Source organism: Hypanus sabinus, chromosome 24 (genome assembly GCF_030144855.1).
Source record: "Hypanus sabinus isolate sHypSab1 chromosome 24, sHypSab1.hap1, whole genome shotgun sequence".
Classification (NCBI taxonomy): domain Eukaryota; kingdom Metazoa; phylum Chordata; class Chondrichthyes; order Myliobatiformes; family Dasyatidae; genus Hypanus; species Hypanus sabinus.
Window position 1 is genome coordinate 11926009 of NC_082729.1, and position 144179 is coordinate 12070187.

Genomic DNA, 144179 nt, shown 5'->3' on the forward strand with positions numbered 1-144179 from the left:
TCAGGGTGGAAGAGCAATACTTTATATTCTGCCTGGGTAATCTCTAATGAACATGGATCTTTCCTTCCAGTTAAAAAAAAATCCCTCCCCCTCTTCTTCTATTCTCCACTCTGGCCTCTTACTTCTCCTCACCTGCCCTGGGTCCCCCTCCTCTCCTATCAGATTCCTTGCTCTCCAGCCCTTTACCTTTCCCAGCCACCTGGCTTCAACTTCTAGCTACCCTCCTTCCCCTCCCACCTTTTCATTCTGGCATCCCCCTTCCTTTCCCGTTCTGATGAAGGGCCTCAGCCTGAAACAGCAACCATTTCAGTTCCACAGTTGCCGCCCGCCCTGCAGAGTTCCTCCAGCATTTTCTGCACATTGCTTTCGACTTCCAGCATCTGCAGACTTCGCGTGTTTACAAAAATCATTGGGTTGTTTCCTCATCTTATACAGTATTGTGGAAAAGGTTTTTCCAGACTTCACATTAAGAAGATGGCCTATCAGGATCCCACCTCTGTCCACTGATGCATGTTTCACTTAAAACCCTCAAGAGATTTTCAATTGAGCCCACCTGCCCAGTATATATACTCTTGAGGGGTGGTGGGAGTGAAAAGTGTTCCAGTTTCTTAACTTTTGAAGTTCTTATTGAAATCAGTCTTTTACTTAAACATACAGCACGGTAAGTGGCCCTTCCAGCCCAACAAGCCCAGGCAACACAATTCCTTGTCTTTGGTTTGTGGGAGGAAACCCACATGGTCATGGGGAGAACGTACAAACTCCTTACAGGCAGCAGCGGGAATTAAACCCAGGTCACTGATGCTGTGATAGTGTAACGCTAACCACTACGTTACCGTCCTGTTTTTCACAAATGAGGTAATCAGACCGCAAAAAGCAGGAGCAGAATTCGGCCATTTGGCCCATTGAGTCTGCTCTGCCATTTGATCACGGCTGATCCATTTCCCTCTCAAACCCAATCTCCTGCCCTTTCCCACCCTCACTTATCAAGAATCTGTCAACAGCCGCCTTACATGCACCCAATGACCTGGCCTCCACAGCCGCCCAAGACAACGAATTCCATAGATTCACCACCCCCTAACTGAAGAAATTCTTCATCCCCATTCTAAATGGATGTCTTCTATTCTGAGGTTGTGCCCTTTTGTCCCTAGACTCCCCCACTATAGGAAACATCCTCTCCATTTAAGCCTTTCAACATTCGATGGGTTTCAATGAGATCTCCCCCACCCCCGTTCTTCTAAATTCCAACAAGTACAGGCCCGGAGCCATCAACTGCTCCTCATACAATAAGCCTTTCATTCCCAGAATCATTTGGAATAATAGGCTCAGCTTCACTCCCACTCAACTTCATCCAAGTACTGTGGTCAGGATGAGTTTGGATCCATCCCAAACTTCGCTTGCTCCATATTGATTGGAACCCCACCAACCAAAAGCCTCAGTGCTCTTGTTCTCTTGGGATGGTAGGAGGGTTGTTCAGTTACACAATTAAATTGTCAAATATTTCAGCTGGCTTGTTAATTACAAATCGGAGGCAAAAGCCAGAGATTAAAAACGAAGAGGCTTCAGATCAGAGCAAGGAACCATGTCTCTGCAAGTAGTCATTAGAATTCAGGAAAGGGTGGGACAAAAAAAAATCAGCGTGATAAACAAAGTGTTTAGTATAACAAGAACATGTTGCAAGTACACCAGATTGAGAGTGTTGAGAGTGTAAGTGAGTGAGAGTTCTAATGAACCTGAATGAAAAATTCTGATTTTTATTCACTTTTAGAATTATCAATTTGAAGGGGCAACCTGCAGACATTAGATTGCTTGACAATGCAGGTTGACCATTAGGAAATGCCCAATGGGGCGGCACGGTGTTCAGCTCCTGCCGCTGTCTATAAAGAGCTTCTACATTCTCCCTGTGACCACCTGGGCTTGCACCCACAGACTGGTTAGTAGGTCAGTTGGTCATTGTGAATTGTTCTGTGATTAGGTTCAGGTTAAATGGGGGGTTGCTGGACAGTGCCACTAAGGGCTGGAAAGGCCTATTCTGCGCCGTATCTCATTAAATAGATAAATTCCACATCCCTTAGTATCATAAACCCAAAACCTCTTGCATCTCCTGAGATTATACTGCAGTGGTGCACTTCTCAAAGTTCTGGCATCCATTTCTAGTCTTCAACTAGAACAGATAAAGAATCTGCAGAGAAAGTTAATGGACATTAACCTGACACAATGGAGAAATCGGCAAGAAAGTTTTAAAAAAATATATTAATTTTAGAGATACTATTTGGCAACAGGCCTTTCCAGCCCAAAAAGCCTCAGCTGCCCAATTACACCCTTGTGACCAATTAACCTACTAACCCAGGGAGTTTTTAGAATGTGGGAGAAAAACTGAGCTCTCAGGAAGCCCACGGGGTCACAGGGAGAAAATACAAAATCCTTACAGACAGTGGTAGGAAATGAACCTGGCTCACTGGCGTTGTAATAACGTTACGCTAATTGTTACACCACTGTGCAGCCATATTTACTCACACAAACATTACACACCACCTGGAATAAAGAATTTGGGGTTGAATACTAAGACATAAAAGGCCTTTTCTTAGTTGTATCATTACATGGTGGGATATCAGTAAGAAAATCTAGCATGCAGGGCTTAGGAGTAGAGAAGACTAGTCTTAAAAGCCACCCCATCAATAATGAACACATTCAAACAGCTCTGGGATTGATTCTCTTCTCCATTCTCAATGGAGGATTATCGGCAACATTGTCAAATTTAAGTGAAAGGTTTAAAAAGGTATAAATACAATTGCAAGAAAACCACAACAGCGCATCTACTTCCTTAGGGGTCTACGGAGGTTCAGGAGGACATCAAAAACGTTTGACAAACTTCTATAGGAGTGCAGTGGAGAGTGTAATGACTGGCTGCATCACAGCCTGGTATGGTTTCACCAATGCCCTTTGGAAGGAAAGTCCTACAAAAAGGTCGTCGATTCGGCCCTGTACATGACAGGCAAAGCCCTCCCAATTATTTTGCACATCTACATGAAATGCTGTTGTAGGAAAGCAATGTCCAAATATCCCCCCCCTCCCCCCACCACTTGCTCTTTTCTCACTGCTGCCGTCAGGTAGAAGGTACAAGAGCCTCTGGATTCACACCACCAGGTTCAGGAACAGTTACTACCCTTCAACCATCAGGCTCTTGAACCAAAGAGGGGGTAACTACACTCATCTATTTTAGATGTTTCCACAACCAATGATCTTACTTTAAGGACTTGTTATTTCATGCTCCCATTATTTATTGCTATTTATTTATACTTGCATTGGCAGTTTGTTGTTCATTGATCCTGTTTACAGTTACTGTTCTATAGATTTGCTAAATATACCTCAGGAAAAAGAATCTCAGGGTTGTATGTGGTGACACATGTACTCTGATAATAACATTTACTTTGAACTTTAAAACATAATTCTTTCTCCTTGTGACTACATAGGTTTCCTCTGGGAGCTCCAAGAGATGCGTGGGTTAGTAGGCCAATTGGTCACATTGATGTAATTGGGCAGAATGCAATAAAAATAATTTTAAAACATTCCACAGGGAGATACTACCATTTAAGCTGACATTGTAAAAACACAAAGCTGCATCGTCATGAGATGTGGTCTGGGCACCTATGCTTCAACCAGGAACAAGTTTCAAAACTCTGGGGAGGTAAATCAGTTGACAGCCGGCCAGTGACGTAGTGGCACTCGCACCGGACTTTGAGGAGAGCGGTCTCAGGTTCGAATCCGGCCAGCTCCTTGCACACTTCCCATCTGTTCTGGGTTGAGCATCGAGCTAGCAGCTTGGCCTCGTAAAACACGGACAAATGCTAAAGAAACAGCAAAGATACTTCCCAATGTGCTGCAAGGCGCAGAATGGGACAACAAATCAGTTGATACATTTTTATAGAAAAGCAATGAGAAAGTCACTCTGACCACAGACTCATGTTTCTTCCATTTATTGAAAATTACTGTCACAAAGGAATGCAATTTCACATCTTTATAGAATCAGGTTGTTTTCACAATTCCCATACATGCTAATTATTTAATGATTTAATCTTCCTTAAATTTAGATCACAACACAATTAAGGACTCCCTCCCTTCATCCCCCAAGAGGCAAAATTACGACGTTTCAACCAACTGAACAGATTGAGAGATACTACCACCAGCTTCCTGCACAAATCCCTGATTCATGAAATCTCTGCTTAATCCTTCCTATTTTCTCTTGTAGAAAAAAAAATAGCATTTTCTTCTCCCTTGGTGCTCACCTTCCTCATGTTAATGAAAAGCCACCTTCTGCAGGTCCTGGGAATCTGAAAGAGGAGATTCTGCCAGGACTTGGCAGGTTAACTCAGAAGAGTGAACAGACGAGATTTAATGAACTGAAACATTACTGTCCTGCCTTCCACAGACGCCTCCTGACGCGCTTTTTTTTATTCCAGATTTTACTGTTAATTCCGTTTCAATTTTCCAACTCCGACATCTGTTTAATCACATAGCACAATTTGAAAAAAGACACCAGAAATAGGCCCATCCAATCAGTAACTAGAAGGGGAGCGGTGATAACATTTTAAACAGGATGACTCATCAACATTAAAAAGGACAATGCTAACTCCACGTGCACAATTGACAGATTTTCAATACACTTGCTTCCATTAATTTTGCATCACTGTCTGATTCTGACTGACAAATCAAACTTACTTTGCATAGTTGGCAGGCTAATCCAGCTCTCTGAATAAACCTTAGACATGAGAGACTCTAAAGATGCTGGAAATCTTGAGCAACACACAAAATGTTGGAGGAACTCAGCAAGCCAGGCAGCATTTATGGAGGGGAATAAACATTCTATGTTTCATTTGAACGTACCTGTCAGGGTTGAGCCCATTCAAAGAACTAAACATCCACACACACACACACACAAAGACTGGTGGGGGATTCAGTAAGGCAGGCGGCATCTATGGAGGTCCTGATGGAAGATCTTAGCCCAAAATGTCGACTACTTATTCCCCTCCATAGATGATGCTGGACTTGCCGAGTTCCTCCGGCATTCTGTGCGTATGCTGCTCAAGATTTCTAGAAATTAAACTCCACATCAAAATCTCACGTTGATAAAGACAGCCTAGCTCCCTTTCACATCCCACTGTTTTCCATGAGACCCTGAAACAGGGAGTAAAAAAGCTGCCCTTGCATCTCCCTCTAGCGTGGATAACCACCACCCAGTGTGTTTTCATGACACCACAGGTCAGTTGTCTGCCCACAGTTCGCTAAAACTGGCCACCGCACCTCAGGTTACCAGGGGAAACTTCGAAAGCAAAAGGGCTGAAATGGGATAGGCAGCAGCAGCCAATGGGACTGCTGCACTTTCACCAATGTGCCTTCAGAAGAAAACGGGTACAAATTCCAGCACACAGACAACATGGAACACAAAATGGTAGCAGTCAACCAGGACTCGGGAAAGACAACTTGGAGTAGCCAAGAGGAAAAGAATACGGGGAAAACCCACAAGCTTATTCACTTTAACTGGTAACAGATTCAAATGGTTGGAAGAGCAGTGGCGATTTCAATCACATCTACGCCACTTCCCAAAGCTATGACGGCAAACCGTAAAACTCCACAATTCAACATGACGCCCACACAAACCAGCAGCAATGTCTCACTCCCACAGTGAGTGCACAAACCTCTTCCCTCCCACAGTACACAGTAAAGATGTGTTGTGAACATTTTCAATACATTGAACTGGTCAATTAGTAACTGAATGCAATTAGCAGCGCCTTCACTTTTATTTAAACTTGCATATCAACACAACCGTAATGAAGTGAAATAATCTCAGCAATGCACAAGGTTAAAAGAATCTGACAGGTACAAAAAAAAAAATTTTCACATACCAATTAAGAGTTCAACTTACTCCCTTAACAACCAAACAAAATTTCAACCTCACGGTCAAGAAAGCAAAAGTGAAGTCATGTTAAAGCAACAGAAAATGAGGGGTGTTTAAGGATGTTTACTAACTGTGGGAAAACTGTTAAAAATCACAGGTTGAGCTAATCTCAACCTTACTTATCAGAAAATTCAAGCAAAGACTCACTGATACCTAGATATGATATTGCAGAGCAGTTGCACTGGTATGCTGTGTGTGCTAAAAAGAAGCCACGTAACTAAAAATTGCATCCTCCATGTTTTACCTTGGGCCTGTAAACTAACATCGAACAGGAGCTAACCTGCGTAAATCCAATTCACGCCAATGTGGTTAATAAACTAATTTTCTCAGCAAGTAGATCCATTTCCTTCTATGTATTGACTTGAATGTTGAGCATGGGAAAGAGCAACTGCACTTCCATTGCCAACTCTTCATCAAAGCCAACAGAGCAGATCTTTTACCTGTCCTCAATTTATTGGCCACATGTGGACAGATTGTTGGTTTTCTTGGAAGCAAGGCCAAATAGAGTCATGCTAACCAACTGAAAACCACCCTTGTCCAAAGTTATGACTGAATTACCAATAGATCCTGCGAAGAGAGAGTCAGCCCATTAAACCTGAACTTGACCCTTCTCTCCTTCCAACAGTCATGCCTAGAAAACTGCAGAAGGTTGACAAATGTCCCCAAAGATAAACCTAAATATAGTTCTTCTTTGGAGTTGAACGGTCCTGCTTATAGTGACTAGACACATTTACAGCTTCAAGACTCGAAACTGCATTTTGGACAATACTGTCCAGTGGGATCAATCTGGACGCAGCGATGTCTCTTAAAACATTTATTGTTAAAATGATCTAAATGATAATTCATAATTTGCTGGTCTAAAAGAGATTTGCTGGAAAATGAACAGAGAAAACAGAATTATGGAAATGAAACTTTAAAGGTTAAATAGACAAAGCGATTTCCAAGAGCACTTTGGATAAGAGTTCTGATATGATGCACTGTTAATCATAACATACATTACTGGATACTTGTGCTAGTGTGGCTTGTATCATCTTACTTGTACCATTGGATACTGCATTGCTTCAAATTAAAAATAAATTCAAGTCCCAATGTATTTTAAACAAATTAACTATGTCAGATTGTTTTTACACCTTCAGCATGGTCAACCAATACACAATCTAAATGCACTCGGACCATTAGCCAGTTCTCAACATACAAGCAACCAATGCAAAGCTGCACTGTCCATGGAATGCACAAATTAAAATAAAAAAACTTGTTTTTCTTCAGAAAGTTCTACTTCTTTCTCACATCTACATCAGTCCCTTTTGTCCTTTAAGGCTCGTAGTCTCTCTAGGAGAGGAGGGTGGGAATAATGCCACATTGAGTACAGCCAGTCCGCCACCGGGAAACCCAGATTATCCTTGTTCAGTTTTATTAGTGCCGAGTACAGGTCAGTGGCTTTTCCCAGTTCCTTTGCAAATGCATCCGCCTGGAATTCAAATCTCCTGCTCAGTACAGTCAGGCTGAAGGAGAGGACCTATAAAAACACAAATTCACCCATACATCAGTGCATAATCTTAATCGGCAAGAATATTTCTTGGGAATGACATAGTCAGTCTGTTCTTGCCTACATGGACATCACCCCTCCATCTTAAACTGACCAGCAAAGCCCTAAATCATTATAGTTCAGCAAACATGTGACCACTTTGCACTAAAGTTAACTTGTTTTTGTACTACACACACAGAAAGGTGCAGGAAATCAGAGTCAGGCAGCAGCATTGCAGGAGAATTAACAGTCAATGTGTCAAGTCGAGACCCTTCAATTTATTCCCCTCCAAAGACGCTGCCTCACTTGCTGAGTTCCTCCAGCACTATTGCTCAAGATTTCCGGCATCTGCAGAATTGTATTTTTTTTTTGTTCTAATGGTGTTCCTTTTTGTAAAAAGAGTACAATTTATAAACACAAGAAAGACTGCAGATGCTGGAAATCCAGAGCAACACACACAAAATGCTGCAGGAACTCAGCCAGTCAAGCAACATCTATGGAAATGAATGAACAGTCGCTGTTTTGGGCCGAGACCTTTCTTTTCCATAGATGTTGCCTGATCTGCTGAGTAGCTGCAACAGTTTGTGTGTGTTGTTTTGTGTAATTTATGTTCATTTTTCCTTTGTGAACACTATGTGTTGCTGCAAGCTTTTCATTGTTCCTGTGCACATGACTAGGAATTCTATTTTGACAAAACTGTACACAATATTCCAGGTGTGGTCTCACCAGGGCCCTGTACAAATGCAAAAGGACATCCTTGCTCTTGTATTCAATTCCCCTTGTAACAAAGGCCAACATTCCATTTGCCCTCTTCACTGCCTGTTGCACTTGCTCATTCACCTTCATTGACTGGTGAACTAGGACTCCTAGGTCTCTTTGCATTTCTCCCTTACCTAACTCTACACCGTTCAGACAATACTCTGCCCTCTTGTTCCTGCTTCCAAAGTGGATAACTTCACATTTATTCACATTGAATGACATCTGCCAAGTATCTGCCCACTCACCCAGCCTATCCAAGTCTCCCTGTATTCTCCTAACATCCCCTTCGCATGTCACACTGCCACCCAGTTTAGTATCGTCAGCAAACTTGCTGATATAGTTTTCAATGCCCTCATCTAAATCGTTGACATAAATCGTAAAGAGCTGTGGTCCCAATACAGAGCTCCAGGTTTAAGGAAGGACATTCTGGCAATTGAGGAAGTGCAGCGTAGATTCACTAGGTTGATTCCTGGGATGGCAGGGCTGTCTTACGCAGAGAGATTGGAGAGATTGGGCTTGTACACGCTGGAATTGAGGAGATTGAGAGGGGATCTGATTGAAACGTTTAAGATAATTAAAGGATTTGATAGAATTGAGGCAGGAAATATGTTCCAGATGTTGGGAGAGTCCAGTACCAGAGGGCATGGATTGAGAATAAGAGGTCAGTTATTTAAAACAGAGTTGAGGAAGAGCTTCTTCTCCCAGAGAGTTGTGGAGGTGTGGAATGCACTGCCTCGGAAGACGGTGGAGGCCAATTCTCTGGATGCTTTCAAGAAGGAGCTAGATAGATATCTGATGGATAGGGGAATCAAGGGATATGGGGACAAGGCAGGGACTGGGTATTGACAGTGAATGATCAGCCATGATCTCAGAATGGTGGTGCAGACTCGAGGGGCCGAATGGTCTACTTCTGCACCTATTGTCTATCCCAATCCTCACAGATTTGTGCTTCTACAAGGCAAATCTTCTCACACATTCACCATTGTCATCATCCCATTGTGGTCACACTTTGAGCCCAAACTCTGGCTTCCATCACAATATCCTTCTCCTCCACAGAGACACCTTAAAAACAGTTTTAACTTCCATGCTTTGCACGTGTGTCCTAGATGAACTAGCTGTTAAATTCTGCTAGATCCCATGAATCCTCCCCTGAAGCAACCTCAAAAACGTTACTACATTATTGAAGTGAATGCAATTTCTTTTCTCCAGGTTAGATAAAATGTACCACACTGATGCTGCTGCTCTCTCCCTGCTCCTTCGGTCCTCCAAATAGAAATCACTGACTTGATTAAGACCCAATTCTAACCTCTGCACCCCTCTAAGCTGACAGAGACTACATCTTTGCCTTTATCCGGTTTGTTTCAAGATCCATATTTACCGGTAGCCCATTGGTTGTGGGTTCCGTTCTGGAGAACTGTCTATAAGCCATTTCCTGAGAAAGTCAGAGGTTCCTGTTTTCTATTCTTTTGTCATTTGCTACCTGCCATGTCTTAAGATGTAGCGATCACAGTCTTTCCATGACCGTGATTGTTTTTGGTAAATTTTCCCTACAGAAGTGGTTTGCCATTGCCTTCTTCTGGTCAGTGTCTTTACAAGAGGGATGACCCCAGCCATATTTAATACTCTTCAGAGATTGCCTGGTGTCGGTAGTTGCATAACCAGGACTTGTGATGTGCACCAGCTGCTTGTAAGACCATCCACCACCTGCACCATGGCTTCACGTGACACTGATCGGGGGGGGCTAAGCAGATGCTACATCTTGCCCAAGGGTGACCTGCAGGCTAGCGGAGGGAAGGGAATGGATGCCTTACACCTCTTCCCCACCCCCACCCCCAGTTTTCTATAGCTACTACTTTTGTATAACACTGCATATATTGGCCAAAAAGTTAAAAAAGTACATTATCAGAGTACTGTATATTTCATTATATACTACCCTGATATTAGTTTTCTTGCCGTAGAAATACAATAGAATCAATGAAAAACTACAAAAAGACTGACAAACAACCGATGTGCAAAAGGAGACAGTCTGTGCAAATACAGAAAGTATAATCTGTGGATTCTGGTTAATTGGGCCATTGGTTAATCTGGCCATACGCTTATTTGAGACAACTCTTAATGAAAAAAACTAGTTGTTTTTTTTTAAAAGTCAGGATTCCTTTTACTTGGAACACATGCTACTTAACTAGGGCAGGAGACTTTTGCTGAATAGTTTCCAACTAGACACGACACTGTGTTTAGAGTGAACAGATTTTATATAGTGTCACTTGCGTGTGTTTGTGTTCAAAAAGCAGTTAATGAGAAATAAGCCGTAAGGCAATTCAGAACCATTTTGCTCACTGCAGTTTCAAGCACTCAGGCTTGGAAATGCCAGAAACGGCCGGCAGTGAAAACAAAATGATCTCACTGCTTCAAGTTAGGAACCATGAAGAATTTGAAGGTGTCGACAATTGTCTTGAATGTTACCTTTGGTCCCCATTGGACCAAAGCTCCCTTCTATGGCTCCAAGACACCGTTTGCATGTGACAGCAACCGCACCCCGGTACGTTGCTTCAACAGGGGAACTAAACAAGGCGCAGCGGGCCTCATACCCCGGTGAGATAGGTCTGTACTAGCACGCAAGGTCAGCTCCAGCAGACTGGGCAGATAAGATCTACAGTGAGATCCAACAGCCAGGAAGGCAGTACGGAGAGCACAGAGCATGACGAGGCACAGATGTCATCATGGTCATCCACTACAACCAAGGAAGACTCCAGCTGTGACGTCTACTCATACCACTTGATACGGACTTCCTAGGTCAAGAGAGTGAAACTGCCCCAGTGGAACACTTCCATCTTAATAACTGTCCCACACACATTTCCTGTCAATGTCAGACACAACGGACAACTATTGTATTGACAGTGTTCCAATTTGTTCTGTATTTCATTAAAATGCACAATTTGTTACCCAGTTAAATTTAAATATAAATATTATATATACATATATACAGCCCCCCCCCCCATCTTTTTAACTATTTCCATGAAATTTCCACTAATTGGGGCAGCAGCTAAAATGGGCCAAAAAGTGCTGGTCCTAGAGTGTCCCAGTTAACTGGAATCCACTATAGTAATACATAAATAACCCTTTCACTACCCACAATCAACCAAATGAACTGCATCCTGTCATTGATGAATACCATGAAACATTTAAGCTTAATTCAGCTTAATTTCCGGAAAGGTAGTAGCACGCTTAGTCGCGGAGGCCTCTGCAGGTCCAAATGGTGCAAATACTTGTCTAAAACATTTTTTAGTGATTGCAAGATCCTTTTTTGGATATTGATAATACAAAATACTGCAAGCTGATTTACGGGAGAGACCAACTGTGGAGATGCTGCACGTTGCACAGACTAGACCCTCAAAATGCAACCTCACCTGTTACAGCCACACAGGGGAGAAGATGCCAGGGTTAGCATGGGAGAGAACAAAAGAATGGTTTGGCATTCCGGAATCCGTGCTACGTTGTTGTCTGGTTCTCCCGTCAGTGCTTCTTGGAAGACAAGCTGGATTGCCTCATCTGTGGCTGACCCAGAGTCAGAGGAAGAACTGCTACGTGCTTGTTCTTGCAGAAATGTGTCTCAGGGACTACATCCCCTGCACCATAAATCTTAAGACTATGCCACACAGGAACAAGGGCTAATATTTTGTGATTGTATGTGCTATCCTCTCTCTCTGTGCTGTGTGTGAATGTTTGTACTATGTTTCATACTCTGGCTCTAGAGGAACCCCGCATTGTTTAGCTGTATATGTGTGTGGTTGAAAGACAATTAAACTTGAACTTGAAGATTGTATGGGAGAGCTTGTGTAACACAAAGACCTCCCCCTTCCCCCTGTACTCCTACTCCTCATTTGAATAAGTCAAAAAGTAGTGTTCTGCCTTTCATGCAATTGATTTATGTGAAGCATAATTTTATTTTAATGAACAGTTTCAGAACTGTTTTGGGTCATTTCCTGTATAGCCAGGAAGTAGTAATTATAAAAGCACATTGGCTGAAAGAAGGCCAGAGGTTTATGTTAGAAACAAAACTTTCTATCTAAAGCCATCCTGTCGTTTCCCCAACAGAGACATTGCTTTTCAGTCCTTTATTTACCATGTCATACTGCTGAATCAACCCAAGGAGGTGGGAGGTTATACTGAATTTTCCGTAACTTCCGCCACCTCCAACAGGATCCCACCACCAAGCACATCTCCCCCCCCACCCGGCTTTCCGCAGGGATCGCTCCCTACGCGACTCCCTTGTCCATTCGTCCCTCCCATCCCTTCCCACCGATCTCCCTCCTGGCACTTATCCTTGTAAGCGGAACAAGTGCTACACCTGCCCTTATACTTCCTCCCTCACGACCATTCAGGGCCCCAGACAGTCCTTTCAGGTGAGGCGACACTTCACCTGTGAGTCGGCTGGTGTGGTATACTGCGTCCGGTGCTCCCGGTGTGGCCCTTTATATATTGGTGAGACCCGACGCAGACTGAGAGACCGTTTCACTGAACACCTACGCTCTGTCCGCCAGAGAAAGCAGGATCTCCCAGTGTTCACACATTTTAATTCCACGTTCCATTCCCATTCTGTGTCAAGATGAGGCCACACTCAGGTTGGAGGAACAACACCTTATATTCTGTCTGGGTAGCCTCCAACCTGATGGCTTCTCTAACTTCCATTAATACCCCTCCTCCACTTCTTACCCCATCCCTAACATATTTAGTTTTTTCTCCCCCTCCCTTTTTTTCTCTCTCTCTGCCCATCACTCTGCCTGTTCTCCATCTCCCTCTGGTGCTCCCCTCCCCCTTTCTTTCTTCCCCAGGCCTCCCGTCCCAGCTTCCCTTCGCCAGCTCTGTATCCCTTTTGCCAGTCACCTTTCCGGCTCTCAGCTTCACCCCACCCCCTCTGGTCTTCTCCTATCATTTTGCATTTCCCCCTCCCCCTCCTACTTTCAAATCTATTACTATCTTTCCTTTCAGTCAGTCCTGACGAAGGGTCTCGGCCCGAAACTTCCAAAGTGCTTCTTCCTATAGATGCTGCCTAGCCTGCTGCATTCCACCAGCATTTTGTGTGTGTTCCTTGATTCTCATGCCATTTTTGAATGGCATCTGGCTGACTGTCTAGACAATGTTACAACACCTCAGTGAGGGTAGTGCAGGTATCAATGAAAATTATCACAATCCATAAGACCACAAGGCATTGTAGTGGTTCTTACCTCATTGTAGGGGGAGAAAATGAACTGGAATATGATCATCAGCCCAATCAGAGTTGGCTGAGTGTCATAGAACCCAAAGGCAGAGAAAAGCTCCTTTTTGTGCATGAGAACAGCAAACAGGAAAAAGCAGAAGAAAGAGTTCACCTAGAATGAAAAACATCAGCGTTACTGCAGAACAAACTCAGAAACTAATGGGCAGAAAGCATTTCCAAACAGCTGACAGCAACGGCAATAGTGATATCAGGAGGAAAGCAAACACCATTTTAATCTGCACAGATGTATGGGGAAAATGCATTTTGTTTTAGTTAATTCATGGGACAGATGTTCCTACAAATGGTTATATAATTGATAATACTGGAATAAATATTAGCCCAGGATGTCGAAGATAACACTTTGGGATTTCAAAAACTTCTGCAGGAATACCATGGAGTGTTCTAACTAGCTGCATCACCATCTGGTATGGGGGGGGGGGGTGGCTACAGCACAGGATCAAAATTAGTTGCAGAGACTTGTAAACTTCGTCAGCTCTATCATGGGCACTAGCCTATGTAGTATTCAGGACATCTTCAAGGAATGATGCCACAAAAAGGTGGCATCGTGAAGGACCCCATCTCCCAGGTCATGCCTTGTTCTCATTGCTATCATCAGGAAGGAGGTACAGAAGCCTGAAGGCACACGGTCAACGATTCAGGAACAGCTTCTTCCTCTCTGCCATCCGATTTCTGAATGGACACTGAACCCATGAACTCTACCTCACTACTTCTTAAAATATTTTTATTTCCTACTTTTTGCACAACTTGTTTAGTTTAACTATTTAATATACACACACATACATATACATACAGATATACACTCTTACAACACAGTTTTCTTTTCTATTATCATTGCACTACTGCCACAAAGTTAAATTCCACAACATATGCCAGTGAGACGAAACCTGATTCTAATTCTGCCCGCCCCCACCCAACTTGCAGAGCAGATTAAACTCCAGCTTGGTATTTCATCTGAAAGGCTGGATGAAAAACCCTTAGACCTATCCAGCATTAAACTTTTATTCTGCCTGATCCCAACAACCCTGCACCTGAACAATAGCCCTCCATTCCCCTCCCATCCATGCATTCATCCAAACTAATCAAACCAGCATCCACGACTTCCTGAGAACTCATTCCACACTTGCACCACCCTCCTGAGTAAAATTCTCCCTCATGCCCCCCCTAAATATTTCACTTTTCATTCTTAACCTATGACCTCTAGCTCTATTCTCACCCAACCCTAGGGAAAATGAAAGCAGGCTTTTTCCACCATCTATAGCCCTCAATTGTGTACACTTCTCATTCTCCTACGCTCCAGGGAATTAAGTCCTAACCTAGTCAACCTTTCCCCACAGCTCAGGTCCTCAAGTCCCAGCAACATCCTTGTTAAGTATTTTCTCTTTCGATTTGAAGTGGGAGCAGAACATCAGCTCCATCCTGAAGAAGGCCCAGCAGCGGATGTACTTCCTGCGGCTCTTGAGGAAATATGCTCTGCCTCAGGAATTGCTGCTGTAGTTCTATATTGCAGTCATTGAGTCTGTCCTGTGCATCTCCATCACTGTGTGGTTTGGAGCCGCCACCAAGCAGGATAGAACCAGACTACAGCGCACAGTGAGGACTGCCGAGCGCATCATTGGAGCCTCCCTGCCCTCTATTGTGGACCTGTACTCTTCCAGGTTGAAGAAGAGGGCGGGGAACATCATAAAGGACTCCTCCCATCCTGCGCACGGACTGTTTGAACTGCTTCCATCTGGTAGACGCTTCAGATCCCTCCAGACTAAGACTAATAGGCACTGGAGAAGTTTTTTCCCTACTGCGGTCACTCTGCTGAACAGTTAACTGCCGGTTAACTGTCACCTAACTATTACTTGGATTGCACTACTTGTATGTATAATCTATATTTTCATTTATATTTATCATCAGTTATGAGCAGAGAGCCAACATCTGCCGGAAGTAAATTCCTTGTATGTGTACAGGTACTTGGCGATTAAAGTCTGATTCTGATATGTATTCTTTCTACACTGGAGCATCTGCCCAGAGCTGTGTCAGAGTGGGATGTAAATCTGCAACTTCCTGCCTCAGAAGTGAGGGTGAGAGCCGCTGAACCACGGCTGGCAACCCGACATTGAGAAATCACTTCCTTCCCAGTTTCCACTTGGCTGACAGCTTTCATTCTAGATATCAAGCGGTGTGCATCACCTGACTAATGACGATGTTCTTCACGGTATGGCCAAGCTTCCAGTGTCCGAGCTCGTGACCGAGCACAGCCAGAACTTCTTGGTTACTACAGCCTTGTCTCTTATTCTGTGGGGAGAAAGAAAGCAAATCATTTCAAAAGTAATATTGCCATACCAAGCTGGGCACTGGTCAAAGTGGGTCCCACAATCTAACTGGGCAAGAGCATCAATGACCAACACGGACCATGGATGTACTGGGGCCTGCCCATGCTGTCACAGGGAGAACGTACAGCCTCCTTACAGGGGCAATGTCAGAGGTCGCTTGTCGTTTTAAAATAACAGAGTGGTGGGTGCGTGGAACACACTGTTAGAGTGATGGTTGTAGCAGATATATTCTAGACAATTGAGAGACTTAGTCAAGTGGATGATAGAAAAATGGAGAGCTATATGGGAGGGAAGGGTTAGATTGATCTTACAGGGTCGGTATTGCATTATGGGCTGTTCTACGTTCAATATCCCCATCGTGGTATATACCTTTCCCTGACACAGACGCCACATGCTATAATTCACCAGCTCATACCAGCACATGTGCGCTATCACAAGGACTGCACTGGCTCTCAACCATTTTAAAACAAACACAATGGTCAATAACTCCCATCAGTGGCACTCTCATCCAAAGAATAAGCAACAAGGTACAGGTTTAACTGGCATTATGAGGAATGAAGTCAGTAGTCTTACTTTTGGTCTGAGCTTGGACTCAGCAGTCTCGTTTTCATTGCTGTCTCCAGCAGCCGTCTGCGTGTCGATGTTGTCGTTGGCAGCCACTTTATTTAACGGGGAATGATCTTCGAGTAGCGTATCAAACAGAACAATACGCTTGTTCTTAAAAAACCCATAGAAATACGCATTGCTGTGTGATGATCTCTTTGATCCTATTCGAAACAGTGAACATCAACACCGTTTACTACAGAAGCATTTGCTTTCGACTCTAAGATTTAGAGCCAACGTTATGGCCAAGTTTCACCAACCTCATCAAAATTTAGATCAGTATTTTTAATGCCACTAAGAGGCAGCCTGTACTACTCAAACTTAAAACAAAGATTATCAAGAGATATGGGTCATACTGCACATTGGAAATAAATACATAAGCTTTTAAGGGGTAAAATTTAACATGGGCTCAGTTTAAAACAAGAAACTTTCCTACCTTCATATTTCCTTCACTCAATCACAGCAGTTTTCAGAATAACTTAAGCTTATTTAGGATTGTTAGGGGATATTCTGGAGTTAGGGCATAGCGCAAAAATTAAATTTCAACAGCAATCAATAATCAGATTTGAATGTGGATTGCAGATTGGATTTAAAACACAGCTCAGAACAACTAGACCCCAGACACCTGCAAATGCATGAAAGCAGATTAACATTCATTTCACGTGTCTTAAGTACAAAGAAATGGTGTGCAAAAACTATATGCAATTCAAAGGAAGCATTGTAACTATAGAACTGTCCTGGTGTTACCTTTTGATCTTTAGCATATAAAAATGTTGTGTAATATTGGGCTGAGGAGACCTCTTCTTCAAAGTGTGTTTCAAATATGATGCCTGTTGCTTTTTGTCGAATAAACACTTCCATATCCACAAACTTCAGTGTTATGCTGTTGACTTTGTTCATATTACAACAGGATGAATAATGCTTCATAATCACAATTATTGAATGCAACACCACAAAATGTCAGCAATTTCAGGTATTTTTGCTGGAGTTGAAGCTTAAATTGCAAGCTAGAACTAGAGATGAAATTGTACACTCAGTGGACTTTTATTGGGTAATCCTGGTCATTAATGTAAATATCTAAACAGCCAATCATGTGGCATCAACTCAAGGCATAAAAGCATGTAGACATGGTCAAGAGGTTCAGTTGTTTAGAACAACATCAGAATGGGGATCAAACATGATCTAAGTTACTTTGACCATGGAATGATTATTGGTGTCAGACAGGGTGGTTTACGCGACTCAAACTGCTGATCTGCTGGGATTTTCAAGCACAACAGTCTCCAGAGCTTACAGAGAATGGTGGGGAAAAAAATCCAGTAAGCAGAATTCTGTGAGCGAAAACCTTGCTAATGAGAGGTCAGTGAAGAATAGTGAGACTGGTTAATACCGACAGCAAGGCAACAGTAACTCAAATAACACCTTACAACTGTGGTGTGCAGAAGAGCATCTTTGAACGCACAACGTAAGACCATATGACATAGGAGCAGAATTAGGCCATTTGGCCCATTCAGTCTGCTCCACTATTTCATCATGGCTGATCCTTTTTTACTCACCCCACAGCCCCCAATTTCCTACCATTTCTCCAAATCCCTTCATGCCTTGACCAATCAAGAATCTATCAACCTCTACCTTAAACATACACAAGGATTTAGCCTCCACAGCTGCCTGCAGCAATAAATTCCACAGATTCACCACTCTCTGGCTAGAGAAATTCCTCCTCAACATGTCAAACCTTGGAGTGGACGGATTACAACAACAGATGCTGGTGCACCCAACAGATGCACCTAACAAAATGGCCACTGAATGTATAACAGAGAAACTTTAAAACTTTATTCCAAGTGCAAAGCACATTGTCAGTCATCCTTTATACAACCTTGAGGTTCACCACCTGAAACGTGATGAACTCTGAAGAGCAGCCTTGTGGGGTTTAAACAGCCAATCTGGAATGAAAGGCATCACGACACCAAAAACAGATGGATTAGCATTACGTGTTCAAGCAGAGAGTAACCACTGACACCGAACACATTTAATTAAGGCATGGAATGAATAAGGCCAAAGTCAGTGAAGTTATTGTTACTTTCACTGAATCTGTGATTCGCCGTGGATTTTACTGTGTTTTTGTCAAAGCGTTAACTCACTGAAACATGGTAGAATTTAAGGGAAGTTTGGGAAAGACTTCCTTTTTCACTTCAATGAACAAACCTGAAGCCTTTGGTTACATCACATTCCCCAAACTGCAAAACCAGGCTTGTATGGTCTGCCAATACTTCAGTATGAACACATCCAATGAAGGATTCTGGCTCACAGATCCTGCTGAACTTTTAAAAAAATATATAAACAGTTTTTGCTCTGATTTCACACTTCCATCATCTGATTTTCCTTTGTAGGTAAAGCAAACCGACTGATCATCAAATGCATAGGTCACATGGGAAATTACTTTTAGATAAAAATAGATGGGGAATTATTTTTATTATAATTTTTAAGTATACACTTTGGATTGTGGTGAATTTATTTTAAAAATCTTATTGGAACAGCAGCTCCAAGGTAAGACAACGTAAACTCCCATAGGCACAAGGTAATCTCTACACAAGTGATGTCACTTGCAGTCACTGCCATCTCATCAGCATTTTCTTTGCCATCAAGAGACAGATTAAACCAGGTTACAGAATTTCACTCAAGGGTCTAGTCTAGGACAAGCAGAAACTGTCAGTCATTTGTATCTGCAGGGAAAAGGAATGTCCTGAACTAAGTTTTGTCACCTTTGGATGCTCCATTTAAAATGCTCATTAAAAAGCTTCTGGCACAACTTTTAATTCCACTTCTCACTCCACATACAGGATATGCTGCCTTGTCCGATAAGCATTTCCAATAGAAAAGTACATCTCTTCCACCCACAATGGCTGCACCAAACGCAATGTCAATTTAAACTAAATCTTCTCTGCCTGCACCTGATGCAAATTCAGAATCAGGTTAACTTAGCGGCAGCAGTACAATGCCATATGTGACAGTACGGAAAATGCACTGAATTGCAGCAAGTATATATAATAGGATATACAGTATACATATTAGTTAAATTAAATAAGTAGTGCAAAAAAATAGAAAAGTAGTGAGGTAGTATTCATGGGTTCAATGTCCATTCAGAGATCAGATGGCAGAGGGGAAGAAGCTGTTCCTGAATTGTTGAGTGTGTGCCTTCAGGCTCCTGCACCTCCTCCCTGGTGGTAGCAATGAGAACAGGGCATCACTGAGGTCAGATGAGGGTCCTTAAGGATGGACACTGCCTTTCTGAGGCATGACTCCTTGAAAACGTACTGCATACTACCAGATATATATTCCTCCATTCCCTGCATATTCATGTACCTAAGAGCCTCTGAACCACCATTGCACATCTTAGTTCAGTTCAGGGGCTTCCAACCTTTTTTGCGACATGAACCAATGCCACTAACGAAGGCGGCCATTGTTCACAAGTTGGGAACCCCTGGGTTAGTTAATTAGAGAAACAGTACAGTAACAGGCCCTTTGGTTCCAATGAGCCAGTGCTCATGTGACCAATTAACCTAATAACATGGCTTTGGACAGTGGGAGGAAACTGGTGCACCGAGAGATCATGGGAAGTACATGCCCACTCCTTACAGACAGCGGGCAGAATTGAGCACAAGCTGCTGGCGCTGTAATAACGCTACCAAGTCGCCCCTATCAGCTTCCAACAACACCCCTGGCTGCACCTCAGTAGCTTTTTAAAAAAAACTTGCCCTGTACATCTCCTTTAAATTTTCTCCTCCTTACCTTAAATACATGTCCTGTAGTATCATTTCTATCCTGGGATAAAGATAGTCAACATTACCAATAACTAATTTTTTTATATAAACTTTTTGTCACCTGATAGCACCTAGTGTCCTCCCCCTTCCTTTCCAGTCCAGGTGAAGTGCGCCAGCCAAAAACATCGATTGTTTATTCATAGAAAACCTACAGCACAATACAGGCCCTTTGGCTCTGCCAAACCGTCCCTACCTTAAAAATTACTAGGCTTACCTACAGCCCTCTATTTTTCTAAGCTCCATGTACCTATCTAAAAGCCTCTTAACAGACCCTATCGTATCTGCCTCCACCACTCACCGGCAGCCCATTCCACGCACTCACCACTCTGAGTAAAAAACTTACCCCTGACATCTCCTCTGTACCTACTCCCCAGCACCTTAAACCTGTGTCCTCTTGTGGCAACCATTTCAGCCCTGGGAAAAAGCCTCTGACTATCCACACGATCAATGCTTCTCATCATCTTGTACACCTTTATCAGTTCACCTCTCATCCTCCACCACTCCAAGGAGAAAGGCCAAGTTCACTCAACCTATCCTCATAAGGGATGCTCCCCAATCCAGGCAACATCCTTGTAAATCTCCTCTGCACCCTTTCTATGGTTTCCACATCCTTCCTGTAGTGAGGGGACTAGAACTGAGCACAGTACTCCAAGTGGGGTCTGACCAGGGTCCCATATAGCTGCAACGGCTCCTAAATTCAATTCCACGATTGATGAAGGCCAATACACCATACGCCTTCTTAACCACAGAGTTAACCTACACAGCTGCTTTGAGCATCCTATGGACTCGGACCCCAAGATCCCTCTGATCCTCCACACTGCCAAGGGTCTTACCATTAACACTATACTCTGCCATCATATTTGACCTACCATTCATTTCCATTAATGCTGCCTGACCTGCTGAGATCCTCCAGCATTTTCTGCGTGCTGTTCAATCACATTTCTTTTCAGCTCCAGGGAAAATAATCAGTCCAATCTCTCCTTATAGTCCACTCTAATCCAGGTGGAATCCTGGTAAATCTCTCTGCATCTTTTCAAAGCTCCCACATTCTCTTCTGTAAGGAAGTGCCAGAATAGCACATGATACTCCAAGTGCAACCTAACTGAATTCTTATATACACTCACTGGCAACATTACAGGGTACCTGCTGTAACTAATAAAGTGGGCACTGAGTCATGTCCATGGTCTTCTGCTGCTGTAGCCCATCCACTTCAAGGTTCGATGTGCTTGCGTTCAGGGATGCTCTTCTGCACGCGTGGCTATTTGAGTTACCGTCGCCTTCCTGTCAGCTTGAACCGGTCAGGCCATTCCTCTCTGACCTCTCTCGTTAACGAGGCATTTTCATCCACAGAACTGCCGCTCAGTTTTATTTTTGTTTTTTTGCTCCGTTCTCTGTAAACTCAAGAGACTGTTGTGCATGAAAATCCCAGGAGATCAGCAGTGTCTGAGATATTCGAACAAACTTGTACGAGACCAACAATCATTCCGTGGTCAAAGTCACTTAGATCATATTTGTTCCCCATTCTGATGTCGATCTAAACAACTGAACCCCTTGAGTACGTACGCATTGGGTTGCTGCAACATGATTGGCTGATTAAATACTTGCATTAATGCACCTAATAATGTGGCCAATGAGTGTAGCTGAAGCAATATGTATTAAAAACCTTCAATGTTTTATCTCTGTAATGATTCACAGACTTGTAAAAACATTCATACTTTTCTGCACAGACAGACAGACTTTATTGATCCCGAGGGAAATTGGGTTTCGTTACAGCTGCACCAACCAAGAATCGTGAAGAAATATAGCAATATAAAACCATAAATAATTAAATAGTAAGTTAATCATGCCAAGTGGAAATAAATCCAGGACCAGCCTACTGGTTCAGAGTGTCTGACACTCCGAGGGAGGAGTTGTAAAGTTTGATAGCCACAGGTAGGAATGGCTTCCTATGACGCTCAGTGTTACATCTCGGTGGAATGAGTCTCTGGCTGAATGTACTCCTGTGCCTAACTAGTACATTATGGAGTGGATGGGAGCCATTGTCCAAGATGGCATGCAACTTGGACAGCATCCTCTTTTCAGACACCACCGTCAGAGAGTCCAGTTCCACCCCCACAACATCACTGGCCTTACGAATAAGTTTGCTGATTCTGTTGGTGTCTGCTACCCTCAGCCTGCTGCCCCAGCACACAACAACAAACATGATAGCACTGGCCACCACAGACTCGTAGAACATCTTCAGTATCATCCGGCAGATGTTAAAGGGTCTCAGTCTCCTCAGGAAATAGAGACAGCTCTGACCCTTCTTGTAGACAGCCTCAGTGTTCTTTGACCAGTCCAGTTTATTGTCCATTCGTATCCCCAGGTATCTGTAATCCACCATCATGTCCACACTGACCCCTTGGATGGTTACCGGTGCCTTAGCCCTCCTCAGGTCCACCACCAGCTCCTTAGTTTTTTTCACATTATAGACAATAGACAATAGGTGCAGAAGTAGACCATTCGGCCCCTCGAGTCTGCACTGCCATTCTGAGATCATGGCTGATCATTCACTATCAATACCCAGTCCCTGCCTTGACCCCATATCCCTTGATTCCCCTATCCGCACCACGTGACAAAGTTTCCCACCGTAGCCCTGTACTCAGCCTCATCTCCCTTGCTGATGCATCCAACTATGGCAGAGTCATCAGAAAACTTCTGAAGATGGCAAGACTCTGTGCAATAGTTGAAGTCCAAGGTGTAGATGGTGAAGAGAAAGGGAGACAGGACAGTCCCCTGTGGAGCCCCAGTGCTGCTGACCACTCTGTCTGACACACAGTGTTGCAAGCGTACATACTGTGGTCTGCCAGTCAGGTAATCAATAACACAGTTATTGCACACAGTGGAAAAGTAAATTTTCTTTAACCAAGGAACTACTTTCAGAAGCAACACAAAGCATTTAAAAGTCAGCTGGATATTTAAAAAAATCAAAGAGATTCCCTGATGTACTTACCCTCGACAACATAAACCTTAGTTAGAGGAAAACTGATACCCCTGGCCATCTCTTCAATGTTCAACTTCAACTCTCCCTCGGGAAGCGGAGTAAATTTATCAAACAGTGGTGCAATATAATCAGCGTAGATAGTTACCAACACCTGAAAAGGTGTGGGGGGGGGGGGGGGGGAGAAAACAAAGAATTATGACAAATGCTTCACAATTAATTTTAATTATTACATTTGTCTACCCAAAAGTATTTACAACCATTAATACTCTTTAATACAGCTTCTGCAGATCGACTTATTAATAACCCATTCCCCAGAATATTGCTGTCTCAATGGAATAACATTTTAATTTCAACCTCAATAAGTTCACACTACAAGCCAACATCGCTACAGCATTTGATCTTAAAAAGTTTATTCAAATCTTCAAGAAAACAGCAAAGGAATTAATATTAGAGCTTGAAATGCAGCTGTTTCTTGGATATTTGGCCAAATGAAAATGAAATGCAACTAGGTGATAGAGGGGAAATATTCAGAATGGATGAACAAACTATCTCTGGGGATTTTAGGGTTTGAAGCACAAGCTAACAGCAGCATTTTCCATTTAACCTAAACTAAATCAACCAAGTTATTGCTTCCTCCTTTTAAAATTAACAAAATAAATCTTAGTTTCCTAAACCATGCCATGTATTGCTAATGTGCTACATTTGTCTACATTATAATCAGAATCAGGATTAGTATCATTGGCATGTATTTTGAAATTTGTCGTCTTTGCGGCAGCAGAATAATGTAAAACACAAAAGAGAAAAAGTGTGAATTGAAGTATACAGTATATATTAAATAGTAGCGTAAAAATTAAAAAAGTAGTGAGGTAGTGTTCATAGGTTCAATGTCCATTCAGAAATCAGAAGGCAGAGGGGAAGAAGCTGTTGCTGAATCATTGAGTGCATGCCTTCAGGCTTTTGTACCTCCCTCCTGATGGTAGCAATGTGAACAGGACATGTCCTTGGTGATGCCACCTTTTTGAGGCATCAATCCTTGAAGGTGTCCTGGACAAAAGCATTTTGAAATTTATTGGACACGAGCACTTTAGAAGTGTTACTAGGTCATGATCAGATTCGACACAAATACAAGAAGGGAGAAAAGGAATCCCACCAACTGTACTTTAGTAGATGCAGCTGGAGATGTAAACCAGTTTAAGACTGAGCCAGATTTATGTCCAGCAGCTGGATAAATATTGTACAGATTTACACAAGCTGCCACTTGAATAAAGATGGCAAGATTTTTCTTTTCCCCATTGAATTATATTCCATCATTTAAATCCTCAGGAAAGCTTAGAAAGGAAGCTGGATGTTTTCAAGCAGAAATAAGAATAAGCATTACTGGGTACTCACCAGAGAAACAATTAAAGTGAAGAGCCAAGCATAGATGAAAAAATAATCTCCACCGATTTTAATAATATACAAGAGCAGCGAGGTCACAGGCAGCAAAATGCATTGAGTTACTGCAAATTTCTTCAAGGCATCTTTAAAAAAGAACCCCAAAGTCTGCAGAAATTAAAGACAACAGGTTACAACCCAGCCCAGGCATCCAGAACACTGAACAACCATAAAAGCAAATCTTCGTTCCAGCAGATCTGAACATATTGAATCCTGAAGGGTCTCAACCTCAAATATTAACTGTCCACTTCCCTTCATAGATGCCTCCCGGCCCAGTGAGCTTCTTCAGGATTTTGTGAGTCGAGCAAATTGACACCATGATTTCGGAAGCTGCGTGTTTAAGATTTCTGCAGCAACAGTGAAAGTGGTGTCGCAGTAGATAGGATCGTAAAGAAAGCTTCAGGCACGTTGGCCGTCATAGATCAAAGTACTGAGCACAGAAGTTGGGATGTCATGTTGAAGTTGTGCAAAATGTTGGAGAGGCCTAATTTGGAGTATTCTGTGCAGTTTTGGGTGGCTACCTACAGGAAAGAGGTAAATAAAGTTGAAAGAATACAGAGAAAATTTACAAGAATGTTAGCAGAATTTGAGGAGACGAGCTACAAGATTGAATAGCTTACAGCTTTATTCTCTGGAATGTAGAAGATTGATGAGAGTTTTGAAAGAGCTATACAAAATTACAGGAGTATAGATAGGATAAATGCAAGCAGACCTTTTCCCCACTGAGGTTGGCAGGGACTACAACCAGAGGTCATGGGTTAAGGGTGAAAGGGAAATGTTTAAGGGGAACCTCTTCACTCAGAGGGTGGTGAGTGTGGATCTGCCCGTGCAAGTGGTAGATGCGAGTTCGATTTCCACGTTTAAAGGAAGTTTGGAAGGTACATGGATGGGAGGGGTATGAAGGGCTATGGCCCGGGTGCAGGTTATTGAGACGAGGCTGTTTAAATGGTTCAGCATGGACTGGATGGGTCGAGGGTCTTCATTCTCTGCTGCAGATTTCTTTGACTACTTAAAATACAAAAGTAGAAATTCACTTCCTTAAAACCTGTGGGGTTCTATTTCTGAAATTAAGGATTGAAATTTCACTCTGATATAATCAACAGCACACAGTGACAAAGATAGAACACTTGGGCTGATGCTCCGATGCTACAATCCTGACATGCAGATATATCACCAGACCTTCACTATCACTGCGCCAAAGTCTTACAACTCCCTATCCAAGTGTCCTTGGATTTACCACTCTCTGGCTAAAGGAATTCCTCCTCATCTCCATTCTCAATGGATGCCTCTCTATTCGGAGGCTGTGTCCTGTGGTCTTAGACTCCCCCACCATAGGAAACATCCTCTCCACATCCACTCTACTGAGGGCTCTCAACATTCGATAGGCTTCAATGACATCACTGAATTCCAGTGAGTAGAAGCCCAGAGCCATTAAACATTTCTCATAGAACAACTCTTTCAATCCCAAAATCACTTTTGTGAACTTTATGGCTGGGGTTGTTAGGGTGTATTCTGAAGTTAGGGTATATAGCAAATATTAATCTCAACAGCAACCAACCTTCAGATCTGAATACAGGTTGTTGTTTAAGTTACATCGAAAATGCAGCTTGGAACAGAAGATACCCAATTGACCGGAGATGTCTGCATATGCATGAATGCAATCAACACCCCAAAGCACAAATACAACTCAGAGACCACAGTAACTAACACTCACTTTGGGTGGGAAGACCACAGTATTTTTAAAAATTAAAAGTGGTATGAGGGCATTGTGACTACAGAAATTGGTCTGTTATATTTCTTCTCTAACGTGAAAGTGTGCTGTAATGTTGGGTCAGTGATGTCTATTTTTCTCTCTCTTTCTTGACTCTAAAGACTGCCAGCTTGTGGGTGCCCCAAATAAAGACACACGACTTTTATACCTACCAGTGGCATCTCTCTGGTGACTTTGGTCACAGTTATAATAGGGTCACCTGCCATTTATTCCAGCATTTAGGGGTACAAATAGTTCAACTCATCTTTTGATGAATGGTAATCAGGCCAAGCATTTTTTTTAAACTTATCCTGGGGGGGGGGGGGGAGAATCACTGCAGCTGGAACAAAGCTTAAAGTTAATTGTTTAGTCATAAGTTACAGTATTTGAATTGAGAGTTGCTTTCTATCATTATAGTCAGGAGCTGTCAAAATGCCAGACAGATTGGTCCATTTCTCCATTATACAGAACAATAGTAATTTGCTCAAAGTGCCTTCATGTAGTAAACATTGTATCTGAAAGGCTCTAAACAGCCCTGACTTTTGCCAGATTGACCAGTCCCAGTCCATTGGTGAAACAATGAACCTGGACCTCAATAAACTCACACAAAAATCATTCAAACCAACCACAGCTTGTGGATTCCTCTCAAGCCCACAGTCGCCCCAACTTGGAAATGTATCATTGCTTCTTTGCACCAGGGTCCAAATCCTGAAATGCCCCAGCCAATAATACTGCAGGGCAGCAGCTCGGTACTACTTCCTCAAAGGCAATCAGGGATGGGAATAAATACCTTTCACATATCTTTTGTAAAAGACAGCACAACGCTTTACGGTACCAGCGATGCGGGTTTATTTCCCGCTGCTGCCCATCAGGAGTTAGCACATTCTCCCAATGACACGTGTTTCCTCCCACAGTCCAAAGACATACCGGTCAGTAGGTTAATTGGTCATTATGAATTGTTCCCTGCTCAGGCTAGGATTAAATTGGGGGATTGGCGAGTTCTGTATCTCAATTGAAAATAAATTAAATTATTTAAGTACAACATAAAATCTGCTGCATTTCATGCTAAGCAACAGCAGAATTAACAGACACAAAATGCTTTTCTATGGAAAAGAATAAAAAGTTGTCATTGTGGACCCTTGACCTTAGCCTGAAACGTCAACTGTTTATTCATTTCCATAGATGCTGCCTGACCTGCTGAGCTCCCCCAGCATTTGGTATGCATTACAGTTCTTACGTTAATGACAATGCATTCTGTGGTGCAATAAACCCTTCATCCCAGTACCATAAATCCCTCCCTCTGCATTGGGGTGCCATACTTTTTTTTATGCCATGGACCCCTACTGTTAATCAAGGGGTCCATGGACCCCAGGTTGGGAACCCCTGCTCTACATCTGTTTACCTAGATGCAGTTTCTTGTGTTCTTTAAGAAATGCCTTGGAAATACTTCTTTGCCATGACACGTCTGTCAGCTCTACAAAACTGCTTAGGTGGCTTTACAGTCAAATTTGCTTGACAATCCACTTGTGAATTATCGGGGATATTCCACAATAAATAAGGAACCTTTGTTACTGGTGTGTTATTAGATTTGTTACTCCCCACAACAAAGCCAGGGTTAAAAATTGCTGCTTCTCCAATTACAGCCAAACATGGCAAATGCACTGATAAGCAACTATTGCCTTGACAACAAGGATTAATCAATATCCAATTGCTTCTCTAACTCAGGTCTTTTAAAGAAATCAGTCTTCCAGGGAGAAGTGAAGCCATCCTATTCAATTACAAGCTTTCTCTGGGGCTATTCATTTCTTTGGCAGCTGACTTGAATAAAAGATGGGCTGAATCTGATCAACTAACTACCTAAAACAGCATTGATATTCGACCTTCAAGGAAATCTTCAAAATTATTCAGAACTAATAGACTTAAGAAAATTGGTAGCTGCTGGAAATCCAAAGCAACACACGCACACAAAATACTGGAGGAACTCAGCAGGTCAGGCAGCATCTATGGAAATGAATAGATATTCAACCTTTCAAGATGAGACCCTTCTTCACGGCTGGGCATTAAGTTCCTGGGGATAACAATACAGAAACTGGAGTAGTGTGGAACTGCCAGACGACGTTTGTAATCAGAAAACACATATGTAATGATAAGCAGAGAACAAATGATTGCTACATCCCAGGTAAGTCATGTCCAGTGTTCAGTCTGTTGTAGCTAGCTACTGAAGTTTGGAATAAGTGTATAATACACATTAATAACTACTCATTAACTGGTTTGCTCTTCAATTAATTTTCCTGTAGGTTACAATCTAAGCTGTGGTCTGAGAGTATGTTCTTTCACTTACTGAAGGTGAGGCAGTTAATGAGAGAATGTGTGAAATAAGTATTACACTGTGCCTAGGTTTGCTGGTTTAAACCCTGGGAACTATAACATGTACCCTACCACCAAATGATCACACTGGTTTAGGACACAGAACAGTACAGCACAGGAATAGGCTGTAACAAAGTTGTGCTGAACCAGCTAAAATGTAAATTAAAAAACCCAAAAACCAATCCCTCCGTCTTCCTTATATCCATGTCTAGCTAAACATCTCTTAAAAGCCTCTGATATATTTGTTTCTACCACAATACCAGGCATCCACCACTCCAAGTAAAAATTTACCCCTCACCTCCTCTTTGAAGCTATCCCCCCTCTCCTTCAGAGCATGTCCTCTGGTATTAGACTTTGCTATGCTGGGAATCAGATACTCCCAATCTATTCTACCTATGCCTCTCAATCTTATAAACCTCCATCAGATCTCCCCTCAGCCTCCCCCACTCCAAAGAAAACAAAGTAAGTTTATCCAGCCTCTCATGCCCTCTAAACCGGGCAGCATTCTGATGAACCTCATCCGAACCCTCTCCAAAGCCTCAACATCCTTCCTACAGTGGGGTGACCGGAACTGTATGTAGTTCTCTAGATGTGGCCGAACCAGAGTTTTATAAAGTTGCAACGTAACCTCCTGACTTCTGAACTCAACGCTTCAACGAACAAAGGCAAGCCTTCTGAGCCATCCTATCGACCGATGTACCCACTTTCAAGGAGCTATGAACTTGAAGAATTCCTTGTAGAGAATTCTTGCAGAAGTGACCAACACATCACGTCCGAAGAAAATGTTGATAAACAAAAATTCAACCTAATATATGATTTATTATTAAATATTTTAAGGTAATTACTTAGACCCCATACAAAAGGTTAGAAAGTTTGTCCACTCCATAATAACAGTTCATATTAAATATTTCATAAATGTTTACGGCACTACAATCCAAACATATTCAGGACAGACCTGTTGGTTGAAACCATGTTTTTCCTCAATGACGAAGGTGTTGTAGATGCTCCAGGGAAGTCCTGTGGTTGCACTGAACAAGGTTGCCAGAAATAAGAAGGTCAAAGATTGGCTTATCTGTTAACAGCAAGAAAAGAAACAGGTTTTTTTCATTGCACAAGACAAACAAGTTGCTATTGCAATGATCCTCAAGAGATGGAAGTACTTCAGGTAAGAAACGTTCTACAATCTACAAGATGCAGAAAATAAAAACTAGGCAGAACAGTTTAGCATGAACTAGATGGGCCAAAGGGCCTGTTTCTGTGCCATAGTGCTCTATGATTCCGTAAGTGTGATATGGAAACTACAGAATCCACAAGTTCCAGCACTGCTCCAGCTATATCCACAGCCACTGCCTTTTACCTCTTGGGATTCTTAACCTCTCTCTCTGGGTCAGATCAAGGCTGCTTCCTCACACAACCCCAGACCTTAAACTTACTTGTTTCGGCAGCATGACCCACAACTCAAACCAAGGACATCAAGAATTGTGCACTGGATAGAAAAAATAAAAGTCACTGAGGAAAAACATGCCACAGGCATTATTTAATGGAATGACTCCAACTTTATTTTTCAAAAAACAAAGTTTAAAGTAAATTCTATTATCAAAGTGTACATCAAGCAACTCAACCAGTTTTCTAACATTTCTGCTTACTGCACCCACAAACTGAATATGCTGATTAACTTTTGCAAATAACCACAATTAATAAAATTCAATATTACTTTTCCCACAGTTTTGCCAACGTTCTTCAGAACTTGGTTACTTTAAAAAAAAACAATTTTAAGTAAGCCCTTAATCATCTATGCATAACTTTGGGAGAAAAAAAAACTAGTCACTGAATACGCTGCAAGTATAAAGAAATCAATTGAAATACTTAATTGAAGTATTTTTTTTAAATGCAATGGTCGAGTAAGGAGAAAGAAATGGAGACCTCTCACTGGTAAAAGCGACTTTCTATACTATTATACAATATATTGAAATAGCACAGAAGACAGGCTCTTTGGCCCATCTCAAATTGCCATATTGAGTTAAATTGATTTGCCAGCATTTGGCCCATATCATCTAAATCTCCCCTGTCCAAATGTCTTAAGTGTGATAACTGTATCTGCCTCTACTACTTCTACTGACAGCTCATTCCATATGCTCACCACCCTCTGTATGGAAAAGGGTGCTCCCAAGATCCTTTTTAAATCTTTCCCCTCACATTTAGTCATAGTTATAAGACCACAAGAAAAAGGAGCAGAATTTGACCCATCAAGTCTGCTTTACCATTTCATCATGGCTGATCCCAGCCACAATCTCCTGCCTTCTCCCCATAACCCTTCATGCTCTGGCTCATAAATAATCTATCAACCTCAGCCTTAAATATAGCCAACGACTTGGCCTCGACAGTCGCCTGTGGCAAAGAATTCCACAGAATCACCACTCTCACTAAAGAAATTCCTTCTCTCCATTTTAATTGGGACGTCCTTCTATTCTGAGACTGTGTCCTCTGATGCTCAACTCCCCCACCACAGGAAACAACCTCTCCACATCCACTCCATCAAGGCCTTTCAATATTTGATAGGTATAAATGAGATTCCCACTCATTCTTCTAAATTCCAGGGAGTAGAGGCCCAAAGCATCAAATGCTCCTCATAATGATAAGCCTGTCAATCCCAGAATCATTCTTATAAACCTTGTTTGGACTCTCTCCAATGCCTGCATATTCTCCTCCCCCCCCCCTTAGATAAGGGGCCCAAAACTGCTCACAATACTCCGAGTGAGGGTTTATATAAAGCCTCAACATTACATCCTTGCTTTTATATTCTAGTCATCTCAAAAATGAATGCCACCATTGCATTTACCTTCCACACCACCGACTCAGCTTGCAAATCAACCTTTAGGGAATCCTGCACGAGGACTCCCAAGTCCTTTCGCACCCCAGATTGTTGAATTTTCTCTTCAGGGATTCCCTATTGTCAGCAGTCACATAACCTGGAGTTGTGATCTGCACCAGCAGCTCATACGATCATCCACCACCTGCTCCCATGGCTTCACGTGACCCTGACCGGGGAGTAAGTGGATGCCACGCCTTGCCCAAGGGTGACATGCAGGCTAGCAGAGGGAAGGAGCGCCTTACACCTCCTTTGACAAAGACGTTATCTCCACCCTGCTGCCATATAGGACGAGGGAGATTGAAAATCTGACTGGTGGTCTCACAACAACCGCCTCTCACTCAATGTCAGCAAGACCAAGCAGCAGATTATTGGCTTCAGGAGGAAACCAAAGTCCTTGAGCCAGGCCTCATTGGGGCATCAGTGGTGGAGAGGGTCAGCAACTTTAAATTCCTCGGTGTTACTATCTCAGAGGACCTATCCTGGCTCAGCACGCAAGTGTAATTGTGAAGAAAGCATGGCAGGACTTCTACTTCCTTAGAAGTTTGCAAATATTCAGCATGACATCTAATGATTTGACAAAATTCTACAGAAGTGTAGTTAAGTATATTGACTGGTTGCATCACAGCCTGGTATGGAAACACCAATGCCCTGGAACAAAAAATCCTACTAAATGTAATGGATATGGCCAAGTCCATCACGGTAAACCCTGCCCCATCATTGAGCAGATCTACATGGAGCGCTGTCACAGTAAAGCAGCATCCTTCGTCAGGAACCTACCCAAGACACGTTCTCTTCTCACTGCCACCACGAGGAAGGTGGTACAGGAGCCCCAGGACTCATCAGCAGGTTCAGGAAAAGTTATTACCCCTCAACCATCAGGCTCTTGAACCAGTGGAGATAACTTCACTTGCCCAACATTGAATTCTTCCCACAACCTAATGGACTCACTTTTCAGGACTCTTCATCTCATGTTCTCGATATTTATTGCCTGTTTATTATTAATATTTTTTTTCATTTTGTATTTGCAAAGCTTGTTGTCTTTTGCACATTGGTTGTTTGTCCGTTCTGTTGGGTGCAGTCTTTCACTGATTCTGTTATGGTTCTTGGATTTACTGAATATGCCCACAAGAAAACAAATCTCAGGGTTGTACACGGTGACATGTACATACTTTGATAACTCGCTTGGTGAACTTTGATGCACCAGAAAGGCAGTCAACTCCTTTAAAGCAACTAAAGATTGGAGGTTAAGGAGACCAAGGACAAATGAATAGTAAAAATGATCATTGCCCAAGATGTCTAAATACTTATTACAAGTGGGAATGTGATAAATCTCATTTTCTAACTCAGATGTTAATAGATTTAACATAAAGCATAAGTAACTTTTATAAATAATGCAACCAGATTCTTAACTTTCTGCAACTAGAATATTAAAAACCAGCAAGTTCTTAAAAGTAAGGGACTGAAAAAAAGACCAAAAGGAAAAGAGATGAAAACCAATCTTGCCACCTGTACAAAGCAAACAGTAGCTAGGCGGAGGTCGGGCATTAGGTTCTGTAGATTCACACTGCGCTGAATTTGATTTGAGTAGCGTATTGTTAATGCCTTCACTTTTCTGTAAGCTCCAGCCCAATAATACAATGCACAGCAGCTGCACAAGTAAACGGTTGTCAGAAAGCAGGCACATAAAGATCTTAGAGAGAGAACACCTGTACAGCAACAGCACAAAGGGTTTATTTTGAATAAAGCCCAGCACTAAGGCGAACCTAAATCTGCTCCGCACCTGTTGATGTCTCTAACTCAAAGGCCATACACTAAACTAAAGCGCTGTTGCAACTCTTAAACTATCCATTTGAGATAGGGACACACAAAATGTTTGAAAACAAACCTGTTTAATCAGTTAGGAACCTTGATGTTACACTCAGTGGCCACTTTATTAAGAACACCTGCTCAAAAATGCAAATATCTAATCAGCCAATTATGTGGCAGCAACTCAAGGCAGAGAAGCATGCAGACATGGTCAAGAGGTTCAGACCAAGCATCAGAAAGGGGCAAAAAAGAAGTGATCTAAATGTGCGTGGAATGGGCTGCCGGCAAGAGTGGTGGAGGCGGATATGATAGGGTCTTTTAAGAGACTCCTGGACAAGTAGGTGGAGCTCAGAAAAAGAGAGGGCTATGGGTAACCCTAGGTAAATTCTAAGGACATGTTCAGCAAAGTTTTGTTGGCCAAGGGGCCTGTATTGTGCTGCAGATTTTCTACGTTTCTAAGTGACTTTGATCATTGGTGCCAGACGGGATGATTTGAGCATCTTAGAAACTGCCTATCTCCTGGGATTTTCACACTCAACAATCTCTTGAGTTTACAGGGAATGGTGTGAGAAACCAAAATAAAACATCCAGTGAGCAGCAGTTCTGTGGACGAGATGCTTTGTTAATGAGAGGGATCAGAGGGGAATAGCCAGACCGGTTCAAGTTGACGGAAAGGAGACAGTAACTCAAATAACAACGCATTACAACAGTGGTGCTGCAGAAGAGCATCTCTGAATGCACAACACATCAAACCTTGAAGCGGATAGGCTACAGCAGCAGCAGCAGACCACACAGGGTTCCACTCCCATACCTAATAAAGTGGCTACTAAGTATACACCTTAAAAAAAAACATGTTATGGCAAATAACAATGTTCAGTTTAGAAATTGAAATCAGTATTCAACTTGTGACAAACCAGGCACACAACATATTCAATTTAATTCATGTTTGGAGCTTGATTTATCACTCAGCATTGCAAACTGTCGATCTGTCAGACAGCACTTACCTCATACTCGGGTCCCAGCCCAAAATGCCCCATGATGTTTCCCGACACTTTCCAGAGAAGGGGAATTCCGCCCAACAGCAGGATAAGCTGTAAAGAGAGCAGCAGAGTTAAAACCAGAACCTATAAATATATTCACAAAAATGATTCAGGATTGAGTAGTTTATTATATGAAGAGTGTTCAATGGCTCTGGGTCTCTACTCACTGGAATTCAGAAGAATGAAGGGTGACCTCATTGAAACCTATTGAATGTTGAAAGGCCTTCATAGAGTGGATGTGGAGAGGTTATTTCCTGTGGTGGGAGAGTCCAGGACCAGAGGACAGAGCCTCAGAATATACAGGCATCCTTTTAGTACGGAGATGAGGAGGAATTTCTTTAGCCAGAGAGTGGTGAATCTGTGGAATTTTTTGCTACCAGCAGCTGTGGAGGCCATGTCTTTACATATATTTAAGACAGAGATTGATGGATTCTTGATTGGTCAGGGTATGAAGGTATACAGGAGAAGACAGGAGATTGAGGCTGGGGAGAAAATGGATCAGCCACGATGAGATGGCAGAGTAGACTTGATGGGCCAAATAGCCCAATTCTGATCCTATATCTTATGATGGTAATTTTACACCAGGTACTCCGCCCAGACTTGAGGCACGTGGACAATGGTTACAAGCACAAAGATCTTTCACATGTTCTGGAACATAGAATAGTACAGCACAATACAGGGCCTTTGGCCCACAATGTTGTGCCTACCTTTTAACCTACTCCAAAGTCAATTTTACATTTCCTTCCTGTGTAGCCATCCATATGCTAAGAGTCAATTAAATGTCCCTAATGTTTCGTGCCCCCACACGAAAAAAAACCTTGCAAACTCCAAACTCCCCCAACCCCTCCCTTGCACAAAAACTAAGAGATTGCCCACCTGGAAAACGGCAGCTAGATCATCAAACCCCTAACCCCAAAGCCCATCCCACACAAAAAAAAGCAAACAGCAGCATAACATCCAATCTCCCAACCTCTCCCCTCTCACACAAAAAACTAACAAATTGCCCATACAGAAAACACCAAACCCCAATTCCCTCACCCAAAAACATATCACCCACCCTGAAAATGGCAACAAGAGAGAAAACACAGAAAACTGAAGGAGTCCATAATAAACTACAGTCCACACTAATAATCACGGAAATCTCAGAATTTTGAAAACTTCCTCTGTCATCATCAGAGTGACAGCAACAAGATCTTAATGGCTATTTATAGAGTGGGGACAGAGTGAATGAAAGTAACTGGGCTTTGAAAAACAACTTCCAACACACAGAAATTCTGCAGATGCTGGGAGTCTAGAACAACACAAAGTGTTGGAGGAACTCAGAAGGTCCGGCACCACCTTTGGAGGGGAATAAACAGTCAATATTTTGGTGCGGGACCCTTTATTAGGACTGGAATGGAAGGCAGAAGGTGCCAAAATAAAGTGAGGGTGGGGGAAAGGAGTATAAGCTGGCAGGTGACAGCTGAAGCCAGGTGAGAGGGCAGGTGGGTGGGGGAGGGAAGAATCTTATTGGTCAATCAGTAAATTTCTACATACAGTCAGCTGAAATGGTTTTAAGCACTACTCACCGTTCCCTCGATTTCTGAGTAAAGCCCAGACCAGAATCCAAAGTTACTTTTATCCAGCTGGTAGAGACGAGATTTCTCAAATGTTTCGGAGTCCATGATCATCCCCAGTTCCTCAGGGACCAGCGTGGTGTGTCTATACGTCTTGCGCTAAACATTGGGAAAGCATATTAGTGTGAGGAAAGTCCTCTAGCCCTAATCCCCTCCCTGGCCACTTATGCTTATGTAATGTTCCAAAGTAAAGCTTCTCTGTACCTGAATAACATGGACTTGGACTTAGCATGCAGTGAAGATTGATGCTGGTGATGGGAGGAGACTAAGTTCATTTCCTCTTGAACAGCAAGGAGGAATTTTGTGGTGAATCTGAGGAATTCATTGCCACAGGCAGCTATGGTAGCCAAGTCATTGGGAAGTTAAAGCTGAGGTTGGTAAGATTCATAGTGAGTAAGAGCGTCAAAGGTTATGTGGTGAAGGCAGGAAAATGGGGTTGAGGGGAAAATAAATCAGCCATAATTGAATGGGCTGAATGGCCCAAATCAGCTGTCTTAGGGAAAGTTGGACACAGAACAGACCAAGGAGAAATTGTTACAGCATGTTCCTTAGCAGCTGAAATGGGCTGGATCTTCAGAAGATAGCTTTCCCCTCACGTGCCATTATCGTTCCTGTAACACTGCATGTCAACTGAGATCTGTCAATTCAACCCATACCAGGTATGACGACTCCCTTATCCCTCTCCATAGACCTGCTGATATTTCAGGGTTTAAATCGTGCTTTGCAGCATCTACAAAGCCACTGACATTTCTAGCCAATTCCCCTCTACCCCAGCTTTCTCAATTCCCAAAAACTTTCAATTGTGCAATGACTCGTGCTAAGGTCACGAACGTTTCAAAGCGGATGCAGAATATGCTCAAACAGGAGGGTGAGCAGCCAGAGGCTGTGGTGTACATTGACAATGTAGATTAAAAAGGGGATGAGGTCCTATGCAGAGAGTATAGGGAGTTATCAAAGAGGCCGAAGAGCTGGATCTGCAAGGTAAGATTACTCCCAGTACCACATGCGAGATCAGGATGATAGTACAGATGAATGAGTGACTGAGGAACTGGTGCAGGAAGCAGGGTTTCAGATTTCCACATCATTGGAATCTCTTCTGGGAAAGGTGTGTCCTGTGCAAGAAGGTCGGGTTATACCCGATCCCGAAGGAGACCAATATTCTTGCTGGCAGGTTTGCTAGAGTTGTTGGGGAGGGTTTAAACTAATTTGGCGGGGGCAGGGATGGGAACCAGGGTAATAGAGCCGAGGAGGGGCAGTTGATATACAACTAGATGCAGTGTGTAGTGAGATGGCGAGAAAGGACAGATGATGGGGCAAAATTGCAGCCTGTGGGATGAGTTTAAGTGCAAGATGGGGGTTAAAAAAATCAAACAGGGTGATGATTACACCACTGATGGTGTTATATTTGAATGCATGCAGCGAACGGAAGAAGGTAGACGGTCATGTAATGTAGTTAGAGATCGACAGGTATGACGTTGTGGGCGTCTCCAAGCAGTGGCTGAACGAAGATCATAGCTAAGAGCTTAGCATCCAAGGATACATATTGAAATCAAAAGGGCAGGCAGGTAGGCAGGTGGGCGAGGTGAGGTAGCTCTGTGGTTAAAAAAAAAAGTGAAATCAACTCCTTAGAGAGTTGACAAAGGACTGAAAGATGTGGAATCCTTGTGGGTAGAGTTAAGAAACCGCAAGGTAAATGAACGTTATATAGAAACTTCCGAACAGTAGCCAGGGTGCGGGATGTAAATTACAGCTGGAGATAGAAAAGGCATGTAAAAAGGGCAATGTTGCAAAAATCATTGATGATATTTCAATATGCAGGTAGACTGGAAAAATCAGACTGGTGCTGGATCCCAAGAGAGAGAGTTGGTAGTCTGTCTACAAGATAGCTTTTTAGAGCAGCTTGTGCTATAGCTCGCTAAGGGATCAGCTATTCTGGACAGGATGTTATCTAATGAACCAGATTTGATTAGTGAACTTAAGATACAGGAACTCTTAGGAGGCAGTGATCATAATTTGATAGACTTCACTGTGCAATTTGAGGGGGAGGAGATAAAATCAGATGTATCAGTAGAGAAAACAGAATTACAGAGGCATGGGAGAGGAGCTGCCCGGGCAGGGATGACAGCAAAACAGCAAAGGGTGTAGTTTCTTGAGGCAATTCAGAAGGGGCAGGATAGATACCTCTGAAAGTAGTAGTATTCTGAAGACAGGAGGCAACCATAGCTAACAAGGGAAGTCAAATACAGCACAAAAGGGAAAGAGAGGGCATATAATACCCCAAAAATTAGTGGGAAATTAGAAGATTGGAAGCTTTTAAAAACCAACAGAAAGCAACTAAAAAAAACATAAGGAGAGAAAAGATGAGATAGGAAGCCAAGCTAACCTGTAATATACAAGAGGATACTAATTTTTTTAAGGTACATAAAGAGTAAGAGGTGAGAGTAAATATTGGACCACTGGAAAATTACACTGAAGAGGTAATAATTAGGGACAAAGAAAAGGTGGAGGACCTTAAGTATATTGCATCAGTCTTCACAATGGAAGACACTAGTAGTATGCCAAAAATTCAAGTGTCAGGGGGCAAAAGTGTGTTTAATTCTATTATTAAGCAGGTGGTGTTTGGGAAACTAGAAGGCCTGAAGGTAGATGTCATCTTAACTAGATGGACTACACCCCAGTGCTCTGAAAGAGGACGCTAAAGAAATTATGGAGGTATTGGTATTCGACTTTCAAGAATCACTAGATCTTGGAATGGTTCCAGGGTACTGGAAAATTGCAAATGTCACTCAAATCTTTAAGAAGGGAGGGAAGCAAAAGAAAGGAAATTACAGGCTGGTTAGAGTGACTTCAGTGATTGAGAAGGTGTTGGAGTCCATTATTAAATACAAGTTTTCAGGGTACTTGGAGGTACATGATAAAATAGGCCATAGTCAGCACTGTTTCCTCAAGGGGAAATCTTGCTTGACAAATGTGCTGGAATTCTTTGAGGAAATAACAGGCAGGATAGACAAAGGAGAGTCAGTAGAAGTTGTTTACTTGGATTTTCAGAAGGTCTTTGTCAAGGAGCTACACATGAGGCTGCTTAACATGATAAGAACCCATGGTATTACAGGAAAGATACTAGCATGGATAGAAGATTGGCTGACTGACAGGAGGTAAGATTGGGAATAGAGGGGGCTTATTCTGGTTGGCTGCCAGTGACAAGTGGTGCTCCACAGAATTCAGTATTGGGACCGCTTCTTTTCATGCTATATGTCAATGATTTGGATGATGGAATTGATGGCTTTGTGTCCAATACAAAGGAGTGGAGGGTCAGGTATCAGTAAGGAATCAGGGAGTCTGCAGAAGGACAGACAGATCGGAAGAATGGGCAAAGAAGTGGCAGTTGAAAGTGGCGTGGTCATACCCTTTGGAAGAAGGAAGAAGATCATTTTCTAAACAGGAAGAAACTTAAGAAATCTGAGGTGCAAATGGACTTGCGAGTCCTTGTACAGGATTCCAAAAAGGATAACAGTCAGTGGTAAGGAAGGCAAATGCAACGTTAACATTCATTTCGAGAGAACTAGAATACAAGAACAAGACTATAATGCTGAGTCTTTATAAAGCATTGGTCAGACTTCACTCAGAACATGGTGAGCAATTTATTTGAGAAAAGATGTGCTGGCATTGGTGAGGGTCCAGGGGAGGTTTGTGAGAATGATTCTGGGAATGAAAGGTTAACGCATGACGAATGCTTGATGGCTGGGGGCCTGTACTTGCTGTAGTTTAGAAGAATGTGAGGAAATCTCACTGAAACCTATCAAATATTGAAATGGCCTAGTGGATGTGGAAATAACATTTCCTATGGTGGGGGGAGTTTAGCTTCAGAATAGAGGGTCATCCATTTAGAACAGAGATGAAGAGGACCTTCTTTAGCCAGAGAGTAGTGAATCCATGGAATTTATTGCTACAGATGGTTGTGGAGGTCTTGTTATTGAATACATTTAAAGCGGAGGTTGATAGGTTCTTGATTAGGCAGGGCATCAAAGATTATGGGGAGAAGGCAGGAGGGGTTGACAGTTAATAAATCAGCCATGTTGGAATGGCAGATCAGACTTGATGGGCCAAGTGGTCCAATTCTGCTCTATGTATTATGATCTTCACAAGTCATCATCCCAGGGAGAAAGTCTTCGGAAACCGAGAAAACTGGAATGGAGGAAATGGTCCGAAATATAGATGGCTTTCTCCACTGGATCTCTGATAAAACATAACTGCCCGACACAGTTATGGCAGTTGTGAAATGACCCAAGTGCTTTCGACCTCAACGAGTTAGTATCCCATGTCAGATTGCACATCATCCCAGTTAGTCAAAGCAATCTCCCACCATTCCAAATCTCATTTTTCCAGAGATTCCACTTATTCCTCCAGAGGATCTGTTCCAGATGTTACATCATCAGTCTAACACTTTAACACCCAATATAACTGCTCTAATTTGCAAAACAACGTTAGACAAAGGAATCAATATAATTGCATCATAAGCAAACGCAGGAAAGCAGCACCCATCATCAGATGCTCACCGTCCAGGCCATGCTCACTGCTGCCATCGAGAAGCAGCTAAAAGCAGCCATAGGTCCCACACCACCAGGTTCAGGAACAGTTATTCCCCTACACCCATCAGGAGTCTGAACCAGCATGGATAACTTCACTCACCTCAACTCTGAACTGATTCCACAACCTATGGACTGTCTCTCTCTACAACTCATGTTCCCAACTTTTTTTTTGGTATGTGCACAGTTTTGTCTTTTGCACATTGGTCGTTTGTCCATCCTTGTGTGTAGTTTCTCGCTGATTCTATTGTGTTTCGTTGTACCCACTGTGAATGCTGGCAAGAAAGTGAATCTCAGGCTACTATATGGTGACATATACATACTTTGATAATAAATTTACTTTAAATTTTACTTTGAACATTGCACATTAAAATGAACCATATTCTTAAAGAGACTTCAAAACTCACAAGTGACCCTAGGCCACTGTGAGAACTAGTAAGACTATATTACTTTATCCTAACTTTAAAATACAAAATAACCAACATATGCTTCAGTTAAATTCAATGTCTACCTTTAGCTCCAATGGATAAAGATTGCAAAGGTCCCTCTTTCACTCATCCAAAATCTGCAGGGTGCTTGTGATAGTGGGTGGAATTGTTAATTCATAGTTTAAACACTGTTGCTTTATCTCCAAATGCCTGATAAACTGTCGCAAAGATGGGGGTTTCCTTAAATACCAGAGGGCATGTGTTGAAGGTGAAGGGGTAGGGGAGAGAGATGTGAAGGGTAAGTTTTTACTTAGAGAGTGATAGATGCCTAGAATGCACTACATGTTATGGTGGCAGAGGCAAATACATTAGAGGCTTTTAAGAGACGTTTGGATAGGCACATGGATGTAAAGAAGATGGAGGGATCTTGACATGGTGTAAGTAAGAGGAATTAGTATTTGGGTTTTTTTGATTTACTTTTTAGCCGGCTTGGTACCACGATGTGGGCCGAATGGCCTGCTCACGTGCTGTACAGTTCTAAATAAAAAGGCGCGGTCACAGCCCAAACAGCCCTCTCCGCCCTCACTGGGGGCCCGGGCCTGGCCCTCACTCACCTGCCGCTGGGCCAGGTAGGCCTCCCAGAGGTACACGGCCCAGGAGAAGAGCAACACCGAGTAAAAGATTTGGTTCTCGGTGGTTAATTCTGACACGGCCTCGAACATGGTCCCGGGCAATCTCGTCCACTACTTCTCTGCTGAATGAATTAACTCCGCGCACGGCTCCTGAAAATCAAGGGGCCGGCTTCTATGCAGACGGCCCTGGATATCCCCCCTGGTTTCTGAAGCGGCTTTTCTCCCTTTCTCGCTCTAACTCTTAATTTTATTGATTGTCCCTCAAACACTAATTTGGGTCTTGGTGCCGGCTGCGCCACACTTAAATCAGTCCGGGCGGACAGGAAGTTGGTGCGTCGGGAAGCTTCGTTCCATGTCTGAGGCAGAGTTCCCCCCCCCCCAGTCTCCCTGCAGACAAGAGGAGATTTTCTTAACAAATGCAAAATATTGAGATGTTTTTTTTTTAAACACTCCACGTTGTATAGTGATAACTTAGTACACGAATTAAATCAAAGTAATGAAGTGTGGGCAGAGGAGTGGAGATATGTCTTCGCCAAAGGAGGTGTAAGGTGCTCCTTCCCTCCACGAGCCTGCAGGTCACCCTTGGGCAAGGTGTGGCACCTGTTTAGCCCCCGATCAGGGTCACATGAAGCCATAGGAGTAGTAGTTGGATGGATGTACAGTGGCATGCAAAAGTTTGGGCACCCCCGGTCAAAATTTCTGTTACTGTGAAGAGCTAAGCGAGTAAAAACTGACCTGATTTCCAAAAGACATGAAGTTAAAGATGACACCTTCCTTTAATATTTTGAGCAAGATTACTTTTTTATTTTCATCTTTTAAAGTTTCAAAATAACAAAAAAGGAAAAGGGCCCGAAGCAAAAGTTTGGGCACCCTGCACGGTCAGTACTTAGTAACACCCCCTTTGGCAAGTATCACAGCTTGTAAACGCTTTCTGTAGCCAGCTATGAGTCTTTCAATTCTTCTTTGGGGGATTTTTCACCCATTCTTCCTTGCAAAAGGCTTCTAGTTCTGTGAGATTGTTGGGCCATCTTGCATGCACTGCTCTTTTTTAGGTGTATCCACAGATTTTCGATGATGTTTAGGTCGGGGGACTGTGAGAGTCATGGAAAAACCTTCAGCTTGCACCTCTTGAGGTAGTCCATTGTGGATTTTGAGGTGTGTTTAGGATCATTATCCTGTTGTAGAAGCCATCCTCTTTTCATCTTCAGCTTTTTTACAGAGGGTGTGATGTTTGCTTCCAGAATTTGCTGGTATTTAATTGAATTCATTCTTCCCTCTACCAGCAAAATGTTCCCCATGCCACTGGCTGCAACACAAGCCCAAAGCATGATCGATCCACCCCCATGCTTAACAGTTGGAGAGGTGTTCTTTTCATGAAATTCTGCACCCTTTTTTCTCCAAACTCTCTTTGCTCATTGCAGCCAAAAAGTTCTATTTTAACTTCATCAGTCCACAGGACTTGTTTCCAAAATGCAAATGTTCACTTGCAAACTTCTGACACTGAATTTTGTGGTGAGGACGCAGGAAAGGTTTTCTTCTGATGACTCTTCCATGAAGGTCATATTTGTGCAGGTGTCCCTGCACAGTAGAACAGTGTACCACCACTCCAGAGTCTGCTAAATCTTCCTGAAGGTCTTTTGCAGTCAAACAGGGGTTTTGATTTGCCTTTCTTGCAATCCTATGATCAGTTCTCTCGGAAAGTTTTCTTGGTCTTCCAGACCTCAACTTGACCTCCACCGTTCCTGTTAACTGCCATTTCTTAATTACATTACAAACTGAGGAAAAGGCTACCTGAAAATACTTTGCTATCTTCTTATAGCCTTCTCCTGCTATGTGGGCATCATTTATTTTAATTTTCAAAGTGCTAGGCAGCTGCTTAGAGGAACCCATAGCTGCTGATTGTTGGGACAAGGTTTGAGGAGTCAGGGTATTTATAAAGCTTTGAAATTGCATCACCTGGCCTTTCCTAACTATGACTGTGAACAAGCCATAGCCCTAATAAGCTAATTAAGGTCTAAGACCTTGGTAAAAGTTATCTGGGAGCTCAAATCTCTTGGGGTGCCCAAACCTTTGCATGGTACTCCTTTCCTTTTTTTCACTCCAAAATGTACAAAACTAAACTAATACACTAATCTCACTTAAAATGTTGAAAAGAATGTTTCATCTTTAACCTTATGGCTTTTGGAGATCAGTTCATCTTCTACTCACTTAACTATTCACAGTAACAGAAATTTTGACAGGAGTGCCCAAACTTTTGCATGCCACTGTATGAGCAGCCGGTGCATATCACAAGTCCTGGTTATGTGACCACTGACTCCAGGCAGACAATCTCTGAAGGGTATTGACAATGGCTGGGGTCATCTGCCTTGTAAAGACACGGCCCAGAAGAGAGCAACGGCAAACCACTTCTGTAGAAAAAAAAATCCGAAGACCAATCCTAGTCATGGAATGGAAGACCATGATCGCCCACGTCACATAGTGATGATGATGAAGAAGAGGTGCTACCATTTTTACTGACACCAAATCACTTTTTTAAAAAAAGTTCAATAAAACATTCGGACCCAAGTCCAGAAGTGCCCAAGTACGGGCTAGGAATTTGTAAGGGAGGACGTGAAGAAACGACTGCCTGTTTTTAGGGTTTGGGAATTTGGCAAATACTAATTTCAACAGCAGCCATTCCTCAGATTTGAACGTGGATGGTAGATTAAATTTTAGAATGCAGCTTGGGACAGTGGGCTCCCTGGAGCTGCAGATTGGGGTGAATCACAAACAAGGGAACACGACTTCCACCTCAGGTCCCTGTATAGGCATGAACATGGCTCAGAGTCAGTGGGGATTAACATTCATTTTGGGTGTCTGGAGTGTGGGTGTGAAAAAGAAGGTGTGTGAAAACTGTATTTAACTCAAAGGAAGCATTGTAGATACATTGTAACTGTAGAATTGTCCTGCTGTTTACTTTGATCTTCAGCATATAAAACTGTCCTGTAATATTGGGTCAATATTGGGACACTCTTCTTCCACATATTTCTCAAATATGATGTCTGTTGCTTGTTTTTGTTGAATAAACGCCTCTATATCCGCAAGCTTCAGTCTCCCTCTCTCTGGTGACTTTGTTCACATGTCACATCTCATTCAGCTCTTACAAGTTAAAAGTTTGCAGCAAGGCCACCCTGTGTAAACTATCACACACAACACGTTGGGGGAGCTCGGCGCATCAGAGAGGGAAAGGGGCAGTCAACATTTCAGGGACTCCGCAGTTTTCTCTGCATCGAACCACATTCCCAGGACCTGCAGGCTCTTGAATCTCCTTCTGTGAAATGTATTGGTTGCCAGCTCATCTCCTGATGCTTTATTTTAGCCATAATAGTAAAAACATAAGGGGGGAAAAGAATGACTTTACTAACATAACACCCTCCACCTCCTTTTTTTTCCCCCAAGTATTCGCGTGGCCAAGGTTTTTGGTTTGCTCTGAGCTTTCAGATTCCAGTTTGGCTCAGTCACACTTGCTCAAATGAAAAACCATCCGAGCGGACAAGAAATGAAGCCCTCTTGCCAAAATGTAGGAAGCAAACAAGCCAGACGGTGTACAGCAAGAACCCAAAATAGAAGCTCGTTTGCGTACCGCAAGATCCCAGAAAGAGCAGCCACATAATGACCAAATATGCCAGTTTATTTCTTTCAAGTTACATTGCTTGAGAAATAAATATTGGCCAAGACACAAAAAAAAGTCACTGTGGTGTCCTTTACATTCATCTTAGGGAGGTACTCAGTTTGGTTTTATTTATTTATTTACACGGAAAAGGCTCTTCGGGTTACGCCATCGAGCATTCCCCCGATTTAACCCTAGCCTAATCACGGGACAGTTTACAATGACCAGCTAACCTACCGAATGGTACATCTTTGGACTGTGGGAGAAAACCGGAGCACCCGGAGAAAACCCACACAGTCACGGGGAGAACGTACAAACTCCTTATGGGCAGCGGTAGGAATTGAACCTGGGTCGGGCCATACTGTAAACTGCTGTTGTTATGTTTTCCAATTTCAAAACATTAAACTAATTCAAATGAAGACACGGGTATGAAATGCGGGTCTAACTTGCAACCTACTTTTAAGCAAGGTGTTGACGCATGCAATTACCGTATTTTTGCATATGACCCGTAATTAGTTACTTTAAACGAACAGGAAAGCTTAATCAGCAACATATTTATAAGATATTACTGAAATATTAAATAGGCAACGGTTGTGCTGACTGCTGTGCTGCCCTACTCTTGCAAAAGGCAGGACCTCTAACACTGTCGTAGTCCCTCCACCCCGATCTTGGGGCCAGGCAAGTGTTCCTCCTTGACCAAGGGTGACCTGCAGGCCAGCGGAGGGAAGGAGTGCCTTACATCTCCTTTGGTAGAGACGTATCAACACCCTGTTGCCATATATATATGCCATCATCTCCACAGCATGGCTATCTTCAAGATCTTCTACTGATTCTCACAGTCTTTGTGAGCTTCAAAGTAATTTACAACCCCACCCTGCTTCCCACATCGATGTAATCAGCAGAGCTCAAGGACTAATGCCTGGCTCGTTCTAATCTCTTTGGTTTGCTGAGTACAGGAGGGTGCTGAACATTGAACACATTCTGCACAACTGCCCATTCTCACCTGATTTAGCTGACCTGCTTAACATCAGCCAAACACTAGAGTGGCTGGCTGTCCGGTGTGACAAGCTCTGATGATGACTGAATACAGGACTGTGGGAAGGAACATCTTAGTTCTTTTTATAGCTGACTAATTCCCAGGCCGGCATAGTTACTTTCAGAGTCTGCTGGCTAATTCACACAGTGCAAACTTCCCCCAGACACTAATAGCAGAATGATCACGTGATTTATTGTCCTAATGGAGCGATGAAGGGGAGAATGTTGACTGGAGCATATGGAGCTGTTCAAGTGGCCCAAAGGAAGCTTTTCGTTCACCGCAGGCCCAAGTTTCACAGCTTGCTGAAGGTTAGCATTCCCTTCACTCTCCCTCCAGATGGTCCTGAGATTTCAGATTATGTGTCTGTGCAGTATGCTTGTGTGCTTGTGTGTGCAAAACACGTGATGTGTGTGTGTGAGAGTGAGCGTGTGTGAGTGTTTGTGTGAGAGTGAGTGTGTGTGTATGTTCTTGTATGTGTGTATGTGTGCAGTGTGCATGCATATATGTGTGTTTGTATGGGTGTCTGTATGTGTGTGTTTGTGCACATGTGTTTATGTGTGTGTATATTGTACATGTGAATGTGTATGTCTGTGTGCGTGTGTGTGTATGTTCTTGTATGTGTGTATGTGTGCAGTGTGCATGCATATATGCGTGTTTGTATGGGTGTCTGTGTGTGTGTGTTTGTGCACATGTGCTTGTGTGTATATTGTACGTGTGAGTGTGTCTGTGTGCGTGTGTGTGTGTGAGTGTGTTCATGTGCTTGTATGTATATGCTGGTGTCTAAATGTGTGCGTGTATTCATTTCTGTTTGTGTGTGTGTGTGTGTGTGTGTTTTTACATTTTTCTACAAATCTTTTCACAGAAGTGGTTTGCAGTTGCCGCCTTCTGGGCAGTGTCTTTACAAGACGGGTGACCCCAGCCATTATCAATACTCTTCAGAGATTGTCTGCCTGGTGTCAGCGGGAGGACGTGTGATCTGCACCGCCTGCTCATATGACCACCCACCACCTGCTCCCATGGCTTCACGTGACCCTGTTCGGGGTGAGGAGGGGGAGGGGGCTAAGCAGGTGCTCCACCTCGCCCAAGGGTGAGCTGCAGGCTAGCAGAGGGAAAGAGCACCTTACACCTCCTTTGGTAGAGGTGTACCTCCACCCTGACACTCTTGAGGGTAGTACTAGTGTAGAGTAAAGTGTTGCCATTACAGAGAAAGTGCAGTGCTGGTAGACAGTAAATGCTAGGCCACAAAGTGGTAGATTGCGGTCAGGAGTCCATCTTTATCATTACAGGGTACCATTCAATAGTCTTACAAAAGCAGGATAAAAATTGTCCTTCGGTCTGGTTTGTTGTTCCTCTCCACACCTTGTGGAGCACTGGGGAAAAATCTTTGCCACTTCCTTAGCATTTATCTGTTTTTTACGAGGCCACCCAACCCAGCACGGATGCAAGGAGCCAACCGGATTCGAACCGGAGACCACTCGCCTCAAAGTCCACTGCGGCTGCCATTACACGACAGGTCAGCCTTTCAGGCTGCTGGTACTCATTTACAGAGTTGTGTATGTTCAGCACGATGGGAGGGGGAGAAGAGAGAAGGTCTGGGGTGGGTGAGATCTTTGATCATGTTGGTTTCTCCACTGAGACAATGAGCAGAACAGACAGAGTCCATGGGTAGTTTCCGTTACGTACTGAGCTGCGTCCACAGGCCCCCGCAGTTTCTTGCGGTCAGAAGCAGAGCATATCAAACCATGACGCATCTAGATAGGACACTTTCAACGTTCCTCTCCTTCCTCATTTAATTCACTTACACAAATCCAGTTGTGACCAATGCCTTGATAGCTCCTTAGTGGCTGAGTTCAATTTGCTAACATTCTGGCGACTTTTTGCTACCTCTAAGAAGCTGTATGAATGAAGATTAATGTCGTTGTTATGGGCTCCTCAACAACTGAAGTCACTTTGTGAGGAAGAGGCTAAACTTTGCTTCTTAAGGAGATGCTGTCCAGCACTGTTCCCTCTAAAACGCACGGGTGCACAGCCGTATAGTAACTGAAATGCTCTCACGCACATTCTATTCTATGTTCTATTATGGGAGGCAGGGTTTAAGTGTCATCACAACATTGTGGGCCGAAGGGCCTGTACTGTGCTGTACTATTCTATATTCTATGTTCACATAGTCTCCATTGCCACTCAGTTGGAATTTTCATTTATATAATTTTAAATCACTCAATTCATTCAACATGTGTGTGATCACGTGGACAATAGACTTCCTGAAGGTGAGTTAAAAGGATGCCACACTCTTGACCCTGTTGCTATAGCAAACGCAAGCACATTTTATATTTGGATAAGAGAATGTACAACTGACAAAAAGTACTCAGCTATTACAAACTACAAAAAAGATGTTGCCTCAAAAGTATTGCTGCAATACTGTGATTTCAAATTTGTCGCTTCTGAGAAAGTTAAGACTGGTTCAGTTAAGATGCTCACTGGTATATTGCCTAGAAGCAAAGAATTTGAAGATTTGTCAATTCTTGCTGATATCGTTGGAACAGTTCAAGCTTCTGGTGCTGACTGTGAACGTGGATTCAGTCTCATGAATTTAATCAAGTGTAAATCCAGAAACGGACTAGAAATTGAACATTTGGATGAACTAAGAGGATTAAGACGTAGCTCTCATCAGGATGTGAAATTAATCTGGACGGGGTTTATTGACAATAGATTTGTAATAAATCAGATGAGCAAAAGTTTCCAAAATGAGAAAGGTTGTCGATGTTGTACTGTATTTCAATGAGGCGTTGGTTAGAGTTGACCATGGATGTTACATCTTAGCTCTCTTTGATATACAAGCCTGGGCAGCACAATACGGAGAGCAAGCTGTTGCCCACGTAGCCAGCTCCCCCTCTTGGTGCATCTGATGAATCCAAAGGAACGGCGGAGACCAATAGAGTTTGGTACCAGGAGCGTCACAGGAGTTGCCAGTCAGCGTTGAACTCAATGTAGGAGTGTCTCGGGGACTCCACCTCTGCATCGTTCCTTTGCATTTACTCCCAAAGCCTTTCCCATGAGTGGGTGTAGCCGCAAGGCAGCGGAGGTTTGAGATCAGAGTTTTCCTTCTCCTGGATGAGCTGCCAACCATGGGTGACAAGCCCCATCTGTCCGAAGCGACTGGTTTTAAGGCATCGGCAGCCCACCCTTTACCCCTTTTTCTGTTAGCAGAAACAGTTCCGCTGGGCTTAGTAGCTAAGCCACACATGAAGACCAGGAGCTGGTCTTGGTTGTCAGAGGCGAATTGAGATGCACACCATCATTTAATAGGTCATGAGAGCTTATTGCCAGTACCACCCCTGGCTATAACAACCAAAAGGTTATAACCTTCAATTAATAAATAAAATCAAAAGTGTGTGATTTTTCAATTTCCATTCTAAATATTCATAGTATGCATATTATATTTTTAAAAATTAAAATGCCAGGCAGTTTTCAGACCGCATAAGATGTTCCTGCTCAGAGCAATGTTTGGTCCACGCAGCTGTTTAAAAAAAATTCAAGGGAACATTTCTGTCTGGATAGATTACTCCAGTCATCTCCGTTGGGAGATTATTGCTGTGATTGGAGCAGTACGAGAACTGCAGGGACGCAGAAGAAAGTCAGTGACCTAGAAGGAGCTGCCCAAGAGCAACGCCAGAGGCTGTTACACATCAACTCAACCAAAGCAGGGCAGCATTTGGACATCTTACGAAAGAGGGCCAGGAGAGCTCCCATCTTATCCGGAAAGGTCACTGCACATGCTGATTGCTCATCCCCATTCAATTTAATTGTATCTGGTCAGTAACTTTACCATCTCCACAAAGAACTCGATTGGTAACAGAACACCGAGAGGAATGGTGGGTGCCTGCTGGCGTGATAGTTCGAGGAGTATAGTTCCAGAGGGCAGAGTGTAAGGAAATGGGTGAAGAGTTCAGTACTGAGGAGAGGAGCTTATTTTGACTCAGAGGGTAGTGAATGTGTAGAATTCTGTTTCTTTATCAATCTTTTTTTATGAGAGGCATAGATAGGGTGAATAGTCCCAGAGCACCAATAGCAAACACCAGAGGGCATATGTACAAAATTAAGGGAGGGAAGTTTAGGAGAGACATCAGGGGTAAGTTTTTTTACACAGAGGGTTGTGAGTGTCTGGAATGACTTGCCAGGTGTGGTGGTGGAGGCTATAAGATTAGGGGTATTTAAGAGCCTCTTGGACAGGCACATGGATGAAAGAAAAATAGAGAGTTATGGGGTAGTGTGGGTTTAGTACTTTTTTTTAAGGATTATATGGGTATATATAGTATATATATTACAACATATAATACAACATGGAGGGCTGAAGGGCCTGTACTGTGCTGTAGTGTTCTATGGTTCTATGGTTTTTATTAGTTAAATAAAAGAGCACAGGTATATATATATAAACAAGAGGAGAATTACCTCAAATATCTATATCAATAACGATTCAAATAAAAGGAAAATGAACATTATCGAGATTGTACATAGTATTAATCTATTAGTATATAATAAAGAAGAAGATAATTGATTCTCTTCTTATCCATAAAAAGAAGTGAAAAGATAAAGAAACTTTTATAATTGAAATGTACACCAAAAAAACCCCAAAACAACAAAACAAAAAACGAAAACAAAGAACTGGGCAGCTCAAATCGAAAGTAAAAACAAAAAAAAAGGAAAAACTTTCTGATCAAATCCAAAACTTCAAAAAGGTAACTGGAAGGGCCATAAGTCAGAGCATATGAAAATATTGAATAAAAGGTCGCCAAGTTTCCTCAAATTTAAAGGATGTATCAAATGTCCGACTTTTGCTTAAATGCAAGGATTTCAATCCACCTACCATTATTCATTGGCTTACCTCCATTATGTCCCATTTAAGTTTAGAGAAAATAATGTGTAGAATTCTCAGCTCTGGGGAACTATGGGGGCTCAGTCATTGACATTGTTCAAGGCAAAGATGGTGGAATTGGAATTGGTTTATTATCGTCACAGTTAAGTATCATTACAAAGAAGGTACAACAGCACTTCTGTTTCCTTAGGAGTCTGTGTCACCAAAAACTTTGACGTATTTCCATAGATGAGCCATGGGGAATATCCTAACTAGTTGTATCATGCCTGGTATGGAAACATCAATGCCAAGGAATGGAAAAGACTACAAAATATGGTGGATGCAATGCAGTCTAACACAGGCAAAGCCCTCCCCACCATTTACATGCAGCACAGCTGCTGTGTATTTAATATTTCAGTAATATTATTTGATTAAGCATTCTTTGTTGTTTACATTATGCATTTCAGGTTATCTGTAAAACTACATAAATGGCATACATCATCATACCACCACGTGATACGTGAGCACCTCACTTAAAGTAAAGTATGAAATGCTACTTCTGGCTCCATGTTTTTGCTTTTAACTAGTTTAATGCTTTGCAGTTACAAAACACAAAAAACTGGGTGATGAGGAAGTTTTAAGCGAACCCATGACAACTACCTACCTGTTGAAGGTAAGAAGTTCGAGTTTTTAAAAAAGCACAGAGGGAACTAATCAAGTAAAAAGCAAAAGCAGCATGTTTTCTTTGGAAGCGACAGATGCAGTCGAGTTTTATAAAGGCAGAAGACAGACAAATTCACAGGTTCATAAATGGTGAATAATAAGTGATAATAATCATAATTTTTTTTTAAAGGATAGAAATGACTGGCTACATCAGAAAGGTAAACATGCTTGATTCCATGACAGATAACTGGATTTTGTAGACAGAGCAAATTGAGCAGCATTTTAAAGCAAATGAGAAAAAGTACCAGTTTTGCTGAGTGCATTGGATTTAAAGCCATTGGATTTAAAGTTTGCTTAGAAATCTAACTGCTTCAGCCAAACCTGCTGAAATGAGCTTTTCTGATATTGTGAAACGAGTGCAGGAACACTTATAACCAAAACCATTGCTGATTTCACAATGCTTTTGGTTTCATAATTGGAATCAAAAGGAAGGAAAGTCCAACTTCAACATATGTGGCTGAATTGAAGAGATTGTAGCGGTGTGCTACAAACAGCGCTAAAATTACGACACGGAGTCGGTAACTGCAGTCGAAGGAAAAACTTTATTCGAAAACTTCAGCCTCACTTTTAAGCCTCTGTCAACCGGCCCCCCATGGCGAAGAGGCTCCAAAGCTCTGTGCTCGCAAACCCCCGTAGGCTATCTAATTGTGAGTCGGTTCGCATACGCTAGGAAATGAGCCGCCACATAACCCCCCCCCAGAACCGGCGATACACCCCCCAATGTCCACAGCCTGGGCCAGAACCTGCTTGGGAGGTCGGCCTCTGCGCCGAGGCGCCGGAAACTCGGCCGGTTGCGCCAGGTCCACATGGGCCGGCTTGAGGCGGTCCACCGTGAAAACCTCCTCCTTCCCCCCAACGTCCAGCACGAACGTGGACCCGTTGTTCCGGAGCACCGTAAACGGCCCCTCGTATGGCCGCTGCAGCGGTGGCCGATGCCCGCCCCTTCGTACAAACACAAACTTACAGTTCCGTAGGTCTTTGGGTACGCAGGTCGGGTGCCGCCCATGCTGTGAAGTGGGTATGGGGGCCAGGTTACCGAGCTTCTCGCGAAGTCTGCCCAGGACTGCAGCGGGTTCTTCCTCTTGCCCCCTCGGGGCTGGTAGGAACTCCCCGGGGACGGCCAGGGGCGCGCCGTATACCAACTCGGCCGACGAGGCGTGCAGGTCGTCCTTGGGCGCTGTGCGGATGCCGAGAAGGACCCAGGGAAGCTCGTCCGCCCAGTTGGCTCCTCGCAGGCGGGCCATGAGGGCCGACTTCAGGTGACGGTGGAAACGCTCCACTAGCCCGTTCGACTGTGGGTGGTAGGCAGTGGTGTGGTGCAGCTGAGTCCCCAAAAGGCTGGCCATAGCTGACCACAGGCTGGAGGTGAACTGGGCGCCTCTGTCGGAGGTAATGTGGGCTGGTACACCAAAGCGGGATATCCAGGTGGCGATCAGGGCTCGGGCGCAAGATTCGGAGGTGGTGTCGGTGAGCGGGACCGCCTCTGGCCATCTTGTGAACCGGTCCACGATAGTCAGGAGGTAACGCGCTCCGCGCGACACTGGCAGGGGGCCCACGATATCCACATGAATGTGGTCGAAACGCCGGTGGGCGGGATGGAACTGCTGCGGTGGGGCTTTGGTGTGCCGCTGAACCTTGGCCGTCTGGCAGTGCATGCACGTCCTGGCCCATTCACTGACCTGTTTGCGGAGTCCGTGCCAAACGAACCTGCTGGAAACCATCCGGACAGTTGTCCGGATGGAGGGATGCGCCAAGTTATGAATGGAGTCGAAAACCCGTCGCCGCCAGGCTGCGGGGACGACCGGACGGGGCTGGTTGGTGGCGACGTCACAGAGTAGGGTCCTCTCACCTGGGCCCACGGGGAAGTCCTGGAGCTGCAAACCAGAGACTGCAGTCCTGTAACTCGGAATCTCCTCATCTACCTGCTGTGCCTCTGCCAGTGCCTCAAAGTCTACCCCTTGGGAAAGGGCATGAACGGTAGGGCGAGAGAGCGCATCCGCCACGACATTGTCCTTACCCGAGACGTGCCGGACATCCGTTGTGTATTCAGAGATGTAGGACAGGTGGCGTTGCTGGCGGGATGACCAGGGGTCGGATGCTTTCGTAAACGCAAAGGTAAGCGGTTTGTGGTCCGTGAACGCGGTGAAGGGCCGACCTTCTAGGAAGTACCTGAAATGCCGGATTGCCAGGTAGAGCGCCAACAGTTCCCGGTCAAAAGCACTGTACTTGAGCTCGGGTGGCCGCAGGTGTTTGCTGAAAAACGCCAGGGGTTGCCAGCGACCTGCGATGAGCTGCTCCAGCACCCCACCGACTGCCGTGTTTGATGCGTCCACTGTGAGGGCGGTAGGAGTGTCCATTCTGGGATGTACTAGCATTGCGGCGTCAGCCAAAGCTTCCTTCGTTTGAACGAAAGCGGCGGCGGACTCCTCGTCCCAGGTAATGTCCTTGCTCGGACCCGACATCAGGGCGAACAGGGGGCGCATGATCCGGGCAGCTGAAGGGAGGAAGCGGCGGTAGAAATTGACCATACCTACGAATTCCTGAAGGCCTTTGACCGTGGTGGGTCGGGGGAAGTGGCGGACCGCATCTACCTTAGCGGGCAGAGGGGTTGCCCCGTCTTTAGTAATCCTGTGGCCCAGGAAGTCAATGGTATCAAGTCCGAACTGGCATTTGGCAGGGTTAATTGTAAGACCGTACTCACTCAGTCGGGCGCAGAGTTGACGGAGGTGGGACAGATGCTCCTGACGACTGCCGCTGGCTATGAGGATGTCATCCAAATAGATGAACGCGAAGTCCAGGTCCCGTCCCACCGCGTCCATTAACCGCTGGAACGTCTGTGCGGCATTCTTCAGGCCGAACGGCATGCGGAGGAACTCGAAGAGGCCAAACGGGGTGATGAGAGCCGTCTTGGGGACGTCGTCAGGATGCATCGGGATTTGATGGTACCCTCGGACAAGGTCGACCTTGGAGAAGATCCGGGCGCCGTGCAGGTTTGCCGCAAAGTCCTGAATGTGCGGCACAGGGTAGCGGTCCGGTGTGGTAGCCTCGTTCAGCCTGCGGTAGTCGCCGCACGGTCTCCAGCCCCCCGTCGCTTTGGGCACCATGTGCAGGGGGGAAGCCCAGGGGCTGTCGGACCGCCGGATGATCCCCAATTCCTCCATTCTCTGGAACTCCTCCTTCGCCAGTCGGAGCTTGTCCGGGGGAAGCCGCCGAGCACGGGCATGGAGGGGTGGTCCCTGTGTCGGGATGTGGTGCTGTACGCCATGCCTGGGCATGGCTGCTGTGAACTGCGGTGCCAGAACCGATGGGAACTCCGCCAGGACCCTGGTGAAGTCGTTGTCGGACAGCGTGATGGAGCCGAGGTGAGGGGCTGGCAACTGGGCCGCGCCCAGGGAGAACGTCTGAAAGGTCTCGGCGTGTACCAGTCTCTTCCTGGGCAGGTCAACCAGCAGGCTGTGAGCTCGCAAAAAATCCGCACCCAGAAGCGGTTGGGCTACGGCGGCCAGTGTGAAGTCCCACGTGAACTGGCTGGGGCCGAACTGTAGCTGCACCTGACGGGTGCCATAGGTCCTTACTGTGCTGCCATTCACGGCCCTCAGGGGGGGACCCGGTGCCCTGCTGCGAGTGTCGTAACTTGTCGGAGGTAAAACGCTGACCTCAGCCCCAGTATCGACTAAAAAGCGGCGTCCCGACCTGCTATCCCACACATACAGGAGGCTATCCCGATGGCCAGCCGCCGTAGCCATCAGCGGCGGCTGGCCCTGGCGTTTCCCGGGAACTTGCAGGGCGGGCGGCAACGGCGGGCTTCTGCGCCCCACCGCTGGTGGTAGAAGCACCAGTGGTCATTGGGCCGGGGGTTAGTGGGCTCTGCGGCCGGGCCTGGACTGGTTTGCTGCCGGGAGCGTGGCTGGGAGATCTGTGCGATGGACGCCCCGCTCACCTTTTTGGCGTTCCACAGCAAGTCCGCCCGGGCTGCCACCTTCCGGGGGTCACTGAAATCCGCGTCGGACAGCAGCAGGCGGATGTCCTCGGGCAGCTGCTCCAGGAATGCCTGCTCAAACATGAGGCCTGTGTGTCCCTCGGCCAGAGACAACATCTCATTCATTAAAGCCGATGGAGGTCTGTCGCCCAAGCCATCCAGGTGCAGTAAACGGGCAGCCCGCTCGCGCCGTGAGAGTCCGAAAGTCCTGAGGAGCAGGGCTTTGAATTCCGTGTACTTGCCGTCTGCCGGGGGCGACTGTACGAACTCCGCGACCTGGGCAGCTGTGTCCTGGTCGAGGGAGCCCACCACGTAGTAGTAGCGGGTGTCTTCTGAGGTGATCCGGCGAACGTGGAATTGGGCTTCGGCTTGCTGGAACCATAGGTCCGGGCGCTGTGTCCAGAAACCCGGCAGTTTCAACGAAACCGCATGAACAGAGGCGGCGTCGGTCATTTCTGGTCCAAAAATCGTTTGGACCGTCGGGGTCACCAATTGTAGCGGTGTGCTACAAACAGCGCTAAAATTACGACACGGAGTCGGTAACTGCAGTCGAAGGAAAAACTTTATTCGAAAACTTCAGCCTCACTTTTAAGCCTCTGTCAACCGGCCCCCCATGGCGAAGAGGCTCCAAAGCTCTGTGCTCGCAAACCCCCGTAGGCTATCTAATTGTGAGTCGGTTCGCATACGCTAGGAAATGAGCCGCCACAAGATTGTTAGTTTGGTAATAGGCTTAATGATGCACTGGGAGATTGTACAGTTTGTGAAGTCTTACAAGAAAGTATTCAAAATCAGAAGCACAACTTACATTTAAAAAAACAGTCAGACAAAGACACAACTGAGTTGCAGTCAGGAATGAAAGCGAGAGTGAAGAAAATTGCAATGCCTTAACAGAAACCCACATGACCGAACAAATTGTGTTACCTTTGTGGCAGGGGCTCATATACACCAGACCAATGCAAATTTAAAGATGAATCTTGCAGAAAATGAAACGAAGGAGGACATATATAAAGAGCATGTTTGACAAACAAAAGTAAGTGGACTGCACAAGGAAGAGTAAAAGTTAAAAAGTCAAGTTGCAGTTTCAAAAAGACCATTAATCTGCATGCTGTTGATGAAACGTCGGTGATAATGATGAGAGCGACACAGGATTGAGCAGCCTTAAGACTTACAGTTTGAAAACTAACAATAGATAAGCAACGCGTACAAAATGCTGGAGGAACTCAGCAGGCCAGGCAGTCCTGCTGAAGGGTCTAGGCCTGAAACGTCGACAGTTCATTCTTTTCCATCGATGCTGCCCGGCCTGCTGAGTTCCTCCAGTGTTTTGTGTGTGTAGCTCGGATTTCCAGCATCTGGAGATTTTCTCTTGTTTGTGAATAGATAATCAATATGGCTTGAAATGAACGGCAAATTAATTAAAATGGAATTGGACTGTTTTAGTCATTCCACAAAAAGAGCCTGAATGGTATTTCAAAGATACTGAACTGAAGCCTGCAGATACCCAACCAAGAACTTAACTGGAGAAAAGATGACTCCTGTGGGAATGGCATTTGTAACAGTGAAATACAACAACCAACAAGGCGCATTGGGCTTGTATGTGGAAAAAATGGGAGGGCCAGCATTATGGGGCTGTGACTGGCTGAGACAACTACAACTTGATTGGAGATCCATCCACCATTTGCATGCCACATCCCCTGCAACAAAACCAACCAAAAGTGAATTGAGAAAGATGCTGAGTGATGCCACAGTAGCGTTCAAGGGTGGCACTGAAATATTCAAGCATATCAAGGGTAAAAAAGTGGCAAATGGAAATGCCACCCCCAAGTTTTACAAAGCTGATATGGGTCATAGAAAAACATGGAAAACCTACAGCACAATACAGGCTTTTCAGCCCACAAAGTTGTGCCGAACATGTCATTACCTTAGAAATTATTAGGGTTACCCACAGCCCTCTATTTTTCTAAGCTCCATGTACCTATCCAAAAGTCTCTTAAAAGACCCTCATACCATTGGTGATAAAGTAGCCAGTGAGTTAGATTGCATGGAGACTGAAGGTTGAGTGGAGCCCATGGGCAATGCCAGTGGACCCAGTAGCCAAGAAGCATGGGCCTATCATGATCAGCGGTAAATTTAAGGTCACCATCAACAGCCACAAAGGATTTTATTGCTATGATAGGCTTGTTTATGGAGTAACATCTGTACCTGCACACTGCCAGAGAACTGTGGTCCAGGTTCTGCTCAAGCCATCAGTGTTTCCAAGGTGACATCATTGTTCCCAGTGAGGATGACATCTCCAAAACCTTAAACCACTGTTAAAGAGATTAGAAGAGTATGATGCGACAAGTGTGAGTTCTTTAAACCAATCATCACTTACTGTGGTTACACCATTGATGTACAAGATTTACATAAGTGTGCTGAGAAAATCCAAGCAGTGCTGGATGCCCCAAGGCCAAAGAATATGTCACAGTTGTGGTCCATTTTTAGGATTTGTCAATTACTGTAGCAGGTTCCTGCCAAACCTGGCTACTGTACTCTACCCCTTGACCTCATTTCTACAGATCAGGAAGAAACAGCAGTGGACAAAGTAGCGTGCGGTGGCTTTACAAAAGGCAAAGGAAGTGGTAACGTCAGACACTGTACTCACACATTATGGTCCACACTGTCCAGTGAAGCTTGCCGTGCGCTGATCAGAATGTCAGCACATCCAGAAGGAAGGTGCCCAGAGCTTTCAGAAGCACTTTGTACAGTCCCAGAGTCAACTCCTACAACCATCACAGAGGAGGTCACAGAACCTGAGAATGTTTCACAGCCACAAGGCTCACCAGCCGAGCAGAGTGACCACCCTCCCACCCCTTGTCAGGAAAGAAATTATCCCACAAGAGTAAAACATCCTCTACAGCGATTAAATCTGTTGACCTAAATGGGGCAATTTTAACTTTACTATGTGTAGATGTTTATACAGTAATTGTACTATATAGTATACTGTGTACGTAGCTGAGATTCATTCTATACTGAGTTGGAGTTTATAGCTAAGGAGGGAGAACTGTTCTGTATTTAATATTTCAGCAAATTGTAAATATATCATCTGATTAAGCATTCTTTGTTGTTTCCATAATGCATTGCAGGTTATACGTAAAAGTGCATAAATTACCTGTGTCATGACACCACCATATCATATACACACACCTCGCTTAAAGTAAAAAAAACCTGAGATATGTTATTCCCATCTCACTGCGTTTTTATTTTCAATTAGTTTAATGTTTTTGAGTTACAAGAAAGCAGCATCCAATATCAACGATGCCACCATCCAGACCATCCCCTCTTCTCACTACCAGGAGCCTCAGGTCCCACACCACCAGGCTCAGGGACAGTTATTGCCCTACAATCATAGACTCCTGAACCAGTGAGGGTAACTTCAATCACCACCACTCTGAACTGATTTTGACTCACTTTCAAGGACTCTTTACAACTCGTTCTCAGTACTAGTTTCAATTTTTGCAGTTTGAATCCTTTTGCACACTGATTGTCGGTTTATGTATAATTCCTTCGTTAATTCCTTTATACTTCTTTTCTCCCCATGAATGCCAACAAGAAAACGAATCTCAAGGTAGTATATGGTAACATTTATACAATACATACATTTGTACCGAAACAGTGAGAAGCTTGTATAATGTTCATACAGATCAGTTCATTACACTGAGGTGAAACAATAACAATGTAGAATAAAGTGTAACTGTTACGACGATTCAAGTTTATGTATCACGTGACAATCAAAACATACAGTGAAACGCGTCATTCGCGTACAACCAACAGACCTGAGGGTGCTGTGGGGAGAGCCTACAAGAGTCCCAGACATCCCACCTCTCCCGGAAGTTCCGGGAGTCTCCCATATATTGATAGTGGCTTCCTGATGCCTGCAAATTACATCCAATATCCCGGAAATCGATTTTTTTGAGAGGGAGAGGGAGAGCAAGAGTGAGAGGGAGCATCCTGATTGGTCTCTCTTCGTGCTAAGTAGACCTATCAGTTTTCTCTGTGGGCGGGCTTTACAACCGACCTCAAAAATAATGACAGTGTTGCTCGCTGCACTGTTTGAAACAGTGACTTTTCTATTGCCCATGGGTTAAATGACTATAAAAGACATGTTGAGGTGAGTTTAACAGGTGTCATTCATTCATTAGCATAGCTAATGTTATTTAAACTAGCTGACTAGCTGCTAAGGAGCCACTCTATTGATGTCCTGCGTGATGAGGCCCTGTAGACCTGCTTAAAGTTGTAATAGATTAAAAAAACGACTCCATGATAGTATAAGTACATATTTTAATGTCACATTTTCTGCATATACCCAACTTGGTTGACAGATTAGACAAAATCACTAAACAAAGTATTACATACACCCTTGGAGGTCGACTGGGGGGTGGGGTAGATATGGGGTTGTGGGGAGCAGGGGTGCTATCTCCCTGAAATGAGTTTTTGCAGAGTGAGATGTCTGGAGTCCCCACACATTTGGGCGCCAACTTAGCATTCCCACAATGCTCGGAAAAACAACACAGAGCACAACAAGCAACAAAACAGCAACAGCAAAGCAAGCTCTGTATCCCTCCTCCCACCCACACACATAAACAGTCCCCTCAGCCCAAGACAGGTCATCTCCTGCGACCCCCCCTTAAGCCTTCAAAGGTCTCAGATTCGGACTTGGTCTTGCAGACATTGGTGCAAGATCATAATGAGGTAGATTGTGGAGGGAAGGGGCCAGCTTATTGTACTAGACGTATATGTGATGTGTGGTAGTACAGGCTCGATGGGCCAAATACCCTTCTCACTCTGCTGACAAGATACATCTTTATTGTTACCCATTAATGATCCCTAAAATGAACCACACAATGTTAATGCTATGTGCTCAGGAAAAAGGCTTTGCCAAAGAATTTTCTCCAAAATCCACTTCACATTATGTTTTAAAGTCAAAAGCCCAATGTAGAAATGTCCAGTTTACTGTCATATGCACAAGGTGAGGCAGAGCCCAGGCCCAGGCCTGAGGGCGAGGAAGGGCCCGAGGTTTGATCGGTTTAAACGCTGGGCCAAATTGGAAAGGTTGGCTACGGGCTAAATAAATTGAGGCAGCAGGGCCCAGGCCTGAGGATGCATCGAACAGCAGGCCCCAGGCCTGAGAATGCATCGAACAGCAGGGCCCAGATCCAAGACCAAGGGACGACCAGAGGTTTGGATGACTTAAGCACCTGGGCCAGCTTGAAATGGTCAGGGTGTCGGGGACGAGGCGAGGAACAGGCCGGTTCTGCTCACAGCTCCGTGATATTTACTGTGCTCTGCGCTGAACTGAAGCTATGGCCTGCTCCTGAACTGGCTGTGGTAATGTGGACTCACTTTTATAAACTTCAGTTCTGAATGCTATTTGCTCACTTTTATTGTTTGCATGATTTGATTTTTTTTTCTCTCTCTCTCACTCTGCATGCTGGGTGTTTGATAGTCTCCTTTCTCAATGGGATCTATTGGATTTCCTTGTCTTGTGGCTGCCTGTAAGGAGACGGATCTCAAAGTGATATAAAGTATACATGCTTCAATAATAAACGCGTGTGAACTTTGAAGTACATATATTCAAGTCGATGGGTCCAGGCGGAATAGTTTGGCATGGACTAGATGGGCTGAAGGGCCTGTTTTGTGCCGCAGTGCTCTGTCACTTCAGGTTTTCAACATGAGTGTCGAAGATCAAAGAGTGAAGGTCGAGGCCCAGTGGCTGAAGCCCGGAGCCTGTGAATCTCTGAGTCTGTTGGGTAGGTCTTTGAGTCCGAGTCCACTGGAGGATGAAGACAACACATCCTGGAGGACTACGTGGCTGTGAGAGAGGAACGGGGCTTGCTTTGCCTTCTCATGTCCTGCGTTGTTCCTGCCGAGCTTGGTGGGCTTGCCGCGTTGGCGCCGGTATGCGTGGCAACCCTCGCGGGCCATTTTCCCGCGTGTCCTCAAACGTGTTAGCTGTGAACACAAATGGTGTGTTTCCCTGTACACGCGATGAGTAAATCCGAATCCAAGTTCCCAAATAACAAGCCGAAACGGTAGGGAGTGGGGGCGGAATCCAAACAGGAGAATAGTCAGCCTCCCTGATGCGGCTCACTGCTCAGAGCCCAGATGTTCCGGAAGGCTGTCCTGGGAAAAAAAGCTGGCTCAGTAGTTTTTCTTTCAGTTCAAGGACTCACTCAGCCTGGAATGCAGGGAGCTGTTGTAATTGCTTGTGGTTCTCTTTGCTCATATATCTTGAGTTTAATATTTTCACAGACACGGGGAAATCTGCAGATACTGGAAATTCAAGCAACACACACAAATTGCTGGTGGAACACAGCAGACCAGGCAGCATCTATAGGGAGAAGCACTGTTGACGTTTTGGGCCGAGATCCTTCGTCAGGACTAACTGAAAGAAAAGATAGTAAGAGATTTGAAAGTAGGAGGGAGAAATGCGAAATGATAGGAGAAGACCGGAGGGGGTGGGATGAAGCTAAGAGCTGGAAAGGTGATTGGCAAAGGGGAAACACAGCTGGAGAAGGGAAAGGACCATGGGTTCTGGGTCAAAATATAATCGACAAGTTGAAGGGCCGAAGAAATTATAGATGGGGAGCAGTGCGAGAGGGTTTCACTGAACTCTTGTCGAAAAGAAGATTTAAATTTCTTCAGTGTAGGCATCACTGGGAGAGGCTTTGCAGTAGTGAATTTAAAAACGTAAACTCGAGGAAATCTGCAGATGCTGGAAATTCAAGCAACACACACAAAATGCTGGTGGAACGCAGCAGGACAGGCAGCATCTATAGGAAGAAGCACTGTCAACGTTTCGGGCCAAGACCCTACTAGGCCGCCACCCCACTCGGGATAGGGTCCCCCTTGTCCTCACCAACACCCCACCTCCAACGGGATCCCACTACCTAACACATCTTTCCCTCCCCCACTCTTTCTCCTTTCCGCAGGGATCGCTCCCTATGTGACTCCCTTGTCCATTTGTCGTCCCTTCCCACCGATCTCCCTCCTGGCACTTATCCTTGTAAACGGAACAAGTGCTACACCTGCCCTTACACTTCCTCCCTCACCACCATTCAGGGCCCCAGACAGTCCTTCCAGGTGAGGCGACACTTCACCTGTGAGTCGGCTGGTGTGGTATACTGCGTCCGGTGCTCCCGGTGTGGCCTTTTATATATTGGCAAGACCCGATGCAGACTGGGAGACTGTTTCGCTGAACACCTACATTCTGTCTGCCAGAGAAAGCAGGATCTCCCAGTGGTCACACATTTTAATTCCACGTCCCATTCCTATTCTGATATCTCTATCCATGGCCTCCTCTACTGTCAAGATGAAGCCACACTCAGGTTGGAGGAACAGCACCTTATATACCGGCTGGGTAGCCTCCAACCTGATGGCATGAACATTGATTTCTCTAACTCCCGTTAATGCCCCTCCTCCCCTTCTTACCCCATCCCTAATTTATTTATTTCCCCCCCTGCTTTTTTTTCTCTCTCTTTGCCCACCACTCTGCCTGTTCTCCATCTCCCTCTGGTGCTCCCCTCCCCCTTTCTTTCTCCCGAATCCTCTTGTCCCATGATCCTTTCCCTTCTCCAGCTCTGTATCACTTTCGCCAATCACCTTTCCAGCTCTTAGCTTCATCCCAACCCCTCCGGTCTTCTCCTATCATTTTGGATTCCCCCCCGCCCCCGCCACTTTAAAATCTCTTACTATCAGTTAGTCCTAAACGAAGGGTCTTGGCCCGAAACGTTGACAGTGCTTCTTCCTATTGATGCTGCCAGGCCTGCCGCGTTCCACCAGCATTTTGTGTGTGTTGGCAATTTAAACCTATCTTTTTATCATTATCTTTAAGTATCTTATGAGTTATCGGCAAAATACTGTACACTATTATTCCCCACCTTGTCACGCTAAAATGAGAAATTCTGTTTCGAGCAGTGTATCATAACAGTTATTCCTTTGCATTTCTGAACAGTTGGGATCTGATCATCATCCACCAGTTAGTCCGGAGTATTTGCAGACTGATCCTCCCTCTCTCCAAAGTTTGGCTCTGTTCCATACTCGATCTGTGTGAAGTTGTTTTGTTTCAATACTGTGGGAGCAGGTTCGGTGGCAGCTTCTCAGAGGCATTTCCTGAGGGATCTAGGATAAATGCCGACCCTGTCGCTGAAGCCCACATATAAATACTGAATGAATTAAATAAAAATTTAAATTGCACACCAACATACCAACGATCCCCCACCGCCCACTTCTGCACACTTTGTGCAATCGGTGTTGACATCTTCAGTGGCACAGTCTGTCGAGCTGCTGTCTCACTAGCTCCAGTGATCCAAGTCCAAAGTCCGGAAATTCACAGGACACTTGTTATCAAAGTATGTCTGCTATATACAAAGCAAACAACTTGAAGAGCTCAGCAGGTCAGGCAGCATCTATGAAAAAGAATAAACAGGCAATGTTTCGGACTGAGACTTTTCTTCAGCTTTGGATTTCCAGCATCTGCAGGTTTTCTCCTGTTGGTTATTCTTTTTACTTTATTGTCGCCAAACAATTGATACTAGAGCGTACAATCATCACAGCGATGTTTGATTCTGCGCTTCGTGCTCCCTAGAGTACAAATCAATAGTAAATATAATAAAAATTTAAATTATAAATCATAATTAGAAAACAGAAAAGGGAAAGTAAGGTAGTGCAAGTCAGGTCTGGATATTTGGAAGGTACGGCCCAGATCCGGGTCAGGATCCATTCAGCAGTCTTATCACAGTTGGAAAGAAGCTGTTCCCAAATCTGGCCGTACGAGTCTTCAGGCTCCTGAACCTTCTCCCGGAGGGAAGAGGGACAAAAAATGTGTTGGCTGGGTGGGTCGTGTCCTTGATTATACTATATAACACCTTGAGATTTGTCTTCTTCCACAAAACAAAGAAACCCAATAGAACCCATTAAAAAAAGACCCTGAAGGACCAAATCTGCAGGGACAAAAAAACCCACAAATTGTGCAAACGATAAAAGTAAGTAAATAGCATTCCGAACTGAAGTTCACGAAAGTGAGTCCACGGACACGAAGCCGGTCATCACTCCAGCTGATTCAGGAGCCCATCAGTTGCAGACCACAGCCTCAGGTCAGTGCAGGGATGAGTAAACCTCGCGGAGCTGCGGGCTGAACCCCTCAGCGCCAGCCCTAACACCCCGACCTTTTTAACCCGGCCCAGCGCCTAAATCGGCCAAACCTCGGGTCATTCCTTGCTCTGAGACCCAGGCCCTGCCGCTCTGGTATGCTCCCGGGCTTGGGCCCTGCCACCTCAACTCGGCTCGTACGCATCACGCCGCGACCGTCCCGCGCCTTCGAGACTTCAGTTCGCACAGCAAACAAAAAATGCCAGGTCACACGGGTGGTTCAAAAGTCCAGCCCCGAAAGGGAGTTGAATCCTGACTTCCAATGCTGCCTGCGTGGAGTCTGCAAGTTCTCCCTGTGACTGCATGGGATATCTCTGGGTGTCTGGTTTCATCCCACACCCTGAAAGTCAGGTGGTTCGGTAGATTTATTGGCCACTGTAAACTGTCTCCAGATGAACGGTAGGGTCCGGTGGTAATGCATGGGAAAGTATAAAAGGGGTCAGCATAGACTCGATGGGCAGAAAGGCCAGTTTCTGTACTGTATGGCTCTGTAACCCCTTAAATTTAACCTGAACAAGGTCCCTAGGCTAAAGCTGTGAAAGGTAGGTGATCACCTAACCATTAGAAATTATTGAAATGCTCAGGGCGTTATGTATGTATTTATTTATATGTTTGTTTGTCCATCCATTTATTTATTTATCGAGATACAGTGCAAAATAGGCCCTTCCAACCCGTTTTGCCACACTGGCCAGTAATCTCCCAAGTTAACCCTAGCCTAATCATGGGTCAACTTACAATGACCAATTAACCTACCGACCGGTACATCTTTGGACTGTGGGAGGAAACCAGAGCACCTGGAGGAAACCTATGTGGTCGTGGAGAGAACGCACAAACTCCTTACAAGCTCTGGCGGGAACTGAGACCAGATCACAGATAATGTTAAGCTTTGCGCTAACCACTGCGCTACTGTTCCACCCTCATCAGAACTTGAACCCCTGAATACATTAACCAGCGGAAACAAAAGCAATTCTTCTGGTGGTGGTGATCCAGCACATGGTGAGTTGTAATTATCTCTTCTGGCCTGTGCGGGGCGCTGTGGGGGTCAAGGTTTTCAGAGCACCTGAATAGGTTAATTATTGTTTAACAGCAGTCATTACTCGTTTAGAGTTCCTCCTTTAGTTTTTATCTCGGGCGACTCGCTCTCTGTTATGCGGTCTCCTAGTGCTTTCTGTTTAAGCTGGTTAAGTTTATTTCGAGAGGCTCAGGGATTCCGTGTTACTTATATTGCTTAAGCGGACACCTGATTAGCACTAATGGCGGGGTCCTAGTTTGGGGAACGTTACCTCTCGCGGTGTTGCTCAGCCAAGACCTTGGTGTTCTTTTGAAATTATTATTAATAAACCCTGGTCGCCGTCTCTACATCGGAGTCGGTCTTTCCTCCGCACTTGGGTCACGATCTTAGAACAAATAACATGGACGTGGAGCAGTTCACTACAGTAACAGGTCCTTCGGCCTGCTGTGTCCATGCTGATCACAGCACCATTTTGAGTAAACCCTGTCTACATGGCCAGTGTGGCTCTAGTCGCAAGCTTTATACATTGCTATTATAACTGCTTCCACCTTCTCTCCGGGCAGCATTTTCCAGGCGCCCGTTTACACTTCTATGTCTCCTTCATACTTTCCTCCTCTCGCCATAAACTTGTGCCGTCTGGTACCTGACGTTTCCCGCCCAAGCAGAAACAGACTCTGTCTACTCTATCTTTCGTTCGTTAAGTGTGACCTGGGTGATCGTGATCTTTCCACGACCATGACTGTTCTTGGCAATTTTTTCTACAGTAGTGGCTTGCCACTGCCTTTACAAAGATCGTGACCCCTGCCATTATCAATGCTCTTCGGAGGTTGCCTGCCTGGCGTCAGAGGGCGCACAACCAGGACTTGTGATATGCACCGGCTGCTCGTACGACCATCCACCACCTGCTCCAGTGGTGCTACACCTTGCCCAGGGTTGACCTGCAGGCTAGTGGAAGCGAGGGAGACCTTGGCAGAGATGTATCCAACTACTCTATATATAGCTCTCATCGTTTTATAATCTTTTATCAAGTTCACCACTCAGCCCCCAGTGCTCTGGGCGAAATAATCTAAGTTTTTAGCTTCACCCCACCCCCTCCGATCTTCTCCTATCATTTCGGATTACCCCTTCCCCTCCCACTTTCAAATCTCTTGCTATCGTTCCTTTCAGTTAGTCCTGATGAAGGGTCTTGGCCCGAAACATCGACAGTGCTTCTTTCTATAGATGCTGCCTGGCCTGCTGCGTTCCACCAGCATTTTGTGTGTGTTGCTTGAAATTCCAGCATCTGCAGATTTCCTCGTGTTTAAGTTTGTCCAACTTAGCTGACACACCCCAATCTAGGCGCTATTGTGGTGAATCTTTACTGAGCACTCTCAAGCAGAACTGCCCACAATGCACCAAATGTGATCTAACCAAAATTTACAACAGCTGCAATATAACACTTATACCCAGTGGCCCAACTGATGAAGGCAAACAAGACATATACCTTCCTTGTCACCCAATCCACTTGTGCTGCCACTTCCGGGGGGTTCTGGGCTTGCACCCCAAATCACCCTGTACACCAGTGGCCCCCCAGGATCTCGCCATTTACCGTACTCTTTCCACCTGCTCCAGCTGCTCCAGACTCCATGTCTGCAGGCTCCATGACGTTTACTCCTCTGTGTGCTGAACTGAAGCTGTGGGCTTGCTCCAGGCTTCATGTCTGAAGTCAAGTCAAGTCACTTTTTATTGTCATTTCAACCATAACTGCTGGTACAGGACACAGTAAAAATGAGACAACGTTTTTCAGGACCATGGTGCTACATGAAACAGTACAAAAACCACACTGAACTACGTAAAAACAACACAGAAAGAAAACTACACCAGACTACAGACTTACCCAGGACTACATAAAGTGCACAAAACAGTGCAGGCATTACAATAAATAATGAACAAGACAATAGGCACAGTAGAGGGCAGTAAGTTGGTGTCATTCTAGACTCTGGGTATTGAGGAGTCTGATAGCTTGGGGGAAGAAACTCTTACATAGTCTGGTCGTGAGAGCCCGAATGTTTCGGTGCCTTTTCCCAGACGGCAGGAGGGAGAAGAGTTTGTATGAGGGTTGCATGGGGTCCTTCATAATGCTGTTTGCTTTGTGGATGCAGCGTGTAGTGTAAAAGTCTGTGATGGCTGGAAGAGAGACCCCGATGATCTTCTCAGCTGACCTCACTATCTGCTGCAGAGACTTGCGATCCAAGATGGTACAATTCCTGAACCAGGCAGTGATGCAGTTGCTCAGGATGTTCTCAATACAACCCCTGTAGAATGTGATGAGGATGGGGGGTGGGGGGGGGAGGGAGATGGACTTTCCTCAGCCTTCACAGAAAGTAGAGATGCTGCTGGGCTTTCTTTGCTGTGGAGCTGGTGTTGAGGGACCAGGTGAGATTCTCTGCTAGGTGAACACCAAGAAATTTGGTGCTTTTTACGATCTCTACCGAGGAGCCGTCGTTGTTCAGCGAAGAGTGGTCGCTCCGTGCCCTCCTGAAGTCAACAACCATCTCTTTTGTTTTGTTCACATTAAGAGACAGGTTGTTGGCTCTGCACCAGTCTGTTAGCCACTGCACCTCTTCTCTGTAAGCTGACTCGTCGTTCTTGCTGATGAGACCCACCATGGTCGTGTCATTGGGGAACTTGATGATATGGTTCGAGCTGTGTGTTGCAGCACAGTCGTGGGTCAGCAGAGTGAACAGCGGTGGACTGAGCACACAGCCCTGGGGGCCCCCTGTGTTTTGGTGTTGGAGATGCTGCCTCTTATCTGGACTGACTGAGGTCTCCCAGTCAGGAAGTCTAGGATCCAGTTGCAGAGGGAGGTGTTCAGGCCCAGTAGGCTCAGCTTTCCAATCAGTTTCTGAGGGATGATTGTGTTGAATGCTGAACTGAAGTCTATGAACAGCATCCGAACGTATGTGTCTTTTTTGTCCAGGTGGGTTAGGGCCAGGTGGAGGGTGATGGCAATGGTGAACGATTGGGACGGTCTCATTTTCGTTCTAAATGCTATTTGCTTACTTTTATTGTTTGCACAACTTGTCCTTTTTCTCTCTGCTCATCAGGTGTTGTTCCTTTGGGTTTCTTGTTTTGTGAGGAGACGAAGCTCAAGGTTGTAAATTGTACACCTACTTTGATAACAAATGTACTTTGAACTATTACATTTGACTTCGCAAAGTGCAACACCCCACACTTGTTTAGATGAAACTGCACCTGCAACTTCTCTGCCATATTCCCAACTAGTAGTCAGCAATAAAACTGAAGTTTTCTTAATAATTGAAAGTATCAGATTTTGCTGAATCCTCATACTGATCGAAAGGTGTGCAAAAACAAAACCTAAGGAATTCGAGCTCCATATATGACCGCGAGGACAGCCATCTGTGATCTGTGCTGATAGTGTCAGAACAAGACACAGACCGGGATGAAGGAACAACAGGGTCACGTCATTATAGGAAGAATATTGGAGTTATAGAGAGGGTGCAGAGGAGATTCACCAGGATGCTGCCTGGATTAGAGAGACTGCAGAGGAGATTCACCAGGATGCTGCCTGGATTAGAGAGGGTGCAGAGGAGATTTACCAGGATGCTACCTGGATTAGAGAGGGTGCAGAGGAGATTCACCAGGATGCTGCCTGGATTAGAGAGGGTGCAGAGGAGATTCACCAGGATGCTGCCTGGATTAGAGAGACTGCAGAGGAGATTCACCAGGATGCTGCCTGGATTAGAGAGGGTGCAGAGGAGATTTACCAGGATGCTACCTGGATTAGAGAGGGTGCAGAGGAGATTTACCAGGATGCTACCTGGATTAGAGAGGGTGCAGAGGAGATTCACCAGGATGCTGCCTGGATTAGAGAGGGTGCAGAGGAGATTCACCAGGATGCTGCCTGGATTAGAGAGGGTGCAGAGGAGATTCACCAGGATGCTGCCTGGATTAGAGAGGGTGCAGAGGAGATTCACCAGGATGCTGCCTGGATTAGAGAGGGTGCAGAGGAGATTCACCAGGATGCTGCCTGGATTAGAGAGGGTGCAGAGGAGATTCACCAGGATGCTGCCTGGATTAGAGAGGGTGCAGAGGAGATTTACCAGGATGCTGCCTGGATTAGAGAGGGTGCAGAGGAGATTCACCAGGATGCTGCCTGGATTAGAGAGGGTGCAGAGGAGATTCACCAGGATGCTGCCTGGATTAGAGAGGGTGCAGAGGAGATTCACCAGGATGCTGCCTGGATTAGAGAGGGTGCAGAGGAGATTCACCAGAATGCTGCCTGGATTAGAGAGGGTGCAGAGGAGATTCACCAGGATGCTGCCTGGATTAGAGAGGGTGCAGAGGAGATTCACCAGGATGCTGCCTGGATTAGAGAGGGTGCAGAGGAGATTCACCAGGATGCTGCCTGGATTAGAGAGGGTGCAGAGGAGATTCACCAGGATGCTGCCTGGATTAGAGAGGGTGCAGAGGAGATTCACCAGGATGCTGCCTGGATTAGAGAGGGTGCAGAGGAGATTCACCAGGATGCTGCCTGGATTAGAGAGGGTGCAGAGGAGATTCACCAGGATGCTGCCTGGATTAGAGAGGGTGCAGAGGAGATTCACCAGAATGCTGCCTGGATTAGAGAGGGTGCAGAGGAGATTCACCAGGATGCTGCCTGGATTAGAGAGGGTGCAGAGGAGATTCACCAGGATGCTGCCTGGATTAGAGAGGGTGCAGAGGAGATTCACCAGGATGCTGCCTGGATTAGAGAGGGTGCAGAGGAGATTCACCAGGATGCTGCCTGGATTAGAGAGGGTGCAGAGGAGATTCACCAGGATGCTGCCTGGATTAGAGAGGGTGCAGAGGAGATTCACCAGGATGCTGCCTGGATTAGAGAGGGTGCAGAGGAGATTCACCAGGATGCTGCCTGGATTAGAGAGGGTGCAGAGGAGATTCACCAGGATGCTGCCTGGATTACAGACCACATCTTATGAGGATGGCGTGAGCGAGCAAGAGCTTTTCTCGCGGGAGCAAAGGAAGATGAGAAATGACTTTATACAAGTGCGTAGCAGATAAGAGGTGCATATCAAGTGGAAGCCAGGGGCTGTTTCCCAGGGCTGAAAAGGCTAATATGAGGGGGCATAATTTTAAGGTGATTGGAAGTAAGTAATGGGGGGGGGGGTAATTCCTTAAGGTTGTTATAGCTGCGGGAAGGTAGGGGGGATAAGCCCCCTCTAACTGTTAGGCGTGCGCCTCGAATAGTCTTTGACAACCAAGTCGAGCTCCTGGCCTTCATGTGGGCTACTGTGTCTGGCAGAGCCGTTTCTACTGACAGGAGAAGGGGCAAAGGCGGGTTACTTGCGCCTTAAAACCCGTTGCTTCGGGCAGATGGGGCTCATCAGCTGTGGTTGACAGCTCATCTAGGAGAAGGAAAACTCTGATCTCAAACCTCCACTGTCTTGCAGTGATACCCCCTCGTGGGGAAGGCTTCGGGAGTAAACCCCAAGGGAAAAATCCGGAGCGGGAGTCCCTAAGGCGGTCCTACGTTGAGTTCAACGCTGACCAGCAACTTCTGCGACACTGCTGTTGCCACTGACGCTGTATTATTCTCCGCCATTCCTTTGGGTTCATCAGATGCGTGGAGAGGGGGAGCTTGCTACATGAGTAACGGCTTGCTCTCCATATTGTACCGCCCAAGTCTGGACATTCATGACTGACCCTGACCAATGGAGAAGGCCTCAGATAGGAGGGAAGTGTCAGCGGTAACTTCCTTTATACACAGAGTGGTTGGATATGTGGCTGCCCTGCCCGGGGAGATGATAGAGACAAACGCACGAGGGACTTTTAAAAAACTAAAAAATGGCAACGGTAAGGTCACGGTCCTGTAGTGGCCGGCACAACGCTTTACAGTACTGGTGACCCAGGTTCAAATCCCACCGCTGCCTGTAAGGAGTTCGTACGTTCTCCCCGTGACCACATGGGTTTCCTCTGGGTGCTCCGGTTTCCTCCCACAGTCCAAAGACATACCAGTTGGTGGGTTAATTGGTCATTGTAAATTGGCCCATGATTAGTCAAGCATTAAATTGGGGGATTTCTGGGCAGTGTAACTCAAAGGGCCAGAAGGGCTGAATCTTAATAAATAGATATATTTTTAAATAATTTAGAGCTACGTGGGAGGAATGTTAGATTGATTTTAGAGTAGGTTAAAAGGCTAGCACAACATTATGGGCTGAAGGGCCTGTACTGTTCTATGTAATTTAGAAAAAGCACCATGATCAGTACATCTGGTTGCACATCTGGAGATTCTTGTTGCCAATCCTCTTTCTCCTTCTTCTCTGCCAACACACCCAAATGTCTGTTAATTGTGCATGAGCCTGAAGAACGGGATTTGCTAGGTGACTGATCCATGGGGACTGCCATCCTCTCCTTATTCCAACAGCCAGAAGCGTGTCACTCATCTCTCCACCCATATGGGCCCATGCCGTGCGACACCATCTGAAACGCCAACTGAGTTACTGTAACCGCATCCTCACCCATTAATTGACCAGCTACAGTAATTCATGTGTTTTCCTAATATTATCATGAAGAGTCATAGAGCACTACAGCATAGGAGAAGGCCCTTCAGCCCATCTGATCTGTGGTGAACTTTCTGCCTAGTCCTATCAACCAGCACGTAGCCATCCATGTACTTATCCAAACTTCTCTTAAATGTTGCCATCAAGCCATCGCCCACCGCTTCCATTGTCCTAGCCTTGTGTTTGGACTCAACAACAACTTGCACTCAAACACCTCATCGAGGGATCAGATGTGGAGAGAGAGCGAGCAATTTCGAGTTCCTGGGTGTCAAGATCTCTGAGGATCTATCCTGGGCCCAGCGTATCGATGCGGCTACAAGGTAGACTCGACGGAGCCATACTTCATTAGGAGTTCGAGGAGATTTGGTCTGTCGCCAAAGACACTCACGAATTTCTCCAGATGTGCCATGGAGAGCATTCTGACTGGCTGCATCACCGTCTGGTATGGAGGGGTGCGGCTACTGCACGGGATCAAGATCAGCTGCAGAAACACGTAAACTCAGTCAGCTCCATCAAGGGCACTAGCCTCCCCATCACCCCGGACGTTTTCAAGGAGCGACTCCTCAAAAAGGCAGCATCCATCATTCAGATTCAGAAAGCAGATGACTGAGGGGAAAGAAGCTGTTCCTGAATCGTTGAGTGCGTGCCTTCAGGCTCCTGTACCTCCTCCCTGATGGCAGAGAGGAAGGAGCTGTTCCTGAATCGTTGAGTGTGTGTCTTCAGGCTCCTGTATCTCCTCCCTGATGGCAGAGGGGAAGAAGCTGTTCCTGAATCGCTGAGTGTGTGCCTTCAGGCTCCTGTACCTCCTCCCTGATGGCAGAGAGGAAGAAGCTGTTCCTGAATCATTGAGTGTGTGTCTTCAGGCTCCTGTACCTCCTCCCTGATGGCAGAGGGGAAGAAGCTGTTCCTGAATCGTTGAGTGTGTGTCTTCAGGCTCCTGTACCTCCTTCCTGAATGAGAAGAGGACATGTCCTGGGTGATGGGGTCCTCAGCGATTCAGGAACAGCTTCTTCCCCTCTGTCATCAGATTCCTGAATGGACATTGAACCCATGGACACTACCTCGCTACTTTTTTTTAACACTACTTATTTAATCTAACTTCTATATATATCCATATTACATAACAACAAATGCTGGTGATATTGAGCCTGACTCAGAATCTGCAGATCTATAATACCCCATTACAGGAGTATAAACATAATCATACTATCAGCATAAACAGTCAATATCATGAAAGACTCCTCACACTTCATTTTCACCTCTCCTCCCCTCTCCCATCGGGCAGAAGATACAAAACCCTGAAAGCTCGTACCACGAGGCTCAAGGACAGCTCCTATCTCACCGTGATAAGATTCTTGAATGGACCTCTTGTACAATAAAGCTGAACTTTTCAACTTACAATCTATCTCACTATGACCCTTGCACCGTATTTGTCTGCCTTGCACTTCGGCTTCTCTATTCTGCGTTCTCTTATTGCTTTTCTCTCTTTCGACTACCACGAATCATCTGCCTAGGTAGCCGGCCAAATACAGCTTTTCTTTCACTGCACCGTATAATTCAAATCACAAACAAGCGAAAATCTGCAGATGCTGGAAATCCGAGCAAAACACGGAATTCTGGAGGAGTTCAGCAAACCAGGCAGCACCGATGGAAAAAAGTAATGTCGATGTCTCGGCCCGAAATGTCGACTGTACTTTTTTACATAGACGCTGCCTGGCCTGCTGAGTTCCTCCAGCATTTTGTGTATTAAACCATATCATTGTTACATTCTGAGCAGTTTACCAATGAATTGCCTGATTATATTTCATATAACTGTTGTGTATTTGATAGTTCGGCAATATTTGAGTAATATTGTAAATACTGTATATGGTAAATTCATCCCATTTCGACATGTCAGCTCATGGCCTTGTCTTATACCAATCTGATGGAATGAAATATCCATTTCTCCTTCTGGTAAAAATAAAATTCCCTCCCTCTCCCCTCTTCTTCTATTCCCCACTTTGCCCTCTTACCCTATCACTTCCCCCTGGGCCACCTCCTCCTTCCCTTTCTTTGTGGTCCACTCCCCTTTCCAATCAGATTCCTTTCTCTCCAGCTCTTTACCTTTCCCACCCACCTGACTTCACCAATCACCCTCCCCTTACTTACCCCAACTTTTTATTCTGTCATCTTCCCCCTTCCTTTTCAGTCCTGAGGAGGGGTTGCGGCCCGAAAGTCGACTGTTCACTCTTTTCCACGGATGCTGCCTGGCCTGCTGAGCTCCTCCAGTGTTTTGTGTGTGTCTCGTCAGTCCAGCTCTGTTGAATCAGCACGCTGGTGAGGCCTATGAGGCCTAGACCAAGTGGACAGTCAGTGCCTTTATCCCAGGCTGAAAATGGCCAATTCAAGAGGGGGTGAGGCAATAGGAAGAAAGCATGGAGGGGGGGGGATGTCAGAAGTAGGTTTTCTACACAGAGGGGGCGGATGAGGTCTGGGCCTGATGCCCCCCTCACCCGGGGAAAGTGCATGAGCAATACATCGCCTCTCCTTTCCTGGTGTAGTGATCGCCGTGTGGTCACTGGCTGTCCTGTTAGGCAGGAGGCCACTGCAAGTGGCCTCTCCTACGCTACTGCGTCCGTAGCAACACCTTCTCGTCGGTGCCCCCCATTTCCACCGAGCTTGCTACGTCACGGCGCGACCGAGTGTCCGGCGGTATAACTGGATGGGCAGGCTGGGCTCGTTAGCCTTGGTTGGCAGCCAGCCTAAGAGAAGGCCAACCCTGACTCCAAACCCGGGCAGGTGGGGCACGTCAGCCTTGTCAGGTCATCCACCTAGGAGGAGGAGGACACTCCGACGTAACTCCTACGACCCGAGGACCTCGCTGTCTCCGTCCCAGCTTGCTGGGCTATGGCAGATGAACCCCGGATGTAAAGGGTGGGGCCAGTACCGCGCACACTGCACTCCACCTATAAAACCGTTGCGCAGGCCGAAGGACGCGCCCACATCTATGACCGTCCTCCCCAATCCCTTTCAGCCACTGCGGCCAGGTCTGCCTGTCCCGTTTGGGCCTCGTCGGCCACCAGCGAGCCTGAAGCCCCCTTCCTAAATCTTTGTTGGCGAAGCCAAGCCCTGAGATGACACGGAGGGTAGTGGGTGTGTGGAACATGCCACCAGGGGAGGTGGTAGAGGCCAATACATTAGGGACGTTTCAGAGACTCTGAGATACACACAGAGACACAAGCAAAATGGAAGGTTATGCGGGAGGGAATTATTAGACTGACCTTGAGTAGTTTTATTTATTAACAGTATTAATTAGAGATACAGAGCTGAACAGGCCTTTCCAGCCCCAGTGAGCCATGTCACCTGTAACCCACCGATTTAACGTTAGCCTAATCAGGGAACACTTTACAATGACCAATGATCAACCGGTCTTTGGACTGTGGGAGGAAACCGGAGCACCCGGAGGAAATCCACACGGTCACAGGGAGAACGTACAAACTCCTTACAGACGGTCCCAGAATTGAACTCCAAACTCTGCCGCCCCAACCTGTAATAATGTCACCCTGACCGCTACACCATTGTGGCGACCTATGGTAGGTTAAAGGTCAGCACAAAATCATGTGCTGAAGGGCCTGTGCTATGCTGTATTTTTCTAAGTCTGCCTAGCAAAAATATGCCTTTCAGATTCTCGATTAATATTTTCATGGCCGAAGTATCATAATAGGGTTTCAGCGAAAACAAATGTGGGTCCACTTTGATTCCATGGCAAGAGTGCAAGAGAGGAATGACAAGGTTGTAATCCTGAGTTCAGAAGAGCAGAAGAAGCTTTTCTTAAAGTGTTTTTCTTCAGGCTCTGAGTTTTTCTGCAAATCTCGGAGTCCAAGAACATAGAAGATGGTACACAGAAATCTACAGCACATTACAGGCCCTTCGGCCCACAATGTCGTGCCAGCCATGTACCTACTCTAGAAACCGCCTACTGCATAGCCTTCTATTTTTCTAAGATCTATGTACCTATCTAAGAGTCTCTTAAAAGACCCTGTTGTGTCCACCTCCACTACCGTCACTGGCACGGCTTTCCACGCACCCACCACTCTCTGTGTGAAAAACTTACTCCTGACATCCCTTCTGTGCCTACTTCCAAGCACCTTAAAACTATGCCCCCTCGGGTTAGCCATTTCAGCCCTGGGTAGGAAAGCCTCAGGCTATCCACACGATCAATGCCTCTCATCATCTTATCAGGTCACCTCTCATCCTCCGTCACTCCAAGGAGAGAAGGGCACATTCACTCAGCCTATTCTCATAAGGCCACGCTCCCCAGTCCAGGCAACATCCTGGTAAATCTCCTCTGCACTGTTTCTATGGTATCCACATCCTTCCTGCAGTGAGAATTCCAGTCCGGGTCTGGAATCCAGCATGAAGTCAATCAGCCGTGGCTTCAGGAAGAGCTGGAGGAAGAATGACCACCAATGTTACTCACTCTTTGTTACGTACAATTTGCACAAAGAAAGCACCAGGGTAAAGCCAAATGCTAGCCTTCTCCAGAAATGTATATGTGGGAGAATAAATCAAATGAAGCAGTGAGACGAATTGATTCAGCAGTGGTTGAGAATCTTCTCCAGCTGTTGCAAGGTTGTTAGAAATATAAACTCTCTCCGGTAATTCCACAGAGACCTGAGAAGTGATTGCATACTGCTAATTAATTACTCCCCAAGGCTCCTGCAGGAGGTGGAATGGTGCCAACAATATGGGTAATGAGATCAGCAGTTTCATTCGCTGGCACGGACCGCACGTGGTCTCTCTCAGCTGGATGATAGAGTGTCGATTCAGCTAAACTTCATTCTCTTCTCTTAGTAGGCGATAGATTCAAGCCTTGTGCAATCCCGGAGCTTGTCCACGCACAAGACCGGACTCGCTGAGGGTGGCCTGTCTTTAAGATTCATGCTAAACCGGACTTCGCTGGCACAGCCAGATTTTATTGTTCATCTCCAATTCCCCTGAGAAAACAGTGAGCCCTCTTCTTAAACCAAAGTTTCTATGTACATTTATTATCAAAGAATGTATAAATTATATGACCTTTAGATTCGTCTGCTTACAGGCAGCCACAAAACAAGAAAACTGAAAGAGTCTAATTCAAAAAAAAAATCAAGACCAACCCCCATTGTGCACAGTGAAAGGGAGAGAAAAAAAAACAAATCACGCAAACAACAAGAACAGCATTCCAAACCAAATTGAGTCCTTAGATCCAAATCCTCAGAACAGCCCAGAGTAGGCCCAAAGCCTCGGTGTCAGTTCATTATATTAGCAGGGCAAATCACCACAAAGTCTGCAGACACGAAGCACGGCAGTCAGGGGCAGTCACACACACTTAGCGTCGCAGACGGTGGAGACCCCAGTCTGTCGGTGCCAGTGTTTAAATTGTCCGAACAGCGGATCATACCTCGCAGTAGGACCTGGCCTCTGCCATGCCAAATAGCTCCGGGCCTAGAACACCTGGCCCAGCAATTCACTTCGGGCATAGATTTCACAGCTGAAGAAGCCTCTCTACATTGGATCGGTGCTTACAGTGATCTAACTTCACCCGACTTTCAACACCCTGTATTTCTAGACTATCTGGGCCTGTGTTTAAATTGTCCAAACAGCAGATTGGGCCTTGCATCAGGACCTGGGCTCTGTCGCAGTGATTCACTTCGGGCCTAGATTTTGCTGCCGAAGAAGCCTTTTCCAACCTTTCCAAATCGGCTCAGTGCTTCAAGCGTTCCAGCCTCGCACCCGGGTTCTTTGGGCAGGCATTGTAACCCTTCTGCCTCAGCTTCTCTTCTCCGACTCGTTCACTCCTAACAGAACGGCCTCCAACTCCAAGTGCGTTGATGTTTGCCGCGCAGCAGCACGGTGCCTCTCTCGAATCCACTTTGCCTTGGCTTGCCTCTTCATTGTTTGCGGTGATAGTTTAGCACAATTTACTTAAAGCATTATTAGTAATGTTTTTAATTGAATTTCCATGCTTTTGAACCACCAGAAAGCTATTGCATGCCTACGGTAGCGCCATTTTAAACCGGCAGTCTTTCTGGAGAATATGCTCACACAATACCATCATTCCCAGGATAAACAAAGAGATGGAAATTTGTCTTTACACTGGATGACATGATAGTATAGAGACTAGTGAAATGCTTTACAGCGCCAGCAGTCGAGGTTCCCTCCAAGAGGACCACAGCCTTGTCATAGGTTTTGGATGCTTGTGTGCCTCAGTGACTCCGACATCTACGTTGGCTGGAGTTCAGGCTTTAGGCTTTGGCTCTTGGTAGGGTCACCCATGCCAAACAGGTCAAAGGGTAGAGGTCAGACTAAGAGTGGTCCACCGGTCCTCCAGGTTCGGCGGGGGTCAGCTCAGGGCTAACAACCCTGACTGCTCAAACGAAACTCTTATGGAAACAGCAATAGAGCTTCATTGCTGCCCTAAGTACCAATGGTGTTACAGGCATTAGAGAGAGACTGTGGATCATGGACGTTGTAAAGTAGTATCATACCACCATGTGTAATCCATTCTCTGCACCAAGGGTGTAATATTTACCAAGGCTGAGGGAGGAGGTGTATCAGGGCCAACAATAATAATTTCTGCAGAGCAGGTATCCCAAAAGGTTTGCTGAATAACAGAGAAGGGACACTCATTCAGTGCCTGTCTCGGCTCATTCCACAGAAGAAAATGGCCCTCAGGGCCCTTTTAAACCTCTCCCCTCTCACCTTAATCAAATTCCCTCTGGTTCTTATAGAGTTTTTTGAGGAAGTTACAAGGAAAGTTGATGAAGGAAAGGCAGTGGATGTTGTTTACATGGACCTCAGCAAAGAACTTGACAAGGTCCTACACGGGAGGCTGGTTAAGAAGGTTCAGGCGTTCGGGATGAAGTAGTAAATGGGATGAGACATCGGCCTTGTGGGAGAAGCCAGAGAGTGGTTGTGACTGGTTCCCTCTCTGACTGGAGGCCTGTGACTGGTGGAGTGCCGCAGGGACTGGTGCTGGGTCCTTTGTTGTCTGCCATCTCTATCGACAACCTGAAAGAAAGCGTGGTAAGCTGGATCTGCAAATTAGCAGATGGCATCAAGGTTAGACAGCGAGGAAGGCTAACAAAACTTGCAACGGGATCGGGACCAGCTGGGAAAACGGGCTGAAAAATGGCAGATGGAATTTAATGCAGACAAGTGTAAAGTGATGCATTTTGGGAGAACAAACCAGAGCAGAATTTACAGATTCAGGTGTCCCCCCCCCCACCCCTTTATAAAGGTAGAGCGTTCCTATGAAACCTTTCTTAAGCTGAAATGACGTAAAGCGAAGAACCATTAATTATATGGGGAAAATTTTCGTAAAAGCAAAAATCCTCTTTGTAATGCGAAGGTTACTAATGTAGGTCTTTTGTAAAAGCGAAGTGGTGTAAGGCGGTAAAGCGGGGGACACCTGGTAGTTGAACGGTAGAGCACCGAGGAGTGTGGTAGAACAGAGAAATCCGGAAATAAAGTTCCTGAATTCCTTGGAAATGGTGTCACAGGTAGATAGGGTCATAAAGAGAGCTTCTGACACATTGGTCTTCGTAGATCAAAGTACTGAGTAAGGAGACGGGATGGTATGTTGACGTTGTATAGGACATCGGTGGGGCCTAATCTGGGATATTGTTTGCCGTTCCGGATATTTACCTACGGGAAAGTTATCAATAAGATTGAAAGAGTGCAGAGAAAACTTACAAAGATGTTGATGGGACATGAGGGCCTGAATTATAGAGAAAGCTTGAATAGGTTAGGGCTTTATTCCCTGGAGCGTAGAAGAATGAAGATTTGATGGAGGTATACAAAATTATGAGGGGTATAGGTAGGGTAAATTCAAGCAGGCTTTTTCCATTCTTGACTTTGAGAACTAGAAGTCATAGGTTAAGGGTGAAAGGTGAAATATTTAAGGGGAATCTAAGGGGGAGCTTCATCACTCAGTGGATGGTGAGAGGGGGAATGAGCTACCAGTGGAAATGGTGGATGTCGGCTCGATAGCAACACTAAAGAGGTTTGGATAGATACAAGGGTGGAAGATGTATGGAGAGATACGATCCAGGTGTGGGTCAATGAGTCTGGTCAGAATAACAATTTTGAGCCAAAAGATGCCCCCTTCTCCAGCCCTTTACTGCCTTCACAAATCACACTGAGCATGGGAGCTCCCCAGGGCCGTGTGCTCAGTCCACTGCTGTTCAAACTGTTGACCCACAACTGTGCAGCAACACACAGCTTGAATCACTTCATCAAGTTCGCCGATGACACGACCATGGTGGGTCTCATCAGCAAGAACGACGAGTCAGCTTACAGAGAGGAGGTGCAGCAGCTAACGGACTGGTGCAGAGCCAACGACCTGTCTCTGAATGTGAACAAAACAAAAGAGATGGTTGTTGACTTCAGGAGAGCACGGAGCGACCACACCCTGCTGAATATCGACTGCTCCTCGGTAGAGATCGTAAAAAGCACCAAATTTCTTGGTGTTCACCTGACGGAGAATTTCAGCTGGTCCCTCAACACCAGCTCCATAGCAAAGAAAGCCCAGCAGCGTCTCTACCTTCTGCGAAGGCTGAGAAAATTCCATCTCCCACCTCCCCCCCCATCCTCATCACATTCTACAGGGATTGTATTGAGAGCATCCTGAGCAGCTGCATCACTGCCTGGTTCGGAAATTGTACCATCTCGGATCGCAAGACCCTGCAGCGGATAGCGAGGTCAGCTGAGAAGATCATCATGGTCTCCCTTCCCGCCATTACAGACATTTACACCACACACTGCACCCGCAAAGCTAGCAGTATTGTGAAGGACCCCACACACCCCTCATGCAAACTCTTCTCCCTCCTACCATCTGGCAAAAGGTACCGAAGCATTCGGGCTCTCTCAACCAGACTGCATAACAGTTTCTTCCCTCAAGCCATCAGACTCCTCAATACCCAGAGTCTAGACCAGGGGTCAGCAACCTGCGGCTCCAGAGCCGCATGCGACTGTTTCATCTCTGTGCTGCGGCTCCCCGTGGTTTGTTAGTTTTTGAAATATAATTCGAAATTTGAAGATTATGGTGATCTTGTACAATCTAAAAACGTTGTGGCGGCCCCATTTCCTGGCACATCCGAACCGGCTCACAATTAGCCACCGTTCCGGCTAAGGGAGATAGCCTACGGGGGTTTGTGAGTACGTGTCTTTTGGAGCATCCGCGCCCACGGGGACGGGTTGAGGGAGGCTTTAAAGCAAGGCTGTTTAGTTCGAATAAAGTTACCTTTGACTGCAGTGTCTTTATTTTAGCGCTGCATGTAGCGCTACACCGCTACAAAGTGTTTTTTATCGCTATTAATATACATCACCACTGCCAATGCCTGACACCCGCCAGTGCGCGCTTTCTTTTAATTCTTCGATCCAAGGTAGGCTAACTATGGAGTAACCTTCAACCCAACATCTTTTTTTCGGAGTTCAAAATGTTTTTGTTGCATGCAGAAATGTAATTTCGTTTTCTCTGCAGGTATTCATCAATTTCATAAATGCAACACATTACAGTTTGTTTATACATAGCATAAAGGCAAAACAAAACGTTGTATGCAGTGTTATTTCATTTTAAATGTCAAACGGGTTTTGTGGCTCCCAGTGTTTTCTTTTCTGTGGGAAATGGGTCCATATTGGCTCTTTCAGTGGTAAACGTTGCCGACCCCTGGTCTAGACTGACATCTACATTATTTATTATTTTGTGCACTTTATGTAGTCCCATATAGGTCTGTAGTCTAGTGCAGTTTTTATGTTGTTTTACATGGTCCAGTGTAGCCTTGAGCTGTCTCACATAGTCTAGTGTAGTTTTTGTGTTGTTTCATGTAGCACCAGGGTCCTGGGGGAACGTTGTTTCATTTTTACTGTGCACTATACCAGCAGTTTATGGTCAAAATGACAAGACTTGACTTCCCAGCTTTTTTTCACCCCTCCCCTTCTCCTGGTTCACCAATCACCTACCGCCATGTGCTATTACCCCTCCTCCCTCCCCCCCACCACCTTCTTACTCTGACATATTTTTTCTCTCCAGTCCTTGATGTCGGGTCTCAGCCCAAAATGTTGGCTGTTTACTCTTTTCCGTAGATGCAGCCTGGGCTGCTGAGTTCCTCCAGCGTTGTGTGTGTGTGTTGCTTGGATTTCCTGCGTCTGCAGATTTTCTCGTTTGTGAGCCAAAGCGTCTGTTTCTGTGCTCTCTGACTAAACGACTGCTGGGTCAGGAGTTCTGGGATTTGGAAGGAGCGCTGATATGTTTCCAATTCAGGTTGGCAGGAGACTGGGATGGAAACAGGCAGAGAAATGGCACAAGCAGGACTTTCAGAGGCCAGCACGAAATTGCCAAATTCTACAGTGCAGTAGATGAGTGGCATCATTTGTACATCTGTGACATTCAAATGCAAATCTTTTGGCATATTGGCCTTCATAGTTCAAAGTATTGAGTGCAGAAGATGGGTTGCTATGTTAAAGCAGGATCTCCCAGTGGCCACCCGTTTTAATTCCACGTTCCATTCCCATTCTGATATGTCTACCCATGGCCTCCTCTACTGTCAAGATGAAGCCACACTCAGGTTGGAGGAACAACACCTTATATTCCGTCTGGGTAGCCTCCAATCTGATGGCATGAACATCGATTCCTCAAACTTCTGGTAATGACTCCACCTCTCTCCTTTATCATTCCCCATCCCCTTTTCCCTCTCTCACCTACCTCTTCACCTGCCCATCGCCTCCCTCTGGTGCTCCCCATTTTCTTTCTTCCATGGCCGTCTGTCCCCTTCTCCAGCCCGTTTCTCTTTCACCAATCCCCAGCTCTTTACTTCACCCCTCCCCCTCCCAGTTTCACCTCTCACCTTGTGTTTCTCTCTCTTCCCTCCCCCCACCTTTTAAATCTACTCCTCCCCCTTTTCTTTCCCCCAGTCCTGCTGAAGGGTCTCGGCCTGAAACGTCGACTGTTTTCTCTTTTCCACAGATGCTGCCTGACCCGCTGAGTTCCTCCAGCGTTTTGTGTGTGTTGCTATCTTGAAGTTGTTTCAGCCGTTGGTGAGGCCTAATTTGGAGTATTGTGTGCAGTTTTGGTCACCTACCGACAGGAAAGATGTAAACGAGGTTGAAAGTGCGCAGAGAAAATGTTGCCAGGACTGAGTTATAAAGTGGGGATGAAAAGTCAGGACTGTGTTTTTAGAATGCAGAAGATTGAGAGGAGATTTGATAGAGGTATACAATATTTTGAGAGGTATAGATAGGATAAATGCAAGCAGGCTTTCTCCACTGAGGTTGGGTGGGACTACATCAGAGGTCATGGGTTAAGGGTGAAAGTTGAGAAATTTCAGGGGAACATGAGGGGAAACTTCTTCACTCGGAGGGGCATGAGAGTGTGGAATGAGCTGCCAGCGCAAATCGTCCATGTGAACTCCATTTCAATGCTTAAAAGAAGTTTAGATAGGCACATGAATGGTAGGGTTATGGCGGGCTCTGGACCTGGTGTGGGTCGATGGGAATGGTTTGGTGCAGACTAGATGGGCTGAAGGGCCTGTTTCTGTGCTGTACTTCTCTATGATTCCATGGATAAGGATGAAAGTCGCTTGGAAAAGTCATTGAGGAGTGGCCTGTGTAAGATCCTGGGCTGGAAGAGGACACAGTTCCCTGTAGAGGTGGCCAGTGAAATCAAGGACCACAAAATTCCTGTCTCGTATTGAGCCCAAGTGTTAAAAATCAAAGATAGTGAACAAAATACAACATTTAACACATTTTTTTAAAAAAGAAGGCATTTACTGTGATAATTTAACGAACCGTACATTACTTAGTGTTTGGCTGCATCATGCAGACATTATCAGAACGGAAATTTTACTCTTGATAGCTTCCCCGTGCACTGGGGCCTGCTTCAGGCTCTTTGGTGAGTGTCTGGCTCTGTGCTGTAGGGGCTCGGGCTGTGACAGCGTGAGCAGCCGCAGCTCGAGGAGCGGCTAGTACACTCCGAGGCGGCCGCCCGCCGAGTTATCTTCTTCGCGAATTTCATGATCATGTCCTCCGTGTCGCGGATCTGCATCTCCATCTGTTGGAGCTTGCGCATGATCTTCTCCTGGATGGCGAGCCCTCGGCGGAAACGCTTGATCTCTTTCCTCTTCCTCTCGTTCTTCAAGTACCTCTTGTCATAGGCGGATCCTATTTTCAGAATGCAGGCGTATCTCTCCCACATTTTCTGCAACAGACACATTTCTGGTTAAACGACTTGCTCCTTTAACAGAACTTCCACCAAATCCTCTGGGCTAAGTGTCGATAGCAAACAAGTGTGGGAAAAAAATTCAGATTTATATTTGCCGTGAGGGAAATGTACTCAGGATATTGCAGACCTGGGTCCTGATGAAGGGTCTCAGCCTAAAACGTCGACTGCTTATTCCCCTCCATAGATCTACTGAGCTCCTCCAGCGTTTTGGCTCGAGATTTTCAGCATCTGCAGAATCTTTTGTGTTTATGGCCTACCAATCCACGCGCCTTTGGGACGTGGGAGGAAACTGAAGCTATCGGGAAAGCCCAGATAGTTGCAGAGAAGACAGATGAACTGCATAGACAGCACCAGAGAGCTGGATCACTGCAACAATGAGGTAGTTTTACCAGCTGTGCCACTGTACTAAACCACTATCCCTGATTCTTACTCAGTGATTCCCCCCCCCCCCCCAATGCATCGATACCCAGAGAAATTAGAATCTGAGGAGAGAGTGAGCAATTTCAAGTTCCTGGGTGTCAATACCTCTGAGGACCTGACCTGGTCCCAACATATCGATGCAGCTACAGAGAAGGCATGACAGCGGCGATATTTCATTCAGATTTTGAGGAGATTCGGTCTGTCACCAAAGACCCTCGCAAATCTCTACAGAAATACCTTGGCGAGCATTCTAACTGGCAGCATCACCGTCTGGTATGGCTGGGGGGGGGGGCGTCCACTGCACAGGATCAAAATAAGCAGCAGGGAGTTGTAAACTTAGCCAACTCCATCATGGGTACCAGCCTCTGTGGTATCCAGGACATCTTCAAGGAGCCATGCCTCAAAAGGGCGGCATCCATCATTAAGGATCCCTGTCACCCAGGTCATGCCCTCGTCTCATTGCTACCATCAGGGAGGAGGTACAGGAGCCTGAAGACACACAGTCAATGATTCAGGAACAGCTTCTTCCCCTCTGCCATCAGGGAGGAGGTACAGGAGCCCGAAGGCACACAGTCAATGATTCAGGAACAGCTTCTTCCCCTCTGCCATCAGGGAGGAGGTACAGGAGCCTGAAGACACACACTCAGCGATTCAGGAACAGCTTCTTCCCCTCTGCCATCAGGGAGGAGGTACAGGAGCCTGAAGGCACACAGTCAATGATTCAGGAACAGCTTCTTCCCCTCTGCCATCAGGGAGGAGGTACAGGAGCCTGAAGACACACACTCAGCGATTCAGGAACAGCTTCTTCCCCTCTGCCATCAGGGAGGAGGTACAGGAGCCTGAAGGCACACACTCAACGATTCAGGAACAGCTTCTTCCCCTCTGCCATCTGATTTCTGAATGGACATTGAACCCATGAACACTACCTCACTACTTTATTTCTGTTCTTGCACTACTTATTTAATTTAACTATTTAATGTACATATATACCTACTGTAATTCAGATTTTTAATATTATCTTGTATTTCATTGTACTGCTGCCACAGAGTTAACAAATTTCACGACATATGCCGGTGATATTAAACAGGAGTCTGATTCTGAGATGCGATACATTCACAGGCTGATCTGAAGTACTGTACTGACCTGGCTGACATACCAATGGTGAACATGTAGCCATTTAACAATTACAGTACAGAAACAGGCCATCTTGGCCCTTCTAGTCCGTGCCGAACGTTTAATCTTACCTAGTCCCACCGACCTGCGCTCAGCCCATAACCCTCCATTCCTCTCCTGTCCATATACCTATCCAATTTTTTTTTAAATGACAATATCGAACCTGCCTCTACCACTTCTACTGGAAGCTCATTCCACACAGCTACCACTCTCTGAATAAAGAAGTTCCCCCTCATGTTACCCCTAAACTTTTGCCCCAACCCTCAACTCATGTCCTCTTGTTTGAATCTCCCCTACTCTCAATGTAAAAAGCCTATCCACGTCAACTCTATCTATCCCCCTCATAATTTTAAATACCTCTATCAAGTCCCCCCTCAACCTTCTACACTCCAAAGAATAAAGACTTAACTTGTTCAACCTTCCTCTGTAACTTAGGTGCTGAAACCCAGGTAACATTCTAGTAAATCTCCTCTGTACTCTCTCTATTTTGTTGACATCTTTCCTATAATTTGGTGACCAGAACTGTACACAATACTCCAAATTTGGCCGGGAAACCCCCAGCAACATTCAATACCTTCAGGAAGAGAGCGGGGAGAACTCTGGTTGGGTGCTTCTCTTGCGCGGTGTGTTCCATACACTTTGTTCCACCTCGTTGCAGGAGGGGCTGTGGAACCTTTGGAAAGGGCGCAGAAGGGTTTTACCAGGGCACTGTCTGGATTAGAGGGGCTGAGCTAAAGATTACTTTACTTTATTGTCGCCAAGCAATTGATACTAGAGCGTACAATCATCACAGTGATATTTGATTCTGCGCTTCGCGCTCCGTGGAGTACAAATCGAAGTAAATGTAATAAAAATTTAAATTATAAATCATAATTAGAAAACAGAAAAGGGAAAGTAAGGTAGTGCAAGTCAGGTCCGGATATTTGGAAGGTACGGCCCAGATCCGGGTCAGGATCCATTCAACAGTCTTATCACAGTTGGAAAGAAGCTGTTCCCAAATCTGGCCATATGAGTCTTCATGCTCCTGAACCTTCTCCCGGAGGGAAGAGGGACAAAAAGTGTGTTGGCTGGGTGGGTCATGTCCTTGATTATCCTGGCAGCTCTGCTCCGACAGTGTGTGGTGTAAAGTGAGTCCAAGGACGGAAGATTGGTTTGTGTGATGTGCTGGGCTATGTTCACGATTAGCTTTCTTTGTCAGACTCATCAAAACATTGAAGCATACACTAAATTGCGTCATTTGCGTCAATGACTAACGCAGACCAGTTGACAAGTGTCACTGTGTTTCTAAGCATGCCCACAACTTTCTAACCCTAACTTGTACGATTTGGAATGTGGGATGAAGCTGGAATACCTGGAGGAATCCCATGCGGTCATGGGGAGAACCCACAAACTTCTTCACAAACAGTGGTGGGAATTTAACCCGGATTGCATTGAAGGCCAGAGGGGGTCGGTTCAAAAGGAATGTGAGGGGTGAACTGCCTATTCCTGTCCACCTGCACCAGGACCATAACCCCCCCCCATACCTCTACCATGCGTGTACCTATCCAAACTTCTCCGAAACGTTGAAATCGAGCTCGCGTGCACCACTTGTGCTGACAGCTCATTCCACGCTCTCACCACCCTCTGAGCGAAGTTTTCCCCTCGTTTTCCTCTTAAACTTCTCGTCTTTCACCCTTACACCATAACCTCTGGTTGTAGTCCCACCCAACCTCAGTGGAAAGAGCCCGCTTGCAAATCTATACCCCTCGTAATTTTGTATGCTTTCCACCCTTGGGAAAAGGTACTCGCTGTCTACTTGATCAAGGCCTCTCATAATCTTACAAACCTCTATCAGATCTCCCCTCAGCCTCGGCCACTCCAGAGAAAATGACCCAGGTTTATCCAGCCTCCCATGATAGCACAGGCCCTCTAAACCGGGCAGCACCTGGTAAACCCCTTCTACCCCCTCTGCAAAGCCTCAACATCCCTCCTATAGTGGGGAGACCGGAACTGTACAGGATACTCCAGATGTGGCCTAACCAGAGTTTTATAAAGTTAATAAAACTGTTTCTGTGTCTTCACCTACCCGTAACCTTATTACTAACCAATAATGTATGCTGAACCTTGCGTTTCTTTACGAAGTTAATGCAGAAGCATATCAGGATGATGAAACAGGCGACGAAGAAGGCCCGGGCTAAGAAATAATCGAAGAAGTGGATTACGTTGTTTCCCCGTGCTGACTGAAGCCTGCCGGGGAAATCGTTCGGGGTGAGCTCTGTCCGGACCCGCTGCCAGGCTCTGCAGCCCGTCGTCTCACAGTGGTCAGAGTGAGGGGCCCGCCTGGAGGAGAAGAACTCAGTGAGGAGCCCGGCCATGGACTTCTCGAGGGGAAACGGGCGGTGGCCGAGTGCTGGTGCACGAGACCGATCACGTGATCTGGCTGGCCGAGGATCACGGTGCACATGGGAGTCCATTATGAGGTAACGTGTTGCTTTGTGATGCTCTGTGAGCCCCCAGCTTTCATCCATAAGTCTGATTGGACCTTTCTCGACCCTGCCCCATCTACAGTGGGCCTTTGTGACATTACTTTTCCTATGTGCTGAGGGACGCACTCAAACTTGGTGAAGCCACCGCGAAGGCCCGTTGGTTCATCACCCGCGGGAGTGGGAGGGGTTGGGTGGGGAGGAGAAACCCCTCATCAGCGGTGTGGATAGATGAGTCAATATGGTGCCCCAGGAGTGGCTGGAAATGTATAAACCGTTAAGGAACTTCGGTAAAGGAATGAGAGTCAATGCCTGGATGTTTATCATTAATAATTTTTATTTTATTGTAAATAAGTCTTTAATCCTTGCCTAAAGTTTGAGAGTCAATGAATGTTTTATTATAAACATCTTTAATTTGAATAGGAACAGAGAGCCAATGCATAATTTACTGTAAATAACTTTATTTATTGTATAAGGACTTTTAAAGTATTAATAAAATAATTAAAAAATAAAATAAAATAAAATAAAGTATTTTTGGAAAAAAAAATTGATTTCAAGCAATTGGTTTATTGATCATTACAGAATGTCTCTCTGGTGTTTCCCGCTCCTGCCCCTTTCCCAACCATGATCCCCCTCTTCCTGCCCCCTTCCCACTCTCAGTCCAGAATAGAGACCCATATCGGAATCAGGTTTACTATCATCCACATATGCCGTGAAATTAGCTTTATTTTAGTGGCAGCATGTCAATGCAGTACGGCACAGCTAGAAAGAAGGCACAAACAGCAGCCATATCTCATTAGGATTCGGTATGTTACCTAAAACACTCAGAAACTTCCACATAGAAGTTCCATGGAGAACATTCTGCCTGGTTGCATCATCTTCTGGTATGGTGGGGCAGAAGGGGGTAGAGGGGCTACTGCACAGGATCGAAAGAAGCTCCAGAAAGTTGTAAAATTAGTCTGCTCCATCATGGCCACTAGCCTCCTCAGGATCCAAGATATCTTCAAGGAGCGATGCCTCAAAAGGGGAGCGTCCATCATTAAGGACCCCCAGCACCCAGATCAGGCCTCGCTCTCACTGCTGCCGTCAGGAAGGAGGTACAGGAGCCTAAAAGCTCACACTCAACAATTCGGAACAGCTTCTTCCCCTCTGTCATCTGATTTCTGAATGAACATTGAACCCATGAACACTACCTCACTTTTTTTTTTAGTTTTTGCACTATTTTTAATTTAATACACACATATATACTTACTGTAATTTATGCATTAATTTTTTTCAATGTTTATCAAGAGTTACATTATACTACTGCTGCTAAATTTACAAATTTCATGACATATGCCAATAATATTAAACCTGATTCTGATTCTATATGTAAAATTACTACAGTATTGTGCTAAAGTCTTAGGCACCCCAGCTGTACAAAAGTGCCTAAGACCTTTGCACAATACTAAACATCGTTATGTAGTAGTTTCACTCCCATGTTAACTGCTAAGGTTAATAAAATGGCTTCTCTGTACTGTAAAGTAACATGGGGTCTCTGTTGTTCTGGGCAGCAGCTTGTTTTGGTTATAATTACTGATAACAGGTTTACCGTCCAACGGGAGAAGTGTTATTCTTTCTTATGTCCAGGAAGCTGGGTTTTCGCGCGCTTGGTCGGGGGAGGCGAGCGAAGAGGATGGACGTGTGGGGAGCAGATGGAGTCCCAGGGAGGTGGATACCAGGATTTGGCGGCTCGGAGGTCGTCGGAGACTCGGAGGTCATTGTGGAGGATCCGGAGGCATGAGCTCCAACGCATTAAAATTTCTTGTGCACAAAACTGATGAATTTACTGGTTCTTTTATTCTGGTGCCTTTATTCTACTTGTTTCTACTAACCCATCACCAAGAAATAATTATAAAGTGTAATCACTTAATTGTATATTGTGTACTGCCTGATATTTTATGTTGTGGGCTTGTACAGGGGTGCATCACACAGTATCCACACCAACGCGATTACAGTGTTGCCAGGGTCACCGTCAGTTTACCCCAGACGAACGGGAGTCAACTGGGGGCAGAGTCGCTATAGCTAGAATGTGAGAGAATACTGGAGTGCCCAGCGTACACCCACATGGTCATAGGGAGAATGCGCTAACTAATATTCAAGTCATGTTTATTGTCATTTAACTATATAAATGTATACCATCAAAAAAGACAATGTTTCTCCTGACCGGGGTGTAAAGCCCAGTAGTACGGAAAGCACACATATAACATACAATAGCATAGGAAATTAAGGATAAAATCTACGGATGAATTATGCACAGACAACAAAGTAAAATGCACAAATTAAATATTGGAGGGTCCAGAACAGATTATCTGGGGTCACTTTGAATGCCATGCAGCAGGGAGTTCAGAAGTCCAACAAACACAAGAAAATCTGCAGGTGCTGGAAATCCAGAGCAACACGCTCACACAAAATGCTGGAGGAGCTCAGCAGGCCAGGCAGCGTCCAGGGAAAAGAGTAAACAGTCGACGTTTCGGGCCGAGTCGCTTCGTCAGCACCCTTCCTCTTTTCTGTCGGTGCCGCCTGGCCTGCAGAGTTCCTCCAGCGTTTTGTGAGTGTTAGTTCAGAAGCCTGATGGCCTGGGGGAAGAAGCTGTTTCCTGCCGAAGGGTCTTGGCCCGAGACGTCGACTGTACTTTTTTCTGTAGATGCTGCCCAGCCCACTGAGTTCCTCCAGCATTTTGTGTGTGTTGCTCGGATTTCCAGCATCCGCAGATTCTCCCTTGTTTCTGTTTCCCATTCTGACCGTTCTTGGCTTGTTACAGATAGAAGACGGAATGAAACCCCGATTTTAAGCTGTGATTTTGCTAACCGCCTTGCTAATATGTCCCACCCTTTTAACTTCAGAAGCATCGACCCACATAGTCGGTAGGAAGGTAATCAGTATAATCGGGTGGAATATTCTAAGGTTTAACGATCCTCATCATCTCTGCTGTAAGCGGGCAACTGCTTACCCCATTGTGAAGCAATGCTTCTCGACTCTCTGACTAATGGCTGCAGCCTCTTAAACCCTTTCCAAGTGTTATATCGTGGAATGGAGTTAGTCAGACCCATTTTACTCAGCCTCACCTCATCAGGTAATGCTCTCTTTCAAGGAATCAAGCAAGGAAGTGTTCGGTGGCCTGCTTTTAAGATGAGTGATTACTTCCTTGAGCACAGAGGATAGATGATTCTTCAGGCATGATCTCACCAATTCCGTACAGTTAGAGCAACCCCCCTCCTCGCCTCTAACACTTTCTCTTCCCTGCAGCAGAACCCATCATAAGCACCCCCCGAGCTGCTCCCTGCATCTGCGTGTTTTCCAGAGAAGTCCACCAGAGGTGCAAAGGGACTTGGGAGTTCTCAAGCAAGACTCCCAGAAGGTTAATTTACAGGTTAAATCTGTGGTAAAGAAGGCAAATGCAATGTTGGCATTTAGTTCAGAGGAATGGAATATAAAAGCAAGGAGATCGTGTTGAGGTGCTGTAAGACACTAGTCAGGCTGCGTTTGGAGTATTGTCAATAGTTAGGGCCCCATATATCAGAAGGGATGTGTTATCATTGGAGAGGCGCCAGAGGAGATTCACGAGGATGATTCCAGGAATGAAGAGATTAATGTATGAGGAGCATTTGGCAGCTTTGGGCCTGTACTCACTGGACTTTGGAGAGATCTCATTGAAACCTACCAAATGTTGAAGGGACTAGATGGGGTGGATGTGGAGAGGGTGTTTCCTATGGAGGGGGGGGATTCAGAACTAGAGGGCACAGCCTCAACATTGAGGGGAGACCTTTTAGAACAGAGGTAAGGAGGAATTATTTTAGCCAGGGAGTAGTAAATCTGTGGAATGCTTTGCCACAGACTTTGGAGGAGGCCAAGTCCATTAAGGTGGAAGTTGATCATTTCCTGATGTCAGGACAGCAAAGGATCTGGTGAGAAGGCAGGTGTATGGGGTTGAGTGGAATCCGGGATCGGCCATGATAGAATGTCAGAGCAAACTTGATGGCTGAATGGTCTAATTCTGCCCCTATGTCTTACAGTCTTACCCATGTCTTTCTCCTGTGATAAACGTGTGCGTGATTGTCAGACGAGGAAAGATCGGGTTAACGGGCGAAGCGTGCTGATTTGGAAACAAACTGAACCCTGTGTCCTTCCCCGCGTGTGCTGCCTCGCCCTCTGACTGCTTACGGCATACTTCTGTTTTAATTGACTTCCACAGGCGCTTGGTTTCCAAACTTATGCGATATACTTGCCCCTTTGAAATACTTTTCTTTCTCTCTCAGAATTAAGCTGGCAACCTGAAGTGGTGCGTCCAGAGGTAACCCATCTGGGTAACGCCTTTCTGGGTGAAGTCCAGCCAATGCACCAGTCAAGGCCGTCTGTTTTGATTCATACAGCTGGCTTGTAATACCCGCTGGTATTCTACATTTCAACCCCGGGAGGCAGATATTCTCTGCCCACTCTACCTATGCCAGCAAGTTCCCTGCTCAGATGTAAGACCCACTGGTCTATAGTTCTCAGGGTTGTCCCCTGTTTCCTTCTTAAATAGAGCCATCTTGCCTGTGACCAGAGAGGACACAGGTACTGCTCAAGGGCCCAGCAATCTCGTCTCTTGCCTCCTTCAATAACCTGCGGCAAAGCCCATCAGGCATTGGGGGATCACACCCACGTCCTCACCATCAATAGTAACAGGGAGCAGTGCGGGCTTAGTCTTCCTAAAGTCCATCACCATCTCCTTTGTCTTACTGATATTGAGCTGCAGATGATTCGGCCTGCAGCATTTGACAAAGTCCTCCACCAGGGCCCTGTGTTCATCCTCCCGGGACGGTCCCCTCTTGATACACCCAGCAATTGCTGAATCATCAGAGAATTTCTACAGATGACCTGACTCAGTGCGAGATCTAAAGCCCAAGGTGTGCAGGGTAAACAGGAAGGGAACCAGTACAGTCCCCCGTGGGGCCCCAGTGCTGCTTACAGTCATGTTATTGTGTGCGTTATCTCAAAATAAATAAAAAACAAATATAGGCTTTCTTTGCCCAGAATATTATTGGTCCGACTTTATTATTGTATGTCACTTTCAAAGCCTTCTATGGTATCCATTCTGCTCAATAACTGGATGTAACATATATTGCATTAATCTAGAATCACAGATCATTTATTATTGGGTTTAGTTCTTACATATTTACTGGTTGTTACACCGCTGGCATTCAGGGCAATGGGGAGTCTACCACCTCTAACTGTTCTTGGCCACCTTCTCTATTGTGCCTCAGGTGTGGCTTGAGGTCCTCATCTGCGCCAAGTTGTCTTCGGCCTGCTGCATTTCCTCCGCCCTTCAGGGGTCCAATGAAGAGGCCTCACTTCTCATCACGTGCCCAATCCACCTCCAGCGTTTCCTTATGATGATTGTAGCCATGTCCTCCTGGTGACACTGAAGGAGTAGGACGTGGTCGGAGATCGTCCTCGGCCGGAAAATATGGGGGGATCTTCTGGAGGCTCCCGGTACGGAATGACGAGTCCTCGGAGTCGCCCTGATGCCGGTGGCGGGAGTTGGGGACGTCGTAAGCGGTGCGCGAGGAAGCGGAAGCGAGGCAAGCGGGCAGGAGTCCGTGCCAGGAAAAATGGCAAGCCCTAGCTGGCCAGCTCTCCCGTCCATTCTGCTCTCCGGTGGACATTAAATTGGACCGCATCTGTGGCAACAATATACTCAGTGGGAGTACAGAAACAGGTGGAATCCCGGACACCGCCATTCAGCTGTTTATTTATGTGACAGATTTTCCCCCAAGCCATCGGACTATCAACCTACTGCCCTCTGCTGTGCCTATTGTCCTGTTTATTATTTATTGTAATGCCTGCACTGTTCTGTGTACTTTATGCAGTCCTGGGTAGGTCTGTAGTCTAGTGTAGTTTTTGTGTTGGTTTACGTAGTTCAGTGTAGTTTTTGTATTGTTCATGTAGCACCCATGGTCCTGAAAAACGTTGTCTCGTTTTTACTGTGTACTGTGCCAGTAGTTGCGGTCGAAACGACAATAAAAAGTGACTTGACTTGACAGCTCGATAAGGTTTTTCTCTGTATTCTAACCCGTACCAGAGTGTGGACAGAACTCTGGTACAGTTTCACCTTGGTGTGGACGCTGTGCTTGGTTGACCCCCCAGGTTGCGCATTAACCTGAAGATATTTCTAGCCTCGCTGAGTCTGCGCTGGAAGTCCCACCGTCCCGCTGAAAGATGCTGCCCGGGTAGGTGAATCTGCCGGAGCTGGGTAGGTTGATGCCAAACGCCTTGCCGGGAGGAGGAGGCTCTACACTGAGGGTCTTTCTCTGGCTGACCCTGAGTCCAACCTGTCCACTAATGGTACACAGGCACTGAGTTTCCTCTTGCACGTGCTCGTGTGTGTGCTCAGTTCTGGTTGCCTCGTTATAGGAAGGATGTGGAAGCTTTAGAGAGGGTGCAGAGGGGACTTACAGGACTCGGCCTGGATTAGACAGCATGTCTTAGGAGGATAGGTTGAGCGAGCTACGGATTTCCTCTTTGGAGTGAAGGAAGATAAGGGAGGCAGCTTGACAAAGGTGTACAAGATGATAAAAGGATTGATAGAGTGCACCCTTTTTCTCAGAGTGGTTAATCTGAGAGGGAATAATTTTAAGCTGAGTTGGGGAAGCTTAGGGGAGATGTTGGAGGTAGCTTTTTTTAGACAGAATGGTTGGTGTCTTGAACTTACTGTTGGGGTGGTGGTTGATGCTGATAAAATAAGGACATTTAAGAGCTCAGAGTCAGACTCAGGTTTAATTTCACTAGCACATGCCGTGGAATTTGTATAATGCAATATATAATAACAGGAAAAAAAATGGGAATTAGAGTAAGTATATGTGGTGGCAGTCGGCTTCTGTCTGAATCGGAGGACAATAGGTGGTGATCATCATCACAAGCCTGGACAGAAGATATGGAGATCCTGAGATCCCCCTCTCGGCCTCACCAGTGTAGTCCAAAGGAAAGCTCATGAAGCGATACGTTTGGCTGCAGGAGGATTTGCTGTCTGGGTTTACTCCCGGAGCCTTCGTCTCTCCCGAGGCTTCCCACAAGGCAGTGGGGTTATTTATATTTATATAATTAAATTGAATCAGTCATGCAAAAATTTTTTTTTTAGTATTTAGGTCCTGTTCCTGGGTTCAATGTCCAATCAGAAACCAGACGGCAGAGGGAAAGAAGCTGCTCGTGAACCACTGAGGCCCGTGCACCTCCTTCCTGATGGTAGCAACGAGAAGAGGGCACGTCCTGGGTGATGGGGGTTCTTAACGATGGATGCCGCATTGCTCCTTGATTAGGCAAACAGGTGAAGTAAAACAGGAGGACTGGGTGGGAGGGAAGCACGAGGCGGGCCTTAGAGTAGGTTAAAAGGTTGGAACTTGGGCGGCCGTGAAATGAAGAGGGTTGGGTATGGGGATAGCAGAACGTCCCGTGAAAACCCAGAGCTACGGAAATACCAACTCCTCATCTCTGCGAAGATCCAAAGACCTCATCCGAGGGAGAGGAAGAATCTTCGCTGAAAGATGTATGACATTGCACGGTGAAGAGAGAAGCAGTAAGGCCGATCAATCTTCAGCCCGGGACAGAGGGCCCTTACAAGCTGCTGACAGTGGCCTGTGCCCCGGTAGGGGTGCTGGCTTTAAGGAGAATAACATTGAGGGCTGACAGGCCCCTGCTGTGCTTGTTCTGTGTTCTATTTTAGTCCAGGCATTTCAACAAGGGAAGAGTGAAGAGATATGACAACAGCTCCACCAGAATGGCAAGGAGCACGTTTGTTCGTTATTTTCACCCTGGCTACAGTGAATGATGTGTTCAGTCAGACACAGCAACAAAACAGCCCTGGGGCTTAAACAAGCTGTGCGCCTTTGTTCCACACCAGCAATTATGTGCATAGCATTATCTCCGAAAAGGTAAATATTTTGTAACTGCAAATCTAGCTCGCAATGAAAACATAAAGTGGAACAGCGGACCACTGCCCCTGAACTCTCATTTGCCCTTTTCTCCTTCCTGAGCACATTTAAAATCCGAGAGCAGAGGAAAGAGCCTTGCCCCAGGGCTGACCCCGGTGACATGAGGCAGGGGAGTGACAGCTGGGGAAAAGGCACCTTATCCCTCAAGCTGACAGGTTTGGATAGATTCCATGCCCCCCATGTGTCATTCTGAAGAAAGAGCTCTCACATAATGGATGTGTGTGTGTGTGTGTGTGTGTGTGTGTGTGTGTGTGTGTGTGTGTGTGTTTTTGTGTGTGTGTGTGTGTGTGTGTGTGTGTGTCTGTGCGTGTGTGTGTGTGTGTGTGTGTGTGTGTGTGTGTGTGTGTGTGTGTGTGAGTGTGTGTGTGTGTGTGTGTGTGTGTGTGTGTGTGTGTGTGTGTGTGTGTGTGTGTGTGTGTGTGTGTGTGTGTGCGTGTGAACAGTTCTTGCCGAGACGACAAAATGAACAGAGACAGAATGGACAGAGTCACTCAAGTGCGACGTAGGCCCCTGGCCTACGGGTAAAAGAGACCATTATTCCTGAAACACTGCCGTCTGTACCCTGATGCAGGATCACTCCCTGAAGTGGCTACAAATGCATTTTCATTGTCGACGGCTGGGGCATCGTTTATGAATTAGCTGGAGGTTGTCGAGGTAGGGAGGAGTCAGCTGGGTGAGAGGTGGGTGGGGAATTAGCCACAGACCTCACTCGGCTTTGTTAACTCATGATTCCCTGCTGGCATACTGTGTCTGCAGCTGCTTGTGTGCACGCATGCAGCTGTGTGTGCATTTGTGCGTATGGTGTATAAAGGTATGTGGGTGGGGTTTGTGTCTGTATAGAATGTGTGCGTGGGTGTGTGTATGTGTGTGTGTGTCAGTGTGTGCATCTGTACATTTGTGTGTTTATGCTCTGTGTGTGTGTGTATGTGAGTGTTGTGTGTGAGTGTGTGTGTGTGTGTGTGTGTGTGTGTGTGTGTGTGTGTGTGAGTATGCGAATGTGTATCTGTGTGTATGTCTTATTGTGTGTGTGTTTTTGTGTATGAATGTCTATGTGTGTGTGTATATACACACACACACACACACACACACACACAAGACACCATGGTTCATATTCTTGCTGTAGGTATTTCATTTAGCAGTTCTGTAAGAGAGGTCTGCTCTACTTTCAGCCTGTTTGGATTATTCTGGGCGATAAGGAACGTGTGACATCCAATTAGGAGGGTTGGTCTTGGGTTTTTTTTGTTCGGCGGGAGATGAAGAGAGAGAACACTGGAGAGAGAACTGGCCATGGGTAGAAGGCCCAGTATGGCACAGTGTGATGGCCAGGAATCGAACCCGGGTCAGCTACTTGGAAGGCAGTTGTGCTCATCGCTCTACCACCTGGAGACCGTGATTTGATGGAGCCAGGCGCCAAGATCGACCCAGGACCAGTGGTTATGAATTTTGGGAAGAGTTGAGCTCTGACTTGATCCATAAATATAATTCCTTTAGTCATATGCAGTGCACTGTCCATTGTTTCTTGGCACTGAACTGTAACAGGGAGGCAAATGACACAGTGTCCACACAAATCGGGGTTTGGGTGGGAGACCCGTCTCAATCTCACGGGTTTGGTGGGACCAGAGTGTGTACTGTATTCACTGGACATAAGCAGCCAAGGAAATCAGCGGGGTTTCACATATCTATATGTGTGAATGTTTGTGTACGTGTGTGCATCTGTGGTGTGTATGGAAAATAAAACCGACCTTTAATCTTGTCATTTAACACCATCATCCCCTCAAAACTAATCAGTAAACTCCAAGACCTGAGCCTTGATACTCCCTGGTCCAACTGGATCCTGGATTTCCTCGCTTGTAGACCCTTGTCAGTTTGGATTGGCAAAAACATCTCCACCATATCCATCAGGGATGTGTGCTTGGCCCCCTGCTCCACTCACTTTACAGCTATGACTGTGTGGTTAAGCACAGTTCCAACACCACATACAAGTGTGCTGACAACACCACTGCTGTGGGCCGTATCAAAGGGGGTGATGCATCAACATACAGGAGGGAGATTGAGAACTTGGCTAAGTGCTGTAATAACAACAACCCGCTCACTCGTTGTCAATAAGACCAAGAAACTAATTGAAAACTTCAGGAGAGGGAAACCAGAGGTCCATGAGCCAATAATCATCAGAGGATCAGAGAGGAGAGGGTCAGTAAGTTTGAATTCCTGGGTGTCACTGTCTCAAAGGACCTGTCCTGGACCCATCATATAAATATAATTGCGAAGAAAGCACGACGGCACCTCTACTTACTTCCTCAGGAGTCTGCGGACGTTCGGCATGTCACTGTAAACCTTGCCAAACTTCTAGAGATGTGTGGTGGAAAGTGAGCTGACTGGCTGCATTATGGCCTGGTATGGGAACACTAATACCCTTGAATGGAAAATTCTACAAGGAGTAGTGGATTCGGCCTGTACGTCAAAGGCAAAACCCTCCCAACCATTGAGCACATCTACGTGAAATACTGTCGTAGGAAAGCATTATGCATCATCAGAGACCCTCACCACCCAGGCCATGCTCTTTCTTCTCGTTGCTGCCATCAGGTAGAAGGTACAAGAGCCTCAGGACTCACACCACCAGGTACAAGAGCAGATACTAACCCTCAACCATCAGGCTCTTGAACAAAAGGGGGTAACTACACTCACTTAAGGACTTGTTTATCTTGTTATTTAATGTTTGTTATTTATTGCTATTTATTTATTCTCTGCATTTACAGTTTGTTTACAGTTCCTGATGTTTACAGATCCCGTTTACAGAAACTGTTCTATAGATTTGCTGAGCATGCTTGCAGAAAAGGAATCTCGGGGTTGTATGTACTCTGAGAATGAATTTCACTTTTAATTTTTGAACTTTAACAAGGGAAAGCACCGTGATCAGAAATGGAATTATATACAACGACCTACCTTCAGGGGAAAGCAATAACTTCTCCCAGACCAACACATAAAATGGTGGAGGAACTCAGCAGGTCAGCAAGCAGATATGGAGAGGAATAAACAGTCAACGTTTCAGGCTGAGACCCTTCATCAGGACTGGAAAGTGAGGAGAGGGGAAGGAGTACAAACTGGCAGGTGGGACTAGGTGAGGGGAGAAGGAAGGTGGATGGGAAGGGTGGATGAAGTGAGAAGCTGGGAGGTGATAGGTGGAAAAGGTAAAGGGCTGAAGAAGAAGGAATCTGATAGGAGCAGAGAGGACCATGGGAGAAAGTGGAGGAAGAGGAGGGGCACCAGATGGAGGTGATTAACAGGTAGCCATAAGACCATAAGACATAGGAGCAGAATTAGGCCATTTGGCCCATCGAGTCTGCTCCACTCCACCATTCAATCACGGCTAATCCTCTTTATTTTTCTCTCCTCCTCAACTCCAGTTCCTGGTCTTCTGCCTGTAACTTTTAATGCCATGTCCAATCAAGAACCTATCAATCTCTGCCTTAAATACACCCACTGACTTGGCCTCCACAGCTGCATGTGGCAACAAATTCCACAACTTCACCACCCTCTGGCTAAAGAAATCTCTCTGCTTCTCTGTTTTGAAAGGGCGCCCCTCTATCCTGAGGCTGTGCCCTCTTGTCCTAGACTCTTCCACCATGGGAAACATCCTTTCCACATCCACTCTGTCTAGGCCTTTCAACATTCGAAAGGTTTCAATGAGATCCCCCCTTATCCTTCTGAATTCCAGAGAGTGCAGATCGAGAGCCATCAAACGTTCCTCGTATGATAACCTTTTCATTCCTGGAATCATCTTTGTGAACCTCCTCTGGACCCTCTCCAATGCAGGCACATCTTTTCTAAGATGGGGGACCCAAAACTGTTCACAATACACAAGGTGGAGCCCCTCTAATGCCTTGTAAAGCCTCAGCATCACATCCTTGCTGGACCTCTTGAAATGGATGCTAACATTGCATTTGTCTTCCTCACCACCGACTCAACCTGCAGGTTAACCTCTAGGATGTTCTGCACAAGGACTCCCAAGTCCCTCTGCATCTCAGAGTTTTGGATTTTCTCCCCTGACGAGAATGAGAATCAGAATTAGGTTTAATATCTTTGGCAGGGAGATAAGGTGGGCGAGGAAAAGGGGATGGGAAGGGGGGGGCATTACCGGAAGTTTGAGAAATCGGTTAAGGCTACCCAAACGGAATATAAGGTGCTGTTCCTCCAACCTGAGTGTGGCCTCATCACGACAGCGGAGGAGGTCGTGGACGGACATGCCGGAATGGGATGTGGAACAGGTGGCCACTGGGAGATGCCGCTCTTTCTGGCAGATGGAGCGTAGGTGTTCGGCAGCTAGAGGTCGTGGGTTAAGGGTGGAAGGTGAAATATTGAAGTGGGAGCTGAGGGGAAACGTCTTCACTCAGTGGGTGATGAGAGTATGGAACGAGCAGCCAGCACAAGTAGTGGATGTGGTTCCGATTCAGTATTTAGGAGAAGTTTGGATGGGGACATTGATGGGAGGGGCATGGAGGGCAATGGTCTGGGTGTTGGTGGGTGGGACTAGGCAGATTAAATGGCTCAGCATGGACTAGATGGGCCAAAGGGTCTCCAGTGCTGTAGTTTTCTATGACCCTCTGATTCTATGTCCTTGAACACTCCCGCCAGCTGCCTGGCACAGGTTTTCAGTGCCCTACCATGTACACAATATGTCACAACCCCGGACTCTGCCGCAGGGTCTGCGAGGCTGCTGATCGGAATTGGCAATCCTGCTCTCGAGAATGCACATCCCAGCTAACTGGCGCTTCGTGGTAGCCCCATTTAACTCCCTTCCTCTCGTTTCCGTCTTGCTAAGCCTTAACCATAAGCACAGCGGCGATCAACGCCCCCTGCTTCTCTTTGCCCTTGTTCTGGGAAAGAAGACGGCTGTTCAGATTGAGGCAGTTACTGCTTCTCAGCTGCAGTGTCGGCGTCAGCTTTCAGTTTGAGAGTGTTAGTTAACGGCTCTGTTCTTTTTCCTTTAATTCTGCGCAGTTATCACGGACCCCCAGCACCCAGGACGTGCCCTTTTCTCACTATTACCATCAGACAGGAGGTACAGGAGCCTGAAGGCACTCACTCAGCGATTCAGGAACAACTTCTTCCCCTCTGCCATCCGATTCCTAAATGGGCATTGAACCCTTGGACACTACCTCACTTTTTAAAAAATATACAGTATTTCTGTTTTTGCACGCTTTTAAAATATATTCAATATACGTAATTGATTTACTTGTTTATTTATTATTATTATGTTTTATTTTATTTATTATATATATTTTTTCTCTGCTGGGTTATGTATTGCATTGAACTGCTGCTGGTAAGTTAACAAATTTCACGCCACATGCCGGTGATAATAAACCTGATTCTCATTCAGTTCTTATTAAGAATCAGTGCGTTTTTCATCTGCTTCTGTGTCACCACCGCACGTCCCCGTCACCGTCAGGGTTTCACCCCCTTGAAAGATGGTCTGACATCGGCCTCCATGACGGAGATCACAGGGTCACCGGGTGCGGTCCCTTTCAACGCGCGCATAAAAGGCGTTGAGCTCTTCTGGGAGTCCACGGCGCTGGGATTCATCTCGCAGGAAGCCGTGGCCTGGAAAACCTGCAAAAGCTGACGCGCGCCTTCAAACTTCGCCCAAATCATTGACACAACGACGGGAAACGAAGTGATCCCATCGCCGACCCCCTGTGGCACATCACTAGACACCGGCAGCCAACCAGAAAGGGCTCCCTTCGCTCACACTCTTTGCCTCCTGCCAGCCAGTCAATATGCGATCCAAGCTCGTACTTTTCCCGTAACACCACTGGCTCTTAGCTTGTTAAGCAACCGTGGGTGCGGCATCTTGTCAAAGGCCTTCAGCAAATTCAAATAACATCCACTGACTCTCCTTTGTCTGTTATTTCCTCAAAGAATTCCGGCAGGTATGTCAGGCAAGATATCCCCTTTCAGGCTGACTTTTGCCAGTTTTATCATGTGCCCCCCAAGTAATCTGAAACCTCATCCTTAATAATAGACTCCAACATCTTCCCGACCAGGCTAACATGCATATAATTTCCGCACTTCTGCCTCCCTCCCTTCTTAGAGAGTGCAGTGACATTTGCAATTTTCCAGTCCTCAGAGACCATTCTAGAATCTGGTGATTCTTGAAGGATAATTACTAATGCCGCCAGAATCTCTTCAGCTACCCTTTTCGGAACCCTGGGGTGTAGTCAATAGACAATAGACAGTAGGTGTAGGAGTAGGCCGTTCGGCCCTTCTAGCCAGCACCACCATTCACTGTGATCATGGCTGATCATACACAATCAGTACCCCGTTCCTGCCCTCTCCCCATATCCCTTGACCCCGCTATCTATAAGAGCTCTATCTAACTCTCTCTTGAATGCATCCAGAGACTTGGCCTCCACTGCCTTCTGGGGCAGAGTGTTCCACATACCCACCACTCTCTGGGTGAAAAAGTTTTTCCTCATCTCCGTTCTAAATGGCCTACCCCTTATTCTTAAACTGTGGCCTCTAGTTCTGGACTCACCCATCAGCGGAAACATGCTTTCTGCCTCCAGTGTGTCCAATCCCTTAATAATCTCATATGTTTCAATCAGATCCCCTCTTATCCTTCTAAATTCCAGTGTACATCTGGCCCAGGTGACTTATCTACCTTCAGCCCTTTCAGCTTCCTAAGCATCTTCTCCTTAGTAACAGCAACCACACTCACTTCTCCCACCAACACTCTCATGTGTCTGGCCCTCTGTGGCAGCCTTCCGCAGTGAAGACTGACGCAAAATACTTATTAAGATCCTCCCCCATTACTATCTCTCTGGCGTCATTTTCCAGCGGACCAATATTCATTCCTGCCTCTCTTTTACACTTTATATATCTGAAAGAACACTTTGCTTCCTCTTTCATATTATTGGTTAACTTCCATTTGCATTCCATCTCTTCTCTCCCTGAGGCTTTTGAGTTGTCTTCAGTTGGTTTTTAAAAGCTTCCCAATCCTCTACTTTTCCACTAATTTTTGTTATATTATATGCCCACTCTTTTACTGTCTGCTGTCTTTGACTTCCCTTGTCAGCCACGGTTGCCTTGACCTCCCTTCAGAATACTTATTCATCTTTGGGATCATCCTGTGTCTTCCAAATTTCCCCCATAAATACCAGTCACTGCTGTTCTGCCTTCATCCCTGCTAGTGTTCCCTTTCAATTTATTTTGTCCAGCTCCTCTCTCATGCCGCTGAAATTTCCTTTACTCCATTGTAATACAAATGCATTCTATTTTATCTTCTCCTTCTCAAACTGCAGGGTGAGTTCTATCACAATATGATCACTACTTCCTAAGGGTTCCAAATCATAGCTGGGTCATTAGAAAACACCATTCTCAGAAAACTGCCGTTCACCTAGTGGGCTCAACCACAAGCTGCTCCAAAAGGCCATCTCGTAGACCTACTACAAATTCCCTTTCTTGGGATCCAGCACCACCCTGATTTTCCCAATCTGCTTGCACATGGAAATGCCCCATGATTATCACAACATTGCCCTTTCTGACATGCCTTTTCTATCTCCTGTTGTAATTTGTAGACCTCATCATGGCTACTGTTCAGCAGTCTGAATGCAACTCCCATAGGGGTCTTTTTACCCTTGCGGTTTCTTAAATCTACCCACAAGGATCCTACATCTTCCAATCCTATGTCACCTCTTTCCTAGGATCTGATTTCATTTTTTACTAGCAGAGCCTACCTGTCTGTCCTTTTGATACAGTGGATGTTAAAATCTCCTTACTGTGATCTTCCTTCAATTGTGACTCAGAGGTGCCTACAACATCAGACCTGCCAATCTCTAACTGCACCGCAAGATCATCTACCTTATTCTGTATACTGTGTGTATTCAAATATAACACCTTCCTCAAAAATAACACTTTTTGATTTTGCCCCCCCCCGTTACACTTTAATTCGTTGCACTGACTGCAATTTTGCCCTGTCATCCGCCTGTCCTTCCTGACAGTCTCACTACACACTGCATCTAGTTGTACACTAACAGCCCGATCACTCTGATTCTCACCCCCCTGCCAAATTAGTTTACACACTCCCCGACAGCTTAAGCAATCCTTCCTGCGAGGATGTTGGTCCACCTTGGGTTCGGGTGTAACCCATCCATACCTTTCCTAGTAGAGATCCCAATGAACCAGAAATCTGAAACCCTACCCCCTTGCACCAATTCTTCAGCCATGCATTCATCTGCCAAATCATCCTATTCTTACCCTCACTGGCATGCGGCAGAGGCAGAAATCCAGAAATTGCTACCCTGGTCTTCCTGCTTCTCAGATTTCTGCCTAACCCTATATTCTCTCTTCAGGACCTCCTCCCTTTTGCTACCTATGTCTTTGATACCTACATGTACCACGACTTCCTGCTGTTCACCCTTTAAAGTGCTGTGGATTCAATCCAAGATATTTTCTGACCCTGGCACTTGCCAGGCAAAATACCACCCTGTTATCTCTTTCACAGCCACAGAATCAGCTTTCTGCTCCTCTAATTATAAACCCCCTGTTATTACTGCACTCCCCTTCTCCCTCCTGCCCTTCTGAGGCGCAGATCCAGTTTCTGTGCCCGACCTGGTTACCGCGACTTTCCCCTGGAGAAAAAATCCAAAGCGGTATACGTATTGTTGAGGGGAATGTCCACGGGAGTACTCTTCACTGGCTGTCTATTCACCTTCCCTCTCCTGACAGTCGCCCAGATCATCTGCCTCCTGCAACTTAGGGCTGACTACTCCCTGGAGCTTCTATCTGTCACCTCCTCTTTCTCCTGTATGAGCTAAAGGTCATCCGACCATGACTCCAGTTCCTTAAGTGGCTTATAGAGAGCTTCAGCTCCATGCACTTCATGCTGATGTAGTTATCAGGGAGACAGGCAGTCTCCAAGAGATCCCACATCCCAGACAAAGAACATACCACTGCCTCTAGATCCATTCTCAGTGCATTAGCAATGTACTAAAAGAGGGGGAAAAAAACTTGCTAGTAACTTGCTAGTTTGAACCTCTGCCTATGCTTGCCCAAGCCCGTCCTCGCCTAAGCCTGGTGAGCCATAGCCGGACCACTCTAACACAGGCCCACTCTGAAAATGGCCGCTCCATTTCCACCTCCTTTCTTTTTATTGGTCTTGCCCACTGAAAGAAAGCTTTCTAAGCTGCTCACTGCATCACCAACGAGCAACCTCTCACGTTGATTTCAGTCCGCAGAGAGTGAAAGGTAGGAAAAGGTGAAAGAACATTAAGTAATTCTTAGAGTCTTGGAATTCAGATTTAAAAGAGTAGAATGATTATAATTCAGGATCTGCAGGGAGGAGCCTGCAATGAGTCATAATTCAGGTGTTATAATGCATCTTACTGGCTCTCAGTTTAACATCAGAATCAGCTTTATTACTACTAACATGTCATGAAATTTGTTGTTCTGTGACAGTAGTACAGAGCAATACATAAAATTTACTATAAATTATAATAAGAAATACATTTAAAATTAAATAAATAGCCATATAAGTATATAAAGTTTAAAGTAAGTTTATTATCAGAGTACATATATGTCACCGTATGCTACCCCGAGATTAATTTTCTTGTGGGCATACTCAATAAATCCATTATAGAATAATAACCACAATAGAATCAATGAAAGACCACTCTGTCTTGGGTGTTCAACTAGTATGCAAAAGACAACAAACTGTGCAATACATACAGAAGAAAAATAACAAATAAATAAACAATAAATATCGGGAACATCAGGTGAAGAGCCTTTGAAAATGAGTCCATAGTTTGTGGGAACATTTCGGTGATCAGCAAAATAATAACACTGAGGAATTTGAAGTTACTGATCCTCCGATGAGGACTGGTCCATGGACCTCTGGTTTTCTCCTCCTGAAGTCAATAATCAGCTCTTTGCTGACATTGTTATTGTGGCTCCACTCAGCCAAGCTTTCAATCTCCCTGCTACACGCTGATTCATCACCACCTTTGATTCAGCCCACAGCAGTGGTGTCACCAGCAAACTTAAATATGGCATTGGAGCAGTCTTGCCATATAAAGAGAGCAGAGGAGGGGGCAAAGCACACAGCCTTGTGGTGCACCTGTGCTGATGGAGATTGTGGAAGTCATGTTGGTGCCAATCCGAACTGACTGGGCGGCTCGGCAAGTGAGGAAATCAAGGATCCAATTGCACTAGGAAGTACTGAGGCCAAGGTCTTGGAGCTTATTGATTAGCTTTGAGAGGATGATGGTATTGAATGCCAAGCTGTAGTCAATAAAGAACATCCTGATGTATGCATCTTTGCTCTCCAGATGATTCAAAAGAAGATTCAAGATTGTTTAATGTCATTTCCAGTACACAAGTATAAAGGAGACCAAAATAATTGTTACTCCTTATCTGAGGCAGCATAAAAATACACACTAAGGTAAAGAACACAATAATAAAAAACACATTAAATATACGTAAATACAGTAAGTTTATTCATTATGTGCCATGTCATATGATCATGGTCTTTCCATGACAAATTTTTGGCAATTTTTTCTACAGAAGTGGTTTGCCATTGCCTTCTTCTGGGCATTGCATTCACAGGACGGGTGACCCCGGCCATTATCAATATTCTTCAGAGATTGTCTGCCTGGAGTCAGTGGCCGCATAACCAGGGCTTGTGATATGCACCAGCTGCTCGTATGTCCATCCACCACCTGCTCCCATGGTTTCACGTGACCCTGATCGGGGGGGCTAAGCAGGTGCTACACCTTGCCCAAAGGTGTCCTGCAGGCTAGAGGAGGGAAGGAGCACCTTACACCTCCTTTGGTAGAGAAAAAAATCTCCAACCCGCCACCTGCATTCTCATCTACAAACATGGGTGACAAAACCGATGCACAAAGTGCTGGAGGAACTCAGCAGGCCAGGCAGCATCTACGGAGAAAAAGTATGGTCCTGCAGAAGGATCTTGGCCCGAAACGTCAACTGTACTTTGTTCCATAGATTCTGCCTGACCTGCTGAGCTCCTCCAGCATCTTTTGTGTGTTGTTTGGATTTCCAGCATCTCGTTTCAGATCAGATTTCCAGCATCAGATTGTCTCGTTTGGGTGCCAAAACTGATCTTATTTGGAAATTATATTTCTATTTCCCTCCACAGATCAAATCTGCCTTCAACCAAAAGAAATCTCAACTTTGAAATGCAACATGTATGCAGCACACTCACAAAATGCTGCAGGAACTCAGCAGACCGGGCAGCATCTATGGAGAACAGCACAGTCGACGTTCTGGGCCGAGAACAGCCTGAAAGGTCGGTTATACTTTTTACCGCAGATGCTGCCTGGCCTGCTGAGTTCCTCCAGCATTTTGTGTGTGTGTGCTGCTCAGATTTCCAGCCTCTGCAGAATCCCTCCTGTCTGCAATGGAACATGTAATATCGGGCAGGTTCAATCACAGGTCACTCATTCTTCTAAACTTGAAAAAGTACAAGCCCAAAGCCATCAAAGTCCCTCATGAGGTTGAGATTAAATAGGGAGGAGGGGCAGGTGGATGCAGCTGAGTTGCACTCAGTACATAGTCGGGTCAGTGGGGTGAACTGCCCTTTGCCCCATGGAATATTGGAAATATTGGTCACCACCCCCTCCCCTACTGTCAATTCATAACCTCCCTCTGCTGTTTTGGGTAATTCCACGTATCTTCTCTGCTGAATTTGCAGGCTTTCTGTCGTCGCAGTGTTTAGCCGCGAGCTCTTTGTGTAAATACTCAGCCCTGACGAAGGATCTCGTCCGGAAGCATTGACTGTTCATTCTTTTCCATGGATGCTGCTTGGCCTGCAGAGTTCCCCCAGAATTGTGTGAGTGAGTGTATGTTGGTCATATCTCCAGATCTTCTCTTGGTCACTCTTTGATTTGCAGTGCTCAAGGAGAGAGAGGGGGGGAAGGGAGAGAGAGAGGGGGAAGGAGGAGGGGGAGAGAGGGGGGAGGGGGAGAGGGAGTGGAGAGGGAGACCGCAGGGGAGAGGGGAGAGAGGGGAGAGGGGAAGAGGGGGAGGGGAGAGGGGAAGAGGGGGAGGGGGAGAGGGGAAGAGGGGGAGGGGGAGAGGGAAGAGGGGGAGGAGGGGAATTGGGGGAGGAGGGGAAGAGGGGGAGGGGGAAGAGGGGGAGGGGGAAGAGAGGGGGGAAGAGAGAGGGGAGAGGGGAAGGGGAAGAGGGGGGAAGAGAGAGGGGAGAGGGGAAGGGGAAGAGAGGGGGAGAGGGGAGGGTAGAGGGGGGAGGGGGAGAGCGCAGGGGAGAGGGGGAGGGGGGAAGGGGAGGGGAGGGGGAGAGAGGGGAAGAGAGGAGGAGAGAGGAAGAGAGGGGGAGAGGGGGAGAGGGGAGGAGAGGGGAAGAGAGGGGGAGAGGGGAAGAGAGGGGGAGAGGGGAAGAGAGGGGGAGAGGGGAGGGTAGAGGGGGAAGGGGAGGGGATGGGGAGGGGGAGAGAGGGAGAGAGAAGCGAACTCCTTGCACACGCTCTCTCTCTCTTTGAAGTCGCTATCGGGAGACGAGGAGCGCTTCTGCACCGGCCGATCAAAGGCTCTCTCTTTCTCTCGCTGGGCTGCAGTGCAGACTCCCCCCACCCCCCAGCCTCCTCTTTCAGCCTTGCCCGCATGACTTGAATTTCACTGCAATTCCATCACTACAGCGCGTCGTCAAGGCAACTCCGAGCTGGTGAATGGAAGCGCCCCGGGCTCCTGGGAGCGGTCAGAACGGCGGTACTGTCCTTCCCCAACCCCCAGCCCAGCTGGTCTCACCGCGTTTCAAAGCAGCTGTACATCCTTAAAACGTTCATCGGCTGCAAACGCAGAGTCTTAAAAGGGGCGAGGCGCTCACCTGCTGCATAATACAATGCAGGTCCGATTAGGTTAAATTCACAACCCGACGCCTGGGAAACTCGCCCCACCTCAGCACGCATCTTAACGGCGGACAGTTTTAACACACGAACAAGAGAAAGTTGGCAGATGCTGGAAATCAGCCGCCCAGGCAGCATCTGTGGAAAGGCCGTTTTCCAGCCGAGACCCTTTATCAGGACTAATAAATATATACAGCCCCATGTGTCTGACTAGCCCAGTCCCTCGGCTTTGTTAATCAACCTAAGCTTTGTGACCTCGTCTCTGCTTTCTGTGCTGCTTTCGCCGAGATTGGGTTCTGAGGGATGTGGGGGATCGAAGCCACGTCAACACCGGTAGTGAGTTGTCTCTCAGGGCGAGGTAATCCCGGTCCTTGGCATTTACCAGCCACCCCCTGTCACCCCGCTATGGTGGGCAGAGTAACGGATGGAGATGAGGAGGGACCAACAGGAGATGTTGGAAATCAGGAGAGAGACATAAAATTCTGGAGGAACTCAGCAGGCCAGGCATCATCCATGGAGGGGAACAGACAGCCGAAGTTTCAGACCTGATGACATTTCGGGCCCATACCCTTCAATGCAGTCTTGATGAAGGGTCCCGGCTTGAAACGTCAGCTGTTTATTCCTCTCAGTAGCTGCTGCCCGACCTGCTGAGTTCCTCCAGCATTTCGTTTGTGTGTGTGTGTGTGACAAGGAGGGAGACGGGTCGCCTGGTGGTATGGTACTGTTACAGGAACCAAGGCAACGATTAGGCAACTTTAGGCCCAGTCCATCACGGGTAAAGCCCTCCCAATCACTGAGCACCCTACACCAAACGCTGTCGCAGGAAAGCAGCGCCCATTATCAGGGACCCCCACTGCCCAGGACACGCTCTCTTCAGGAAGAAGGTACAGGACTCTCACCACCAGGTTCAGGGACCCTGGTTGAAGGGTCTGTGGTGGAAAGGGTGAGCAGCTTCACATTCCTCAGAAGTTCTCATCCTGGTAGATGCCATGTAGAAGCCACCCCAGTGTCTCTCCTTCCTTAGATATTTAAGGCACATCACAGAAGACTAGGTGTTGCTATTCCACTGTGTTATTATTTCGGGGGAGCTGTCCTGGGCCCAGCAGGTACATGCAATTACAAAGCAGGCACGGCAGCACCTCTACTTCCTTGAGAGTTTGCAAAGACGCGGCACGACATCTAAAGCTTTGACAAATTTTGCTAGATGTGTGGTGGAGAGTATTGCGTCACAGCCTGGTATAGAAACACCGATGCCCTTAAATGGAACATCCTACAAAAGGTAGTGGATACGGCCCAGTCCATCATGGGTAAAGCCCTCCCCACCACTGAGCACATCTACACGAAACGCTGTCACAGGAAAGCAGCAACCATTATCAGGGACCCCCACCACCCAGGATATGTTCTCTTCTCGCTGCTGCCATCAGGAAGAAGGTCCAGGAGCCTCAGGACTCTCACCGCCAGGTTGAGGAACAGTTACTACCCCTCAACCATCAGGCTCTTGAACCAAAAGGGGATAACTTCGCTCAATTTCACTTGCCCATTCACTGAAATGTTCCTATGGATTCACTTTCAAGGACTTTTCATCTCATGTTCTCAATATTTGCTGCTTATTTACTTATTATTACCATTTCTTCTTTTTGTACTCGCTCAGTTTGATGTCTTCTGCACTCTGGTTGAACGTCCTAGTTGGGTGATCTTCCCTTGATTCTGATACGGTCATTGTTTATTTATTTATTCAATAGGCCCATCCAGACTTTAAGCCATGCCACCGAGCAACCCCTCAATTTAACCCAAGGCTAATCACGGGAAAGTTTACAAAGTTTACAATGAAAGTTTACAAAGCTTTCAAGAAGGAGCTGGATAGATATCTGATGGATAGGGGAATCAAGGGATATGGGGACAAGGCAGGGACTGGGTATTGATAGTGAATGATCAGCCATGATCTCAGAATGGCGGTGCAGACTCGAGGGGCTGAATGGTCTACTTCTGCACCTATTGTCTATTGTCTATTGACCTATTGACCTACCGACCAGAATCCTTTGGACAGTGGGAGGAACCTGGAGCACCCGGAGGAAACAAACACCCTCACGGGGAGAACATACAACCTCCTTACAGACAACAGCAGGAATTGAACCCTGGTCACTGGTACTTTAAAGTGTTGTGCTCGCCACTACACCGTTCTATAGATTTATTAAGCATGCCCACAAGAAAATGAATCTCAGGGTTGTACATGGCGACATATTTGTAATTTACTTTGAACTCTGACAAACTTCCACAGATGGCAGAATTGCATTGGCAGTAAAACAGTTTGGTACCAACTAACGGTCTAGAGGGGCTGATTGAAGCTCTCGCCACCAAAGTTCAAAGTACATTTATTATCAGAATATGTACGGAGTATACAACCCTGAGTTTGTCTTCCCCACAGACAGCCACAAAACCATCATGGGACCTGTTCAAAGACAAACATCAAATGCCCAACACACACACACACACACACACACACACACACACACACACACACACACACACACACACACACACACACAAAAAGAACAGATCGCGCAAATGGCAGGAAGTTACTTATTGCCCGGTGTGCAGCTGGCAATAGGGGCAGCAATGAAGTCCTTCCACCTCTGGTGGTGTTCAGGGCTTCCTTCATCATGTCGGTAGTTTCCTCTCGGTTTTCACTGCCGTCAGTTGTGCAAGTCCTGGGTGGAGACACAGGAATACCATCACACTCAGATGTAGAAGGATTCTTCAGAGCAAAACAAAAGAAGACATTGACAAGAGGAGATATTTCAGGAGACGACACCCATCATGAAGGGCCCAGCCATCCTGACCATGCCCTCTTCTCATTGCCGCTGTACTTGACTACTCTCATACTTGAACTTGGTGGAACCAAAGATTAAAGGCAGCCCTTCACTGGGCCGATAGACTTCCAACCATGGGTAATTGTGTCGGTTATTTCTCCAAGTCCAAGCCCAGCGGCCATATAAACTTGTGTGCCTGTGAATCTCTGCAAGTCCGCTGGGGACATCGAAAGCTCAACGTCTGCGAATCTATGAGTCTGTCATGCTCCCAATCATTTATTCCCTATCTGCTCCCAATTTTCATTGATTATGCCACAGTTCTGACCGTTAATTTCCCAATTGCTTCTAATTCGCTTCGATGACAGCACACCTGGTTTCCATCGAGAACTGCAGGATAAAAACTCTGGCGTCACAACCACTAGTCACCAGTTTGTTGGTCTTTTTCCTGTGAGATAACTAAGTTTCCCGACCGCTTAGACTGTTTGTTCTAAGTTTAGCTCCAGTTTCAAGGTTTACCTATGAGACTCTGTCTCTCTGAGTCAGGGCTCCGTGTCAAGATCCCTCCTGTTTGCTGTTCAGCGTTTACGCCCGTGTAAGCATCCAAACTCAAATTCCGTGCCTGTGTCCTGCACTTGGGTTTGCTTCCTTTGCTCATTGCAACAGAGTCCACTGAAGGAGGCAGAAGACGGTCTGTCCTGGAGTAAGAGGACATTGCATGGGCATGGCTGGCTAGGATGCAGGGAGGAACAGCGTCACGATGTGCGCTGGCAATATCAGAACCCAAGTGCGGAGGAAATCAGGCTCCCAATGTAGAGAGGACGACCAAGGGTTATTCACAAGAATTCCAACAGAACATTAGCGGCTGCACCAACTGACACCGCAAAACGTAACATTCTCAAAACTAGGACCCCGCGATTAGCACTGATTAGACGTCCACTTAAATAATACAATCCCCAAGCCTATCAAAATAAACGTAACAATGTTATACAAAAAGCACCAGAAGACCGCATTACAAAGAGTGAGTTGCACAAGAAACTCTAAATGACTAATGACTTTTTCGCAAAACAACAATTAACCATTTCAGGTGTTCTCAGAGCCCAATGCTCTCCAGTGTCTCGCACAGGCCGGAAGAGCTCACTACAAACAGAGCTTGATTTCCTGTTGGTTTCCGTTGACTTGTTGTGTTCTGTGTTGTTCTGTCCAGCATGGTGGGCACGTTATGTTGGTGCCGGAGATGTGTGCCTGCTCCCCCCCCTCCCCAGCCCATCCTTGGGTATTTAGGGCATTTATGCAAATGACACATTTCATTGTATGCTTCAATGTGCATGTGATAAGTTAATCTGAATCTGTGCCACCAACGTAGATGGTTTCTAACTGTCCTTTAAAGTCAACCCAGGGAGCAACCAGGGATGGAGAGTGAATTTCTAACGGGGAGCAAATTCAGAAATCAGAGGCACAAAGGCTATTCAACCAATCTGATACTCCAGACGAGCTCCCTTCCACCTCACTCCACCCCAGATTTACGAGGATGTTGCCGGGACTTGAAGGATTGAGGTGAACACTGTGGAAGGAAGTACCTAGAGCAAGGAAGGGTTAATGATCTTTAAATGTAAAATCTCAAAGTCTACTGTGACCAATGTACTCTGCTGACAATGTGCCTTTCAGTCAGGCTGATTAAAATAACTATGTTTGTATTTGTTGTTCAAAGAATCATCACATGTCTGATATACTCTCCTAGCCTGTCTGATAGACTCTTTTGAGAAATTAACACAGAAGTGAATGTGTAACTACTCAGGGACATATCCTGCAACTTTGCTGCTCAGCAGAATGGCCATTGAAGATCCTCCTTCTGATTTATGTGTTTTTCTCTCATCTGCTTGGGATATAAATAAAGAGCATGACCCGTTGTCAGACAGAGTCTCACGAACTCCGCTTTTCGGAGGAGACGGGCTCTCCACAATATCATGCTACAACAAAGGCGTTCTGAAGCCATCTCCCTCTGTGTCCGAGTGTTAGTCCTTTTTCCGCACTTTAGCTTGGAGCATGGGAGAATCAGAGGGATCTTTTCAATGAGGAGCACAGAAAAGGGAGAATATAGTCTTTTTCCCAGGCTTTGGGAGTCAAGAACTAGAGGGCAGAGACAGATGCTTTATTGACTGCAAAGGAAATTACAGCATCACAGCGGCATTACAGGGACACAGATACACAAATATTTAAATAAGTTTAAGCTAAGAGAGGAAAGATTCAATAGGAACTTGAAGGGCAATTTTTCTTTTTAAACACAGCAGTGGTAATGAAAACCTACCACCACCAAGGTTACCAGGACAGTGTACTGCTTACCTGTGCTGTGCACTTCACATGCATTTTGAATTATATCTTATTAACCCGTCCTGAGGAAGGGTCCCGGCCTGAAACGTGGACCGTTTATTTATTTCCATAGAAGCTGCCTGACCTGCTGAGTCCCTCCCAGTGTTTGGTGTTTGTTGCTTCTTGATTAAACTACTTGTGGTAATATTTTTTTATGTACTGTGTGATAAATGCACGATGGTCCGGAGGAATGGTACAGTCAGATGACAATGAACTTGAACTCGATGCACATGTGGAATGAGTTGCAGAGGACGTAGTTAAGGTAAACACCATAATTGCATTCCATAGACGTTTGATAAGTACATGGAAAGGAGGAGTTTGCAGGAATGCAGGCAAACATGGCGGGCACCATACACAGCATGGATCAGTTGGGCCGAAGGGTCTTTATTCATGCTGTATTATTCTATGTCTCAATCACTCTGACTTTCTCACAAAATCCAGCTCTTCAGTTCCATAGAAGAACTACCCTCCAAGCTGATGACATTAATATCATTTCTCCATAAATATAAAACTCCACCCCTTCTCTATTTCCCACTCTGACCTTTCACCTCTTCTCACCTGACTATTACTTCCCCCAGGTCTCCTCCTCCTTCCCTTTCCTCTATGGACAATAGACAATAGATGCAGGGGTAGGCCATTCAGCCCTTCGAGCCAGGACCGCCATTCAGTGTGATCATGGCTGATCATCCACAATCAGTACCCAGTTCCTGCCTTCTCCCCATATCCCTTGACTCCACTATCTTTAAGAGCTCTATCTAACTCTTTCTTGAAAGCATCCAGAGAATTGGCCTCCACTGCCTTCTGAGGCAGAGCATTCCATAGATCCACAACTCTCTGAGTGAAAAAGTTTTACCTGAACTCCTTTCTAAATGGCCTACCCCTTATTCTTAAACTGTGGCCCCTGGTTCCGGACTCCCCCAACATCGGGAATATGTTTCCTGCCTGATTCACCCCTGTCAGATTCCTCCTTCTCCAGCCCTTGCCCTTTTCTCACCCACCTGCATTCACCTATCAACTTCCAGCTAGCCTCTTTCCCCTCCCCCCTCACCTTTTTATTCTGGCATCTTCCCATTCCTTCTCAGCCCTGAAGAAGGGTTTCAGCCTGAAACGTCACAGCTTTTTATTCATTTCCATAGATGCTACCTGTCCTGCTGAGTTCCTCCAGCATTTTGGTGCACGTTACTTTGGATTTCCAGCATCTGCAGAATTTTTTTGTGATTTGCGACTTAAATTACTCCTCAACAATCAGGCACTTGAATAAAAGGGAATGACTGCACTCAACTTCACTTCCCCCATCACTGAGGTGTTCCCACAACCAATGATCTCACTTTAAGGACTCTTTATCTCATTATCTTATGATCTCATTATTTATTTATATTCACATTTGCAGAGTTTGTTGTCTTCTGCGCTTTGGTTGATCTTTCATTGATCCTGTTCTAGCAGGGGTCTCCAACCTTTTCTATACTCTGGACCAATACTACTAAACAAGGGGTCCATCGGAGGCCAGGTTGGGAATCACTGTGTTATATTTAATATTCTATAGATTTGCTGTGTATGCCCACAAGAAGATGAATCTCAGGGTTGTATATGGTGACATGTACGTAAATTTACTTTGAACTTTTGAACGAAAAACTCTGCAGATGCTGGAAATCCAGAGCAACACACACAGAACGCTGGAGGAGCTCAGCAGGTCAGGCAGCATCCATGGAAAAGAGTACCATCGTTGACATTTTTGGCCAAGACCTCTTCTTCAGGAGTGGAGAAGGGTCTCTGCCTGAAATGCTGACTGTCTATTCGTTTCAGTAGATGCTTGCGTTGTCGCGTGGCCTAGTGGATAAGGCATCAGTCTAGTGATCTGAAAGTCACCGTGTGTGTCCTTGAGCAAGGCACTTAACAACACATTGCTCTGCGATGACACCGGTGCCAAGCTGCTTGGGTCCTAATGCCCTTCCCTTGGACAACATCGGTGGCGTGGAGAGGGGAGACTTGCAGCTTGGGCAACTGCCAGTCTCCCGTACAACCCTGCCCAGGCCTGCGTCCTGGAAACTTTCCAAGGCGCAAATCCATGGTCTCACGAGACTAACAGATGCCTATAAAGATGTTGCCTGACTTGTTGAACTCCTCGAGCACTTTGTATGTGTTGCTAAGGCCCACAACAGTTTTCATCAGAGAGGAGAAGATATGCTGCCAGGACAAGGCCAATCTTCCTTCCCACTTTATTCTCTCTGGGCAAGCACAAAATGGGATCGTAATCCCATCTTCGTGCCGGACTTTGCCCTTCATCGAGAGGGTTCCTGACAGCAGCTGGACTACGGCAGAGAGAGCTACGGTCGCAGCCTGGAGATTTCTCTGCAGCTTCAGCGGATTGTGAACACCAACGTCTTCCACTGCCAAGAGTTTGGATTCTGTCATGGTCAACCTGTCCTGCGCCACCATTACTCTGTGCAGACAGTGAACTTCTCTCTCTGACACAGCTAAAATCTGTAAACTTCTTATAAAAGACCAGTAAACTTCATATTGAACATCTGTAGAGTATTGAAACACATAAATCCCTCCTTCATAATTATACAACTTGATGTAGACATTTCATTACTGAAGTGGAAGAGACCTTTTATCTCACTTATGTTATTTCATGTGACACATTATACTCTTAAAAAGTTTCCTTTTTTTTTCACTGACCCAAACATTGGACAGGAAATTTCAGCTTTGGTGCTCCCCATGGCCACCCAATCCACTCACAAGCCCTGGCTGCAGTTTGCAACTCTCCGTTCCATGTGGGGAGCTTGTCTGCGCAAAGGTAATGTCAGGGGCAGAAGGAGTGATCCCAGGAGATTGTAGGACATAGAATGAGAATTAGGCCATTCAGCCCATCGAGTCTTCTCCGCCGGTCCATCATGGCTGATTTGTTTTCCCTCTCAATCCCATTCTCCTGCCTTCTTCCTCCTCTCACCATAAGGCCATGAGATACAGGAGCAGAATAAGGCTATTTGGCCCATCGAGTCTGCTTCTCCATTTCATCACGGCTCTTCCATTTTCCCTCTCATTCCCAGTTTCCTGCCTTCTCCTCGTATCCCTTCATGCCCTGACCAATCAAGAATCTATCAACCTCTGCCTTAAATATACCCAATGAAATTGCCTCCACCTATGGCAAATAATTCCACAGATTCACCACTCGCTGGCTGAAGAAATTCCTCCTCACCTCCATTCTAAAAGGACGCCCCTCTATTCAGAGGCTGTGCTGTCTGGTCTTAGACTCCCCCACCTTAGGAAACATCCTCTCCACATCCACTCTACCTTTCAATAGGTTTCAATGAGGTCACCTCTCCTTCTTCTGAATTCTAGTGAATACAGGCCCAGAGTCATCAAAAGCTCTTCATATAAAAGCCTTTCAGTCCCAGAATCATTTTCCTGAATCTCCTTTGAACCCTCTCCAATGCCCGCACATCCTCTCTTAGATAAGGGGGCCCACATCTGCTCACAGTACTCCCAGTGAGACCTCATCAGTGCTTTATAAAGCCTCAACATTACTGTCTTGCTTTTACATTCTAGTCCTAACATCGCGTTCACCTTCCTCACCACCGACTCAACCTGCAAATTAACCTTTAGGGAACCCTGCACAAGGACATCCCAAATGTTTGAAGCCCTTGCTAATCAAGAACTCTGCCCTAAATACTCGGGCAATAAATTCCACGAATTCACCACTCTCTGGCGAGAGGAATCTCTGCTCCTGCAGGGACACGCCGTGTTTGAGGTGCAGGAGGGGTTGGCGGTCTGGTCGGGTCCTTTGTGCCGAGGTGTTGCCGGGCAGATTGGGTGAGCAGCTGCAGTGACTGAAACTCGTGATCACCCACATGAGCACACTTGAAAACCTTACACTAATCGGAAACGACATGTCTGAGAGTGGAGGACTAATACCAGCATAAACTGGGACCTGCTCCCGCCACCGGCTCTCAGTTCCCCGACTGAGGCCCCGGCCCTCACATTAGCAACCGAGCCGACGACGTCATCGTCCGTTCTCGGGGCTGAGACGGGTTCCCTGCCGCCTCTGCACTCGCGGTGACTTCCCTCCTCCTTTTCCCTTCGGCGGAGGACAACCTCCCCCAGTCAGTTCGCAGAAATCCCAGTTGGAACAGACCTGTATGAGGCTCTTTGTTTCCCTTCCAGCGTTCTCTCCCTCCCCCCAATTCGTCCCTCAGGGCAAGAAGCCTCTATGAGCACAGCCACTCAGGTGTACTAAACCAGGCCAGCTCACAAAGGACACGTCCAACTATCTCAAGCTAACGTCACATTCAAATCCTTTTTTTCATCTAAGCTGCAATCGGTCTTAAGAGGTTTATCCATTCTGAAGGTATCAGTGAGCTATCGAAAGATGATCTTAACTCTTTAGAGAGACAGTGTGGAATAGACCCTACTGGCCCAAACCAGCCGCACTGGTAAACACAGGAAATCTGCAGATGCTGGAAATTTAAACAACAACACACAAAATTCGTCAGGAAGGGTCTCGGCTGAAAACGTCGACAGTGCTTCTCCCTATAGATGCTGCCTGGCCTGCTGCGTTCCACCAGCATTTTGTGTGTGTTGCACTGCCTAGTAACCTATCCATTTAACTCTAACCTAGTTACAGGACAATTTACGATGACCAACTAACCGGTACGTCTTTGGACTGTGGGAGGAAACCCTCGCGGTTGCGGGGAGAACGTACAAACTCCTTGCAGATGGCGCCAGAATTGACTCTGAACTCGACGTCTGAGCTGTAAGAGCACTGTGCTAACCGCTACCCTACCTTGGAGCCCTCTTCTACTAGCAAACATCATTAAACAATTGTGATTGAAAAGACCATAAGAGATAGGAGCAGAATTAGACCATTCGATTCACCAAGTCGGCTCTGCCATTCCACTGTGGCTGATTTATTACCCCTCACAATCCTATTCTCCTGCTTTTTTACCCATAACCTTTGATTAACCCATAACCCATAACCCATAACCCATAACCTTTGATTAACAAAGAACCTATCAACTCTTGCCTTAAGTATACCCAATCCATGGCCTACAAATGAACAACATCCACTGACTCTCCTTTGTCTATCATGCCTGTTATTTCCTCAAAGAATTCCAATAGAAAGATGCTTAAAGAAATGATCTTGTATCTTGTTTATATCAAGGGTTTGGGAGGTCAATTATATTGGTGTTACCTATAGTTTTTACTCGCGTGTTAATTGCCAACAATGTAATCCCACTCCCATTGTATTATTATGACCGTTATGTATGTCTTCGAAAAATTCAATAAAAAGATTGAAAAAGAAAGAAAGAAAGAAAGAAAGAAAGAAAGAAAGAAAGAAAGAAAGAAAGAAAGAAAGAAAGAAAGAAAGAAAGAAAGAAAGAAAGAAAGAAAGAAAGAAAGAAAGAAAGAAAGAAAGAAAGGAAGGAAGGAAGGAAGAAATGATTGCCATCCCTTGGATTCACCTTTGTGCCTTATTTTGCACTAAGGACTCACACATCTTCTATTTAACTGTATGGTATGTTTATGTTTCATGTGGAGAGGGTCAGCAACTTTAAATTTCTGGGTGTTACTATTTCAGAGGAACTGTCCCAGACCCAGCAATTGCGAAGAAAGCACAGTGGCACCTCTATTTCCCCGAGAGTCTGAGGAGATTCAGCAAGACATCAAGAACTTCAACAAGCCCCTATAGATGTGTAGTGGAGAGTATATTGACTGCTGTATCACAGCCTGGTATGGAAACACCAGTACCTTTAAATGGAAAATCTTACTAAAAGTAGTGGATTCAGCCCAGTACAGTGCCTATAAAAAGTATTCACCCTCCCCCCAGAAGTTTTCATAAAACATGAAAAAATTAAATCCACTGTGTTTCAACGTTGTAAAGCAATATTGAAACACAGTGGATTTAATTTGGATTTTTGATCAACAAAAAAAAACCTTTTCGTATCAAAGTGAAAACAGATCTCTGTAAAAAGTGAATATTTTTATAGGCACCGTATGTCACGGGTAAAGCCCTCCCAGCCACTGAGCACATCTACATGAAACCCTGTCGAAGGAAAGCAGCACCCATCATCAGAGATCCCCACCACCCAGGCCATGCTCTTTCATTGATCCCATTATAACTTTGATGAGTGCGCCCACAGGAAAAACAATCTAGGGCTGTATGTGGTGATATATATGTACTTTGATATTAACATTTACTTTGAACTGTAGATAACCGAAAGTTGCCGCACAAGTTGACTAGTTTGTTAAGAAGGCGTCTGTTGTGTTTGCTCTTAGTTGGGGGAATGAGATCAGGAGCCGAGAGGTAACGTTGCAGCTCTGTAAAACTCTGGCTAGACCACACTTGGAGTGTTGTGCTCAGTCCTGGTTGCCTCATCACAGGAAGATTGTGGAAGCTTGAGAGAGTGTGCGGGGGAGGTTTACCAGGATGCTGCCTGGACTAGAGAGCCTGTCTTATGAGGACAGTGTAAGTGAGCTAGGGCATTTCTGTTTGGAGTGAAGGAGGGTGAGAGGTGACTTTATAGAGGTGTAGAAGATGATAAAAGGCATAGATAGACTGGGCAGCTGTGGAGGCCAAACCTTTATGTATATTTAAGGCAGAGGTTGATAGATTCTTGATTGGCCAGGGCATGAAGGGATGTGGGGAGAAGGCAGGAGATGAAAACTTGATCAGCCATGATGAAATGGCAGAGCAGACCGGATCGCCCAAATAGCCTAATTCTGGTCCTGAAACTTATGCTTTTATACCTGATGGCAGAAGCAAGAAAAGAGCATGACCTGGGTACCCAAGATCCCACTCTTCCTTCCACACTGCTGCCACTAACCCTTCAAGTTCTTCCAGTTTTCCGGGTTGCCATTTCTGCAGCCTAGCTCTGCATCATATCGATGTCTTCTTGTAACCAACGGCAATCTTCTATATTCCTCCTATTGCTTTTCCCCCTTCACCCCTCCCCCTGCTGAAGGGGTTAACTACTTCAGGAGCAATCTCATGCCATTACCTGCATTCATGCATGAGGTAACCATCTCAGCCCCTTCGATGATGGGGAAGATGGCAGCCGAGTGATTAAAGGCAGTAATCCCCTCTAATTTACTTCTCCCTGGCCCGGGGAAGGGTGACGAGGGGGAGGTGGGATTGGGATACTGAGGGGGTGTGGAGGAGAGGCAGGTGGGTGTGGAGAGCGTAAGCTGAAGGCAGTTACCATGCTGAACTCCAGGCCTGCTGATCTGAATGGTTCTGTAAATATTTTGTGTTCAGCGTATAACCAGAAGCATTTGAAGGCTCTGGGCCTGTACTTGCTGGCGTCTAGAAGATGGAAGGGAAATCGCCTTGAAACCTATCGAATATTCAAAGGCCGAGGTAGAGTGGACTTGGAGAGGATTTTCCGATAATGGGGGAGTCTTGGATCAGAGGGCACAGCCTCAGAATACAAGGATGTCCCTTTAGAACGGAGATGAGGAGGAATTTCTTTAGCCAGGCGGTGGTGAATATGTGGAACTCGTTGCTGCAGACGGTCGTGGAGGCCAATTCACTGCATCTTAATGAGATAACCTCTTCTGCAGCCCTGGGCAGTGAATTCCACAAATTCATGACTCTCTGGGAAAATCATTTCCGTCCTAAAGCACCACTCACCACAACGACAGGACAGTTCAGTCCTTTAAAAGGCAGAGGAGGTGGAATATGCTTTATAATTAACTCATCGTTGGTGCACAGGTGTGTCGTGTCTGTCTCAGTCCCGCTCACCCAGCCTAGAACATCTAGCGGTCAAATGTCATCCACTTTATCTGCCAAGGGAGCTTTCCACCATCATACTGGTAGCAGAGTGTACATTCCACCTCAGGCCAGCACCAGGCAGGTACTGGAGGAGCTAAGTTCATTAATCAACAGTACACCCTGATGATTTCCCTATCACTGTGGGGCATTTGACAGACAGACAGACGTACCTTATTGATCCCGAGGGAGATTGGGTTTCGTTACAGTCACACCAACCAAGAATAGTGTAGAAATATAACAATATAAAACCATAAATAATTAAATAATATTAAGTAAATAATGCCAAGTGAAAATAAGTCCAGGACCAACCTATTGGCTCAGGGTGCCGAGGGAGGAGTTGTAAAGTTTGATGGCCGCAGGTAGGAATGACTTCCTATGACGTTCAGACGTTCAGTCTCTGCCTGAACATACTCCTGTGCCTAACCAGTACATTATGGAGTGGATGGGAGTCATTGTCCAAGATGGCATGCAAGTTGGACAGCATCCTCTTTTCAGACACCACCGTCAGAGAGTCCAGTTCCAACCCACAACATCACTGGTCACAACATCAATGAGTTCGTTGATTCTGTTGGTGTCTGCTAACCTCAGTCTTCTGCCCCACCACAGACTCGTAGAACATCCTCATCATCATCCAGCAGATGTTAAAGGACCTCAGACTCCTCAGGAAATAGAGACGGCTCTGACCCTTCTTGTAGACAGCCTCAGTGTTCTTTGACCAATTTATTCAGTTTATTGTCCATTCGTATCCCCAGGTATTTGTAATCATTCACTATGTCCATACCGACCCCTTGGATGGTAACAGGGGTCACTGGTGCCTTAGCCCTCCTCAGGTCCACCACCACTACCAGTTCCTTAGTCTTTTTCACATTAAGCTGCAGATGATTCTGCTCGCACCATGTGACAAAGTTTCCCATTGTATCCCTGTACTCAGCCTCATCTCCCTTGCTGAAGCATCCAACTATGGCTGAGTCTTCAGAAAACTTCTGAAGATGGCAAGACTCTGTGTTGTGGTTGAAGTCCGAGGTGTAGATAGTAAAGAGAAAGGGAGACAGGACAGTCCCCTGTGGAGCCCCAGTGCTGCTGGCCACTCTGTCTGACGCACAGTGTTGCAAGCGCACGTACCAGGCCAGCTTGAAGAAGTTTCTGGACAGCCACCACCACAGGAGCCAATGCACTTGGCCACTGTTATACCACCATCAAGAACAGTTACCGTGCCATCCCACGGCCACGCACTGGAATGCCCGATCACTGGGCTGTACTCCGACTCCCGGCGTATAAGCAGAGACTGAACACTCCAGTGCTAGTGGGGAGGCCCAAGTAGGACTCACAGGACTGCTCCTCGGTGGACTAGACAACATTCAGGGATTCACCTCCGAGTCGGAAGGAGACAGTCACATTTGTCACTGACTTTATCAAAATCTGTGAGGATGTGTGTTTGTGCCTAAGAGAACTTATGTACGTACCCAAATTAAAAGCCGTGGATGAACCAGGAGATCTGTAGTCTACTGAAGGCCAGATGTGTGGCGTTCAAGAACTGTACAAGATGTCCAAGTAGAACCTTCGGAAAGCTACTTTAAGAATGAATAAACAACTCTGATTGAGGTTAGAGATGGAATCGGTTGCACATCAACTCTGGCAAAGCTTGCAGGCCATTACTGTCTACAAAGCGAAATCTAATATCACAAAAAGCAGTGATGCCTCATTCCCAGATGAGCTCAGTGCCTTTTATGTGCACTTTGAAAGGGAGAGTAAAGCTGCTTCTATGCAATCTAGTGACCCTGTGATCTCTGTCCCAGGGGCTGACGTCAGAACGTCATTCAAGCAACAGGCCCATATGGTGTAACTGGTAGCACTCTGAAAACCTGTTCTGATCTCTGCAACTCTGCACTGTTCTAGCACTCTGAAAACCTGTTCTAACCAACTGGTGGGAGTTTTCAAGCTCGTCTTCAATCTCTCACTGCTGCAGTCGGAGTTTCCCACCTACTTCAAAAGGGCGATGATCATACCTCTGCCCAAGTAGACCAGGGTGAGCTGCCTCAATGACTGTTGCTTTGTGGCACTCATCTCTACTGTGATGATGTGCTTTGAGAGGTTGGTTATGGTCAGAACCCACTGCAATTTGCCTGTTGCCACAATAGGTCTACAGTGGATGCTATCTGACTGGCTCTTCCCTCGGCCTTGGATCTCCTGGCCAAGAGTAATACTTAGGTCTGGGAATTGACTACAGCTCAGCTGATGTAATTACAAAGAAGACACGACCGTGGCTATATTTCATTAGGAATTTGAGAAGAATTGGTGGCAACTGCTGGTCTCCCATACAACCCTGCCCAGGCCTGCGCCCTGGAAACCTTCCAAGGCACAAATCCATGGTCTCACAAGACTAACGGATGCCTATAAAAGATGTGTCACAATCATACCCACAGTTTTAATCAAAGAGCTCCCAAAACTTTCCACCTCTTTTGGAACTAGATCCCTGACTTCCCCCATCAGGAGACCGCAGTCAGTGCAAGTCGGAAATAACACCTCCTCCTCGCTGACGGTCAACACTGCCGCACTTTAAGGATGTGCGCTTAGCCCACTGCTCTACTCTCTCTGCACCCGTGACTCTGTGTGGCTGGGCACAGCTCGTCATCTATAAACCTGCCGACACAACTGTTGCTGATAGAATTTCAGATGGTTGACGAGGAAGCATACAGGAGCAAGATAGATCAGCTGGTTAAGTGGAGTTGCAGCCAGAACCTTGCTCTCGTTGTCAGTAAGACCAAGGAATTTACTGCAGACTTCAGGAAGGAGAAGTTCAGGGAAACACTGTCCTCAGTGAGGGATCAGCAGCACAAAGGGTGAGCAGTTTCAATATCCTGGGTGTCAACATCTCTGAGCCATTCATATCGATGTAATTACAAAGAAAGCACAACAGTGGCTATATTTCATTAGGAGTTTGAGGAGAACTGGTGTGTCACCAAAGGCACCCACAAGTTTCTGCAGATGGACCACGGAGAGCATTCTAACTGGTTGCATCACCATCTGGTATGATGGAGGGGCCCCTGCACAGGATCAGAAAAAAGAACTGTAGAAAGTTGTAAACTCAGCCAACTCCATCATGGGCACTTCCTTCCCCGGCATCCAGGAAGCCTTCAAAAAGTGATTTCTCAGAAATACAGCCTCCATCGTTAAGGGCCCCGTCATCCAGGACCTACTGTTATTGCTACCACCAGGAGGGAGGCACATCAGCCTGAAGACACACACTCAACATTTCAGAAACAAATTTTCCCCTCAGATTTCAGAATGGACAATAAACCCATGAACATTTCCTTAGTATATCTTCCCTCTCTTTTCACACTACTGATTTACTTTATTTTTTATTGTAATTTATAGTTTTTATTATTTTGCATGGCAATGTACTGCTGCAAAACAACGAATTTTACGACATTTGCCGGTGATATTAAACCTGATTCTGAAATCTATTCCACTGACTAGTGAGGCAGTGCCCATTGGTCCTAGTCTCATTTACCAGTGGAAACAACTTCCCTGCCTCTGTCTTATCATAAAGTTTATGTTCCGTTAAGATCCCCTCTCATTCTTCTGAATTCCAGCGAGTGTAGTCCCAGGCTGCTCAATCTCTCCTCACGGGCGACCCCCTCATCTCCAAATCAACCTGGTGGACCTGCACTGCACTGTCTCCCAAGCCAGTATATCTCCCCTCGGATACGGAGACCAGCACAGCGTGCAGTACTCCAGGTGCGGTCTCACCAGCACCCTGTACATTTGCAGCATGACCTCCCTGCTCTTAAATTCAATCCCTCTAGCAAGGAAGGCCAACGTTCCATTTCCCTTCTTGATAAGCTGTTTCACCTGCAAACTAACCTTTCGACATTCATGTACAAATACTCCCAAGTCCCTGTGCACAACAGCAATCTTTCAGCATTTAAGTAATAATCTGATCTTATATTTCCCCTTCCAAAATGTATGGTGTCACACTTGCCATTGCTGTACCCTTGCCCATTCATTTAGTCCATCTATATCTCTCCGCAGACTCTACTCAATTTGCTTTTTCTCTCTATTTAGTGTCATCTACCTATGAGTGAACATGATTGAAACAGTGAAGAGTAAGGCACTGAGGAGTGCAGTAGAACAAAGGGACTTGGGAATATAGACCCTTAATTCCTTGAAATTGGCACCGTGGATAGATAGGGCCAAAAAGAGATCTTTAGGCATGTTCATCATCATAATGTGCCAAGTCACATGACATCATCATTATGTGCCAAGTCGTATGACATGGGTGATCATGGTCTCATGACCACGATTGTTCTTGGCAAATTTTCCTACAGAAGTGGTTTGCCATTGCCTTCTTCTGGGCAGTGTCTTTACAACTCAGGTGACCCCAGATATTATCAATACTCTTCAGAGATTGTCTGCCTGGCGTCAGTGGTCGCATAACCAGGACTTGTGATATGCACCGGCTGCTCATACGACCGTCCACCACCTGCTCCCATGGCTTTGCGTGTCTCTGATCGGGGAGACTAAGCAGGTGCTACACCTTGCCCAAAGGTGACCTGCACATTGGCTTTCATCAATCATGGTACTGAGAATGGGTATTGGTATGTTATGTTGATGTTGTTAAGGTAAATTTAGAGTATTGAGAGTGGTTCGGGTCACCTACCTGCAGGAAAGGTCTCGATAAGACTGAAACAGCACAGAGAAAATTTACACGAATGTTTCCAGGACTTGAGGACCTGCGTTACAGGGATAATTGAATAGGATAGGACTTTATTCACTGGGGTGCAGGAGAATGAGGGGAGATCCTCCACAGAGCAAAGACGTACCGGTTGGTAGGTTAATTAGCCGTTGTAAATTAACCGGTGATTAGGCTAGGGTCAAATCAGGGCTTGCTGGCTGGCGAGCTCGAAGGGCCGATTCTGTACTGTGTCTGAATAAAAGAGTAAATAAATCTTAAAGAGTTATGCAAAATTATGAGGGATACAGACAGGGTGAATGCATACAGCCTCAGGTTGGGTGCGACTAGAAATAGAGGTCACGGGTTTACAGCGAATATACACTTCAGGTTCTCCACAACATGTCGAACATGGTCACCAATGGCATCCCGGCCCACTCTTCGGAGCATAGAAACATAGAAAACCTACAGCACAATACGGCCCTTCGGCCCAAAATGCTGTGCCGAACATGTACTTAGTTTAGAAATTACCTAGGGTTACACATAACCCTCTATATTTCTAAGCTCCGTGTACCTATCCAAAAGTCTCTTAAAAGACTCTATCATATCCACCTACATCACCGTTGCTGGCAACCCATTCCACGCACTCACCACACTCTGAGTCAAAAACTTACCCCTGACATCTCCTGTGTACCCACTTCCAAGCACCTTAAAGCTGTGCCCTCTCATGTTAGCCATTTCAGCCCTGGGGAAAAGCCTCTGACTATCCACATGATCAAAGCCTCATAATTCACAGTCTGTGTGCCAGGTCAAATTTTGTATTTCTGCACTTCAAGTCCATAACCTGTCATAAAGCGTAGAGAACAGTATGGCAGAGGAAAATCTCTTGGCTCATCATGTCTGTGCTAAACATGATACCAAATTAAACTGCACACCTGGCTGTATATGGGGTGGGTATCTCTCCGTACCCTGCCAGTATATGGAGTGGGTATCACTCCGTAGCTGGCTGTATATGGGGTGGGTATCTCTCCGTACCCACCTGTATATGGAGTGCGTATCTCTCCATACCCAGCCTATAAATGGGGTGGGTATCTCTCCAATCCCTGCCTGTAAAGGGAGTGGGTATCTCTCCATGCCCTGCCTGTACATGGAGTGAGTATCGGTCCATACCCTGCCTATATATGGGAGGGTATATCTCCCTACCCTGCATGTATATGGGGTGGGTATCTCTCCCTACCCTGCCTGTATATGGGTGTGTCCGTCTCCATACCATGCCTTTATATGGACTGGGTATCTTTCCATACCTGGCTGTATATGGATTGGTTAATTCTCCATACCCTGCCTGTATACGGGGTGGGGATTTCTCCATACCCTGCCTGTATATGGACTGGGTATCCCTCCATACCCTGCCTTGATATGGAGTGGGTATCTCCCCGCACCCTGCCTGTATATGGAATGGGTATCTCCCCATACCCTGCCTGTATATGTTGTTGGTATCTCTTTATACCTGCCTGTATATGAGATGGGTATCTCTCCATACCTGGCTGTATATGGGGTCAGTATCTCTCCATACCTGACTGTATTTGGGGTGGGTATCTATCCATTCCTGGCTGTACATGAGGTGGTTATCTTTCCGTACCTACCTGTACATAGATTGGGTATCTCTCCATACCTGCCTGTACATGGGGTGGGTATCTATCCCTACCCTGACTGTTTATGGGTGGGTATGTCTCCATACACTGCCTGTTTATGGGGTGGTTATCTCTCCATACCTGCCTGTAAATGGGGTGGATATCTCTCCATACCTGTCTGTATATGGGGTGGGTATCTCTCCGTACCCTGCCTGTATATGGGTGGATATCTCTCCATACCCTGCCTGTATATGGAGTGGGTATCTCTCCATACCCTGCCTGTATATGGTGTGGGTATCTCTCCATACCCTGTCTGTATACAGGGTGGGTATCGCTCCATGCCCTGCCTGTATATGGGGTCGGTATCTCTTCATACCCTGCCTTTATATGGAGTGGTATCTCTCCATGCCATGCCTGGATATGGAGTGAGTATCTGTCCATACCCTGCCTATATATGGGAGGGTATATCTCCCTACTCTTCATGTATATGGGGTGGGTATCTCTCCGGACCCTGCCTGTTTATGAAGTGGGTAATTCCCCGTAGCTGGCTGTATATGGGTGAATATCTCTCCATACCCTGCCAGTATATGGGGTGGGCATCTCTTCATAACCTGCCTGTATATGGAGTGGGTATCTCTCCATACACTGCTTATAAATGGGGTGGGTATCTCTCTGTACCTGGGTGTATATGGGGTCCGTATCTCTCCGTACCTGGCTGTATATGGGGTGGGTATCTCTCCGTACCTGCCTGTATAGGGGTAGGTATCTCTCACTACCCTGCCTGTATAAGGGGTGGGTATCTCTCCGTACCTGGGTGTATATGGGTGCGTATGTCTCCATACCCTGCCTGTATATGGGGTGGGTATCTCTCCATACCTGGCTGTATTTGGGGTGGGTATCTATCCGTTCCTGGCTGTATACGGGGTGGGTATCTCTCCATACACTGTCTCTATATGGGGTGGGTATCTCTCCAATCCCTGCCTATAATAGGGGTGGGTATCTCTACATGTCCCTGACTGTATATGCGAAGGGTATATCTCCCCACACTGCCTGTATACGGGTTGGTATCTCTCTCTACCCTACCTGTATATGGGTGTGTACGTCTCCATACCCTGCCTGTTTATGGGGTGGGTATCTCTGCATACCCTGCCTGTATATGGACCTGGTATCTCTCCATACACAGCCTGTTTATGGGGTGCTTATCTCTCCAAACCCTGCCTGTAAATGGAATGGGTATCCATCGATACACTGCCTGTATATGGTGTTGGTATCTCTCCATACCTGCCTGTACATGGGGTGGGTATCTCGCCATAACTGTCTGTATATGGTGTGGATATCGATCCGTACCTGCCTGTATATGGGTGAATATCTCTCCATACCCTGCCAGTATATGGGGTGGGCATCTCTTCATAACCTGCCTGTATATGGAGTGGGTATCTCTCCATACACTGCTTATAAATGGAGTGGGTATCTCTCCGTACCTACCTGTATAAGGGGTGGGTATCTCTCTGTACCTGGGTGTATATGGGGTCCATATCTCTCCGTACCTGGCTGTATATGGGGTGGGTATCTCTCCGTACCTGCCTGTATAAGGGTAGGTATCTCTCACTACCCTGCCTGTATAAGGGGTGGGTATCTCTCCGTACCTGGGTGTATATGGGTGCGTATGTCTCCATACCCTGCCTGTATATGGGGTGGGTATCTCTCCATACCTGGCTGTATATGGGGTGGGTATCCCTCAGTACCCTGCCTATATATGGACCTGGTATCTCTCCATACACAGCCTTTGTATGGACTGGGTATCTTTCCATACCTGGCTCTATATGGAGTGGTTATCCTTCCAAAACCTGCCTGTATATGGGGTCTGTATCTCTACATACCCTTCCTGTATATGGAATGTGTATCTCTCCATACCTGCCTGTATATGGTGTTGGTATGTCGTTATACCTGCCTGTATATGCAGTGAGTATTTCTCCAAACCTGGCTGTACATAGGGTGGGTATCTATCCGTTCCTGGCTGTATATGGCGTGGTTATCTCTCAGTACCAACCTGTATACGGGGTCGGTATCTCTCCATACAAAGCTGCATATGGGGTGTGTATCTCTCCATACCCTGACTGTATGTGGGGTGGGTATCTCTCCATACCTGTCTGTATATGGGGTCGGTATCTCTCCATAACTGCCTGTATATGGAGTGGGCATCTCTCCGTACCTGTCTGCATATGGAGTGGATGTCTATCCATACCCTGCCTGTATATGGAGTGCGTATCTCTCCGTACCATGCCTGTATATGGGTTGTTATCTCTCCATACCTGCCTGTATATGGTGTGTGTATTTCTCATTACCCTGCCTGTATATGGAGTGGTTTTCTCTCCATACCTGGCTGTATATGGGGTGGGAATCTCTCCGTACAAAGCTGCATATGGGGTGTGTATCTCTCCATACCTGTCTGTATATGGGGTCGGTATCTCTCCATAACTGCCTGTATATGGGGTGGGTATCTCTCCGTCCCTGCCTGTACATTGGCTGGGTATCTCCCCGCTGCCTGCATGTATATGGAATGGGTATCTCTCCATACCCTGCCTGTATATGGTGTTGGTATGTCGTTATACCTGCCTGTATATGGGGTGAGTATCTCTCCATACCTGGCTGTACATGGGGTGGGTATCTATCCGTTCCTGGCTGTATATGGGGTGGTTATCTCTTAGTACCTACCTGTATATGGGGTCGGTATCTCTCTATACAAAGCTGCATATGGGGTGTGTATCTCTCCATACCCTGCCTGTATGTGGGGTGGGTATCTCTCCATACCTGTCTGTATATGGGGTCGGTATCTCTCCATAACTGCCTGTATATGGAGTGGGCATCTCTCCGTACCTGTCTGCATATGGAGTGGATGTCTATCCATACCCTGCCTGTATATGGAGTGCGTATCTCTCCGTACCATGCCTGTATATGGGTTGTTATCTCTCCATACCTGCCTGTATATGGTGTGTGTATTTCTCATTACCCTGCCTGTATATGGAGTGGTTTTCTCTCCATACCTGGCTGTATATGGGGTGGGAATCTCTCCGTACCTGCCTGTATTAGGGTAGGTATCTCTCCCTACCCTGCCTGTATATGGGGGGGGGGGGTTGGGTATGTCTCCATACACTATCTGTATATGAGGTGGCTATCTCTCCATACCTGGCTGTCTATGGAGTGGGTATCTTTCCATACCTGGTTGTATATGGGTTGGGTATTACTCTGTACTTGCCTGCATATGGGTGGATATATCTCCATACATGCCTGGTCATAGAGTGGGTATCTCTCCATACCCTGCCAGTATATGGGGTGGGCATCTCTCCATACCCTGCCAGTGTATGGTGTGGGTATCTCTACGTACCGTGCCTGTATATGGGGTGGGTATCTCTCCATACATGCCTGTATATGGGGTGGGTATCTCTCAATACCCTGCCTCTATATGGAGTTGGTATCTCTCCGTACCTGGCTGTATATGGGGTCGGTATTTCTCCATAACAGCCTGTATATGGAGTGGGTATCTGTCCATACCCTGCCTGTATATGGGGTGGCTATATCTCCATACCTGGCTGTCTATGGAGTGGGTATCTTTCCATACCTGGTTATATATGGGGTGGCTATCTCTCCATAACTGTCTGTACATGGGGTCGGTATCTCTCCATAACAGCCTGTATATGGAGTGGGTATCTGTCCATACCCTGCCTGTACATGGGGTGGGTATCTCTCTATACCCTACCTGTATATGGGATGGGCATATATCCGTACCCTGCCTGTATATGGAGTGGTTTTCTCTCCATATCTGGCTGTATATGGGGTGGGTAAATCTCCATAGCTTGCCTGTACATGGAACGTCTATCTCTCCATACACTGCCTGTATAGGGAGTGGGTATCTCTCCATACCTGGCTGTATATGGGGTGGGAAGCTCTCCGTATCTGTCTGTATAAGGGTAGGTATCTCGCCCTACCCTTCCTGTATATGGGGGTGGGTATATCTCCATACACTATCTGTATATGAGGTGGCTATCTCTCCATACCTGGATGTCTATGGAGTGGGTATCTTTCCATACCTGGTTGTATATGGGTTGGGTATTACTCTGTACCTGCCTGTATATGGGTGGATATATCTCCATACATGTCTGGTCATAGCATGGGTATCTCTCCATACCCTGCCAGTATATGGGGTGGGTATCTCTCCATACATGCCTGTGTATGGGGTGGGTATCTTTCAATACCATGCCTCTATATGGAGTTGGTATCTCTCCGTACCTGGCTGTATATGGGGTCGGTATCTCTCCATAACTGCCTGTATATGGAGTGGGTATCTGTCCATACCCTGCCTGTATATGAGGTGGGTATCTCTCTATACCCTACCTGTATATGGGGTGGGCATATGTCCATACCCTGCCTGTATATGGAGTGGGCATCTCTCCATACCTGTCTGTATATGGGGTGGGTGTCTCTCCGTACCCTGCCTGTATATGGAGTGCGTATCTCAACGTACCTGACTGTACATGCAGAGGGTATATCTCCCCATGCTGCCGGTATATGGGTTGGTATCTCTCTCTACCCTACCTGTATATGGGTGTGTACATCTCCATAGCCTGCCTGTATATGTGTGGGTATTTCTCCATACCTGGCTCTGTATGCACAGGCTATGTTTCCATACCTGCCTGTATATGGGGTGGGTATCCCTCCATACACAGCCTGTATATGGACTGGGTATCATTCCATATCTGGCTGTATATGGAGTGATTATCCTTCCATAACCTGCCTGTATATGGGGTGGGGATTTCTCCGCACCCTGCCTGTATATGGACTGGGTATCTCTCCACACCCTGCCTGTATATGGACTGGGTATCTCTCCACACCCTGCCTGTATATGGGCTGGGTATCTCCCCACTGCCTGCATGTATATGGAATGGGTATCTCTCCATACCCTGCCTGTATATGGTGTTGGTATGTCGTTATACCTGCCTGTATATGGGGTGGATATATGGCCATACACTGCCTGAATAAGGGGTGGATATCCCTCAATACTTGCCTGTATATGGGGTGGGTATCTCTCCGTACCCTGCCTGTATATGGGTGGATATCGCTAAATACCCTGCCTGTATATGGGTGGGTATCTCTCCTTACCTGCCTTTATATTGTGCGTGTATCTCTCTGTACCCTGCTTGTATATGAAGTGGGTTTCTCTCCATTCCTGGCTGTATATGGGGTGGATATATGGCCAAACACTGCATGTATATGGGTTGGATATCCCTCCATACTTGCCTGTATTTGGTGTGGATATCCCTCCATACCTGCCTGTATATGGGGTGGGCTTCGGTACCCTATCTGTATATGGGTTGATAACTCTAAATACCCTGACGGTATATGGGTGGGTATCTCTCCTTACTGGCCTGTATATGGTGTGTTTATCTCTCCATACCATGCCGGTATAAGGAGTGGGTTTCTCTCCATACCTGGCTGTATATGGGGTGGGTATCTCTCCATACCCTGCCAGTATATGGGGTGGGCCTCTCTCCATACCCTGCCTGTATATGGTGTAGGTATCTCTCCATACCTGGCTGTATATGGGGTGGGTATCTCTCCGTACCTGGCTGTATATGGGGTGGGTATCTCTCCGTAACTGCCTGTATAAGAGTAGGTATCTCTCACTACCCTGCCTGTCTATGGGGTGGCTATCTCTCCGTACCTGGCTGTATATGGGGTGAGTATCTCTCCGTAACTAGCTGTATATGGGTTGGGTGTCTGTCCATACCCTGCCTGTACATGGTGTGGGTAACTCTCTATACCCTACCTGTATATGGGGTGGGCATATGTCCATACACTGCCTGTATATGGAGTGGGTTTCTCTCCATACCTGGCTGTATATGGGGTGGGTAAATCTCCATAGATTGCCTGTACATGGTCTGTCTATCTCTGCATACACTGCCTGTAACTGCCTGTATAAGAGTAGGTATCTCTCGGTACCCTGCCTGTATATGGGGTGGATATATGGCCATACACTGCCTGTATAAGGGGTGGATATCCCTCAATACTTGCCTGTATATGGGGTGGGTATCTCTCCGTATCCTGCCTGTGTATGGGTGGATATCTCTAAATACCCTGCCTGTATATGGGTGGGTATCTCTCCTTACCTGCCTTTATATTGTGTGTGTATCTCTCTGTACTCTGCTTGTATATGAAGTGGGTTTCTCTCATACCTGGCTGTATATGAGTTGTGTATCTCTCCATACCCTGTTCATTTATGCGGTGGGTATCTCTCCATACCCTGCCTGTATATGGGTTGGATATATGGCCATACACTGCATGTATGTGGGGTGAATATCCCTCAATACTTGCCTGTATTTGGTGTGGATATCCCTCCATACCTGCCTGTATATGGGGTGGATATCACTCCATACCTGCCTGTATATGGGGTGGGCTTCGGTACCCTATCTGTATATGGGTTGATAACTCTAAATACCCTGACGGTATATGGGTGGGTATCTCTCCTTACTGGCCTGTATATGGTGTGTTTATCTCTCCATACCATGCCGGTATAAGGAGTGGGTTTCTCTCCATACCTGGCTGTATATGGGGTGGGTATCTCTCCATACCCTGCCAGTATATGGGGTGGGCCTCTCTCCATACCCTGCCTGTATATGGTGTGGGTATCTCTCCGTACCATGCCTGTATATGGGGTGGGTATCTCTCAATACTCTGCCTCTACATGGAGTTGGTATCTCTCCATACCTGGCTGTATATGGGGTCGGTATCTCTCCATAACTGCCTGCATATGGAGTGGGTATCTGTCCATACCCTGCTTGTATATGGGGTGGCTATCTCTCCATACCTGGCTGTCTATGGAGTGGGAATCTTTCCATACCTGGTTATATATGGGGTGGCTATCTCACCATACCTGTCTGTATATGGGGTCGGTATCTCTCCATAACTGCCTGTATATGGAGTGGGTATCTGTCCATACCCTGCCTGTACATGGGGTGGGTATCCCTTTATACCCTACATGTATATGGGTTGGGCATATGTCCGTATCCTGCCTGTATATGGAGTGGGTTTCTCTCCATATCTGGCTGTATATGGGGTGGACAAATCTCCATAGCTTGCCTGTACATGGAATGTCTATCTCTCCATACACTGCCTGTATAGGGAGTTGGTATCTCTCCGTACCTGGCTGTATATGGGGTGGGAATCTCTCCGTATCTGCCTGTATAAGGGTAGGTATCTCTCCCTACCCTGCCTGTATATGGGGGGTATGTCTCCATACACTATCTGTATATGAGGTGGCTATCTCTCCATACCCGATGTCTATGGAGTGGGTATCTTTCCATACCTGGTTGTATATGGGTTGGGTATTACTCTGTACCTGCCTGCATATGGGTGGATATATCTCCATACATGCCTGGTCATAGAGTGGGTATCTCTCCATACATGCCTGTATATGGGGTGGGTATCTCTCAATACCCTGCCTCTATATGGAGTTGGTATCTCTCCGTACCTGGCTGTCTATGGAGTGGGTATCTTTCCATACCTGGTTATATAAGGGGTGGCTATCTCTCCATACCTGTCTGTACATGGGGTCGGTATCTCTCCATAACAGCCTGTATATGGAGTGGGTATCTGTCCGTACCCTGCCTGTATATGGAGTGCGTATCTCAACGTACCTGACTGTACATGCAGAGGGTATATCTCCCCATGCTGCCGGTATATGGGTTGGTATCTCTCTCTACCCTACCTGTATATGGGTGTGTACATCTCCATAGCCTGCCTGTATATGTGTGGGTATTTCTCCATACCTGGCTCTGTATGCACAGGCTATGTTTCCATACCTGCCTGTATATGGGGTGGGTATCCCTCCATACACAGCCTGTATATGGACTGGGTATCGTTCCATATCTGGCTGTATATGGAGTGATTATCCTTCCATAACCTGCCTGTATACGGGGTGGGGATTTCTCCGCACCCTGCCTGTATATGGACTGGGTATCTCTCCACACCCTGCCTGTATATGGACTGGGTATCTCTCCACACCCTGCCTGTATATGGGCTGGGTATCTCCCCACTGCCTGCATGTATATGGAATGGGTATCTCTCCATACCCTGCCTGTATATGGTGTTGGTATGTCGTTATACCTGCCTGTATATGGGGTGGATATATGGCCATACACTGCCTGAATAAGGGGTGGATATCCCTCAATACTTGCCTGTATATGGGGTGGGTATCTCTCCGTACCCTGCCTGTATATGGGTGGATATCGCTAAATACCCTGCCTGTATATGGGTGGGTATCTCTCCTTACCTGCCTTTATATTGTGCGTGTATCTCTCTGTACCCTGCTTGTATATGAAGTGGGTTTCTCTCCATTCCTGGCTGTATATGGGGTGGATATATGGCCAAACACTGCATGTATATGGGTTGGATATCCCTCCATACTTGCCTGTATTTGGTGTGGATATCCCTCCATACCTGCCTGTATATGGGGTGGGCTTCGGTACCCTATCTGTATATGGGTTGATAACTCTAAATACCCTGACGGTATATGGGTGGGTATCTCTCCTTACTGGCCTGTATATGGTGTGTTTATCTCTCCATACCATGCCGGTATAAGGAGTGGGTTTCTCTCCATACCTGGCTGTATATGGGGTGGGTATCTCTCCATACCCTGCCAGTATATGGGGTGGGCCTCTCTCCATACCCTGCCTGTATATGGTGTGGGTATCTCTCCATACCTGGCTGTATATGGGGTGGGTATCTCTCCGTACCTGGCTGTATATGGGGTGGGTATCTCTCCGTAACTGCCTGTATAAGAGTAGGTATCTCTCACTACCCTGCCTGTCTATGGGGTGGCTATCTCTCCATACCTGGCTGTATATGGAGTGGGTATCTCTCCGTACCTGGCTGTATATGGGGTGAGTATCTCTCCGTAACTAGCTGTATATGGGTTGGGTATCTGTCCATACCCTGCCTGTACATGGTGTGGGTAACTCTCTATACCCTACCTGTATAAGGGGTGGGCATATGTCCATACACTGCCTGTATATGGAGTGGGTTTCTCTCCATACCTGGCTGTATATGGGGTGGGTAAATCTCCATAGATTGCCTGTACATGGTCTGTCTATCTCTGCATACACTGCCTGTAACTGCCTGTATAAGAGTAGGTATCTCTCGGTACCCTGCCTGTATATGGGGTGGATATATGGCCATACACTGCCTGTATAAGGGGTGGATATCCCTCAATAGCCTGTATATGGGGTGGGTATCTCTCCGTATCCTGCCTGTGTATGGGTGGATATCTCTAAATACCCTGCCTGTATATGGGTGGGTATCTCTCCTTACCTGCCTTTATATTGTGTGTGTATCTCTCTGTACTCTGCTTGTATATGAAGTGGGTTTCTCTCATACCTGGCTGTATATGAGTTGTGTATCTCTCCATACCCTGTTCATTTATGCGGTGGGTATCTCTCCATACCCTGCCTGTATATGGGTTGGATATATGGCCATACACTGAATGTATGTGGGGTGGATATCCCTCAATACTTGCCTGTATTTGGTGTGGATATCCCTCCATACCTGCCTGTATATGGGGTGGGCTTCGGTACCCTATCTGTATATGGGTTGATAACTCTAAATACCCTGATGGTATATGGGTGGGTATCTCTCCTTACTGGCCTGTATATGGTGTGTTTATCTCTCCATACCATGCCGGTATAAGGAGTGGGTTTCTCTCCATACCTGGCTGTATATGGGGTGGGTATCTCTCCATACCCTGCCAGTATATGGGGTGGGCCTCTCTCCATACCCTGCCTGTATATGGTGTGGGTATCTCTCCATACCTGGCTGTATATGGGGTGGGTATCTCTCCGTACCTGGCTGTATATGGGGTGGGTATCTCTCCGTAACTGCCTGTATAAGAGTAGGTATCTCTCACTACCCTGCCTGTCTATGGGGTGGCTATCTCTCCATACCTGGCTGTATATGGAGTGGGTATCTCTCCGTACCTGGCTGTATATGGGGTGAGTATCTCTCCGTAACTAGCTGTATATGGGTTGGGTATCTGTCCATACCCTGCCTGTACATGGTGTGGGTAACTCTCTATACCCTACCTGTATATGGGGTGGGCATATGTCCATACACTGCCTGTATATGGAGTGGGTTTCTCTCCATACCTGGCTGTATATGGGGTGGGTAAATCTCCATAGATTGCCTGTACATGGTCTGTCTATCTCTGCATACACTGCCTGTAACTGCCTGTATAAGAGTAGGTATCTCTCGGTACCCTGCCTGTATATGGGGTGGATATATGGCCATACACTGCCTGTATAAGGGGTGGATATCCCTCAATAGCCTGTATATGGGGTGGGTATCTCTCCGTATCCTGCCTGTGTATGGGTGGATATCTCTAAATACCCTGCCTGTATATGGGTGGGTATCTCTCCTTACCTGCCTTTATATTGTGTGTGTATCTCTCTGTACTCTGCTTGTATATGAAGTGGGTTTCTCTCATACCTGGCTGTATATGAGTTGTGTATCTCTCCATACCCTGTTCATTTATGCGGTGGGTATCTCTCCATACCCTGCCTGTATATGGGTTGGATATATGGCCATACACTGAATGTATGTGGGGTGGATATCCCTCAATACTTGCCTGTATTTGGTGTGGATATCCCTCCATACCTGCCTGTATATGGGGTGGGCTTCGGTACCCTATCTGTATATGGGTTGATAACTCTAAATACCCTGATGGTATATGGGTGGGTATCTCTCCTTACTGGCCTGTATATGGTGTGTTTATCTCTCCATACCATGCCGGTATAAGGAGTGGGTTTCTCTCCATACCTGGCTGTATATGGGGTGGGTATCTCTCAATACCCTGCCTCTATATGGAGTTGGTATCTCTCCGTACCTGGCTGTATATGGGGTCGGTATTTCTCCATAACAGCCTGTATATGGAGTGGGAATCTTTCCATACCTGGTTATATATGGGGTGGCTATCTCACCATACCTGTCTGTATATGGGGTCGGTATCTCTCCATAACTGCCTGTATATGGAGTGGGTATCTGTCCATACCCTGCCTGTACATGGGGTGGGTATCCCTTTATACCCTACATGTATATGGGTTGGGCATATATCCGTATCCTGCCTGTATATGGAGTGGGTTTCTCTCCATATCTGGCTGTATATGGGGTGGGCAAATCTCCATAGCTTGCCTGTACATGGAATGTCTATCTCTCCATACACTGCCTGTATAGGGAGTTGGTATCTCTCCGTACCTGGCTGTATATGGGGTGGGAATCTCTCCGTATCTGCCTGTATAAGGGTAGGTATCTCTCCCTACCCTGCCTGTATATGGGGGGTATGTCTCCATACACTATCTGTATATGAGGTGGCTATCTCTCCATACCCGATGTCTATGGAGTGGGTATCTTTCCATACCTGGTTGTATATGGGTTGGGTATTACTCTGTACCTGCCTGCATATGGGTGGATATATCTCCATACATGCCTGGTCATAGAGTGGGTATCTCTCCATACATGCCTGTATATGGGGTGGGTATCTCTCAATACCCTGCCTCTATATGGAGTTGGTATCTCTCCGTACCTGGCTGTCTATGGAGTGGGTATCTTTCCATACCTGGTTATATAAGGGGTGGCTATCTCTCCATACCTGTCTGTACATGGGGTCGGTATCTCTCCATAACAGCCTGTATATGGAGTGGGTATCTGTCCATACCCTGCCTGTACATGGGGTGGGAATCTCTCTATACCCTACCTGTATATGGGGTGGGCATATATCTGTACTCTGCCTGTATATGGAGTGGTTTTCTCTCCATACCTGGCTGTATATGGGGTGGGTAAATCTCCATAGCTTGCCTGTACATGGAACGTCTATCTCTCCATACACTGCCTGTATAGGGAGTGGGTATCTCTCCATACCTGGCTGTATATGGGGTGGGAATCTCTCCATATCTGTCTGTATAAGGGTAGGTATCTCGCCCTACCCTGCCTATATATGAGGGTGGGTATGTCTCCATACACTATCTGTATATGAGGTGGCTATCTCTCCATACCTGGATGTCTATGGAGTGGGTATCTTTCCATACCTGGTTGTATATGGGTTGGGTATTACTCTGTACCTGCCTGTATATGGGTGGATATATCTGCATATATGTCTGGTCATAGCATGGGTATCTCTCCATACCCTGCCAGTATATGGGGTGGTTATCTCTCCATACATGCCTGTGTATGGGGTGGGTATCTTTCAATACCCTGCCTCTATATGGAATTGGTATCTCTCCGTACCTGGCTGTATATGGGGTCGGTATCTCTCCATAACTGCCTGTATATGGAGTGGGTATCTCTCCACACCCTGCCTGTATATGGACTGGGTATCTCTCCACACCCTGCCTGTATATGGGCTGGGTATCTCCCCACTGCCTGCATGTATATGGAATGGGTATCTCTCCATACCCTGCCTGTATATGGTGTTGGTATGTCGTTATACCTGCCTGTATATGGGATGTTATCTCTCCATACCTGCCTGTATATGGTGTGTGTATCTCTCCGTACCCTGCCTGTATATGGAGTGGGTTTCTCTGCATACCTGTCTGTATATGGGTGGGTATCTCGGCATACACTGCCTGTATAGGGAGTGGGTATCTCTCCGTACCCTGCCTGTATTTGGGGTGGATATATGGCCATACACTGCCTGTATAAGGGGTGGATATCCCTCTATACTTGCCTGTGTATGGGGTGGGTATCTCCCCATACCCTGCCTGTTTATGGGTGGGTATCTCTCCTTACCTGCCTTTATATTGTGTGTGTATCTCTCCGTACCCTGCTTGTATATGAAGTGGGTTTCTCTCCATACCTGGCTGTATATGAGTTGTGTATCTCTCCATACCCTGTTCATTTATGCGGTGGGTATCTCTCCATACCCTGCCTGTATATGGGGTGGATATATGGCCATACACTGCATGTATATGGGGTGGATATCCCTCAATACTTGCCTGTATTTGGTGTGGATATCCCTCCATACCTGCCTGTGGATATCACTCCATACCTACCTGTATATGGGGTAGGCTTCGGTACCCTATCTGTATATGGGTTGATAACTCTAAATACTCTGACGGTATAGGGGTGGGTATCTCTCCTTACCTGCCTGTATATGGTGTGTTTATCTCTCCGTACCATGCCTGTATAAGGAGTGGGTTTCTCTCCATACCTGGCTGTATATGGGGTCGGTATCACTCCATAACTGCCTGTATATGGAGTGGGTATCTGTCCATACCCTGCTGTGCATGGGGTGGGCATATGTCCGTACCCTGCCTGTATATGGCGTGGGCATCTCCCCGTACCTGTCTGTATATGGGGTGGGTGTCTATCCGTACCCTGCCTGTATATGGAGTGCGTATCTCTACGTACCTGACTGTATATGCGGAGGGTATATCTCCCCAAGCTGGCTGTATATGGGTTGGTATCTCTCTCTACTCTACCTATATATGGGTGCGTACGTCTCCATACCCTGCCTGTATATGGAGTGCGTATCTCTACGTACCTGACTGTATATGCGGAGGGTATATCTCCCCACGCTGCCTGTATATGGGTTGGTATCTCTCTCTACTCTACCTATATATGGGTGCGTACGTCTCCATACCCTGCCTGTATGTGGGGTGGGTATCTCTCCATACCTGTCTGTATATGGGGTCGGTATCTCTCCATAACTGCCTGTATATGGAGTGGGCATCTCTCCGTACCTGTCTGCATATGGAGTGGATGTCTATCCATACCCTACCTGTATATGGAGTGCGTATCTCTCCGTACCATGCCTGTATATGGGTTGTTATCTCTCCATACCTGCCTGTATATGGTGTGTGTATTTCTCATTACCCTGCCTGTATATGGAGTGGTTTTCTCTCCATACCTGGCTGTATATGGGGTGGGAATCTCTCCGTACCTGCCTGTATAAGGGTAGGTATCTCTCCCTACCCTGCCTGTATATGGGGGGGGGGGGGTGGGTATGTCTCCATACACTATCTGTATATGAGGTGGCTATCTCTCCATACCTGGCTGTCTATGGAGTGGGTATCTTTCCATACCTGGTTGTATATGGGTTGGGTATTACTCTGTACTTGCCTGCATATGGGTGGATATATCTCCATACATGCCTGGTCATAGAGTGGGTATCTCTCCATACCCTGCCAGTATATGGGGTGGGCATCTCTCCATACCCTGCCAGTGTATGGTGTGGGTATCTCTACGTACCGTGCCTGTATATGGGGTGGGTATCTCTCCATACATGCCTGTATATGGGGTGGGTATCTCTCAATACCCTGCCTCTATATGGAGTTGGTATCTCTCCGTACCTGGCTGTATATGGGGTCGGTATTTCTCCATAACAGCCTGTATATGGAGTGGGTATCTGTCCATACCCTGCCTGTATATGGGGTGGCTATATCTCCATACCTGGCTGTCTATGGAGTGGGTATCTTTCCATACCTGGTTATATATGGGGTGGCTATCTCTCCATAACTGTCTGTACATGGGGTCGGTATCTCTCCATAACAGCCTGTATATGGAGTGGGTATCTGTCCATACCCTGCCTGTACATGGGGTGGGTATCTCTCTATACCCTACCTGTATATGGGATGGGCATATATCCGTACCCTGCCTGTATATGGAGTGGTTTTCTCTCCATACCTGGCTGTATATGGGGTGGGTAAATCTCCATAGCTTGCCTGTACATGGAACGTCTATCTCTCCATACACTGCCTGTATAGGGAGTGGGTATCTCTCCATACCTGGCTGTATATGGGGTGGGAAGCTCTCCGTATCTGTCTGTATAAGGGTAGGTATCTCGCCCTACCCTTCCTGTATATGGGGGTGGGTATGTCTCCATACACTATCTGTATATGAGGTGGCTATCTCTCCATACCTGGATGTCTATGGAGTGGGT

General features: G+C 46.0%; 1 protein-coding gene across 2 annotated transcripts; it reads right to left on the reverse strand.

Moving 5' to 3' along the window:
* Positions 1-3958: 3958 nt before the first annotated feature.
* Positions 3959-64341, reverse strand: zmpste24 (zinc metallopeptidase, STE24 homolog). 2 transcript variants are annotated; one of them, XM_059949270.1, is made up of 11 exons: positions 64254-64341; positions 58210-58316; positions 36078-36224; positions 34474-34560; positions 29747-29863; positions 24630-24782; positions 23250-23391; positions 16410-16603; positions 15694-15798; positions 13463-13606; positions 3959-7469 (listed from the first exon to the last, which is right to left on the reverse strand). In XM_059949270.1, exons 3-11 carry the CDS (start codon positions 36177-36179, stop codon positions 7248-7250), a joined length of 1266 nt encoding a protein of 421 aa, XP_059805253.1. In that variant the 5' UTR covers positions 36180-36224; positions 58210-58316; positions 64254-64341; the 3' UTR covers positions 3959-7247. The 2 variants fall into 2 exon arrangements, with proteins under 2 accessions (XP_059805253.1, XP_059805252.1); XM_059949269.1 differs by lacking the exons at positions 58210-58316; positions 64254-64341 and adding an exon at positions 41754-42084.
* Between the last annotated feature and the right edge of the window lie 79838 nt (positions 64342-144179).

Bases quoted from the DNA above. Each gene is read 5' to 3' on its own strand.
- zmpste24 (XM_059949269.1), bottom strand. From the start codon at position 41,861: ATGTTCGAGGCCGTGTCAGAATTAACCACCGAGAACCAAATCTTTTAC. The intron at 36,225-41,753 runs GTGAGTGAGGGC...CCCAATGTTTAG, and splicing joins CCTACCTGGCCCAGCGGCAG to CGCAAGACGTATAGACACAC. The intron at 24,783-29,746 runs GTCTGTCCTGAA...TAATTTCTGCAG, and splicing joins AACATGGTTTCAACCAACAG to ACTTTGGGGTTCTTTTTTAA.